The sequence below is a fragment of the Carassius gibelio genome, chromosome B22 (genome assembly GCF_023724105.1).
Source record: "Carassius gibelio isolate Cgi1373 ecotype wild population from Czech Republic chromosome B22, carGib1.2-hapl.c, whole genome shotgun sequence".
Lineage (NCBI taxonomy): Eukaryota > Metazoa > Chordata > Actinopteri > Cypriniformes > Cyprinidae > Carassius > Carassius gibelio.
In genome coordinates, this window is record NC_068417.1 from 28,061,563 (window position 1) to 28,182,756 (window position 121,194).

The 121,194-nt window shown below is 35.3% G+C and overlaps 1 protein-coding gene, 1 long non-coding RNA gene and 1 pseudogene across 13 annotated transcripts; 2 read left to right on the forward strand and 1 right to left on the reverse strand.

The window, feature by feature from the left end:
- Nucleotides 1–4,300: 4,300 nt before the first annotated feature.
- On the reverse strand, nt 4,301–38,986 carry LOC127988202 (calmodulin-regulated spectrin-associated protein 2-like). 10 transcript variants are annotated; one of them, XM_052590821.1, is made up of 19 exons: nt 38,457–38,985; nt 32,483–32,742; nt 22,562–22,723; nt 21,389–21,472; nt 18,419–18,451; nt 17,978–18,122; nt 15,961–16,100; nt 13,133–13,223; nt 12,943–13,039; nt 12,799–12,836; nt 12,631–12,700; nt 10,510–12,541; nt 8,993–9,129; nt 8,690–8,910; nt 8,209–8,275; nt 7,981–8,046; nt 7,286–7,404; nt 6,872–6,990; nt 4,301–6,602 (listed from the first exon to the last, which is right to left on the reverse strand). In XM_052590821.1, exons 1-19 carry the CDS (start codon nt 38,596–38,598, stop codon nt 6,297–6,299), a joined length of 4,329 nt encoding a protein of 1,442 aa, XP_052446781.1. In that variant the 5' UTR covers nt 38,599–38,985; the 3' UTR covers nt 4,301–6,296. The 10 variants fall into 10 exon arrangements, with proteins under 10 accessions (XP_052446781.1, XP_052446780.1, XP_052446783.1 ...); XM_052590820.1 differs by having other exon boundaries at nt 8,209–8,299; XM_052590823.1 differs by lacking the exon at nt 7,981–8,046 and having other exon boundaries at nt 7,286–7,401; nt 8,209–8,299.
- Nucleotides 38,704–50,653, forward strand: LOC127988204 (uncharacterized). 3 transcript variants are annotated; one of them, XR_008161571.1, is made up of 7 exons: nt 38,704–38,827; nt 38,910–41,778; nt 42,621–42,726; nt 43,020–43,090; nt 43,403–43,550; nt 46,327–46,390; nt 49,500–50,653. It is a non-coding gene; the product is annotated as an uncharacterized LOC127988204 (long non-coding RNA). The 3 variants fall into 3 exon arrangements; XR_008161572.1 differs by lacking the exon at nt 38,704–38,827 and having other exon boundaries at nt 39,040–40,572; nt 41,312–41,778; XR_008161573.1 differs by lacking the exons at nt 38,704–38,827; nt 38,910–41,778 and adding an exon at nt 42,446–42,502 and having other exon boundaries at nt 42,621–43,090.
- A 2,450-nt stretch (nt 50,654–53,103) lies between these two features.
- LOC127988317 (adhesion G protein-coupled receptor L3-like) lies at nt 53,104–106,501 on the forward strand (annotated as a pseudogene).
- The last annotated feature ends 14,693 nt before the right edge of the window (nt 106,502–121,194 follow it).

Below are 121,194 nucleotides of genomic sequence, written 5' to 3' on the forward strand. Positions count from 1 at the left end.
TATTTATACACTAGCACTGTTAATTAAAAATTACAAATCAAAGTTAATTAATTAAGGTGATTTTTATTTATTTGAACAAATACTTAATTATTGCTACCTAACTGATATATAACAGTCATTAGCATTAACTATAAACTAATAATAATAATGATTATACCTTTTACAAAGGTTTTGAAAAAATAAATGGAGGCACTATTTTATTTTTATTGAAATGTCGAAAAAAATTATACATTTATCATATCATACATTCAATTTGTAAATACAATTACTTAAATGCAGCTCTTCTGAGATATATATATATATATAAAATTGTAATATTTTTGGGCAAATAAAGTAAAATGTCCTGATATAATAATAAAGCCAAAAAAAAAAAGCTTCATTAAAGTAATGCAATTCTTGAAAAGCGATTTGACGTATTTCTTTTTCTTTCTTTCTTTATATATTTATTTATTCGTTTGCCAAATCCAAAGTCATGTGATACAAACAAGATGCACAAGGAAATAACTAAAGAAACCAAAACATGAAACAGGAAGTGATATCGATGACAGCTCATCTCCATGTGTCACTTATATTGTGAAATACTTTTACGTTGGAAAGACACACCCAGCTCATGGGGTTAGGCCTTTGTTCACTTTAATTCCCTAAAACAAATACGCTTTATTATCGTGAATGCGGGAGGTGGCATGCATCAGTTAAAGCTTAAAGCTCTTTGTAGAACAACAACAACAACAAAAATGCAATTGTACCACTACTGTAGCAAATATTTCGCCAACCACGGCAGTGAAAAAATATATTTAGCCTAAAAGTGCAGGTAGTTGGGTAAACGGACCGGTGTGAAAAAAGCAGCATTCCCTTCTAGCGTTCAGGCAAGTCTGAGCAGGACGTGAGGAGCTGTTGAGATTATCTCAGTGTTTCAAATGTGATATGTCACACATTACAGGGGCCCCCAAAAATATTGGGAATCATGCTTAAAATATGTGTCTCAACAACATGTCACACAAAACTTTCCGAGTTATGTTTGCAGTTAAATTCACGCAACTGCTGATTTTCAGTAGATATATTAAGTCAGTGTATCTCAAGTCCTCACAACTGTCCTATTAAATGCACCAAAGGTGAATTTCATCACATTAACTTAACAGCATCATTTGACAATGACTAAGTTAATAGTTTTCTTCCTCATTCTGGACAATACATATATTGTTTTATTGTTTAAAATGCTTTATACTTGTGCTTGTACTATTGTTATTCAAAAATTAATGCAGTTTGGTTTGACACTCTGCATAAATATAAATGTAATGACATACATATATATATATATATATAAGTGAACAAATACTTTGGAGCCATTTTAAAAGGTGAAATATAATATTGTACATCTATTTAGTTGTCGTTTCATTCATTCATTTTTCTCTTGCCTTGATCAATACATTTAGCCTAAGTAAAGTGAGAGCAGAATTAACAATTTGAATCGCAATAAACCCTGAACACACACTTATATACACCTTTACAGAAAGACGAGCGCCTAATTAAGTATTTAAGTCTTTATTTCTAAAAAATTAGATTAAACGAATATTCATAGGCCTACAACTCGCCCAAAAAACATAAACGAACTCACCGGAGATGTCAGAAATGCTCCTGAATGTCTGAATAAATGTCTCTCGTATATGGTTTCAGACAGCATGTCGCTTCGAGAGTAAGTACGGTCTTAACACAACCCACACCTGAGCGATAAGCGATACGGTGTGACGTCAACTTCCGGTCGTGAGTCACCTGTCAGCTGCTTCAAGCGATCTCGTAAAATATCAGATGTTGTAATGTACAGTGTTCGAACTATACCGTGTCCTCTGGGGGAGCCCACTTTTCTTTTTTTTTCTTTCTTTTTTTTTGGGGGGGGGGGGGGGGGGGGGGGGTATGCACTTGCGTGTGCCTCAAATAAGGACAGCTACAAGTGTATGCACTATTATTAGATTTTATCGACACGAGTGCCTCAAAAAAGGACTTACAATGACTTACAAAGATACATAACAGCTACAACTGTATATGCATTACTGTATATGTATACTTTATCAACACAAGTTGATAGGTCAAACAGCAAACAAACAGCCACCCACAAAAAGCCTGTGTTTATGTATATTTTTTCGCAACTTGCTCTGAGCAGCGCTGCTTATTTCCCCATTAATCCACTCCTCAAACAAGTGCGTGCCAGGTAACTTTTCAGACAGAAGAAGGTTTTTTGCATCCCTACAAGAGATGCTCCTCAAGCTTCCATCCTTAAAAAACAGCCATGTGTATCGGTTCTTACAGTCTCTCCACTGCTGGCTGTTCCAGTTTAACGGGAGAGAGGACTCGGAGCAAGAGGGGTTAGGATAGTGACCGGTGTAGCAGTCGATTCTGTTCCTCTTTATGCAAACATACTACAATTCTTGCGTAGTTGCCGAGTTACTATACGTACGATCAGAACTAGCGTGCACAAGAAGCATGACTGGATTTAGCCAAATAGCTAAAAATACCGTCCTAAATCCTAAACTTGAAAATACATTTAAGACGAGAGGTTTTTCAACTTGAAATGTAAAAACATAAGACAAAAATAACGGAACAACTGCAAGATGAATAAGAAAATAGAGTGTGAGAATCATTTTACTATGTTGCAGTGTAGCAAGAAATGATTCGCTTTTTGCTTTCCTTACATCCAGGTGTGTTTGCATGCAGGAGTGTTGCCAAATCCGCGGAATTTAGGCTACTTTGGGAAAATGTTTGATTAACTATATGGTTGGGTTTATTACACAGACCTGGCAACCCGAGGGGAAACAGACATTTAGAGGGGAACAGAATCGACTGCTACACCGGCATCTGACAAGCTATTACGACTACAGCCAGAGATAACTTTTCTTCAGCTTCTTGGTTGTCACAGTGGGCGCACGGCGGGAGGTCTAATAAGTGTTTGCAGCAAATGAATCAGTCGTGCTATAAATGTCATCACTACACAATTTCTACAAAAATTAATTAAACTGCCTTGTTTTCTTTTTACCATTGCTATCATTGCTATAACTGCAGAATGAATTAAGGACTTTGCGTGTGATAAATGGCCTCCAACGTTTATTTTTTTCTACGAATATATGATGTACTAACGGGGAATTTGCAGCGCAGAGCCCCCACACTTTGATGCTCATTACAAGAATAGCATGTATAGTAATCTTTATTGAAGTAAATTAGGTTTTAATCTCCGTCATGCATGAATGAATAATATTTTTGCTATTTTACACTTAATAATCCATCATGATCACATTGGTCAATTGAAATTTTACTTCAAAATATTCATATTGTCAATATTTTTTGAGACCCCCCAAAATTTCACATTTCTCGTTTTCAGGGGAGCCCATGTCTTATTAAGGGGAGCCGAGCTCCCCCTAGCTCCCCCGTAGTTCGCACTATGGTAATGTAGTCTAGACTCTAGAAGATGACTTGTTCTTATTTACACTATTTTATTTGATACTTTTTACATTTGATTTTAATTTTGCATTTAGTTGTGTCTTCGAATGGAAAAAGTAAATGTAAAATTATATAATATTATCAATTTTAATTATTTTATAATATATATTTATAATAGAATTTGCTACAGCCAATCAGAAGGGCGTGTGGACGGGTTCTCTCGTACTGTTGATGTAAGTACGCACTCAAATGATTACTGATTAAACAATTTTAACATCATTCTAAATACATATTTAGTGACTGTTAGAGTCTTTGTCATATGATACACTTAATAGTTGACTCGTAACAGTTTGAACGTTTTTGTTTCCTTTAAGTTATGTTCGAGACCTGAGGTAAATCTTGTCGCTTTCATTAAGACTGTTGTTAGACTCTTGAACAATGATACACGAACTCAAATTAAACCATTTCAGTATTATGAAATACTCATATGTACGTTATAAATCACTGAGGCTTTAAAAGTGTTGATGGAATTCTAAAATTTAAGAGGAAACGTTCTAAAAGAAATCCACAACGTTGCCTACAAACACCTTGTTTCTGAGTCATGCAAGAGATTTTTTTAATATTTTCTCCTGACAGGACATATAGGCATAAATATGTAAGAGTGATTCTTAAAAAAGCCACTTTTGAGTGTAGAAATCCTATTAAAATAGTTATTTTTTTAAATAATATAATTATTCTAGCATTCACACTTCCACTCAAGTGTGCAGTGTTTCTAGTAACTACAAAAATGTTAGTAGGCTATACATTGTTGCAAATATTGATGAAGTCTTATTACATATTCATAAGTCAAACAAACAAAGTCAAACAATAATCAGCAGGCTTGCACATGAGGCCATGCGAAATTTATTGAATGCAATTGAAATCTAACATGTTACTTGAACAATATGACAGCACAGCGCCTGAAAGAAACAAAATAAGAGAGAGAGAGAGAGAGAGAGAGAGAGAGAGAGACGTGCTGGAGAGATCAGAGAACACACACTGTACAGTTTTCTATCGTGCTCATTTACAGCTTACTAAACCTTGTTTGTGGCTCGAAATGGCCAAATCACATTTGTTTCCAGTTGTGCCATTCTAATGGATGTAAGATGTCAGCTACCTTGTATTCAGGGCTGTGCACATATTATTTCCATTGCAGACACCGACACATGACTCAAACTACTCAAGAAATGTTTGAATGGGAGAACAGGTGTGCAGTTTTTACAATTCCTTCTGAAATAAAGGGCACAAAAGAAAGGCCGTTTTTTTTTTTTGTCAGGCAACAAAGCCTCTACCCGTATACAGCCACATTCTGCATTAAAAGGATGCAAGGGTTAGCTACCATAGTTAAGTAATTTCATTACTGGGAACACAGCTTGCAGATTTCGCAACGGATTCACACAAATGTTGCACTTTGGCCAATAAAAAGCTGCATGGTTTGACAGTGCCTTCTTCATGGCTTTACTGTAACCAATGGACCATTTTGCCAACAAAAATTTGAGCCCAGTCACATTAAAATGTGTATAAACAGTACACCCAATAAAATGTGGAAAATTACCCATATGTATGCCGAAGTCAATTTTTGCGTATCAATACCATGAGTTTTTGTTTTTATTTGGGGTACTGTTTATACGCACTTTCATGAGATCGAAAATTTTCACAAAAATTGCGATAAGATAATCACACTTTAAGGGGACATGCCAATAGAATGAGATTCGTAGCATTTTAAAATGCCAAACAGACTCCAGGCGTAAAAACGCGGCATGTATTAACCCCTTATATACCAGTCCAAAAGTTATTTTTATTTAAAATAATTTACAAATCGAATGATTTAGCCCTCAGTCGCAAAACACTGAAATGGCTCCAACAATCGGGTAAAATATATAATTTGGCAAACTGCTTTTAATGCTCTTGCGCGACCCTGGACAGGGAAACACTTCAGTTCAGTCACCACAGGCATACATAACAGTACAAAAGTGTTTGGAAAATAATTATGACTCCAGCACATAATCTTATTCATCTTCATCCATGTAAATATCATTCAAACAATTCAGTCCACCTTTTTTTTTTTAAATCGCACCGACATAGCGGTTTGGTTTTCTATCCCCTAGTCTTATTTAAGACCTTTTATGAAAGATAAATATTGATTAAATAGATCATTACGCTGAACATTTCCATCAGTCGGTCCAACGTTTTAAATATATATATAAAAAAGCAAAACCACCTACAGGAACGGAATGAAATGTATTCACAATCCTGCTGTGAATCAATGCCATTAGATAATGTTAAAACCCATCAAAAGTGGGTTCGGCCTGCAAACTAAACCACTCACTGCACATTAGCACACTGGTTAATGTATACTAGATATGACAGGATTCCCTTACAGTGCTAAACACGAGCTATGCATGTGAGAACCTTTCCACAAGCAGCCGTACAATCATATCAGCACAGTCGTAAAAAATCAATCCAATGCAAACATAGACAAAAAGCAACATAAGGCCACACGTCAACATATGTGCGAGATTTCTGTACAAACCAAGAACATTCAGTGCTTTAGTGTACCAAATAAAATAACACGTCATCCTTTTTTGGGGGGGGAGGGGGGGGCACATTTAAATAAAAACAACATGTACACGGTGCATTAAAACATCTTAAGTCACACAGTCTCGGGTGATTGACACATGAGCCACCCCCATAGAGTTTTACATTCCAGTTGTGCATAATCTTGTGTGTCCAAACCACAACTGACCGAAGAGTGTAAAAAGTGTCGTAAGATTGGAATATGTACAAGCAAGTGCATTGAGATTGTGTACGTCCGCCGTCGAGAAACACTAGGACTTCACGGCCGCTACTTTCTTCGGCGTCCCAGGTTTTTTGGTCTGCCACAGGTGGCCGTGGATCGTGATGGCGTCGACGCTTGCCGACATGGTCTTGGCTGGAATTAGGCTGAACTGCTTCCTGTCTGAGTTGTACTTGTAGAGGCCGTCGATCATCTTGCGCGAGATGGTTTTAGGACCGATGCCGGCCAGTTTGGTGATCTCCGCGGTGTCAGGGCAGTAGGTGTAGAGCGAGCGGAACTGGCAGCCCGAATCCCGGAACAGGATCAGGAAGTTGTTGGCCCCCGATTTCTCCATTTCCTTGAGGAAACAAATGAATATGATGGATAAAATGTATAATATAAATGTAACTTATATTAACTTAATAAATTAATTTAATAAAAATAAAAAAAACTCTTGAACATGACATGTTTTTAATAAAAACATTTAATTAAATGCACATATTTAATGTATTTTTTAAATTCATTTAATTTAATTGTTAAATAAAATATCATATGTTCATTGCATTTAATAACTACATTACTAAATAATAATAGTAGTAGTAAAAAGTGCTAAATGAACATGCTTACTTCCAAAATCTTGTTTTTCTGTCCTTCATTGACTTTGCCAGCCAAACAGCAATGCGCCAAAGCATTCTGAATTATATGCTTGTTTGACTTTGCACTTGGCTCCTTATATAATTTGGGACCTGCAGCAAAGAAATAGAGGTGGTATTATGTAATTTCATATCACAGTATAAAAGTTATAAGCCCCTTCGGAGTCTGCTGTTCAACCTCCGGTCCTTTAGAGGGAGCTGTCACCTGAAGTTCTGAGCAAGTTTTAAAAATGGGCACGGACATTTGTAAATTGTATGGGTCTTGCTTCCGGTCGTTTTGCTGCTTGATATTGCAAATTGATGTGTCTTACCATATTATTTAATATATTACTGGACTGGAGGTGGAGCAGCGGCTCATAAATATTGTGAAACCTTTGAGTATTTTAACCTGTGTATTCGGTGTTGGATGTCAGTGAGGATGTGGTCGAACCGTTCTCCCAGTCTTTCTCTCCGTTACGGCTGCTGGAGCGAGTGGGTGACAGGCAACCATCTGCTGAGTCAGGCCTACTGGGATGACATGAAGAACTGAGTCCTGCAATCCAGCAGATTCTGATACATCTACTAACAACAACTGCCCTCATGCAAAATTGAGTAGTGACTGAATTAATGCTCTTAATCACAACTAGTGTTTTTTTAATGCATGTAATTTCCCTGGTATCAGCATCAAATGAAACAAAAATAAAATACTTTTAATGTGAGGTATAGGAGAAAGCAACAGAATAGTACATGCATGTTAAGACCAGCAACATGTATTAAGAAGTTTAATAAAAAAAGTAGTTAATGACATTATAGCTTCTAAATAAGCCTCTAGCAAAAGTGTGAAATGCAGATCTTTATTCTTGTGTTTTTGAAGTTTCGGTGCCATTCAGTGCCAGTGTAAAGGGTAAGTGACCTTAAATCTTTGCTTGTTAAAAATGACAAAATGAAACATAAAAAGCTGTGATGGGTGAGTTATAGTAGCCATCTTTATTGTTCAAAGATGGGGGATCGTTCCTCGTGTTGCTGCCGAACTCAAAGCAAAACAGGATGTTCTTCTTGAACAGAAGATGGAAGCACAAAGAGTCTTATCCAGCTACGACTGACCTTCTATTTCTCACACGAGGAGAGTTCAAAAAGAAGAAAAGACTGCCAGATGCTAAGCTTTTGCTTCTAAGAAGCAAGAACATTCAAGAACAAGAAGGAAAGAATACAGAGAATTCAAAGGACACTGGGTTAGTATTGTTCAGTAAAGCTAGAGAGAAACATAAAATCGCAGGGAAACAAGGAAGTAAACATATTATCATTCTGCTGACTGCTTGAAGTGCTTCTTACCTTTGTGTTTTCTTATCCGAGCTGACGCTGTCATTATCGCCAAGAGATGCCAGAGACAGGCTGGACACTGAAAAAACACGAGGTCGTGAGCCTGGATGCCAAACATAACGGGACAGGACCCACAGTTACACAAGATAACAGCAAGCCCGCCAAACTTTGTGGTACCCTCACAACAATACAGCTCTCTGCAATTAAGCTATTATCTTACCTTCTTCAAACTGTCTAAACACACTCAAAAGAGTGTAATTTGCAAGATTCCTAAAATAATTCAGTCAGATTGGTTACATTAATTCAAATAGAAACAAGTTTGAAATTACTCAGAAAGTTAATAAACTGGTTAGAATAGATATTTAGAGCAAGTAAAGATCTCGAGTACTTGTTAGATGGAAATACAGAGGGATGCAGTGAGCTGGACAGGAAACGGCTGAGAGTAGCACAAAGCATGCAGTGTCGGGCTTTGCCAATAGGGGACGCCCTTTACCTGCCGTGGCCCTGACAGGAGTCCTGGGGGACTCCATCACATCTCTGTGGATGGACTTGGGCCGTGGTTTCCTCTGTTTGGCCCCCGCAGGACGCGGTTTGACAAGCGTGTCCATGTCCTCCATAAGCTTCAGCTGTTTTCTCCTCAGGTACTCCTGTTTGATAAATTCCCGTCGGGCTTTGTCTTCCTCCTTCTTCATGCGGTCTTCCTCTGCTTTCAGTCTGTGGAAAAGGACAGATATTGAAATTAAAGATGAGTGGGAGGAGTTTAGATTTAGTGACTGACAGCTGGGCTGGGCGTTACCTGGCCTCTTCTTTCTTTTGCTCAAGCTCCGCCTCCAGCTGTTGTTTCTTCTGCTGGCTCTCCCGTTCTCTTCTCAGCCTTTTCTCCAGAAGTGCTGCTCGCTTTATGGCCATGCTGTCCTCTTCCTTCATATCATCCTTACAACACGAACACATTATCAGAATGGACATTAAGAATCTCTGTTAATGTCTTATGTGCAGGTCTATCAAGTATCTGAATGAGGAAACTGAAGGCAATATACTGATGTCGATGTGACCAGTCTGGATGATCCAGATACGCTACACTGCTCAGACTTCCTGCAGAACACTAACACCATAAAATAAATGATTTATTTGACTTAGTTTTCTGACCTAGATCAAACAGCTGCATTTTCCAGGGCTCTGTCCCTAGCTAGCCTCGTTGTGCGACTAAAAATAATTTAATATGTTATAGTCACACAGCATTTTCCAGAGCTAAAGCTATGATAATACGCCAGTTTGGGTTATAACTATGGCCTTTAACAGATAAAACATATAGATTAAAAAACATTTTTTTATAAAATGTAGCAGACACATGCCTCCACACTGCTTATGTTCTCCTGCGTAGCTGCTAGGGCATTGTTAGCTGTCTGAGAAAACAAAAATAACAACTTTATTATTGGCGTGTGCTCACGAGAACTGTGATATATGCGGTATAAATTGTTGAATAAAGTAGTTATTTGTTTTCACAGAAGGTTTTTTTGTGGCAAAAGAAGGTTCTTCAGATTATACAAAGTTAACAAAGAGATAGTTCTTTAAAGAACCTTTGACTGAATGTTTTTTTTTTTAAATTGGTTCTTTGTGGAACCGAAAATGGTTCTGTGAAGAACTTTTAACTTTTAAGCACCTTTATTTTTAAGAGTGTATGCCTTTCAAACTTTCAGCCTGTTATTTATACAAAGCAAATTATGCAATTGCAAAACAATCAGGAAAAAAAGCATTACATTAAAACTTTTAAGTTAAAACATGTAAATACACAGGCCTAGTCGCCAGTGGCGTCCTCAGCAAAAACCTTACTCGCAATTTATTATTTTTGGTGGCAACCGTTTTAGTCACAGTTTGGAGCCCTGTTGGTTGATGTTTGTAAATCCCACGAATAAAGATATCACCTGGGCCACATCAGAGTTCCTGCTACCAGAGCATATGAAACCAGGAAAACAGCCAGGGGGAAAAATTGGTTCTCCGGGAACCACCATGCTGGCTAGTTCCTAGAACTATGTTGTGTGAAAGCATCTTATTTTAACAATGTCCTTACTACCTTTCTGGGCCTTCAACATGGTAGTTATGTTGCTGGGGGTCAGAGTGCTCTCGGATCACATAAGAAATATCATAATTTTTGTTCTGAATTTTTGAGTGAACCTTTCCTTTAAGTTCAAATTGCTAACAATAAGCCTACAGCAATAGTGACACTTGCCTTAGCATTCTTGTTGTAGATTTTATTTACAAAGAGCTTTCTTAATCTACAGATTAAGACAAGGATCCTCTGAAATTCATATCTACCTTGAAAAAGAATCCACAGCACATTTTCTGCTCATCATCTAGATTTTCCCCTGAAGTCTCCTTCTCGCCTTCCTCTTCCAACGCCCGTCCATCCAGGGGCTTGAGAACAGACAGTGGAACCTCAATCAAATTTTTGTTGGTCTGATGGGTGATGTCAACTGGCTCAGTGGGAGTGACAATGACGGTCTCCATTACAATCTGCGACAAAACCTCTGCCACACTAGATTCCAGAGCTGGCTTGATCTCATTTGTTGGCTTCTTCAGCTGTTCCCTTTCCTCATTTGGTTCGTTCTCCATCTTGCTCTCCTGTCCCCTATCTACTGGCTCCTTGGCTGACAAGTAAGCGTCTTCGGTTACATCCTGTTGGGTTTCTTTGGTTGGGGATTTGATGGAACCAGCAGAACATTCAATCGACAACAACTCAAGGCCTTGCTCTATGTCCTTGTCTGTGGCCTCAGCTCCTGGTGGTGGTTTCTTCTCTTTCCCCAAATAAGAAAATGAGCAGGACACAGACTGAGATGGGGAGAACCTTCTCAATCGTGGTATGCTGTCCACCGACTGTGGAGCGGTCAGGACTCGGTTAAAGGGAGCGATCTTTAGCTCACTGGGTCTGGGTGTCCTTGGTGTCTTGGAATGGAAAGAAGCAGACTTCCTCTTAAGGTTTGTAGGGGAACGGTGCGTAGCTCTAGGAGAATCCGCAGGTGAGGGAGAACCTGAGGATCGTGCCCCACTCCCTCTGAGCTCTCGCACTTGTTTCTGTGGTGAAGGTTGAGGTGGCGACACAACCCAAGCCTGTTGCTCCCGCATCTGCATGATGACCTCCTGCTGCTGGGCCAGCCGCTGCATCTCACTCTGCAAGAAGCTCAGGGAAGCATTGAGCTTCTCAATGGACCGTGTGTATTCCATCAGGTCCGCCTCGGATGTACCGTCCTCACCCGCAGACTTCACCGGAGACTTGACGGGCTGAGTTGTCTCCGCTGGCGTCTTGCTTTCCTCTGAGCTGGGAGTGTCCTCTTGAGAAGGTGAGGTGCCCTCTACTCCTTTCCTCTTAACAACTGTGAGAAAAGCACTGCGTCCCATCTTCTGACGGTGCCGGGTGAAAGCCGCCTCTACTTTCTTCTTCTGAGCCTCAATGGCACGACGCTTCTCTTCAAGTCTCATGCGCAGCTGCACCATTTCCGCAGCCATGGCCTGGGCTGGATCCTTGGATGGCTGATGTACAGGGCTGATCTCAGGTGAAGGAGCCCAGGAAACAGAGTGAGGAATGCCGAGATCTGAACTGTCTGGTGTTGTACTTTGGGATGCAGCACCTTTGGCCTCCATGTTTGGATTCAGTTTACGGAATTTCTGCTCAGCAAAGCTGGTCATCTTAATCCCAGGTGTAAAAGCAGGGGTACTTCCGGCAGGGGATTTGCTGCTTAAGCTACTGGGACATGGACTTGTAGAGCCCTGGCTATGGCAAGCTCTTGCCTCAAAGTCTTGATCCGTATCAAGCTCCATACTGACAGTACAGTCCCTAAGAGATGAGTCCTCATCTAGGGTCTCTTGGATGTCCTCCGTCCGCACATGTATGCCGGTGTCTACTTCAGTGGTGGATGTGCTAGCAACCCCTGTGGACATTTCTGAAACTGAGTCTAGCTCGCCATCCTTTGCTTCAGGGTTCAATTCAGTTTTATTCTGAAGATGAAGAAAGAAGCCCTCACTGGGTGCATGGGACCTGGGGCTTTGAGATTTCTTCTCTGTGTTGTGGATGATCTCAAGAGCCTCTTCGATGCTAGGTGGCCCTGAGCCATTTAGACGGCCATTATGATTTCCTGACAGGCTATCAGGACAGCCTTCCTCCTCGATGCCCATGTTCTTTCCATTGACAGGCTGAAAGGACAGGTTTCTCTTGATGCCCCTGGTGCCGAGGGGCATCTTGAAACCAAAACCTTCAGTGCTAACAGACCGAGTCATCCCTCGACCAGTGGGTGTTTGATTGGTGCTCTCTTTATCAAATGGGATTTCAAAGGACACTCCCTGAACAGCAGACCTGGAGAAAGTAGAGAGGATGGTATCCAGTGCAGTTAATTTCAAATTTGATGCCTTTAATTCTTAATAATTAAATTATTTTGCACTTACTTCTTCTCTTTGGGCCAAGTACCCATGAAGCTTTCCACAAATGACATTGAGGTTGATCGCTTGATCTCACCTGTACAGCACACTTATAACTTGTATAGTACTGTGTGCATTTCAAATTAAGACTTATATTTTGTTATAATATAATTTTTTTTGCCTTTTTAACTTTACCTGAGCCTGAAGTCTGTGGTTGAGGTCGGAGAGGGAGACTTAAACAAGAACATAAACATCTAATTTTGCATTTGAATTTCAAAAGGCATTCAAAGAAAATAAGAAGAAAAGGAAAGTTTTCAATAAAAGAAACTTTTGATATACCTTGGTCTGTCCGGACTAGGAGGTCTTTCCATGAAACTTCTCTTTGTGACTTTTGAGATGGGCACAGACGGCAGATTTTTCAGTGAAGGGGCTGGTGCTTTAAAGGACGAGACAAATGTGTCAGTATATAAACGTAAACACCATTGGCTAATTATTCTGGGAAACACATTCTATTGTAATACAAGTCTACCTTCAGTTTCCAGCACCTGAGGCTGGACGAATGACGGCTTAACAACCTCGAACCACCAGAAGAGCTCAGCCATGAACACAAGATAGTTATTCTGTTGAAAACAAACAAACACATTAACTTGCATTGCAAGCATTTTTTTCCCCCAAATAATTTGCATGCTCGTATAAAATTAGCATGTGTAATATTCCTCCTCTCCAACAAGATGTCTCTGCAATTCTCTTAATCCTGGTAGTGCATGAACAGACACCACCTGGAGACCCTTTCCTTCAAATTTAATTAAATATATTACATATAAGGAATGCTGAGGGATTTTATGCTGTAGAGTATATGCAGTATAGTTTTTTTTTTTGGTCCAATAATGCACACAAACTTTTCATACTACGAACAACATCTTTATGACAAGACTACAGAATTCATGACCTTGAATTCATAGAGGGTTCCTGACATGATGAAAAATGCCTTTAATACACTGTTCCCACTTTTTTTATTTTTTATTTTAAAAATAATTTATTCTAGAATTGACATCTAGCAGTTTAAAAGCACAAGGCAACTACAGCAATTATCCGAGACCACTTCCAGAAGACATTACCTCAGCATTTCAACAAAGAGTCCTTACTCTCTTTATAGCCTCGTGTAGCTCTAGACTCTCAAAGCCACATCTAATTCATATAACCAAATGAATAAAGCATTTATTCATATAATCCTAGGAATCAGTTGTTCACATTTGCAGCCGCCTTTAATAATATAAAATCATTAATGTCACATACAAGTAAATTAACAAAGACACAAAGCCAACCATTGTCAAAATGCTCCATGGTGAAACGTACACATTAAACAACCTCACTAATGTTATGGCATATCATGAAACCCAATCCACCACTGCTACTGGCATTAGCTAAAAGAATAAATAAAGGGTTCAACTGGCAACATTTGTATTGAGTGGTTGAGGGAGCCGGAGCAGGCGCGTGTTTGTACCCAGATGGTGTTTGGCACATGTGTCCTCTCCCCCATCTGCCTGTCTACATACTTATTCACACAAAAGGCGTAAATTTATAATTAGATGGCTTATCTTTAGTTTTAGAGAATCAAATGTTGCTTTTAATTAAGGATATCAATTTAAAGTGGTAATTTGGTATATATAATATATTTTTTAATAATGTTAAAAAAATTAATCATGCTTCCTCACCAGTATGCAAATTCCTTAATAACATCATGCCAACAGAATCTTCAAACACTGTTATCAAAATATGAAACTTATTACTGGTGAATCTTGGAGAATCAAAAAATAATTGCATAAACCAATATTCATTGAGAAAGGACCCTGACAAGTTTGCAAAAAAAAAAAAAAAAAAAAAAAAATATATATATATATATATATATATATATATATATATATATATATAAAACATAGATTTTAAATGTTTTTATTATTTTATCAAAATTCTATAAACACGTTTATCTTCTATTTAATTTTTTACTTGTATTTTTATGAACTTTTTACTATATAGTTGAGAGCAGCCTGGACAGAAATGAGATCAGGTCACAATACAGTTCAGATTCAAACCTGCATTTGAGCACATGAAGCACTGAACATTTTAATAAAAGGAAGCAGCTGGGATTAGATTAGCTCTGACAGAAACTGGGTCAAGGTTACAGCTCAGTAACCTGCTCTCAATTCCACTCATATTTCTGAGATTCGGCAATGAAGTCTGGCACTGTATCAGACTCTGCTCATGTCCTCTAACCAGACGCTGTTCGGTGCCAATCAAACCCAACTCGCTGTGATTGTGCTACCATTTGTGGAATAAGAGTTTAAACAAAAACCACGTGGAACACTGATTCCAGTAGCAGTGCTCTCTGTTGAAAGTTTCTAAGGTGATTTTGAACAACCTTGTTGTGGTTTAATAAGCGTGGCCAGGTTTCATAAGCCTTTACCACAAAATGCCAAACTACGTCTTCACATTCACAGCCACCGAAACCAACCGTTTTATTTCATGTTGATGGAACAGAAATGTCCCAAGAAGAACCAAAGGATTCTCGGTCAACATGACTGAACATCTTGGCAGCAGATGTTCTTTCTCTCCAGTGCAGAGAGGACCGAGATTAAAGACATGAAGACATAACATTCAGAAAGAAAAAAACAACAACTTCTTCACGTTCATCAGATCCCAAGAAAGTCCATAGAGTGGTTTATAACCGTCAAAGATCTCCAGTTTGACAGTATCTAGCTCAAAAACCAAACATTTTTCCATTTCTTATGAACATTTTGATATCTTAAGAAGACAATCTCACAGAAAGAAGTATTTCCCAGAGAAAAGCACAGAATGAAAGCAAAAAATATAAATAAAAATGTTTTTTTCAGGTTTACGCTTAAAAAAGCTCTCAGGCTGTTGAGATATTTCCATAATAGCTTCTCTAATAAACCATGATTCCTATATTTAAATATCTTCTAGGCATATTTAATGTGATTTTATTGCTGTTTCAGTCAACTGCCCCAGTCTTTAGAGAATCTGCTTCCATTGGGAGGCTGGTTGAAGCACCACCAGCGTTTGAAGGCAAGCCTCATGCTTTTGGCTTTTCAACAGGAATAAAGCCAACTCCCACAGGCAGTGCTTGGGCTAGTGCGAGAAAGGGCTCCAAATAACAGCATCCCACCAAATCGCATATGTTGTGGCCTATAAAAATTGTACAAACCTTAGCCTAGAGTTTTAAAAGCATCAACCGATGAAACATAAAGGAAAGGAACTTGGAGGACTCTTAAGGCCTTGAGCTCTGAAACGCTTCTAACCGAAACCAAGTCGAGACACAAGTTGTATCTGAAGGCTTACTTTGATGGACGAATGAGCGTAGAGCATGTCCTCCAGACTGAAGTGGCAGCAGTGGTTCAAGTGTTGCTTGCAGAAGTCCTGGATGAGCTGCAGGTTGTACAGACGGTCTGCCAGCGACATGGTCTCCTTCAGGCAAATGTCTGCAAATCAAAGACGATTCAAACTGCTACTCGCTTACAGATCATCCGGCACACTGTATTTTATAGATTTGATAAAGACCCATTAATCATGACAGTCATGTGATTGACTTTAGCCTTTGGATTGCATCCATCATTTGGTTTCACAGCTATAGGTGGAGAATCAGCTCTAGTCCTCTTCATCACTGTGATGGGATTAACAGTGAGTTCAGGATGATTAAAGTCACATAAACGGTCGAGATTTCTAAATGAGTAGCTGAAGACTATTGTATTCACTCATTCAATGCAAAATGGCTGAAACTGATTTGTAGCACGTTTAAAAATAATATTATATGTGAGTCGCAAGTTCGTTTCCCTCCAATGATCCAATCTCAGAGTTTCAGATGTTAAAGATACGAGAGAACCAAGGGGAGGAAGATTATAGACTACTTCAAAAGGTTACTATTCAGCTTTTTAGTGTTCCTAGCAGATAATTTTACAGTTTGTCAACTGATATTTTTTTGTAGGCTTTGCATGCACGTTCAACCCTCAAATAGCCTGATTACATAACAAATCCCAATATAACTTATGATTTAAAAAAAAAATGTCTACGTAGATTTTAATTTCTATGGTTTTATTGTGAAATGTTATGAAACAAAAACATTTGTCTGGGCTATAACAACTTAAAATATTGCATAATATTATTTAAATATTGAGGGGAAATATAAATATAATATTTATTTTATGTTTTTTTTATAATATAAAAATATCACACTACTATTGTAGATATTGCTTTTTATGATTAACTATTTTGAATACAATTCAATTGTATCTCAGAATATATATAAAAAACAAATATAGCGAAAAACAAATAAAATAATATGAAACTTTTATTAGTACTATAATTTGTAATAATATAAAATGTAAAAATAATCCACAATATTATTATTTGTAATATACTTATTTATATTAAAACAATATATTAAGTTATTTAATAATACAAAAACATAAAAGTAATAAACATTTGATGATATTGTTGTTTAATGAAATGATATTACAATGTGCTTATTGTAAAAAAAAATATACGTGAAAAAAAAAAAATATATATAATTTGGAATAATATAAAATATTAAAATAATGCACAATATTATTGTGGATATTGTTTGATGAAAAATGTTTGTGAAATATTGTGGGGGAAAAATAAATATGATAATAGCATACTTGTATTAATATAAATACAAAGTATTATTAAATCATTTAATAATACAAAAATATAAAAGAAAACATTTGATTGTTTTGTTTTTAAATGAAATGTTATAAAATGTGCTTTTGTATATTCTAAAATATTTTGTAAAATATTGTGGAATATAAATATAATATTATATTATATGTGTTTTTTTTTAGGTCTGTCAAACGATTAATCGCGATTAATTGCAACCAGAATAAAAAGTGTTTTGAATATAAATGAATACATTGAATATATAAATGTAAATACATGTAAATATTTTATAAATATATGCTGTATGTGTGTGTATTTATATATACATAATAAATATACACAGTACACACACACATATATTATGTAAACAAACACTTTATTTTGGATGCGATTAATCGCGATTAATCATTTGACAGCACTAGTTTTTTTTAAATGTTAGGAAAAAACATTATTCTTATTGTATATTCATTACATTCGTCTATCGTACATTTTCAAAATATTATGTAAAATATCTCCATGAGTCGTGATACTAAAATAAACCTGGACTTCTGCATATCACATGCATTTCTACTACTAATCTGTGTACAATAACAGCATACGGTTGGTTTTGCACACTATTCCTTCTGATCGTCGTGCATTATTTAGTGCTCAGTAATGTTGAGGGTTTGGCAGGTTTCTGTACCTCCCAGGTGGACGATGGCGGGACAGTAAAAGTGCAGCAGGGCGGCGAGGGCACAGCCATCTGTGCTGTCCTTCAGGAGGTTATCCACCGGAGGGATCCACGGCACCATCTTGGGCAGAACCTGCTCCTTCCTATAATAACGCACCTGGAGCAAACAGACATAAACAAACGATTCAGTAGAGCAAAACACATCTGATAATACTATAACTCATGATGGACCAGTGTATGGAAAAGCACTGAAAATAAGGGAACTTTAACAGATGGTGACATAAAATCTATTTTTTCGCTCAGCCTAATATAAATATTTCTCTGTCAACAGTTTATTGCGTGGTTAATGAAGCAGAGGACGATGTGAAAGCGTCATCATGGAAACAGAAACACGATGGAGTCACGAGAACGAAGAGGCCGGGATGAAAGAAGGTGTTTCTCAATCAGACTTACAGGAACAAGCTTCATATACCACTTGGTTGGAGACTTCAGCCAGTCAAAGGATGAATGAGAGAGAGACAGAGAGAGAAAGAGAGAGAGAGACAGAGAGAGAGAGGAACAGCAGTTACATAACTGAGCAGAGACTATTTAACGCAATCAGGTGTTTACGTCCATATCAGATTAACAAGTGTGACGATATCATCTTTACTAGAAACCAGATTACAAGAAGACAAACCGTGAAACTCTTGCCCCAGTTTCACAGACTCAAGACTCAAACATAGTCCCAGATTAAAATGTAAATTTGAGCTGTTGTTTCAACTGAAAGAAACTTGCACTGATTGATTTTAAAATAAATCAATGCCTTTGTTTTGTCTCAAGAGTGACACCAGTAGTGTTTTTATTCTTGTTTTAAGGAACGTTTATAAAAATGTCCTAATTGAGCTATGGCCTAATCCTGGCTTAAACTAAGCCCTGTCTGTTAAACATGCCTTAAGCTTCAAGGCCTGGGGCCTGTTTCACAAGTTTACCAAATAAGGTTTATTTCAGTTAGTCTGACTTATTGTCAGCTGATTTAGTTCAAAATAAGTCAGACTAACTGAAATAAGCCTGGTTTATTTGATAAACTTGTTTTATGAAACAGGCCCCAGGCCTTGAAGCTTAAGGCATGTTTATTACTTTTCAAAAAAACAAACAATTTCGTAAACCTTTGTTAGTCAATATTGGATTTTATTTGACTTATTTATTTTGTGCAGTTAATTTCAGCTATTTTTATATTTTGATTTACCTTTATAGCATTGAAATGGCTTTCATCATCCAGAGTTAATTTAATTTGACTAATTATTGTTTTGTTTTTTATTTATTTAAATAAAATACTTTCGAATTTTCACTTAGACTGAATCACTGAGAAAGAAATAGAAACCAAGCCACCAAAAAGTGCTTGCTTGTCACTGTCAGGCTGGTTCCTGCTCTTGGTCTTCACAGTTTTAAGCTTCTCTCAAATTTTTAAGGCTTAAATGACTGTAATGAAAGAGGAGTGGCATCAAAAGCATGCCCAAATAACTGTAGGGCTCCAAACTGATGAGGAGAAAACCCGATGCTCTCTGATCTAAGAGACTTTAAACCCTGTGAATCACAATATGAATGCACTTCTACCCAGAATGCCCTAAGAAGACTGCAAAGTTACAGGATTAGTCTTTTACCAGCGGATTACGTCTAGTAACTAGTTTTAGCTTGAGACCTGTAAAATTAAAATTTGAAATATATCTAAATATGTAATATATATAAATTATATTTTTAATTAATAATTATAATTCACACACAGTATCTGCATGCATCTGTTGTGTTTATGTGTCAGTCTGGCCGCTTCATGTCATGCTGTCTGTTTCAGGATGTTTATAGTGTTGTGTAAGCGCCTGACATTCCTCGCCGGCACTGATTGTGTCCGCAGTGTCTCTCGAACACAGCGCCTCTGAGAACTGACTGCTGTCATTAGCGTCAGATGCCCAGCCCAGCCACGACCTCAGGACAGGGTGGGCCAACTCTGACAGACGCCCCGCACACTTCTGTGTGATGACTCTGCACTTTACCCACCCTCACCAGACTCACATTATCACATTAACGATGGGATTCTGGGCAGTGCTGGGAAGTTGGCAGAGGCTTGCGGTCTCTAGGGGTTTAAACAAGGATGCAGCGTACAGAAGCATACCTCACTACTTTCCCTCTGAGAGAAGGTAAAACAAGGTTAGACTGACGTCACCTGTCATGTGTGCCAAATACGCTGTCACACTGGGGCAGTAATATGGATAGTGAAGCATTAAAACATGAATCAGCAAACATTTTGCTCAGCCCGGCAGAATGTCCACATCAGGATGCTGCCGCGAGACTGTGATTCAGCAAAGTCAGAAATACCCTCATCGCAGCAACATGCTATAAAACATGACAACAAGGCTGATGATATCCGTCATGTCCTATGAACCCAGGTCAACTTAACAAACATGTATACTGGGGAATCTGAGGCAACTTTTATGCAGAATCATAATAGATTAACAAATCTAGGGGGTTTCAAACGTCTACATAGAGTAATTGTAGACATGGAGATAAAGTATTGAACTATTGAAATTTATTTAATTCTTTGTACAAAAGCCTTTGTTGTTAAAGACAGCTTTAAGATGCCTCCTGTATGGACAATCTTTTATATTCTATTCTATTCTCCTATTAAATAAAGGCCAATGTATGTGTTTTTCAGGGCCGAAACCGATACGATACCGATACGATTATAACAGATCACCGATAACCAATATTTTGAACTGATATATATGTCTGGTGTAAAGATGAAAATTAATGGGGTGTGACAAAATCTCTCTCTAAATGCTTTTAAATGATTTTATCTGCTAATTGATTTTGAAAATGTCCGATACTGATAACCATAAAAATGCTTAATATCAGTGCCGATAATTTGTCAGGCCGATAATTGGTTGACACCTAATTGTAAATTCATATTAAACACCTTTGAGCATTAAACGTAAAATAAAGCGTATACAGTGAATATTATTAATAGACTGTAAACATTTATTTATTAATACTGTTTAGCTCTTATTGTTGTATATTAATGACAACAAATCTTTAGGAAATGAGTATTATCAAATATTTCGCATTATTGTTGTGTTCAAGATTGTGAATCAAGACTGTATTTATGTAATTCAGGCTTGTATTGTACAGTACAGCATTCAAGTGTATCACAATACTTGAGTTTTAGAATAATCTATACAAGTATTTGAGTTTTAAAGCATGAAGAATAGAGATTTAACTGGCAGTTGGAGGGCAGAATGTTGTTTTAAGCAGATTTCAGAGACGTTCATACACTCATTATGACACAAAAAAATCCATCTTTCTCTCTGAAACTTTCTGTATATTCCTCCTACGGATGAAAGTGGCTTTTGAATCATTGTTGCTTTAGAGCAAGAACAGGAAGTGCACACTTACCTTTGGATTCTCAACAGGCTCTGCGTTCTGCGCCTCCATCCTCCTTTGCTCCTGCATTATGATTTCTTTCAAGTATTCGTTCACCTTGAAAATGTGTAAAACACAGAGGAGCTTTTAAGCTTCTACATGCTTAAAAAATCACTGCCATTATTTTCACTACATGCAAGTGTATTATATCATATTCAATTATAGTATACTGTAATATATTATTAGAAGTTTTCTCAAAAATAGTAAAATATTATTATATTATATTACATTACATTGCATATATTATATAACAGGGTTTCTCAAACGGGATCGCAGGGGGTTTATGATAAGATAATGCAGAAATTAATAATTTAAAAGAATAAATATTTTAGGTTAAAAGTGTTGACAAAAAAAGTAAACAATTATTTTATATTATAAATAAATAAAAACACTAAAGAATATTTAATATTGTAAATATTTGTATATTAATATCTGTAAATATTTGGTAAATGTAAACATTTTATTTACCTGCATGTTGCATGCCAATTAACTTCAGAGAACTGTAAAAATGCAAATTATTTCTGTCACAATTATTATTTAAATATTAATTTATAATCTCAGGGGGCACTTCATGGTAACTTTGACAAAAATGTGTATATTATATTATATTATATTATATTATATTATATTATATTATATTATTCACAAAATTAAATTAATTTTTATGAGATATATTTGCTGATTTGCTGTATATATTCATAGCATGTTTTGTTTATGCCAAAAGTCAGTCATTAAAAGATTACCAAATTTTAAGAATAAATCTGAAACTCAACATTATGGTAAAAAGCATGATGTAAACACACCAAACCTTCATGCAAACTTTTTCAAATGTCCATTTAATATCATTGTGGCAGGAAGAAAAAAAAAGAAATTTCTCTGTTTAGCATGTGTGTGTACATGTGCGGTACTGTCTTGATTTAGGCTGCCTGTACAACTGGCCTGCAAGGGAATGTAAACAAAAGTCCTGGGACGCCCCTTCACTGACACTCAAAGAAGCCCTCAGAGATCATGACATACTGAAGTCCTGTTATAGTGCAACAATCCTCTGCATTCATTAAAAGTTTGTATAGGGTGATGATAGGGCACAGTAAATGTATTTGCATTGCATTGTGGGCAAGTTTAAGATTTATAAAAGCACTAAAATACCTTATTCATCCAGCTAGTGACCGCATCCTCTGTGTCATAGGGCACGTCTCCGTCTGGGTAATCGGTGGAGTATTGCTGCATGCAGGCCATCACTTTCTCCACACTCACCGTCTCTACTGTGTACGCCATCATCAGCGTGTCAATCATGGCCAGGTGAGCGCTCTGTGAACGACAAAACAATAAAACACAGTTAAATTGCATACAAAGCCCCATTCTCCTGAATATACAGTTGTCACTCTCTCAGTTAGCTGTTAGTCATTCCTCTCTAGAAGTTTTTGCCTTGGAAATGGCTGCATCGCTCCCCCGTTGCTCGACCCAGTTACAAATAATCTTTCCTGAGATAGGACAGTCGCTCCTGCTGGGGGTCCATCCTCATGGCCTCAACATAAATATATAAATATATATATAAATCTATATAAATATATCACACATGACAAGAAAAACTGACTACATGAGTGACATTTTGGTGAAATTTTGCTACAAAAAATATCTGTTGTGAATACGGATGCACGGTATTGGAATCGGCTGACAATGGCTTACAATGTAAACATTGGCATCAGCCCGATATGAAAAAATTATGCCGATATGCCTTGCCAACATGTGCTCAGCGTGTGCTAGCGATAAAATCACTTCAGCAGTGTGGTCATTCTTGAATCAAACTTTTGCCTGAATGGTGAATAGATTCACTGTTTTGGATCGCCGCTTAAATTTTTTTACTTCTAACAAATACGTTTTTTGCCAAAAACTTACCAAAATTAAAAATAATTATTTATAATCTCTACACAAGAGAGGCTTGGTGCTGTTTCCAAGCATATCGGCTATCGGCCAAAATGATATGAAAAATATTGGTATATCGGATATCGGAAAAAATCCAATATTGTGCATCCTTGTTTGCTAATAGTGTAGGGATGTATGAAGCACAGCTCACACACTTTCAACCCAAGCAACTTGAATCCGTTGTGAAACCTGCTCAAAGAAATCTTTCGCGCCCATGCAAAATTCAAGCATCACAAATTCTCACATCGTCTAAAACTGCTTTCAACATCGTCCTCAGTTTATCCATTTAAAATAAACACACAAAACAGCGGATCATCTCAATAATGGACACCATAACCTCTAACTACAAGCAACTGAAAAATACCACCCCCCATATCGACCACAAATTAAACAGTGGCTGTCCTATTAAAAGCCTTGTGTGCACAGAGAGAGATAAAACACTCAAGACAGATATTGATTTTGTTTTGTGAAAGACACTGGTGGGTAAACAATGTCTCAGAAAACACGGAAAGAAGAGTCAAGCACATCTAATAAATGCTTTTCATGTGACTGCCCTTCCGGCTGACTGACATTAAATGTCTCTAAAGCAATTCACTGTCATTGCTAATTTCTCACTGGTCTTGTTATGCTTGCTAAGTGTCCCTTAATGCCTTAATCAAGACTGCTGAATGCTAAATCTTCTTATTTTTGGTTTACGCACCTGACAATCATTGTTTTCTGAGCCCACACAATACCTGTGTGATGAGTGCTAAATCTTACACATTCCTTAGCACTGCACTTTTTGTTTCCTGGGAAACTTTCTGACCTTTCACTGTACATCTGAGTGTCTGTTAAGATGAACAGGTAATTCAAAATGTCACGGCGCAGCTTTTCCGTCACGTCGGACGTGTATGAACGCAGTTGAATGGAAAGATTCGCTCTGACGGATCCCAGTGACACTGAGTTAAGTTATGCTGTTCAGTCAGCAGTTTCTCTCACTTGAGTGGGTCTGATTTTCTCTCAACATGAGCTGTGACACTCCCACGTCTCAACATGGAGAAAAAAACCAGAAGACTGTCTGTTGCATAAGAGCTGAGCTTCTCGTTTAAGCTGATTACATTTATAAATCCTTTTATTGATTAAACATTTTGCAGTCTGAATGGTCAGAGTGTGTGCAATGATTTGATCGTCTTGGGCTTGGGTTGAAGATCTGTTCATAATATCTTCAAAAGAGTGATTAACCACTTATTGGTTTATTCATTTTTGTGCTCCGCAAGATGGGGACTGAGATCGACTTATGTTGCCTGTTGGATTCGAACATGTGCTTTTTATGTGATCACCAATGGCTGGAGTCAAATTTACCCATGAAATGTTTCTTCTCTGATTTCCCCTAAGAAAGCTCTTTCTAATCATGCATTAATATTCACGTTCCCATTGAAGATCTAAAACAAACACAGCCCACAAATACAAAATTAGGCTGTTATATAATGCAAAACCCATGTGTCCGAAAGCAACTTTTTCATATTTATCCGTGTTTGCAGAAAGGAGAAACTGTGCCGTAATGAATTTCTCATAAAGCACTGCCCTGTTTTTCCACTCCCAGCAGATATTGATCTTCACAGCATCACAAATGCACACAGAAATACTCACATCTGGGTAGGGCTGTACGATTAACAGAAATGAAACCAAAATCATTGCTTAGTGTGATCATCAAAATGCTAAATATCAATACGACGATTTAATTAACTTTTTAAAATTGTATAATTATATTTATACATAATTATAACATTTTTGTCCAAAATGTGCAACCCTATAACAAAGCAAACCTAGAAGCTAGAAGTAAAGAAAGGATTTATATATATATATTAGGGGTGTAACGGTTCACAAAATTCACGGTTCGGTTCGATACGATACACTGATGTCACGGTTCGGTTCGGTTCGGTTCGATACGTTTTAGATACAGCAAAATGTAAAAACATCTCAACTTTTCAGAATGCCGCAAGCGCACCGCGGGTCATGTGACAAGAACCAACCAATCAGCTTCATCCTTTCCCGTAACAACGTTGAGAGCTCAGCCAAGATGAAGGATCAGCTGATCATAGTTGTATATGGATTGCAATTTTGAAATAAATTTAGTAGCAGAGCTACTGCAACCGATTTTTAGAGCTGCAAATCCATTTATCCTTCGCTGAAATTTCCGCGTCTCATGGAGAGAGCACGTCATTGTTGCTTAGCAAAGACAGACGCCTCATGAGCGCTTCTGCCCAAGCGCTTTGGAAAGGAGGAGAAAGACGCGCTTAGCGTTTTCCATGCGTTTTTAGGCACGATATGTGAACGGCCCCTAAGGCGCTCGCTCACTCAGCACGCGCTGAAGGCTCGTTGCAAAATGTCTAATGCATTTAACAGACCAGAAATAGAAGATCCTAAAATAACCAACAGGTCTGGTGTTTGGGTTGGATTCCCTGTAAGCTATAGTGTCTAAATGCTGCAGGGATAGTTTGCTGCGTGCATGTTTCTCCTTTTTTTCGTCTTTTCCCAGATAGTACTGACGCATATATCCCAGATATTCCCGCTGGTTTTTTTTTTTTTTTTTTTTGTAATCCCGCTGGTGTACCCTGTCATGTAGCAGATGCGACATACCGTTGTTTTTTTATCCACCACTCTCTTGCCATCACCATTATAGCTTAAAGGGAATCCAAAGTGCACCCAAACACCAGACCTGTTGGTTATTGGAGGATCTTCTCATTTCTAGTCTGTTAAACGCATTGGCTATTTTGCAACGAGCCTTCAGCGCGTACTGAGTGAGCGAGCGCCTGCTGAGTAGCCTAACATAAACATATAAGATGGTGTTTTTTTCTTCTTCGGGAGTGTCAGGGGCGTTGCCTGTTACGTTGTTTGGGTTATTGGGCTACCTTGTTGAACGCATATCATTATATTTCTCTCTCTCTTTTTTTTTTTTCAAATATAATTAAATACTCCAACGAACCGTTCGGTATACATAATGCGTACCGCGTACCGAACCGAAAGCGTCGTACCGAACGGTTCAATACGAATACGCGTATCGTTACACCCCTAATATATATATATATATACACACACACACACACACACACACACACACACACACACACAATGTGCATCCCTACAACAAACCAACACAGCAAACCTAGTGTTTGAAAGAAAATCATTTTTTATATAAAAAAAAAAATACCTGTGCATCCCTACAAACAGCAAACAAACAGCAAATCTAGATCTACAAAGAAAGAAAGAAAGAATGAAATTATAAATAAAACTATGAAAAAACCCTTAAGATATATATATATATATTTATATATATAATATATTTATATATTTATATATATATATTTATTTTTATTTTTATTTTTTTTTTGCGTCCCTAGCATTACTACATTGAATATTGTTTTATCACAGCTAGTTAAACCAATATTTGGCCTGTAATGCTGATGGGATATAATATAACAATTAAATACACAGTTTCATTAAATAGCCAATTTAAAGGAACATGCCACTATTTTTGCTAATGAGTCTATTTTCGAAAACAGTGGCGTGTTCCTTTGAAGTCATACACGATTAAATCATTCCTTTCCCACAGTCAATTAACGGAAACCCCCTCATCCTTGGCCTAAATTTAAAACTGTTCTATGCTGATGAGACATACCAGCCATGACCACTAAAAACCAGCACTGACACGTTAGTTTACGCTCTTTGTAAACAGTCTTTTGTTGGAGTTGGGCTGAAGACATTCTCCTCTGGGGCTTCCTTGCCACTCTAGAGCAGCCTAAGACTGAAATCAACTGCACAAAACCACATTTGATCAACCTGCTTAGACAGTCTCATTCGAAAGCCAAAAGGCACTTTAAATATTCCAAGCATTTGATGTTTAAGATAAGAGAAAGTGATTTCCTGTCATGTTGAGGTACATTTTATATGCAGCGTCTGATTGGTGAGGACGAAAACATCATAGCTGCCAGCCAAGAAAGACCCAAGCTAAGCAAAAGGCCTGAATAATGCTGAAATAGCTTCGTGCAACCTTTCCTCTTAATCCTCAATTTGAAGATTACTTTTACCTTGGCTTTTTGGGATTTAAATTGCACTTTGCACTAATGGATCCACCTTGAAGCATGCTGCCTCCCACCTTTACAGGGCATCGCTATGGCAACAGAGCGTGTGCAAGCAGCGGGGAGAGGAGAGCATCAGGCCGGGGGATGCCTGCGTCTCTTGCAGAGCAGAGCTACAGCTTTCAGCTTTTCAGCCTTACCATGAGTGTTTGCAACAATGCAGCACGTTAGGATGTGGGAATATCATGGGAATATCGACAGAAAGCAGAATAAACAGGAGCTGGAATGAAAATAAAGTGCCATGGCTTAGCACAGTTACCTTAGCACAGCATACATGCATTGAGCACAAGTGCTCTTGTAGGAAATGCAAGGTCTATTTTCAGAAGAATTTCAAGAAGCAAGAAAGCAGGAAATACCCAATCACCATGTGCACCTGGGGAGCCTGCGCCCATAATTATAACACTGAATTTACTTGCTGTAAATGCAACTACTTACAAGAACTAACACGTTCTTAATAGTTCACCCTAAAAAAGAAAATACATTTTAATTTACTCCTCATCAGGCATCCAAATATACTATTTAATATTATAGAGGAATTCAAATTACATTGCCCCAGTAAATCGCAATTCTCTTTTGAAAAGATTCACATTTAATTATTAAAAATGTTAAAATGAAGGAAAGCATGAAATACCCAATCACCACGTGTGCCCTGGGAGCCTGCATTAATACAATAACAGTTACTGCACAGAATGTCCTCGAATCAAATCTAAATACAACAACCTAATGACAAAAAGTAGCTCAGCCAATGTTTAGAGTTATTATTTACTCACCACCAAGCATCCAAACATAATATATTTAATATTATAGAGAAATGAAATGTACAAATGTACATTTGTAGAGATTCTCATTTTAATAGAATCTAAAAAAATAAATAAAAAATAGGACATACCCAATCACCATGTGTGCCCTTGAAGCCTGCGTCAATATAGTATCAACTGCATCTAATGTACTCAAATAAAATCTAAATACATGGACCTAATCGCAAAAAGTAAAGGAATAGTGCACTCAAAAATTGTAATGTATTGTTTTACTCACTATTAAGCATCCCAATATAATATTTTATATTATAGAATAATTTAATGTACAATAACGTTTCGTAGAGATTTCCATTTTATTAATCAGAATCTCAAAAAAGTGTTAATGCAGGAAATACCCAATTACCATGTGCGCCCTGGAAGCCTGCGTCAATATACAAACAATTACTACACAGAATCTACCCAAATCAAAGTCATGCAGATGTATGTAAACTACGTACTGTATGAAATATGAGTTCTTGGACTGTTCAAAATTGAGACGGTGAACTTTAAGCAATGAAGTCATTGCATTTTCTCCGGAAATAAAAGTGTTCTCAGTGCCGCCACATTGTCAGTTCCCCACTGAGCATGTACTGTATGTAAATAAGATCCATCCCCGAGGAGGCCACAGTGCTAAATATGACTTTCTCTCTTTTTGTCTGCCAGGGCCAGATATAGCATCATGTCCTTAAGAGGCTGCATACTTGCATCTCTGGTGTTATAATTTACACTTGTCAAAACATTCATTAATCTTAAATTAAGCACAACTCATTCTCAGAGGGTACTGATCTCTGTGGACTGAGCAGTTTGTACCCACATGAAGGATCAATCTCATTACACACCGAAAAACTAGCAAAACGTTTCTATACATACACTTATACATACTCAAATTAATACACACACACATTAAAAAAAAGCAAAATGTTAAAATGTTTAACCCATTATGAAATAAATATTTTTCTCTAAACCCAATGCCCACAATTATTGGAAGCTCTAGAAACTGCAATAGGCAAAATATCTCTATTCCCAATCATATTAGCATTTTTGGAATTTCTATTCCCAAACATATTTGCAACCACTAGGGTTTTTATATTTATGAATATTGAAGAATAATTTGGAACAAAACTTTATATTAATTATTAATATATTTTATTAATTCAATGTATAGTTACACTTATTTAAATAATTGTACATATATGTGTGTATTTTGTGTGTGTGTATATATATTATTTTTCTGCATGTTGTAGCACATCTACAGGTGCTGTTTGATTACCAGACTGATATCAAATTGATTAAACCCTTTTTAGGCTATTATGATCATTTTGTTCTCACTGTGGCGTGACTATGTGGGTGAGAGTGTGAGCTGCGTATGTATGTATTTCTGAGTGAATCTATAATGTAGAATGAATGCGGGGTTGTGTGTGGGTGGGCGGCAGCTGCAGGAGCACATACACTTCTTCAGAAGCGAGAAAGAAAGAGAGAGAGAGATGATAAAGCGATAATTATATTTTCCCTACAAGATTTTCCTTACATGTTTGAATTAAAGAGTTACATTTCCAAAACATCCAACCCATTTATGCAAACTAAGAATGTCATTATGATGACAGAGCTACAAACACATTAACATATCACCGTCCAATCACAAGAGAGGTCATATACATACATTAAATGTAAAATGCGGTTCAATTATAAAGGTCAGCGAGAAAATCCTCATAAGCAGACTGAAACAAAGGGTACGATAAAGCCCTTTACAGTCAAGAGCATTTCAAAGCACAAGCAGATGTAACTCTGATCACCTCATGAAACTCTGACAGGTTTTGCCTCTCACACATCCAAAATAGCAGCCCAGCTGAATTATTGATGGTAAAGCGCCGCAGTCATTCAGTTGGTGCAGTCAAACCTTGTTAATGTGTTTCTGCAAAACAGCAGGCCACTGTCCTCACAACCAAAACACTGTCCCATCAACTTCATCCCAACAAACAAGAGATAAGCTCAGCAAATGGCCTCTAAAAGTGGAATTTGAAATAAAAAAAATCCATATTGGTCCATCAATATTGGTCCATATTGTTGTATAATTAGTGTTTCATTGATAAGGGTAGGCATGGGTGATATTGATATGAACAAAATCTTATATCATGATATAAATAATTCTATTTCTTGGTAACTATAGATCGATATAGTTATATTTGCTATAAATAATGTATTTATGACATGCATAATGGATCATAAGACTTAATTCCCATGAATAATACTAAGAAAAACTCGGAAAACTGATGATGTGGACTCGTACTCTCCAGCGTACTCTCCAGCCACCACTGCAAATTAACGCGTATATGTCACTTTTTTGTTCAACCTTGCTTTTTTGATCCGGAAGAGCGTAAATTGTTACAAAAAATTAAAGAAGAACCACTTTTACCTTAATAATAGACATAATGAGTGCTGAAGTTGCTTTCATTGATACACTTTAAGACCGAAATTACTGTGTTTACGAGGATACTTGCAATGACCGGCATTTTGACACATAAAAGCGCATGTATTTACCTGGCTATATAAGCAGCAAAAATAACTATGTTTAATACTCCTGCGCACTATGAGCAATGTTTTCGTGTGCACGCCTCCCAGACTGCATTTCGAAACGGTCTCTCGTGAATATAGTGTAATGAGTTATCTTTCAATTGCTTAAAATCACTTGTTTTTTAACTGCAATGCTTCAATACAGTGCAAAAGATAAGGTTTTGTGACCACATAGCACAACAACTAGGGATGTATCGATTCACAATTTTGATTTCATGAATTCGATTCGATTCTAGTTTTATTTTATTTATTTTTACAAAAGTTTGAGTTTTAAGACATATTTTGTACTAAAAAGTGTCCTTTTATTATTGCTTGGACAAAATGCTGTACATTTATTTGTGAAAAATGAAATATAACTATAATAATATACCAAAATATTATTGCTCTTTTGTTGGTTTTGATTGATTTTATTGTCCTCATTTGTAAGTAGCTTTGTATAAAGCGCCAGCTAAATGATACAATTTAAATATAATGTAAATGTAAATAACAAAACTAAATAGAAATTTTAAAACAAGCCCAAAATCAAACAAATAAGCGACATAAAATACATAAAATATAAACAAAATAAGGTTCCCTCAGACATGCATTCATATAAACTCCTACCTCTAAATGAATCATGATTTGTTTAGCATCTCAACCGATTTTAATTGTCATGTTTAAATCAATTTCAACCAGGTTGCGGTTAATCGTTACATCGCTAACAGCATCGTTAATCGTTACATCGCGATAGAAACGGTAGTCCAAATTCTCTACCGGTTGATCATTTTCTACTAGTTAATCTACTAGTTACTGGTATATCGCCCACCCATAGATGAAGGTTTAGCTTCAGGGTTATTAAGCCACAAAGCCAAAAAACTAGCTCCCCGGAGCGCCAGGCTAAACAGGTTAAAGTAAAGCAGAAGAAGACTGACAGATCTTGTAGTCGGGCAGCTTACTGTAGCAGAGCAGGCAGATGGACGGCTTTCTGCTGCTAATGAGGATTTGTGGGCTCTGAGTTTGAGGTGCTGAAATTTTCATTGGTAGAGATCAAGTCGGAAAGGTCTGGATCAATGCGAGCAGCTATGCTGTCAGCTACATGCAGATACAAAAGCTTGGGGACTTGCAGAGAAATAACAACCAGCAGAGTGACGCGATCATTTAATATAATTAAAATAACCAATTCGTCATGGGAAGCACAGAGTGGAGTAACTAGTATCATTATCGGCACCATGCAAAATGGTTATTATCACAGCGCAGAAATTGTTTGTGATGATATGTGTTCAGTTGAGAATGAGGAAGCCAGAGGCACAGCAAACAGTGGCGCGGTAATTAAATATCAACAGGAAGTCGCTCACACAACAACAGAACTCTTTATATCTTTAAAGCAGAGGCTATGAGCCTGAAATACATCTTCAATTAAACAATGGGAACACACTGACAAGATAAAGGAGATAAAACTGAGAGAGAATTATGATTATCTTGGGCTTGCTTTTGGTTTAAAGACAACACAAAACAACACATTTGAATACTGGGCGATATGAAATGTATTCATATAATTGTTCATGCATATTCAAAATCATGCAAAATCATATTCTTTGTGGGGTTTTTTATGCATTATATACAAGATCCGCCTGTTTCAAGATCACTGAAATACAATCAGCAAGAGCCGATTCTCTCACCATCTGAATGGGTTTCTTCTGCAGGTCTCTCTCAGTCACCAGTCTCTCCTGGTCGGTGACGTACAGGCCCTTCTGAGCCAGAGCCTGGATGACGGCGTCATGACCCAGCAGAGGTTTAACAGCGTCGCTCTTCAGAATCAGACTTCCTGCTCGGCAGTACAGCTCAGCTGACATCAGCAGGCCCACCACCGGAGGCTTCAGGTGCTCCTGCTCATACTGGTCCTTGTAGAAGGGCTCGCTCAGGTCTTCTGGAACACTGTCTGCAAGATGACAGAACCACAAGTAATGTTAGACATTTTGTAACGAATATCCAGTTACATAGTTTTATGATGCTTTAATTCACTTTAGTATTAAAAAAGATTGTAGTTTATCGGCCATAACATGAAAACTGTTTATTATTTAAATCTAAATACATAATTTTCATCACATTAATCAGTCACTCCAGTATATGCATTTATGTGATCACAAAACAACACAGTGCAAAATCAATTACTTTTTTTTTTGCAATCCTGCAAAATTTGCTATTTAACCACAAAATAATTGCAAAAAGCTAAAAAATGTATTGCCACATTTGGGTAACAAAGAAAATGCAGAATGAGAAAATAAGGCACAAAATTCACAATTTGTATCATTTAAAGACAAATATTTTATTTGTTTAGACAAAATAGTTTTAAAGTAAACAACAAAGTAAACTTTAAACATAAAAACATAAGATACATCATATTAATCAGTCCGATTAGTGCAAAATTAATTAATTTTTTTTGCAATTCTTCAAAATTTGCTTTTATCCACCAAATAATTGCAAATAGTGCAGGAATGCAGAAATGAGAAAATAAATGTAGCATATTTTGGGCAATTTTATTTGCAGTGTTATTTAGACAAAATAGTATAGAATTATAGTATATGCTATTTATCGGTTATTTGCTTTAATATATAAATAATTAGCAGATTATAAGCATTGGCATTTAATCATAAATATATAAGATTCATCATATCAGTCTCTCTAGTTTTTGCAATTATGTGTTAATGGAATACAATGCAAAAATTTACAATTAAATTTTTTTTGCAATCTTGCATAATTCACAATTTAACCACAAAATAATAGTAAAAAGCACAAAACGATAGTGACATGTTTGTGTAACAAAGAAACATGCATGCATGAGACAATACAAACAAATTTCACATTTTGTAGCATTCAAAAAGGTTCATTTTTTGGCAGTTTTATTTATTTTGACAAAATAGTATAGAATTGTAATATTGGCTATTTATTGTTATTGGCCTTAATATAGAAATAATTATCAGCTTATTAGAGTAGGTAGGCCTATTTAAACATAAATATATCAGATTCATCATATTAATCAGTCCTTCTAGTTTTTGTGATTCTGCATTCAAGAAACACAATGCAAAATCTACAAAATGTTACTTTTTTTTGCAATTTTTTCCATAATTTCATATTAACATACATTAAAAATTCACTTATAAGATTAAAAAATACCGATTTTAGTTTTTAGTTTAGTATAGAATTATAATATCGGCTATTTATCGGTTATTGGCCATAACACAAAAATACTAAGCGGCTTATTAGCATTGGTATTAATCATAAATACATAATATTCATCAGTCCCTCCAGTTTTCGCAGTTCTACGATCGTGGAATACAATGCAAAATCAGCAAATTGCATAATTCGCAACCATAAAATAAATGCAAAAAGCGCAAAACATTATTGACATGTTTGTGTAACAAAGAAACATGAATGAATGATAAAATAAAACACAAAATTCACATTCTGTAGTATTTAAAAATACTGGGCTTTTTTGGCAATTGTATTTATTTAAACATAATAGTACAGAATTGTAATATCGGCTATTTATCGGTCATTGGCCTTAACATAGAAATAATTATCGGCTTATTAGCATAGGTATTTAAACATAAATATATAATATTCATCATATCAATCATTCCCTCTAGTTTTTACAATTATGCAATCGCGAATTATCTGCGGTTTTGCAATCTTACATTATTCGCAATTTAACCACAGGATAATTGCAAAAAGCACAGTACTACTAATGTTTAACAATGAAACATGCACAAATTAGAAAATAAGACATGAACAAGAACTCAATTCTCCCGGAATTTGCTTATTTTAAATAACAAAAATTTAATTAAATTACAAAGTAACTAAATCTATAAGATCTGATCACCAAAAGCCAAACAGTGAAATCCTGGTTGGACGGATTCCTTGCATATCAAGATGCCTTCACTCCGTTATATCATAGCAGACAGCTGAGCTGGTGAGATTTTTTTTCTTTCTGAATTTCGAAGATCAAAGTACTTTTCATCTTCAGCGTAGCTAAATATAGCTAAAGCTTGGTGTTTTCCGATCCTCTATGCAAGTGTAATTTACTCTCATCCAGGAAAGATGAAGGAAAGGAGAAAACCCTTAAAGGAAGCGAGACGGTGTCTACCACACAGCTACAAAATCAAAAATATAATTAACACAAGTTCTCACGCTGACAGAATAAATGGGTTCACAGATCCGAATGAGGTCACCGTATCCATGGAGAACCGAGATGTTTAGCTATTTATGGAGACGGGTGAGAGTTTGGGAGAACATTTGTATCCTTATTACCTGCACATGCTTTCTATGTTCGGTGTTAAACCTGATTGTGGTAACAGCAAAACAGATTTGAACCATTCTGTTCCAATGAATATCTTACAAGAGATGTTGACAATACGCAAAGAATTACAAACTACCTTAAATGTTGATTCATAGCTTTCACAGAAGCTTTTAAAATGGGTCTGTATGATACAGTAAAAAAATATGGAGGCTGATCGATTCCCCTGCCATACGCATGTATCCAGGAGCTCCTCATCAAAGACAGATGGAGAGAGAGGAACGCCACAAGGTGCTGAGATTCTGGGCTTTACAGCCTGACAGTATGTCCAGTATCATCATGAAGATTCACTATGTTCTTGTCAGAGATAGAAAATGAAGTGATTCCAGTGTTTCCAATACAAAGTGTAATGCATTTCTGCAATTCAGCTGAAAATGTGCATTTCGGTTGATTTCATCTGTGAAGTGAATAAAACGTGAATAAGATTAAACGATTCATTAGCTTCTTCAAAATTCACCGATGTTTTTGCGTGGCATTTTTGATATAAGTACGTTTAAAAAAAAATATGTGTAGAAAAAAAAACACTATTTTTAAATATATATAGTATTTTACTGTTTTTTAGATATATATATTGTATATATGTTACGATATGTGTGTGTGTGTGTGTGTGTGTGAGAGTAATTAAAAACACTATGCAGACTGTTTTTTTTTAGGTACATAAATGTAATTTACACGTTATCATAAAATTTTTTTAATTACATTTAGATGTTTCACATATGACATTTGACTTATAAAAATAAAAGTAAAATGCTAAATACATATATGATGATATCCCACAGATTTATACATATTTTCACACAGAATCTGTAAAGTAATGTGGAAACGACATAAAGACAATGTTTTAACATCTTTTGTATTTAAATACTCATTTCATTATATTTTACAATGCATTATATATGAAGGCCAGTAACACCAATAACAATGACTCTGCATGACTGAAATGATTATTTTTTCTGGGATAAAAAACAAACAAACAAACAAAAAAAACCATTACAATATAATTTAAAGCCATGCTTTAATTGCTAATTATTAGATTTTTTATCTATACATCTTTATCAGTTTTTATTTATTAAGCTACAAAACATATTACACCAACTTAAATGAACTATTCAACAACTAATAAGTGTGAAATGTATCTGTGCTTTTTATTTAGTGTGTTTGGTGATGTTTCAGCTCTCGCTATTTGAAGGGGAGGTGGCAGTTCCTCTTTTCCCTACTTTAAGTTTATTTAACGCATTCAATTTCACAATACATAAGTAATAAATCCTCGGTCGGTTTCCAGAAAGCAATGTGCTGTCAAGTAAGAGTGCACTGAAGAGATGAACCGAAAATAAAGTGCATGCCATTAAATGACCAATTCATTAACTCCATCTTTCTCAACTGAGCAAAATGGATCAATGGAAAGGCTTTTATGGACTTTAAGCTGACTTCTCTCTTTTCATTCAAACAGACGCTTGTATTTCATTTGAACTCGTCTGTTGGAATCATCCTCTTTACTTATACTTTTAAAGCCTGCTACATAATGTTTTAAATATTAGTGAAATGTGTTGATTTAATAATTCTTCAATGGAGAAACGTAGGCTTTTATCAGTTGTTCAGTCATCAGTCCTAAGGCTACACCTCAAAACAAGTCAACAAACAGGTCAATAACACCCTTAAGGTCTGTCAATCAGCCTACTGAACACTGCCATATGGACTTCAGTGTCTTGTTCATTGAATTTAAGGTCACTTTAAATCAAAGATGCTAAACAATAAGCGCTCTGACAGCAAGAGTTGTCATTTGTGTTGTGCATGGGCCTGAAGACCTGACTGTGCATTTTAATGAGACAAGAGGACCCAAAGGAGACCAGATGGCTGGTGGTCATCAGTTAGCCAATCACAGTAGTTCTGTGCTGTTTGACTGAACATATAGCTCAATGCTAGCTATCAAATAAATCCACATGTGAAGCGAGTCAAGCGATAAGACTGAATACGAATATGTTATTTATGACCATAAATTCAGATTCAAGCCACAATGTGAGCTGTGAAGATGAAATTAGGAGATGATTCATTCTGTCACATGGTTCACCACAGTGACAATAAACACTTTTGAACACCGTGGCTCATATATCACAACTTTGGTTCTTGTTAATTGATATTCTGACTGATATTCTGATATCAAGTCAAATCCCTTGTGGAAAAAAAAGTGTGCTTCAGTGTATTGGTGTACTTGTAGTGCACTATAAATCTTAGAAGTATACATTTATTTTTAAACTGGACTTGCAGATGTAATATTACTGAAATAAAAGACCACTTAAGTGCACTTTCCTGACTGTTTCGAAACACACTTAAGTACACTTTTAAAATACCCACTTTGTAATAATGCAAATTAAAAGTTTTACTTGTTAAATCATTATGTTTTAATCATCTCTTGTCATGCTTTAATTGTGATGTGTTGACTAACATACTAAAGCACATTTAAAATACTTGTTTTATTCACTATTACGTTTTCATATTTGTAGATATATACTAAATAGCAACTTCGTAATTACAAATATGTAATTGAAAATATATTTAAATATACAAGCTTCAACAGAAATGACATTAAAATATAGAAGATTTTGTTGACCATAAATGCTTTCCATGAGTGTACTTTCGCCATATCTCAAAAAAAATATATATTTCAATTTAAACTATAATACATTTAATTAAATCACAAATAGCATGCAGTTAAGTGTCTGAAAACATTACAGTCAGTTCACACTTAAGTACTCTTTTTGCTAAATTTGCTAAAGTGTCCTTCTTTGTCACAAGGGATTGTTTTAGTTTCAACATATAATTGTAAAAAACAAACAAACAAAACATTGTGTATATATTATGTAAAGTGTCACGTTTATAAAATGATACATTTTGGATGTTAGGCTGACCATTACTACTACACAGATACATATCTACAAACCATGCAGTACTTGTTTTATTAGTGTTGGATATCATTTACATTACAGCATGAAGTAGTGGATGCAGTTAAAAAAAAACAGTTACTTAACATGTGATTGTTTATGAGGTTACATATTGTTGAATATTTAACATTATGCAACATGATTTAATACTAAATCATTTTTTAGGGGTATGCATGAGCAAAATGCTTTTATTGACACTGAATATTACATTGTAAAATTAATTCGTACTTAAAAATTCTATTTTGACATTTACGTATTTTCCTCTATTTATAACTGATACCAATTGTATTCAATGCAACACATTGAAAATCAAATCAAGAGACAAAGATGAAGGTGGAGAAAGAGAAACACGCCACCTACCTGTACCAAAGGCTTTGGCCACCAGCCACGTGAGGCTGGCTCTGATTTTCGCTCTATTAAAATCATAATGCTCGAAGGACTTGATGGCAGGAACAATGCAAGTGTTTTTCGGGTGTCTGGGGTCGCTCAGATCTCCCATCATCTTCACAGCTGCGGTGTCACATCCAGCTCTCACAACGATGACATCTCTCCGAAGGAATTCAACGCATCAGATCGGACCTTTGCCTTTTGCTCTCATACATAGAATAGATTTTGTAACATATGTGTGTCAGGTCGCTGCTCAAACACACGCTCGGGCTTATTTTCACATCTAACTCGGGCCGTTTCGGTAATAAATGTGGGGTTCTGACCATAGAGCTTCATCCATTCTGGTACCCCAGTTTTTCTCCTTGATGATCCTTCATGTCCCGAGTTAGGAGGTGTCGCTGTCTAAAAACTCTTTGTCTTCTTCAGGACGTCGCCGTGCTCTGGCCACATATTCCCATCTGGATATTTAAGGGTAGGCTATTCTCCCTCTATTCATCCAGCGTCCTGCGGTCTCCCTGCAGCGGTGCGAGCGAGCGTGAGCCCTCTGCGCATGCGCGCTCCGCCCAACACGCCAACAACCCCAAACTGGCAGAAATTGGGACTGTGCAGGAAATATGATCCGATGACATTTTATAAGATTGATTTCATCATTTTATAACGGACAGTCTTTATAATATTCTATCTATCTATCTATCTATCTATCTATCTATCTATCTATCTATCTATCTATCTATCTGATTGACCATTAGTTCCCCAATGTACTGAACTCAAAAATATTTATTCAGTTATTATAAGCAGATAAAATAAGTACAATAGATAAATTGTAAACAGTTTTCTTAGTCACCTTTAATTCTTGCTGTATATACATGAAAACATACATAAATGTATGCTTTTTTATCCTGAAAATTAATTTCTTCATTATATATTATTAACCGATATAATAATATAATTACAGTTTTCTCAGTCACTTTGGTGCATTTCTCAGATCAGAAATTAAATTCTCAAAATTACTTTCTCAACCTCCACATCATTGACAGACAGACAGACAGACAGACAGACAGACAGATAGATAGATAGAGACAGAGAGACAGACAGATAGAGACAGACAGATAGATAGATAGATAGAGACAGAGAGACAGACAGATAGAGACAGACAGATAGATAGATAGATAGAGACAGAGAGACAGACAGATAGAGACAGACAGATAGATAGATAGATAGAGACAGAGAGACAGACAGATAGAGACAGACAGATATATAGATCCTGAAACACAAGGCTATACGGCTGGATAATGTCAGGGCCGTTGTGGTTGATGAGGTATTGATTGATTGTTATTCATTTATTATTGTTTATTAATTTACTGTATTTTGTGTAATGTCTATTTATTTATTGTTTTATTTATAGTAGTTTATGTTTGTATTAATTTATTTATTTATGTTTTATTTATTTACTGTATTTTATGTACGATTTGATTATTTATGTTACAGTATATTAATTTTTGTTTTGTTTTATTTATTTATTTATATTTTATGTATGTATTTTTTTAATTTGTTTCAGTTACTATATTTTATACATTGTTTTATTAATTTACATGTATAAATGAATTTTTGTTTTATGTATTTATTATGTTTTATCTATTTGTTGTTTATTGTTTTTATTTATCGTTTTATTTACATGTTTATTGATTAATACATTTATTTATGTATCATTCTTTTATGTTTTATTGATTATTTAAACATATTTTAATCAGTGTTATTATGAATAGCATTCTCAAAAACGGCAAAGGTGGATACCACGCCGAAGATGAGATTCCAGCAACAGGTTCTTGAGGTTTTGGAGCAGGTCCCGCTGTTGACGTCTGTTGGATTGAAAGCTTCTGTCGATTAGCTTGTTGACAGAAATGCAGTTATAGTGGAAGTCTATGGGGCAGTCTTTGCCCTCCTCTCCAGAGGAAATGGGTTGGTCCTCAAATGGCTTTGCTCCAGGAAAACTATCAACGGCTCAGGAAATGGAGAATTTATTCAAGATTCAAGATTTTTATTTGTCACACACATGGTTATATGGAGAGCATATGACCAGCGGTGAAATGTAAGTAAATATAAATGATAACTCACAGCCCATGGAAATAAAATGACTGCCCCCAGGAAATTGTCAATCAAAACAAATAAATATTGTATATGTTAATGTATAATAATACTATAATATATATTTAACATTTTAGAACAATTGTCCACCAAAAATATTAAAGAACTAATAAATATGAGAGTCTTTATTTAATATCATATCTTATATTTTAGAAAACAATTGTCCATCAGAAATATGAAATAACAAAAATGGTAAATATGTATTCAGGAATACGAAATAGATAAAAGTAAATAAGTAAACACAATTCTTTATTAATAATATATTTATTAATGTAGAATAATTATCCATTCATATTAAATATCAATTGCTAAATACGTTCATATTTAGAAATATGAAAAAAAATATAAAAAAAAAATATATATATATTATTATTTTATCTTGAACTGAAGTGTCCATAAAAATATATTAACAGTTGATAAATATGAGTTCATAAATATTAAAGAAATAATAAAACATTATTTTACGTTACAAAGTGTTTATAAATATTATATTTTAGAATCAGTGTTCATCAGAAATTCATAAATGTGAAATTAAATGAATAAATAAATATACAAATATTGTGAATTAAAAATATAATTGAATATGAATGCCACATATTTGTGGGTTTGTTTTCATTAGGATATTATGTAAATTGTGATTTGTTCGTGTGTGTGTGTGTGTGTGTGTGTGTGTGTGTTTACAGGACAGAAAGCTGCAGTGGGAACGCAACAAAAAAGGCAATGGAAAAAAAATATATAAAAAATTATAACATATTTTATTCTTTTCTATTCAGTTATATTTAATATATTACATCTGTCTGTATTTTGTTTTACATTGAATATTTTTTCATTATTGTGCATTAAAATGAAGATTAACAATGAATAAATCGTGTAACTCTAGTAGACAGCGTCATCTGTTGGTAGTTGAGCGTTACTACACGCCTTTGCGTCAAACACACAACTGCAGCAGCAAGACAGAGGCCCCCACAGATGAGCACAGACACCATGAGGTGAGAGGGTTCAGACTGACATGACATCCGCCTCACGTTCAGCACAGGTGAGGAGACCCACAGCTCATGTGAGCAGAACAAGTGCTCAACGACCTCAAGAGATGAAGATGGAGAACAGTGTTGCTCACTCTCGCAGTTCAAGCTAGACTCTTCCCTTTAAGGTAAGAAATCTTTTTAAACGTTTTTTTTTGTTCTTGTTTTTTGTTGGCGGCATGTTGTTTTTTAGGCAAATTTTAGTGTCAAAATGTATTCTTAAAAAAAAAAATCATACCATGATTTGTATAAAACCTAATTAAAAATCTCTAAATGAAAATCTCAAAAGAGAGCCATATATATATATATATATATATATATATATATATATATATATATATATATATATATATATATATATATATATATATATTGTTTATATATAAAATAAAACAATACAAAAAGCGATAACATAACAAAACAGACAACAAAATAAACAAAATAAATAAATAAATAAGTTATATACATATTTTATTTTTTATTCATATTTTATTTTTTTTGTTTCTGGTTTTTTTCTGTTATTGCATTTTTTTGGTTTATTTAGTAGTTTTTATGTTATTGTTTTTTGTTTTGTTATTTTATGTTGTTTTCTATTTAGTTTTGTTGTTTTTGTTTTTATTTTACTGTTTTTTTGTTATTTCATGAAATGTTATTTTATTATTTTTTGTTACGTTATGTTTTTTTGTTTTTTATTTATTTTCCTTTGTTGTGTTGTGTTGTTTTTAAATTAAATTAAATTAAATTAAATTAAATTAAATTAAATTAAATTAAATTAAATTAAATTAACAACAATAAAACAATAAAAGCTCCAGATCACACTCTATTTTGACTCTGTTCATGACGCAAACTAAAGTAAGCCCCTCAGATCTATGTGCAATGAGATGCTACTTTTACTTCAGCCAACATATGAATACTTTAATGATGTGTTTGTTATAGTTGTAGTTATATGATGATGTTTTCATTTGCACAGACAGAGTTTGTGGAGGAAGAGGAGGACGATCACTGCATCACCAGCCGGATAAACCTGGAGGATTTGGGACTGTACTTCAGCCCAGACCAGTGGAGACCGGCTCAGGGTAACCCAGCTTGCAGTATCTCTGTTTATCCAGTGTCATGATTACTCACAATGCATTCTGCTGCTTACTCTTATACATTAAATAGTGGTGAATTGGATTGCAATATTTGACCAAATACTGCAATATATCATGAAATCTTAAATCGGACATATCTGAAGCTTTTTGAAATGTGCACAACAGTACCAACAACATTTATTACATTTGTATGAAATGTCAAATATGGCACAACAGGCAAGATTTTTTTTTTTTCTGACAAAAGCAGCAGAAGTGCTCTAGCTCCCTCTTGTGTTCAGGTTACTGAAGGAAAGCCTCCAAGATGGCCATGATTACCACACTGAGGACACCAACGCCAAACTGATCCGAGGTCAGTAACGGTTACAGCTCTTTATTCTGTCTGTCCGTCAGCTCTCATGCTCCTCAAGAAGGGTGTGTTTTAGAGCTCTCCCCTAGAGGGCAGCATTTACACTAATGGGACGTCCTCAGTGAATTCTGTTCTGTACTGCCAGGAATTAAAATGTCTGTTTTTTTTTGTTTTTTTTTTACTTATTATTTTTTTGTATATATATACAACAATAATAATTTATAATTATAATATATTTAATTGAACTATTATTAAATTTACATAGTGATTTTTTATGTATATCATTAAGAATGTGTGTGACATAACTGTGTCCAGAGCTGAAAGCAGAGGTGGAGAAGCTCTGTGTTGCTCAGATGAGCTCTCAGGGCATCAAACCCAAGAAAATGAGACGGTTTCAGCAAGAGATCGCCTCTCTTTAGACTAAACTCTCTCAACTGGAGTATGAAATGGCCGAGGCTCACAGGTGAGTGGCTATAAACGGCAAAACTCAGGGTTATGACTCGCATTATACACTGAAAATAAAAGAAAGCGCTGTTTTTCAAATCAAACAGTATATTTGAGGAATATCTAATATCGACAGACTGGATTATGTCTAATGTTAAAAGTAGAATAAAGAAGAAATATATATATATATATATATATATATATATATATATATATATATATATATATATATATATATGTATGTAGATAGGGTCAGTTTTGATTTGATTGACAGCCTGTGATCACTTTGAATAATTTTTATTTATATTGTTCAGCTTATTGACAGTAATCTATACAATCACGTTTTGCGTACTTGCTTTTTAATAGCATAAAAGGCTGAATTGTTACTGTTTTTATTATTATTATTATTATTACAATTTTAATATAATAACAACAATACAATTTAAAAACAAAAAAAAAATAATTTATATGATAAATAAATTTCTGTAAACTGTGTTTATGGAATAACAAAATGCACTTATTATTATATATAAAATATTTGTAAATAATTAATATATTATTATGTAAATATTAATATAAGTATAAAATGTGGGGTAAGTCAGCATTAAAAAAAACTTTTATACGGCAAGGATACATTAATGGATGGCAGTAAATCCATTAATAATGTTACAAAATATTTTTATTTTAAATAAATGCTCTTTTATTACACTTTCTATTTATCAAACAATCCTGAAAAAGTGTATCATAGTTTCCACAAAAATATTAAGCAGTTCAACTGTTTTCAACACTGATAATAATGTTTCTTGAGCAGCAAATCAGCAAATTAGCATGATTTCTGAATGATCATGTGACACTGAAGACCGGAGTAATGATGCTGAAAATTTAGCTTTGATCACAGGAATAAATAACATTTTGACATGTATTAAAATACAAAAATAGTTATTTTAAATTCTAAGAATATTTCACAGTAGTGCTGTTTTTACTGTCGTTCTGTAAAATCGTAAAATCATACTTGTGAGCATAAGAGACTTGTCCTTAAAAAAAAAATAAAAGATTATAATAATTTTACCGACACCAAGCTTTTAGACAATAATGTTGATAAAAATAATCAGGCTTTTTAAAATGACTGTTTCTTCTTGCTTTGATTTTCAGTAAGTGAACTATGGATGCTCATTTTATCTATCAACCAATGGTTAACCAAATTTTTACCGATTTATACAATCAGGTAAACGATTTAAAAAGTCATTGATTTATTTTTTTAATCAGTAATTTATCAAAACATTTTAAAAGGTTTGCTGCATGGTTAAAATAAGCATATAAAAATAAAAGTGAGTTTTTAGAGAAAAAAAATAAGTCGCATATAGGTCGCATTTTATTATTTAAATCAGAAAAAGGCCTAATGACGATGCAAAATGTTTACAAACATTATAATAAAGACTGTAAACATAGCTAGGCTATTTTAGTTCCCCTCACTCCAAAACAAAGCCTTTCAATTAAGTAGGATTCAGAAAATAACAAATGAAAAGGATAAGAAGCTATAGTTATATAAATGACAAGATAAAACGAATTCATTTACTGTAGGCTAAAACGAAACTGAGGCCACAGTTGAGTCTTTCATTCGACACAAAATCAAATGTTTCCATATTCGCAATGTATTTGAATGCCAAAATATTATTTATTATGTAACCCTGTTTTTGTAGGCTACTTCAAATTGTAAAAGGTTTGCTTTTATTTGGGTACGTTCACAATAAAAAAATCTTTGTGCTTTTGTAAAATAGGCCTAAATAAAAATAGCATACCGCTTTCTGCCATCTTGGTTTCCTTTCATGCCCCACAAAAATGAAGCAAAACTCTGCATATTAGGCTACTTATTGCACCCCCCCCCCCCCCCCCGTTTTCTTAATTTATTAAGTAAAAATATATTTCTCGTATAGGCCTAGCTTTATCAAGTTTTTCTCCGCTCACAGAAGAGCTGCAGGTGCGAGATGTGATATGAAGACCATGCTGTGAATCCTCATGTTCTGTTTTTTGCTGCTTTTTGTGCATCTAAAATTAATCCATGGAAAACAAATATTACAGGTCACAGACACTTATTGTTCAATAACTTGTTAATATCACTTGTTGTGAATCCTCATGATGTTTGCTGCTTTTTGTGCATGTAAAATGAATCCCTATCACATACACTTATGCTTTTTAATTAAATTCAATTCTAATTTAAAATAATTTTGTCGGTTAACGGTTAATAATCGGTTAATGAAAGCCGATTATCGGTTAGGAGAAATAACCCAAGATATTGTGAATTTGAATCCTTTGTACCTTTATATCAACCACTGTAACAACAAATGCAGATATTTACAGAAATATTTACTAAAATCATAGAAGAGTAAGGGAGTAACCTGCCTCAAACACAACCTTAGCTTCTCAGATGTTTCTCATTCCTTTAAAGTACAAAAATACGTGGCCTGTAGCCAGATTTTGGAACAGAAAAAGCCGAAAACACATTTCCTGGCCATCCCTGTGTAGTTTGCTGTGGTCGCAGCTCACAGTAAATGAGATGTTTGAGGGGTGAAACATGTTTGGCTGTTCGCCCATCCCGTGACATCAGTGGAAAGCTCGGAAAAGTCGTTTTATTATAATTCCAATTAGTTTTATTGTAATATAAAACTTTGGCACATACTTGCAGCTAGTGTGTTAAAACGTTTTACACATTAAAGACTGAATCGTGTTTTGACTGATGTTTTTAAATGATGTACATATCAAGGTTTTACAATATTTGTGTCATTCAATATGTGCAGAACTTAGAAAGAAAGACTGGAAGAGGCAGAGAGGAGGAAGCGTGAAGAAACCAAAGAGCTGCAGGTAATGATTCACCCCACACTTACAAATAACGGTCAGACTTCAGTGTGAAGGATCGATGAGCTTTTCAAATGGCTTTCATGGCCATTTTCTCTCTCTTTCTTCTTCACTTTGTTCATTTGTTTATTCGCTGTACCTCGTTCAGCACGCTAGCGTCACCTTTAAAGTGGATAATCGGCCACCTAACCTTGTGAACCTGAACGAGGATCCGCAGCTGTCAGAGATGCTGCTGTACATGATTAAAGAGAGCGAGACCAAGGCCAGCAAACTCAAGTCTGTCTGGAGCTCTCATCGTCCACAGTCTACTACCACTCCATCATTCACTTTAAATCATCTTAAAAATGATTGGATTTACTGTAAACATTTAAATTAACAGTTCAACTACTTCTTTCATTATTTACTCACCCTCATTTAATTTTCAAATCTGTATGAGTTTTTTTTTCTTCTGTTGAACACTAAACAAGATAAGCCAAACACTAACCAAACATTTGCTGGTAGCCACTGACTTCCAATGTATTTTTATTGCTATAAAATGGAAGTCAATGGCTACCGTCACCTGTTTGGTAGCCAGCCTTCTTCAAAATGTGTTCTTTTGTGTTCAGCAGAAGAAGAAAAGTACCGATTTGGAATGACATGAAGGTGAGTAAATATTTTGGGCGAATTATTCGCTCAACTACAACTAATAAAAATAATTTTCAGTGATTGAAATATAATTTAAATAAATTTATATTAGATAAAATACCTTAGCTTCAAAATACCTTAGCTGATCCTCCAACTCCAAATGAAGTGATTGAAATCATACTAAAGATGAAGGACACAGCTCCAGGACATGATGAAATTGGAGCTAGTCTCATAAAGAAAGTAGCTTCCTCTATTATTGAGCCTGTAACATATGTTCTCTCTTTGTCACTTAAAACAGGCGTTGTACCAAGAGATCTCAAATTAGCTAAAGTAATTCCCTTGTTTAAGTCTGGGAATTCACATTTATTGAACAGTTATTGACCTATTTCAGTTTTACCTTTCTTTTCTAAAATACTTGAAAAACTAGTTTATAAAAGGTTATTAAAACACTTCACAGAAAATGTAATCTTATATGATCACCAGTATGGCTTCAGAGAGAACATGTCTATAGAAATGGCTCTTTTACAGTTTTTCGACAAAATTACAAAAAATCTGCATGAGAAAAATAATACTATTGGTATATTTCTAGACTTGTCAAAAGCATTTGACACAGTAAATAATAATATTCTTTTAGCAAAATTAGAGAATTATGGCATTAAACATATAGCCTTAACTTGGGTACAAAATTATTTGGAAGAGAGAGAGCAATTTGTTTATTTCAACAATCTGAGCTCAAGTAGGGGAAAACTTTTATGTGGGGTACCGCAGGGGTCCGTTTTGGGACCTCTATTATTTCTAATTTATATCAATGATTTAAGAGTTGTTAGTAAAAATGTTATCCAACTCATGTTTACAGATGTCTTCTATTATCTCATTCTAACATTTTCACATTGATAAGCGTAGTAAATGAAGAATTACAAAATATTTCTAAATGGTTTAAAATAATCAACTCTCTCTTAATATACAAATAACTAACTTCATTATTTTTAGCACAAAAAACAAAGGAGATTGTCAGGACATAGAGGTATCAATTGATGGTTTAAAAATTGGCCAAGTGAACCAAATAAAATTTTTAGGTGTCATTGTCGACCACTAACCTGGAAATATCATATCCAGCATGTTTGCAGAAAAATAATGAAATCTGTTGGTAAACTGAGTAGAGTTCGTTCTTTAATTGATATTTCATGTATGAAAACATTATATTACAGTTTGATCTATCCCCACATTTTGTACTGTAATAGTGTTTGGGGTGCAACTTGCCAAACATATCTAAATAATATTTTATTAATACAAAAGAAATTGTTAAGAATTATGAGTAATTCAAATAGATTGTCATCATCTGCTCCGCTTTTCAGAAAATATAACATTTTGACAATATTCAATGTTAACATCTATTGCATAAATACCTTTATGTACAAGTATGTGTATATGACAAATATTATGCCCACAGTTTTTAATAACTTTTTCATGTATTCTTCGGATGTTCATGCCTACTCCACAAGGCACTGCAAAGATTTTTATCTTCCTTTTTGTAGAACTACAGCCAACCAATCTACACTGAAATACAGAGGGCCTTCCCTCTGGAATCATTTAGACCCTGCTTTAAAGACTAAAACCACTCTAAATTATTTCAAAAGAGAGCTGAAAATAATGTTAACATATCAATAAGTTTATCTTGGTAATTTGTTTATTAAAATGTTTGATGTACTGATTGTATTGTCTTGCTTGATCATGTAATTTTACGTTCATTTAATGAGATTTTGGGGAGGTGGTTTCATAAGACCTTATGGTCTTCTCACTCTCTCATGCACAGAATTTTGTTTTCTTTTTTTCTTCAATGGATTTGTAAAGTTGTATTTCGAATGTTATATGTGCAAATAAACCTCTAGAAAATAATTAATATTAATAATTAAGCAAATTATTATACAAGTTCATTTAAACTTTTAAATAAATAATAATAATAGTATAAAGCTGTTCCAAGGAACACAAAAGAAGATGTTTTGAATATTGTGCTGGTGGTTCTTTTCCATACAACTACAGTGAACGAGAGTCTTTTAAGCTTTAAAAATGATAAATTGCCATAGAAACAAAACTGCTTGCATTTTTGCTGACATGTAGGGAATGTCTTTTAATGTTTTTACATATAACGGATAAATGGCTGATGTTAAAAAAATCACACACACACACACACACAAACACACACATATATATATATATATATATATATATATATATATATAGTATGTAAGTAAATTAAAAATAAAACTATTAATTTAATTTTTTTTTTTTAAATGCTAGTTAATTTAGTCATTATAGTTTAGACATTATAATGAACAGTATGAAAAATGGATGTTCATTTTGAGAGTTGCTGATCTTGAAGTTTTCATTTTAATGTGTTCTACAGTAAATTATTAGTAGTAATTATTAGAAATTGTTAATATAGAAGGTCAAAACTTGTGCTGAGTGGTCCATTCTTAATTTTTCTGTGCAGACTTGAAGAAGAGATTGAGGCGGCTCGGTTGAAGGCCAAAGAGGAGATGATGCGGGGCATTCAGGTGGCAAAAGAAATGGCACAGAAAACGCTGAGCGAACAGAAGAGTCAGTACGAGGAGAGGATTGGCCGATCATGATATCCGTCATGCTAAGATTGTAGAGGCGCTTGAAGCGGAGAAGAGGAAGATTGCAGAAGATCTTGCTCAGGTCGAGAGAAAACGTACTCTTAAAATGACCCAGACCCCTAAAACGGGAACATGCACACTTTAAATTGAAAAGACATGGGGGTTTTCCATCAGGGATGTTCACAAAAGTGTGTTTTTCACCATATTTTTGTTCAATGTTTGCAACATAGCCACAGTGGGATGCCTTGAAGCTGTCTTTGATTATATATTATTAGCACTGATTATCACTTAACTAAGTTCAAGTTCACGTGTGCATTTGGTCTCTTTGTACGTATATAAGTTGTAATATTATACTGAATATATGATGCTTCTCCCTGTGTTGAAGGAAACAAGATGCATTAAGAGCTGGGGGTGAAAACTTTTGGAATTTGAAGATCAAGGTCAATTGTACTTAATTTGTGTACCGGGAAACATACAAGTATCTTCTGTTGCTTAAGAAGGGCAGAACTAAATGGAAAAAATATATATTTCAACAAAATAAGAAAAATTTGGCCATCTTCATCGTGTTCAAAAGTTTTCACCCTCCAGCTCTTAATGCATCTTGTTTCCTTCTGGAGCATCAGTGAATGTTTGAATCTTTTTAAATAATTGTGTTTGAGTCCCTCAAATGTCCTCAGTCTGAAAAGATGCATCTCAAAATCATAAAGTCACTGCTGGAAAGGGTTCAAATATGCAAAGATGCTGGAAAACTGAAGAATCTGCAGGACCTTAAAGATTTTTCTGAAGAACGCTGCTCAGTTTAACTGTTCAGAACAAACAAGGGACTCATGCACAACCATCACAAAACAGAAAGACAGTCGAGGATCATCAGGTAACAGAACACAATATTAAGAACCAAGGGTTCCCAAACTTTTGAGTGGGGTTATTTGAATAATTTCAGCATTTATTTTGTCTTGTGGACTAAATGTTAATATCTTTTATGTACAATATCTTACTCAGGACAGTACTAAATAAAATGTAACATGCATTTAGTATGATCTCTCTTATTTTTTTAAAATTACTCGCATTTTCACAGAACCTGCAAAGGGTGCCCAAACTTTCGATCCCCACTGTATGTGACATGACTTCATTTTTTAAATTTAATACAGGGAGGGCCAGTGACGTCGGCCTTAGTCAAACGGTACAGTCTCTGTCCAAGGCAATTGATGATGTCATCATCGGCGTTCCGTGTGAAATACCTGGAAAACATTCCGACAGTCTTCAGCTTCCATGTGAGAAGAACATCTTGGCCGCCCGAGATCAAGTGCACTTGGTGCTGCAGGCTTTGATAGCAGCGTTTAATAAAAGGACAGATGGAGTTCATACACTGGACACAGACAGACAATTTGTTCTACAAAGGTTATCGCAGCAGAAATCGAATCATCCCTAAAGTTGTGAATTTTTTCTTCAGGCATTAGCATAGGTTCCAGAGACGCCTGCTGGGTGTGATTTTTGGATAGCTGCAGATTGAAGGGGTACTAGTTATGTATATAATTATATTTGGTATAATGTTTAATGTTAAAGTTTACTTTTCATTTTGATGTGTTTACAGGATGTACTCAGGCCTACAAGTTTGTAAAGAAGTGCTTAAGAGAACAACTTAAGAGATTGGTTTCTGTGTATTTTGCAAGTGATCAAGCACCCAAGTCCTTTATAACTCATGCAGAAAATACTTCTCAACATATTTTTGCACTTGAAAAGCTTGCACAAGATTGGGCAAACTGATATTTCACAAAATCATTTGCATGGAGATTTTTAGCATTTGCAGTGGCATTTACTCTGGATCATGTAATTGTTCCACAATCAACACAAATTTATACTTTCAATTATAAATACTCACTGGGACAAGAAGTCTGCTGTTCTGTTTAAACATACTGCACAATTGCATGACTTTTCCGTGTTTCTATATAATTTGTTTATTAATATTTATCTTGATCATAACCAGAATATGTTGGAAAATGTCTCATTTACAAAGTAACATTGTTTTATATTTTTATTTGAGTTGCATTACACATATGGTGGTAGTTATGTGTTGTAGATGTTTTGCTTAATCGATTATGTAAATTATCCTTCATAAGTAAAGGAAACCCACATACGGTTTTAATACGTTTTTATTTTGTTTTATTTATTTTTAACTATATATAGTTTGTAGTAAGTTAAATTAAATGATAATGAGAACTGTTATTTAACTAGATAAACAAAAGGAGTTTAAGGTTTATAAAATCTTTTTTTTTTTCTTCCCTATGTTAAAGTTTATCTTTTTTCAAGTAGCAATATTTATGATTTTAGGTAGCTATAAAAATCTTGTGGTAGCAACAAGATGACTTTATTATTTAAAATAAGTTATGCTAAAGCTATTTAAATTAAAAAATAATGACGTTATGTTAAAATTATGTCATTTGAAATGCTAAAGGCAATATTTAACACACGTTAAATTTAATGTTTCTTGTTATTTCGGTTTTACTACTGTTTTGCTCACACGGGGACAATTTTTTACACCGTAAACAATCATTTAGCCTACATAAATTAAAGATTTTAATTGCTCACAAATGCAAATATAAAAGCTGTGTTGATGGTGAGGGGAGTGGCGGGAACTGCCCTCTGTTCTCGAGCGGGAGCGCGCGCTGCTTCTATGATCTCACTCAGAGTTAACCTTACTTCCTCAGTCACCCACAACACTTCTAACGGAAAGAAGAACAGAGTCAACCGTTTGTTTAACTTTAGGACTATTCGAGATAAAATATCACATTTAAGACTTTACCTCATATCAGGTAATTGGCGTTTTATTCCGTTTTTTACATAGGCTACCCATGAATATTTCATGAAGTAATGCTCTGTAAAGTTTAACTTTCGTTGAAAGTTTTTAAAACTGCTAAAAAAAAAACCCTGTTAAGTTACTGTTTTTCAATAAAAAGTTTCACTTGTGTCATTGTTAATATAGTATTTTGTTTCTTAGGATGAATCTGTTGAAAATTATTTGCTCCAACGTTATTGTAAGTGACCAATAATACAATGTAAGTTACGTTTAAATAGTAACAGTTATGTGGCAAAATGTTAAGTTTGCCTTATACGAATACTTATGGAAATGCCGTTGAAATTGACTCAAATATTATTTTTATTTAATTGCAAACCTTTTTTCCCCACCTCCAAGGTCCTCATTCATCACTGCATGGAAAAAGGTAACGTTAATCACAGCATTCAAAGTGTACGTTAATTGTTTAACATGCTTAAAATTCCAATATAATCACGCAGCACTGTTAAAATAGGTATTAATATGAAATAGATATTAATATGAAAGATACCATCTTTAACTAAAACATTTAAAAATAGAGTTTGAAATCACATGTAGTACAACTAGTTAACACAGAAAGTGCCAAATGCGTTTGAGATTGTGAGATTGTGTTTGTCAATAAAAAATACCGTGTTTACAGTGGAGAGCAGAACCCTGCGTACACGTGACGACTTTTACTTTGAGTACGTGCCAGATCGTCAGCCATGGGACGTTGCCCGCAGCCTGTGCCTCCAGCGTTCAGGGTCTTTTGTGATGGTGTCCAGTACTGAAGGGATTCGAAAGCTGAACAGTTTCCTGCATTCCCTAAATATCACCCAACCCGTATGGATAGAAAGTGCAGGCATGTTTCAATAAAATGGTGAGCAGCACCATATCCCACTTTTCCCAGCATGCCTCATATTCGCTACATTGGCAATATTGTTCTTTAGTAAACATTGTAGGATGTCTTCCAGGTTCTCCAGACATATACATGCTGGAATTTCCAGTGCGTCTGCACCGGGAATCGGTTCGACTAAGTCACAAATTTCCTAAAATGGAAGCGCTTACGGTTTGCGCTCACCTCCAGGTTGATCCCACTTGCCACGGTCTTTCCACAGTCTTCTCATACGCCATTCAGTCGTTCATTAAAGAGTTCCAACTCCAAGCACAAATCACCGAGAACGAACCGGTCCGTCTTGCACTGCTGGTGCATGGGTCAAACACGTCCTACATAACTGGCTTTCCCAACGATGCTTCCTGGCACTTTGTATGCACGAGCTGGGATGGGAATACCGGGAATTGGGTCATCTGGGTGAATGGAGCCGTTGTGGGTTCTGGGAGTTCCCTCAACTCAACCAGTCGTATCGGAGGTGATGGTATTTTCATGATTGGACAAGAACAGGAGAATTACGGGGACTACAACAACGACAAGGCCCATTTTTTGGGGAGTGTTACACAACTGTACATGTGGGATCGTTTCTTGGTCACCTCCGAAATCCAGAGCATGGGAAAACTTTGCTCGGCCGTCCCTTTTGGTTTGTTCTTCAAGTGGAACGAGTCCACACTGGAAATAAAGACGTCCCTGCAGACTTGTAGAGGGAACTCGCCATGTCAAGGTAGAGTCGCTATGTCACCCTCGCGTCTTTGCATAATAATTTCCACTCTCCCGCCAAGTTTTGATTGGTAACCTCTGGCTGGGATGGTTGTAAATATTTCATCCATGCGGTAATGCAGAGACCCACCCTTCAGAATATACTCTTCACATGAGTCATGGACACTTATTGTTTTCTGAAGAGAGGACACATGGTCTTTAAAGACTTGGAGAGATCAAGAACTATGACTCACCATGACATCTTAAAATTGGCAGACTTGAAACAAACTTGGGCTGCCGGCTGCTCAGTGGGATGAATTTACTCAAAGACACCAATTGTCTGCTAATCTAGTTTTTGTTTGTTGATTCTTATAGGCTCCAAAATCCAACTACAAGACCAGCTGGTCATCTCTGGGTTGTGTCCAGGTCTGCATCACAGTCTTTCCATCAAAACCTGTGTAGCCTTTGACCCTGCAAGTGGAAAACCTATTAATAGCTCATGTGCTAAACACAAAGGAAGTGTATGCCTGTTCCCAAAAGGTGATCACCTGCTTTATGACATTCTGAAGCTCTACTAAAGACCCGATGTAACACAAGTAGTGACACATGTTTTATTCTGTGAAACGGATCATTAAAAAATAACAAATTTAGAGTGGGACTTAGTTCTGTCCATTTGTTATTGACTGGATGAAGAAAAGTCTGTTCTACTTGGATGTTATGAAAGTTAATAAAAAAGAAACATATGTATGAATAATATGCTCCGGGACATATATTAACAAAATATAAAATATATAGTTTTCACCTTTAAAGGTTTAATAAGGACATCTCAGCGCTCCAAACCACAACTTAGTGGATTGCAAACGCAAATAATTTTACCGAAATAACAACCTGATGTCCGATTCATGGTAGAATTATCCTTATGAACCTGTCCTTTTTATTGAGGCCATCAAAAAGATTTGTCAAACTGTGAATCGTTTATGAAATAGTGAATCATTTGGTATATTACAGAGTTCACAATGATGACTCTATAATAATTGTTTTATTTTTTTGCATTTTTGCTTAATTTTTTGTTTTTTGTTTGTTTTGCTTTTATCTTTGACTTTATCTTTTGCCCGTTTTTTTTTAATGTTTAATGCTTTTTGTGTTTACATTTTTTTGTTTTATTGTTTGTTTTGTTTCTTTTGCCTATTTGTTACGTGTTTAATGCTTTGTGTTGTTTCATTTTGTTTTTGTGTTTTGTTATCTTTTGCATTTTTGTTTTGTTATTTTTTAATGTTTTTTCTTTTTGCTTTTGTTTTATTGTGTTTTGTTATCTTTTGCATAATTATTTTTTTGTGTTTTATGCTTTCTTTGGTTTCATTTTGTTTTTGTTTTGTGTGGTTTTGTTCTGTCATCTTGTTGTTTTGAGTATTTTTTTTAATGTTTTTTGTTTTATTGTTTTGTTATCTTTTGCATTTTTTTCTTCTTTTGTTGAGTTGTGTTTTTGTTTTGTCCGGATCTCTAAAATGCAGTTCCTTGTGTGTTTGACCACGTATCTTAATCCGGGCATTTTCCTTCTTCATTTCAGAGCAGCTGGTCTTTGGTTTCCTAGAACCTCGTTCTTCTCACAAGTCAGCAATGAGATTCCTTCCAAACCTGTGAAGTTAGACAGAGCCCACGGCTGATTTTTAGATTCACTATAAACATACACTAACCAAAGGATCCAAATACAGTCACTATTGACACAGACATACAATATAACTATCTAATGATCTGATCGTACATTATCCTCCTCTTTCTCCACAGGATACAAATGTGACCTTGTTCCCTGAAAATGATCTGACTCGTCATATCTCCCTCTTGAGTGCCATATTGAGAGTTATGGACAGCAAAGCAGACGTCCTCACACATTCTGATCTTCTGTATCTCACAGAAGCCATCGATAAAGCCACTCAATTCAATAAAATATTCATTTCGACTGATGTCTTCATATCTATGATCCGCAATTGCTTGTAACTAGTCAGCGGACTCATCAACCCTGATATGGCCGAAGAATGGGAGGATTTGATAACACATGGGGTATGTTATGAGACTGAAATGGACTCTTCTGAAACCAAATCCTCTCAAAAAGAGCACTCTTCTATCAAGGTTGTGAATCAGTTTCTTGTATTTTCATAGGCTTACCCTGGACCACTGACAATGCTGGAGAACATTGACAAGCTGCTGTGTATACTGGCGGATGCTCTCTGGATCAAGCGCAAAAGCTTCACAATGTCAACAAAGAACATGGGTACAGGTTTTTTTTTTTGCCTCAGCATGACTAGATAGCATCATCTCTGAACTCTGAAAAATGGGAGTCAATATTTGCTTTCTTGAGAGGTAGAGCAATAAAGATAATCCTAATTGCATTCAAGCACTATTTAGCCATGGCGATTTTGGTTGTCTCTGTTATTTTTTGAATCACAAGATCAACTGCTTCCTCAGATGTTCACCTGGAGCCACGGAGGCTGACGGCAGGGAGCTGCAGTTGTGTGTTCAAGCCCTCGGTTCACGGCGGACAGTTCGCCAGCCGTGATGAGATCCTCATACCAGAGTCAGAAATGCAGCGAGTCTTTTCTCTTGGTGAGATATGGAGGACTTTTGTGTAATTTTCTTATTTCTACAGATAAATGCCATGGTTATATCAGAGGCTAATGTTTTTTAACAGGCCACAAGGAAGTGATGGTTATTCATAGCTACTACAGTAACCTGTTAGAGATGTTGTCCAGACTGGAGGTGAAAACCCATGCTGACCAACAGGCAGTCGAGAGGTTAGCATGAGCCTGATGAAGTTTCTACACCAATATTGATGTTTACATTTGGATTTATAGTTGATTGGCCTCATAATTCATTACATCAGCTCTGGTTTGTTCATGTATTTGTAGGCGTCACACTGGTCAGCTGGCCACAGCAGTGATCTCAGCAACGGTTCGAGATGTTTCCAGGGCAGAAGATGTTCCTGTGTCTGTCCAGTACATCCTGTACACCCTAAACTTACACCCTAAATAATAGTGTACTTTATATACACACACACACACACACACACACACACACACATATATATATATATATATAAATATATATATATATATATATAAATATATAAATGTATATAAAGTACACTATTATTTATAAACATTACTTATTTTAAATTATTTATACCAATAAAAATATATAATATATTTGATATATATATTCAAAATTAAGAAAAAATATGTTAAATATAATTACATTTAATTTTTACTTAAATGCATTACATGATTATATATACATGGGTTTTCTTATGAACAAAAAATGTATACTAATATAAAATGGTACAATATGTAAGACTAAAAGTTAAGTTTTTGCCTGAGAAATGTTAATAAGCCATTTGATCTTTAATATAAATATACTGTCCTGACTGATCCCACTTTCTGTTATAACTCAATCTGTCCAATAGAGGTCACTGTTAGCTCACAAACGCAAGCAAGCCTTACTAGTAGTCTTTGTGTTTATGTGAGGAGTTCTTCTGCAGAACTTCATAAAGTGCGAATCTGATCTCACATTAAAGCCCAAGCCCCACTGTAGCGCAGTAATGGCATCAGTCCTCACATAAACGCTAGTTAACATGTATTTCAGTCAGACTGAGAGACAGACAGAGCGTTAGGAACACGAGATGGTTGTGTTGTGATGGGTCTTTTCCCCGCAGTGGAGTCTTAAAGAGGAGAGCATTCTGACGAAGCTGACGTTTATCGGATCCGGAGCGTCTCTCTGCGCTCTGCTGGTGACCTTGATGCTGTTTACCGTGTTAGAGTAAGTGCTTTTCACCGATGCACTACCTGCTTCTGTCGGGGAAACACTGCACGATGTGCTCTGGCAGCATTCGATTCGCTCTCTTTCATGATGTCTAACTTCCAGCGCTGGGTTCAGAAGGGTCACGACAGCATGCTTGACTCTCAGCAGCACGCCGTCAATAGCGCTCAGTGGAGAGGATGAATAAGTATTGAAAACCACTAATCGTCTAATTAGCGCTCAGTGCCAAATGAGCCTGAAGCTGGAGTTTTATGATGGCTTTACAGGAGAGTTAATTAAAGGGAAGGGTCACACAAAGAGAGGTTCATCAAGCTGCTTTCTTTAAGAGATTGATGGCCTGTTTGCTGCTAATCAGCCATACTGCATCTGGGTTACCAAAATACATACAGTTTGCCTTATTTGTCGTTCTCAAAACGTGTCTGAATGATTGCGAAAAATGCATGTGTGACAAAAAAGTGTTTTGTATTTTTTTTTTTTATAGCATCCCGAAATCAGATCGGACATCAGTTGACAAAAATCTTTTTGTGTCTCTGACTTGTGCTCAGATTGTCCTTCTCTGCAGTGGTGCTGCTGTTCATAATAAGGTTTGGTGTTTCTCACACGTTTATTTGGTAGCATTACATTTAAAATGAGCTTGTAATTGTTGGTATGATTTTTATTATATTTTGAATTAGCTTTTATTTTTATATTTGGAGTTTTAATGATTATTATTTTGTTATAATTTAATTATTGTAGTTTAATTATTTAAAGTTCTAATAATTGTATGTGGCTTTGAAATTTTTATTATTTTTATGTATATTTGTATAGGATTCATTTATTTGTTATTTATTTTAAATTTTCAACTTTATTTCAGTTATGTAACATTACATTTAAAAAAAAATGGATTTAGCTTTAGTTGATAACACAGTCATGCATAAGAATATTTTATGATAAAGTTTTTTTTATATAAAATAATAACAATCAGGTTCCATTTGTTAAGATTAGTTAACTACATTAGTTCAAATAAACCTTTAAAGCATTGTATATTTTACTAATGCATTATTCAAATAATTTTTTTTTAATCTATTAATGGTAATTACTGGACCTGAGCTAACATGGACTAACAATGAACAGTTCTCATTTTATTTACTAATGTTAATAAAGATGGATAAATACTGTAACAAATGTTTTGCTCATTGTTAATGTTAGTTAATGCATTAAATATAGTTAACAAATGGAACCTTAATTTAAAGTGTTACCAAAATAGTCAATAATAAAATAGCACTATATACAGTATATTAAAATTAATATAAAAATACAATACAATTAACATTTTAGATAATAATAATTTAAGTTTAGTTCAGTAATTTTAGTACTTCAGCTTCAGTATGTATTATTATTTTTTTAAATATTTTTTAAAGATTTATTTCAAGTTTTCTTCCAATTTCAGCTTTATTTTAAAATCACTTAATTATTGTAGTTATCAACAACACTGCTGTACACAATACATTTGAATACTTTTTAAAACTGATATAAATGTATTAACAATATTAATGTAACAGTCCGTTTAATCGGAATCAGAAAGAGCTTTATTTCACATTAGTATACACCATGCAAGGTCACGTGTTACAGTGTCTTTATTATATTTAAGGATGACAAGTTCTAGAAACCTTAAACGCACATCCTCTAATGGCTTATTGCTTTATGAAATGCTATCAGGCCTATAATATTGCATTTTTAAAAAGGAAACCAAGTCTATTTTTAGATCAATCTCAGTAGCTGCAGTCTGACATTAGTGCAGTAGCCATATTTGGCGTTGGATAAGCTGGATAAATACACGGCTGCCTTCTTGACCCTTGACCTCCTGCGCTCTGACCTTTGCCCTGTAGGTGGCCTGCACGCTCGTGGCAGCTCTGATGCATTTGTTCTTCATGGCAGGCTTCAGCTGGATGCTGGTGGAGGGCCTGCTGCTCTGGAGCAAAGTAGTGAGCGTTAATTTGAGCGAGGACCGACACTTGACATACTACTACCTGATTGGCTGGGGTAATGTGACTCCGCCCCCAATCTCCTCTTCAGTCTGTTGTACTGCGCAGTTATTGACTGGGTTCAAGAGAACAGGAATGCAGGTTTCCCGTTGATTTGATAGCACTGGATATTCACATGTACTTGATTTGATTTTGCTCTGCTTTTTCTTAAATGACACGTTAAAACTAATAAATTAACATCCAAACTGTAGAAAAAAAATTAACAAACACTTTACCGCAAACCAAGAAAAGAACAAAGCAGAAGCATAGTTTTCAAGCTTTAAGAGGACACGTGTGATGTAGAAATGTGTGTTGTGTAACAGGTCTGCCCGCGCTGATCGTGTCCATCACACTGGCCTCTGCTGCTGGCTCACTCTTCAGAACGGAGTCATATGGGGCTTTGCAGGACCTGTCATCTTCATTATTGTGGTCTGTCTTCTCTTTTATAATCGCAATCATAATAACAAGCGCTAAAGAAAGAAATGAATAAAGGAATGAATGAAAAACAAATGCAAAAATATTTTTATGTATGTATAATAACAATAATAATGTAATAAAATAAATACATGTATAAAATATATAATATAACACTTTTTTAATTATATTTTTATATTATGTATGTTACAATGTGCAGTATTTTTTAAAATAATAATATAGTGTGTTATGTTTGGTATATACAGTTGAATTACAAAAAGCAATTTAATTAAAATTTTTATTACAATTTTATTACTTTAATATATGAGCTTTGTAATAATAATGTAGTAACTATTACATTTTATAAAGTTGATATTGCTTCATGTATTTTTATATAATACAAAAATATACACGTGTGGCAAAATTTACATTTTGTTTATATTTTTTATATATGTGCACTTGTGTATTTGTGTATTTTTAATATATATAATAACAACAGTAACACAAAATAAATAAAACAACATAAATAAATAAATATAACATAAGCTAAATGTTTTTGTTAGGTGTGTTTAATAACAAAATAAATACTTGCACATACAAATCTGTAATATAAAAGGTCTTTATTACACATAAATGTAGGCAAGGCAAGGCAAGTTTATTTATATAGTACATTTCGTACACAATGGTAATTCAAAGTGCTTTACATAAAAGAAAGTAAAATAATAATGAAGAATAAATAATAAGAAGAATAAAACCAGCAATTTTAAAACTTTTACAATTATTAAAAAATGTACTTACTTAAAATTAATTTAATTTATTGTATTTTTATAATTTTTACAATATGCAAATTTTTAAAATATAGTGTGTTTTTTTTGGTATACAGTTAAAAATGCAAATTATAAAAAAATTATTATTTAGAATTGAGTCTTTTACATTAATGTATAAGCTATGTAATAATGTAGTAATTATTTCATTAATATATAATATTTGTGTAAAGTTTATATTGTTGTATTTATTTTTATATAATGCAAACAAATACATGTGTGACAACTAGTAATAACAATAAATAACATATGGCAGTAATGTTTTAATTATGTATATTTCCTAAACAATAATTACATATTTAAATAAATGCATATATACATATATATATATATATATATATATATATATATATATATATATATATATATATATATATATATATATATATATATGTGTGTGTAATTTAAATAACATTTTTAAATAATTTGTATTATTATGTTAATATATATAGGCTATATAATAACAATGCAGTGATTATTACATTAATATATAGAATGTGTTTGAAGTTGATATTTCTTTACAGATTTTTTTATGTTTAAAAAAAATTACAATAAATATGTGTGTAAATAAATTACAATAAGTAACGTGTGTTAACGCTTTATTTTTTATTTTATGCACTTACATATATATGTGCATGTTTAATATTTACTACAATAATGATAATGCTTTTTATAGATTCTAATACTGTGTTAATTATTATAACAACTGTTAAGGTGAATATGATGATTCTGACGCGCGTGGTCTTGATCACCATCACCACATCCAGGAGGAGATCTTTGATGATGACTCCGAACAGCAGCCCAGAAGAGCAGGTCTCCGAGCAGATGAGGTAGGACGGGACGGGACGGGACAGGACGGGACTCTTTCTCATGTGCCACATGGAGGCGCCCTTTCACAGCTGTGCCCCTGTCTGCTCGAGCCCAACTGATCCTAGTCATTCTGGCTTTCTGTTCGCACATTACAGCCTCTTTCAACATCAGATGTTTTGTTTGTTTTTCGGCCCATTAATGGAACGTTTCTATGCCCCCCACCAACCAACCCCCCCCACCCTCAAAAGTAAACTTTCAGACAGCTCGGTCACTGCAGGACCCCGGCGTTATGTTTTTTAAAACCAGGCCTTTATACGATTCTCATGTTGGTTTATAGATTCAGCAAATAACCACAACGCAAATTAAGCTGCCACACGTCCCCAACATTTCGACGTGTCTGGACCTCCGGCATCAGTCGCTGAGGTGGGGGGCCCTCAGAAGGCCCCTGTGTGTGTGTGTGTGTGTGGGACTCCAAGGAAAATCAAACACACGCTTCCTCCGCTTGGCAGGGCCCGCTCGGACCGCAGCTGGTTCGCTTTAGCGGTTACCTGAATAGGGAGGTAATTTTATACTAAACAGAATTAAAAGCGATTTAGCGTGGAAATTGTCACAATGTGAGAATAAGCAGCAGCTCCCGTTGTGACCCCCGAAATCTGTGTGTGTGTGTGTGTGTGTGTGTGTGTGTGTGCGATCATATCTATGCACCAATATAATAAAATAAAGTGTTTTTGATATGATTGGTCTGTTGTAGGGCGGCAGTGAAAGCCGTGCTGGTCCTGTTGCCGATCCTGGGCCTGATGTGGCTCTGTGGCGTCCTGGTGCCGTTCTCTGTGGTCATGGCGTACGTCTTCAGCCTCCTGAACTCGCTGCAGGTAAGAGTGTTTCTGGAGCTGAGGTAAACCGGAGGGAGGGAAGAGATAATTGCTGTTTAACACGGACTGAGAGCATCTGTGTGTGGACTCGACTTTTATCCAGACTTCTGGTAAACGCTGAAAATCTCTGAAAAGTGTCGTCCTTTTCCAGCGTTTCTCTTTTAGTAACTGTCAGAATCTGGGTGAAATTAGTTTTGGGCGAAAGACAGGATTCCGAACAGATCCTCTGTTGCTTCCTTTTCCCGTGAAATCCTCATTCACGGTTGTTGAGCTCGGCTTTAATAAGCTGCTTTGAGCATTCTGGGAAATGTAGATTTATTTAGTAATTTACTTTAGTCATTTCATGTTTTTTTTTTTTAATGAGAAAAAAGAAGTGGTGTGATTTATTATTAATTTTATATAAATACCACATTTCAGCAGGCACTAGATAAAAAAAAATACAGAATATTGTGGGAAGTTATTCAAATATCACATGATCTACAGGTCTGTCCTGTTTTTAATTTCCTGCCGTTTTGTGGAAAATGTGGACAGTGGCTTTAAAAACACAAAGCTGGGTGTTTTAATTTATAAATCTTTTTAATCTTGTTCTGTGCATAATTAAAAAAAATACTCAACAAAAATACTCTTTAAAACGTTGTTTGTTCATTATTTAAATTAATTTCTAAAATACAGTATATTTATTATGAATCCCATATTTAAGCAGGCACAGAATGTTTTTTCTGTGCATGATTAATAATTCTAAAATCGCCAAAAAAAAAAAAAACTTTTCAGAAATATAGGTTCATTTGAACATTTTTTTTATTCACTTTATGACAAATAATTATTAAAATATATATTTATTATACATTTTAACATGAGTCCCATATTTAAGCAGGCGAGTGCAAAATCAAAACATACTAAGTCTGTATTTGTCTTTCTGTTTTTGTTTTTTATTGTTTTGTAGCATTTGAAAAACAAAGTATCATATTTTTATTTATAAATATTTTGATTTGTCACTTTGCGGACGACAAACACTTCTGTGATCATCCAAAATCGTTTTCAGAATTATATTTAGAATCAACGTTGTTCTATTATCATTTGAAATCATTTGGAATATTTGTTTAAAAACATCAACCGCATGTCAGCAGGTGCAAAACCCAAACAGAGAGTACAGATGTGTTTATTTGCATAACACCACGTTTTAGTTTATAAATATTTTTAATTATGCTGACAAATATTTTAGCAGTGCTGCCACTAATCCAAAATGTTCTCGTTTATAGCTACGCCTTGTTTAAAAGCGTCACAGAGAACATCACAGTGTGTGCTTCTTCGATCAAAGAAAGAAAAGTGTGTCGTCCTTTATTGGTTACAAGCCTGTGCGGTTTGAGTCGTGTTTTTGCCATCTCTGCAGCTCCTTAATCAGTCGTTTCTGTAATAGAGCTGTATATATATATATATATCACAAGAAAATCAATAGAGATTTAGCCTGACTCGCATCATTAAACCACACTATAAATAGTGCGTTTTCCACACTAATTAAAAAATGGATAACGGATGTAGGCCTTTTTCTGAAACAAAGTCGCAGTTTAGCTGTCTGCCTCGTTTTCATTTTCTGTTGTTTGTTTGTCCACGTCTCAAGCCGTAGCAGAAGTTGCACATTAAAGGCGTTTGTGTATAAAGTGTCTCCTCCGAGGATACGTCAACTAAACGTGTGTGTGCTTGAAGGTCATACGGTAAAGTTTGTGCAAGTTGTTTTCCTTAGATGTATTTTTATTGCTTTAGTTGATAGCACAAACAATCTTTACATATGGATTCCTGTCTGCTTTCCTGCAGTATTCATGGCTCTGTGCTTGTTGTGTAGCATTCAAGTCAGCGTCTAGTGATTAAACCATAATTATTTGTGTCCTTCAGCTCTGGAAACTGCTGGATCACCAGATCGCTTGACAGATTGATAGTATAAATGAGATTTTACATGAATTAAGTAAGGCTTGTTTTAGATTATTGAAGAAGTTCAAAACAGTGATCTGTATTTTGTACTGTAATTATTTTTGGTGGTGGAAAGAAATATTTATTGACCTTTTTTTTTACTGAATTATTTAAATAATCTTAATTATACTATATAATAATGAGTAAAAGGTTTAATAAAATAACTTTTTTATGTTTTTTGATGCTATCAAAGCAAATATATAAAAAAAATATTGTGGAAAATGTGTATTGTAGTAGAAACACAAAGCAGTATTTTTAATTTATAAATATTTTAATCTTGTTATGTGCATGATTAAGAGTTCTGCAATCGACAAATCATTTTCAGAAATGGCTATTAATTTGATCATTTTATTTTATTATTTAACAGTAATATTATGAAATAGAATTATAGTGTGTTTCTACCTCAATATATTTCTAAATGTAATTTATTCCTGTGATTAGTTTCTGAAACTCCTTCAAGAGCCTTTCAAGAGAAATGACTCTAATATGCCGATTTGCCGCTCAAGGATCATTGATTATTATTATTGTAAACGTTGAAAACACTTGTGCAGGATAATGTTCTTGTGGAAACCGGGATATATTCAAGTTTTTAGGTTTCGTCAACAAACAGAAAGTGTAAAATAACATTTATTTGAAATCAAAATCCTTCGTAACATAATAAATGTCACTTTTGATTCAGTTAATGTGTCTTTTGCTTTGTCTTAAAAAGGTACACACACACACACACACACACACACACATTTTTTCCTAAAAATATATCAAATAAATGTAAACTGGATGAACAACCAGACATTATTGAAGACTTTATTTATTAGGTATATGTAAATAAAACCCTCAGATTTATTAGTGACAGTTAAGTCCGCTCTAATGTGTAAACTATTATCAATTTCACTCCAGGTTTTTGGCTCGGAATCAGTCCAAACAGAAAATGAGTCAGAGATTTTTTTTGGGGGGAGATGCAGGATCCACAGGAAATGGCGGCAGGCCTCTGTGTGATCGTTTCAGCGCTTGGATATTTTGCCAGCCTCTTCCTTTTCAAACGTGACAGGTGAAAATATAACTCCCATGTGTTCAAGACCGACCAGATCGAGCTGTTTTCTCACTAAATTCCACCCTTTGTTTTGCCCAGCTGCGAACAATGACAATAAAACTGTGCGCTCTACTAAACCGCATTGTAAATTCAACCTTGTTAGAAAAACCGACCGAAACGCCAAACTTCTTCTAAAGTTTTATGAAGTCGTTGACAATTCTGGTCAATGGATGTCTTTATGCCGCACGCTTTCAGTGTTTGTTTTGACGTGCGTGGAGAACGCACCGCCGCTGTACCCGGAGTGCTCGAGTCGTTCAGAGCCGCAGACCTTGTGTTTAAGTGCTTCATATAGCTCTTAAATACTTCGGTACGGCCCGTGGTTTTTAAAAGGAAGCAGAGACGGCGTGCGCTCATATGAATGCAGACGGCGTGGGGCGGTGAATGAAGCATTCTAGCATCTGAAGCTGCTTTGATTGAGGATAAGTTCGTAATTTCATTGGCACGGCTGCTTTCTAAGCAACGCCCTTGAACATTTGAAGAATATAACATGCGCACTTTATCCAGGGGGCATAGACGGTCTTACAGTATGTGAAATTCCTGTCGGGATTTTTCTTTCCCTTCCATGTTTCATTGTATTTTCAATAGGCGGCAATAACAACATAAAGCTTAAGCCAGAGGACTTTATTGTTAAATCAATAAAAGGAATAATGTTGACAAGCCTTTTTCATTGGCCGCACTTTGTCGTTTTGAGTGAGGGAAGCAACACGGCAAACAAATCATTGTTATTTAGGGGGATGAGAATATAGTTATGTAAACAAGCAAGGACTAGCTTTATTTCTGAGAAATTAAATCCATGTCAAAAACGATGCATTCATTTTTTGAAGGCTTTTAGCTTTTGTGTGGGTATTCAGCACGACCCATAGAAATGAAAGAGAGATGTTTTGATTATTGCCTAAAGAAGAAAGACTTCCAGTAAAACAGTCTTAAAGCGATACAAATAGTTTGAATATTAGTATTCAGTAGGTTCGGGTGAATTGTGGTTTCGCAAAGAATTTAAGCGCTGTTTTTCTTTTAGAAATGTTAAATGAAATGAGTGTAGCGTTTCTACAGTACAGTACATAGGGTACTGTGAATTCTTTAGGGTTATTTCCTACGGTTATCAGAATCAGTACATAAATGAAATCACATTAAGCATAAAATAGCTTTATTTATATAGTTACTAATGTTTAATTTCTGAAGGCTTTAAAAAAAAAATCTATTTTGGAAATTTCAAAAGCGCTTTTGTCTGCTGTTTTTCTTTGAAGAAATTGTTAAATAACATGAATATTTTTATATTTCCATAGCAAGTTAATTATTTTTATGTTTATTATTATTATTAATAATAAATTGATAATTTTTTGAAGCCCTCAAGCTTTAATGTAATAGAAATATTTATTTATCAGAATATCCAAATGAATGAAATGGAGACTTGATAAACACTTTTTTTGTGTGTGTGATTTCCAGTAAAAAGTGGTAATAGTATTTTTTGAGTAGGTTTAGTAGTAATTAATTATGACGTTGCAAAGTATGTTGAGTTGCCATTTTTTCTTTGAGAAAGTGTTAAGTAACGTTAGTGTAATATTCCTACAACATAGTGCTACGACAGTATTTTGAACTCTTTAGCTGTTATCAGATTCAATACATAAATTACGTTAAGCATAAAATTGCTTTTTTGTGTATATTATCAACTATTAATTAAACTATTAATTTAATTCTGAAGGCTTTTAATGTATATATATATATATATATATATATATATATATATATATATATATATATATATATATATATATAGGGCTGTCAGATTTACTAAATTAGTTATGAAAAAATAACGTGATTAAAATATTTTAATAAGGCAGTTAACGCACTGGCCCCGCCCCCAGACCTGTACATAATCCTACATTTCATACAGTTGACTGTTAACAAATATGATGCAGGGCAACAATGCCATTAATGCTGTTACGCCCTGAAATTTGAGATATTGTGGCAAAAATGCCCCAGTATGTGTTTTTGTCTCATATTTATATCATAGATGACCCTGGACCACAGAACCAATCTTAAGTGATCCCATTCATACAACCCCAAAACTGGCTGATTATTAACAAACTCCTGAACCATACACACCACCGTGTGCTTCTCTATCAGGCTGGAAATAAATAGCTTCGGGTGAGGATGGGATGGGATGGGATGGGGGGGAGCGGAGGTGCTTCATTTGGTCATAAATCGCACGACCCTCCGTCATCCAATCTCAGTGCAATGTCATTCAGAAACTGAGTGCTATCCATTACCCGTATATAATAGGCCCTCCACCATGCATTGTCCATAGCATTATACGCTCATAATTTCCCTCTATCAATAACTTTGAGGATAGAGAGTTTAAAGGGGGTTTGGGGTCACAAACTCGGGACGCACAAGTTTTTTAGGAAGTTAAAGTAAGGTGGATCCTTCAACCAAAGAATGATTTACTTTTTGTTTTAATCTTATGTACTTATTAATTCACCTATATTATTTAGCATAACATAAACTATTTAAATTATTGAAAATACACATTTTATTTCAGTTGGTACTTAAATTAAATGACATTTTATTAGACTTATTGTATTTTTTTTCTTCTTCTAAATGGTCTTAAATTAAAAAAATATAAATGTGAAGTGAAAAGCCCTATTCAAACACCATTACAGCAGTCACCACAAACACCTCCTGAGCTCTTTAACAGGGTGTTTTGGGAAATTATTTTGACATGGATGCACAGGGGTCCACGGGGGGCAACCTGGAAGAGCGCAGTGAACCCCATACAAAGAGACGGGCAGCTAATTTTAAAAACTCTCTGTAACAAACAAAAACAGGACAGGAATCCCTCATTCAAGACAGGTGTCCAGCTCGTCTCTCGCTCCCTCTGGCCTCCATGGTCAGCCGGTCCCCAAACCCCTGGCCGGGGAAATGTTTTTCAAGTCGAATTGTTTAAGACGGAAAACACAGAAAAATGTCTGTTAAAAATTCAGGCCGCTACTGATGATCACAAATATCCTGCTGATGGAGGCTCAGCAAGCAGAAACACAAAGCTTTTAGATCTGATCATAGTCGCAGTTAGCACCCTTCTAGCAGTAGAGTATTGTTTAGGATTTCAGATTTATTCATATTTTGAATCAGATTTTATTTTTTACATTTTCTGTTTTCATTTCAGTTTTAATGAAGATTTTTGTCATCTTCATTTTTAATCTCGTCTAGGTTTTCTTAACTATTTCAGTTTTTATTATTATTATTATTATTATTATTATTATTATTATTATTAAGTTTAGTTATTTTATTGCATGGAATTGAACTAAATCTAAATAAGATGTGTTGTCTTGGCAGCTAGCTGAAAAAAAGTTTTCTTTTTTTTACATTTAATTTCTTTAAAAGTTTTTTTTTTAAAATAGCATTTAATGTTTATTTTTTATTTTTAGTGTTTTTATATCTGTCTAGTTTTAATAAATTATTTCATTTTTATTTATTTATTTATTTAAATGTAGTTATTTTTTTACATCAAGTTAAACTTCATTAAAATGAGAAGTGTTGTCTGTCTGGGCAGCTAGCTGAAAAAAGTTGTATTTTTTATTTTATTTCAAGTAATGCATTTGTTTTTTTAAGAGGACTGAATGTAATTTTGTTTTGTATTTTACCATTTTAAGTAGTTGTTATATATTTAGTTCTTATTAACTATTTTAGCTCGTATTTCTATTTTTTTAAGTTAAAGTATTTTATTACATCAAGTTGAACTAAATTGAAATGAGAGCTGTCTTGACAGGTAATAATGCAATAATGTAGATTAGCATTTTAATCTAGCGTTGAAGTGTGAGCTCGGGCCTACCGCATGCAGCATAATGGCACTCTGAGGCTGGAATCTGGCCAAAAAGCGAGGAATAATCATTGCGAGTAACACGTTTCCTGTTGAGAGGAAAGGGAATTCCACGGCTGTCGCGTTTGGCACCCACCCGCATTTATTTGCTTTATAATTACCTGCCGGCTCGGTGTAGTAATAGTTTGTGTCATAGGAAAGCAAATCACTCTGCTACCCAGGCAGGAGATTGAGGATCACATGACCCTCTGGGAACGACCTCGCAAGCCCTCTTACAACAACACGACCCAGAAACCACTCCGACACCCAAATGACAGCCAAACAATGGCGGCTGATTTATGATTTCAGCTGATATCGGTTCACGTTTGTGTGGATGTCTTTTAAATCTGGTTTAATCTGAGCACTGCGGACTGTTTGGAGGGCTTTGATGTAAACTTTGCAGATAATTAACCAGAACTGGGTCAGGCCGGGCAAGAGAAAAGCTCTTCCTCTTCTTCTCTTTTTTTCATAAAGGCTGTCAAACGCTGATGCCAATTTACTAGTGAGCAATTCGTTTTCTGCATGGAGATGAAATCCAAAATAAACAGGGAATGTATTATTCATGGCCGTGCTCTTTTTAAATCATTATTTCATCTGAAAGAAGTCGTAATTGTGAGGCGTGCTTGTTGTTGACTAGAATAAAGCGTTTTAATCGTTGGTTTGTCTTAAAACACATTCTTCTCTAATTTACAACAAATCAGCCAGGAATATGTGATAAGATTTATTTATTGACCATAAATAAAGGGGAATCCCACTTTTTTCTGGCGTGGAGCAATGAAAAATCTAAATGCATAAATGATAACAAATGCATTTTAAAAGACTGTATTTCTTTCAAAAAGAACAAGTGGGTTAGGTATGATTTTTTTTTTAATTATAATTTCTTTACAATTATTATTTTTTATAATTACACTTACGAAGCAGTTATTATTTTTAATTTATTTGAAAAACTTGTCTGGATAATCAATGTCAGTGTGGAATAACCGGTATACAGAAAACCTTTTTACCATTTTTAAATTAAATATTATAGAGAAGATACTTGTAGACATTTATTTTAACAATATCACATATTTTTTACTTTAAAAATAAATATTTTAAAAAAACTTTCAGTGAATCTTCATGATATTCTTGATTAAAAAAAAAGAAAAAAACAGTTGAATATGCTTGAAAACCTTTTTTAAACAATAAAGTGTATGAAAAATTATTTTGCTTGATAACTAAACCTCTAAACTTTTTTTGTTACTCATTAAATCGAAATAAAATAAAATAACCAAAAATAATAAAAAGATTGCATTTCTACAAACTTGAATTCTGATTTAAATTTTAAACAGAGCTTAATTTGGGTCATGTTAAATCACTTTCAATTAAGCTTCATAATATTCTTGATATATATAATGGAAAAGGAAAATAAAAATTGAAAAAAATCTTGTAAACTTTTATTATACAATTAAGTGTATGATTAAATGTATGACGGCCAAAAAAAAAACAAAAAAACAACAACAACCAAAAATCAGTTTCATCCAGTTTGAAACTATGCAAACTTTGTAAAGAAACTGAAAACAGGAGTAGTTGATGAAACAGTGCAGCCCTTTTGCTCTTCCTGTGTGGCAGGACTGTCGTCTGGTGAAGTTTCCCCTGCTGCCTGGCCCCTAACGGTTGTTTACAAGGATATGTTGATTGGTATTAATCTGGTTCTCGTCGTTTCGGTGGCTTGTGTTAAGAGTTACCCACCCTAGGTGGGAAAAAGCACAGGGCCGTTGACAGCTCGGCACTCGGCCGCGGGGCTGCTCTTTTTACACTGTGCAGATGTGGTCTCCTGCTTTGTTTTTCTAAGTAATTATCGTCATTAAGTCAAAGCATGTGCCAATCATCTGCCTTTGAGTTGGGCCCAGTTCAGGTCGAAAACCACCTTAATGCTTGAAGTGCGTCAAAACTCGACTCATTAGCCCTGGAAAAAAGACAAGTGGTTGAGAGTTTGGTTCGCTGGCAGTTTTGAATTCTGTGGTAGTCAGTTTTAAGGCTTTTCTTCTCTTCAAAACAAAAAGACTCAGGTTTAAAGTTTATGTAGAGGTCAATGACAAACGGAGGTGTGTGTTTTTAAAATGGAAATCAAAATGCAAGTGCCAGGTCTGCGATCTTTGTATTCTTGTCGGTTACAAACATGCATTTTTGTATTTTATTTAGTATTTTTGTTTTGTTTTATTTTAGATATAATGTTTCAAAATGTTTTATCATCAAGGCACACACACACACACACACACACACACACACACACACACACACACACACACACACACACACTCACACACACACACACACACACACACACACACACACACACACACACATACATATATATATATATATATATATATATAAATAAATGAATAAATACATTTAAATTTACTTTGAATATACCTAATTTTTTAAAATAAAAGTTTCCAGATATTTTTTTTTTATCATAAATGTTATAAATCTTTTTTGAATGTTATTTTGCTTGACCCAAATTAATTTAGCTTTTTCGTGAAAAGGTCGAAATGCATGATATTCTTAAACAGCACAGTGAATTTGATCTATTTTCTCACGACAATAAAATGCCTTTCTGCATGTTTGTTACTCCACCACACTGACTTTGATTTACCAGACAAATGGTTTTAGAATATTAGAAGTATTTTTACAAATAAAACATCAGCATTGAATGTTTTGTTAATAATTAAACATTTTTTTTTTTTTTTTTGCTTAGTGTTTTATTTATTTATTTTTCTTTTGTTTTTGTTTTTATTGTTTAGTGTACTGTTTTTTTTTCTTTGCATTGTTTGGCCAGTTGCACAATGAAGTATTATTATAATTTTTTTACTTGAAGCCCCAAAAATTCAGTAAAAAAAACCCAAAAAGCACCATAGGTGATATGTATACAAATGAATATCTATCGATTGGATTTTTCATGTTTTTTTAGTCATTTTGTTCATTCAGTCCAACATAAAATGACAAACATCATAATATTATACATAATATTCTTGCAGGAAGGATATGTCTAGCTAAAATGATCAGGCAATATGAAGACTGTTTCACACCTTTGAGGAGACAGGGTCTAAAAACACAGACTGCGAAAGAGACAAAGACACTGGAAAACCAAGACGAATGAAGTGCTCATGTCGATGAACTACCATTCGTTTTCACTTAGGATTCCCGTGAGCCGTGCTCAACCCTAAACGCATGTGACGTCCACTCCGAGTCATGCTGGATAAGGATTGATGCTCTCGGTGTAAAGTGTCTTAACCGCATGTGGCACGACTCGGGCATGTGCCATTAACCCCCAGCCCACTCCAAGCTGAAGAAGACCACTCCCAGACACCCAGTTAAGATGTGGTTTTTATTGTGCATGAAGCATGATTTTGGTCTAAATCAAATCTTTATTGCTATGTTGCAATATGAAATCTGTTACAATAATATTTAGCTTCAAATAAACTTATTTACAGTACATCAAATTCTGTCCAAATGCACGAGCTGCTCGATTTTCTGCTCGACTCCACGAGATCCAGGTCCGTCCCAGCTGCTCCGTCTTAGCCGTGAGAAGCCTGACATTTTTCTTGCTTTCAGTGGAAAGTATGTAATTAGAGTTTGTCTGAGATTGGCAGGGCGGTCTCATGCGTTCTGACAGCGGGGGCACTCAGAAATGTCTGTTGGATGCCTAAGTATTTTTAATTAAACAGTTTTTTGGCACAAGGGGCCTCCTTTTCTCCTGGAGTTCAAAGAGTATGGCTTTGACCCATGTGTTAAGAGTTTGTATCAATTTTCTGCAAGGATGTTTGACTTGGCCCTTCGAAGCATGCAATGTGAAATTGTCTTGTTTAAAAGCGAATTTGTTTACCATTCACTCTCTTCGGCACACATGTGGCCCATGAGCTTTTGGTGTTTAGTTACTTTGGATTCTTAGTGTCCCGCCTTTTCTTTTTCTTTCATTTTCGTCTTGAACGCACTAAACAAATGAATAGTGAAATGCAGTGGATGTCAAGATTAAAGTTCAATTCTGTGAAAGAACGTTGTCCATTTTTTGGACTTTTTTTTATCTGGGAAAACTGTTAGATTGTACATTAGATAAATCGTAGCAGATATCTTTTGATTAAATTATAAAAAAAAATTACCCTACAAGCTCTGAGCAAAAAATAGCTTGAAGCTCTTACGAAGACTTCATATTTTTATGTCATTTATTTAAGTAATTACATGCATAATTATATGTAATTTAAATAATTGTTATATGGTTTATGCTGCTTATTATGCATATTTTAATATAATATATTTATATATTTTATAGAATATACATGTAATATATATATATACACACATTATATAATAAAATAAAATAAAATGCATGATTATATGCAAGTTATATAATTTTTTTTATAATTTAATTTAAACAGTTTATATATCATAATTATTGTAGTATATAAAATGGTTCATTACAATATGTAAAATTGAAATATAATTATTACAAATGATCATTTATTTGAAAACAAAAATGATCTCCGTTGTGGTGACTTCTTGAAAACTGAACAAATAAATTTGAACTTATTACAACCAGTAAAATTTGAAAACCTTCTGAAATGCTTTAACGTAATGCAAAATCTGTGGAAAACATTGTAATGAACTGGGACATTGTGCTAATTACAAACAAACAATAAATAAATAAATAATGCTGTGCGGGAGGTCAAATTAATGAAATGGTCTGTTTGAACTAGCTTACAGTATAATGATCAAGTGAATCAATTCAGTAAAATAAACGGATCTTATCAACATTAAATCTGACAACACACCTTTAATGAGAGCTCAGTTGCAAAGCTGTGTACACAATGCAAAAAAAAAAAAATTATATATATATATATATATATATATATATATATATAATTTTTTTATTTATTTATTTATTTTTTTTCATTCATTACATGTTTGAAATTCCTCAATCATATCAGCTTTCATGGTTCAGTAGGGATTGTATCATACAAATAGTTTGGCCTTTGAGAATTTGCTTAGTAAACTGTCCTCTGAAATGGCATAATACCTTATTCTATTATCATATTTTTACACCTTTCACAAGTCTGAATATGCGATCTTGTGACGACTAACCTTCAGATGCATCTGAGCATCCATTCAGCATATAACGAGGTATTAAACCTCTGAATAGCCGAGTTGTTCGATTTTATACTAGACAGCTGGGAAGATGCAGAAACGTGAATGTTATAATGATCCCGATTGTTATTTTTTTTTTCTCCGTCCAATTTGAGAGCAGAGAGGGTGTTTCTGCCGTATATGCGGTTGCGCTCTGCGATAGCAGGGAACATCTGTTTTGCGCTTGTTGTTCCTCTTGGCTGCTTCTCAATTGGATTTCCTCAAGCAGGTCCAAGAGCTGTCACCTCTGCCAGGCTCTGTTAGCTATCACCGCCGGACCCTATATTAAGAAGGGCTTTCAGGGCTAAGTTAATAACTCTCCCCGCCTCCCCTGACTGCCTCCGCCGCTCTCTGCCTCTTCTTTTGGCTGCCGGGTGGCCTGTGGGTATCCCTATCGCTTTCATTTTCAGCTTCTCCCTACCTCAAGAGGGCCTTATGTACACTTATTCTGCCCCTGTGTTTCTCTCACCCCTTAATTCACATTTTGGAGAAAGGTACGGTCATGTTAGCGAACGTTATATATAAAGTTAGCAAAGAGGAAACTGACAACGTGCCAACAGACAAGACAGAGCAGTAGGGCTGCACGATTATGCCAAAAATCTAAATTGATGATTATTCCTTGAAATTGTAATTGCGATTATTAATTACGATTATCACAATATACATTGAATGATGTTTATACCATTGTTTGATGCAACTGCATGCAGTATTTTTTTATATGAAAATAAATGATGAAAACACTCTAACTGAAAAACCTTTAGTGCTTTTCTATAGTATTACGCCTCAAATGTCAAATACACATCAGATTGGTTTCTTCTTTTAATTATAAAAAAAGTACAAATATGAGTGGTATTATAATGTTATACTAAAACTAAAACAATGGAAAAACCCTCAAGATAACATGTAGAAAGAAAAAAACATATCTTAAACGTAGGGAATAACATGAGTGGACGATTAATTGCCTCTTTGAACGATTACGTAATTGTGGCATCCATAATTGTAATCGCGATTAGAAATTGTATTAATTGTGCAGCCCTACAGAGCAGGCTACTTTAGATATGAAACAAAGTTGTTGTTTTGTACGAAATTCAATGTGTAAATAGCGTTTTGTGGCTCTTTAATATGTTGTAATGCACCTCATTTCAAGCGACACTTGAACCAAATATATTTTCATATTTACTAGTTATAGCACAAAATAAACATGAATGAACATCAAAAGTAGGGATGTAACTAGGGATGGGCGTTTTCTGCAAATATCACATTCGAATATTTGAGCTCACAAAAAACTAATATTCGAATATTTGTTTATTTAAATTAAGTTTAATGAGACAGACGTTATTTTTCAGCAACATTTATTGTTTCCATCATATTGAACAAGCTTACACACAATAAGCTTGAACATCACACATCTTGTTTTGTAGCTGAAAACCTTTAACAATGCATGCAAAAAAACAAAAGTACAGATTAAAAGCAAAAAAAAAAAAAAAGAAGTGAACAAAGAAAAAACATAAAGCAGCCTGCAGCAATTAGGCTATTGTAGAACGTAGCCTACACTTAACTTTTAAACTTTTAAACTGTCCGCAAATCTTTTTTGCTTTTCTTTCTATTGTTTTACATGTTCTTGTTAAGAAATATGGGCATGTAAACATGATCGGGGGAAAGTCGGCTCCTTAGTCTGTTAACAATAAGGCCGGCCGCGGAGAAAACGCGCTCTGGCGGTACAGACGTTGTCGGGACTCGCAATAATGGTGTGCTAAGAGACTAAGTTTTGTGAAGCGCTTCATGTTTTCGTTTCACCACTGAATGGGATCCTCATCTGGTGGAATACATGGCTCCAGCAAGAACTGTTACCACTCGTCTCGACTGGACTCTCTGTTATCATCGCTGAAGAACTGGCTCAGCTTTTTCCGACGAGTGGCCATTGCATCCTCTTCATCATTGGTGACACAACCACTCGCATCAAGGAAAATGTTCTGATAATGTTCAAAAAATGTTTTTTTCATACTTCTCTCATGTGATCATCGAGAAACCTGAGATGTTTGTGCCGAGGGTCAAGGGCAGACGGAGTTTTCACTGCATTCTCCAAGTTAACTGTGTTTATTCGTTGCTTGAGAGATGCTGCAACAATGTTCTTGAATTCGGTCACTTTCTGTGATTCTTTTGCGCGCTCAAGTTCGTTATTTCCAATATAGCGGTATGCGCGCTCATGATGGAAGCGACGCTGTTGCGATGTGCACGTGTGCGATGTGCCCGTTTTTTCGAGCTGCGTCCGCACCACATCGAATTAAAAACATCTCAACTTTTCAGAATGTCGCAAGCGCACCACGGGTCATGTGACAAGAACTAAACATTCAGCTTCATCCTTTCCCGTAACAACGTTGAAAGCTCAGACAAGATGAAGGAACAGCTGTTCATAGCTGTGTATGTATTGCCATTTTGAAATAAATTTAGTAGCAGAGAAATTTCCCATTTTCATTATGCCCGAGCGCTTTGGAAAGAAGGAGAAAGCGGCACGCATAATGTTTTCCATGCGTTTTTAGGCGCGATATGTGAACGGCCCCTTATTCATTAATTAATTATTTTTGCTTGCATACATCTTCAAATATGCCGTGGAGAATCACAAAACTTGATCAAATTAGATTTTATTGGGAACTTTTTTTTTTTTTTTTTTTTTTTGCGAAATTCGAATATCACTTTTAATTATCGAATAATTAGAGCAGAACGAATATTCGAATGTTCGGCTATCCGTGCACACCCCTAGATGTAACGATTAGCAGTTTGTCGGTAAATCATGATAAAATTCCCCACGGTTGGTATTACCGTTTCATATTTTGTTTATCATTATAACCATATTCGATTGTCGCGATTTGAACAACTTTCGGATAAATAAATACTATCCAGCAGCATAAAGCGCAGTGTTTAGTAACAGTCTCACATGCACACAGCAACTTACGTTAATAAGTACTTATGTTTTGTGTCAAAATCAGCTTTTTCATAAGCGCCACCTACTGGCAGTCCTTTAATAGGAAAGGTGTGACACTTATTCATCATAGCAGCGGCTTTAGCACGGACAGACGCTAGCACACATTATCATTTTTTTTTTTTTTACCTTTTCTCACTTTCTCACTCATTTTCTAATCCCGCTTGCCCCGTCCTGCCTCGTTCCAGGATTTTCAGAGCTGACTGGCAGAGCGTTAGTTTTCTTTACTTCACCAGTGAGTCAGACCACCCTGTGCAGGCGGTGTGTTTATAGATCGGATAAAATTATTTTGTCATTGACGGGTATAATAGTAAAGAGCAAGTGTTACAAATTCTATTCCGCTATTTAATATGTCAAAACGTCCAGGGGTGAAATCAAATCCAGAGCAAGTTCACTTTGTTTCTATTTGGCAATGTACCTTTAATAGCCATCTCCAGGGTGGAAATGATCAGAAACAGATAGCTGATTACACATCATGCTTCGTTTCCAAAACACCAGACGACAACTTTAGAAACCTCATTGTTGATCCGAGGGTTCTTTTGCTGTAACTCCCAAATCAAATCTAGACTTTCAGAGGGCTAACATAACAAGTCTACTTCGCTTTCAACTTTTCATTCACGTTCTCCCGAAGCTCGTTGTTTAACAGCTGGGCCTGGTTTTGAAGCCTCTCTGACATTCCCACCGCGCAGCTGAAAAACGTCTCCGAATTTGATCCGGTTTGGAGGTTCTGCAGTACATCAGCATCAAGACCCAAAGCTGACATTTGGCCCTTTTTTAAAAGACCGCTGGCACTTAAATTAAACGTTGTGTATACAACTTAATTGAACTGTTTTTCTGGAGGGCGTCAGAGACATTAGCAGGTCTCTTAAAAGAGCGTGAAAAGCGTCTTTTTCTCTCGCGCTCTGATTTCTCTTCTTCCAGAGCTTTTTCTGTCTCGTGTTTCTGTAATTATTGCCACATGCAGGAGGTTCTGCTTGACACAAACAGAAAAAGCCTGGATCTCGTGACCCGACCCAGATTGATGCATCAACTTTAGTTTGACAAGACGAGACGTTTCTTTGGGTTTGCTGTGCGTAATCCTAGGAAGATTAAAGTCAGAATGGGTGTCCAGAACATTTGATATTCCATTAGCTGCAGAAGAGTCACTCTTTGTTTGTTGAAGCACCACATTAACGATGTTTGCTGACCTTGGAAACGACGGACTAAAATGGCACAATTATGAGCACCGTCAGGTTTTACTTGACGTATCTAAAATATTTGTAGTTTAGGGACTGATTCTCTCTATTAACTAACTATTAATTGCGACTTTTATCTCAATAAACTCCTAATTTGCTATTTATTAATATTTAGTTATGTAGTTGTTAAGTTTAGGTATGAGGATTAATGGAACTAAAATATGGTCATGCAGAATAAGACATTGATATGTGCTTTACTAATAAATAAACCGTACTCATATACTAATAAACAGACAACTAATAAAATGTACTGATAAACAGCCAAAATGCAAATTCATGCAAATAAGCAACTAATTAATAGTGAAGAGTACTATAGGTCAATAAACTAGTGTTATAAATGTGTGTGTGTGTGTGTGTGTGTGTGTGTATATATATATATATATATAAGTGTTTAAAAAGTGTGCATCGGATACAAGTTAGCATTTGTATAGTGATGCATAATTTCGAACATATTAGCATCGGTAAACAAAAAAATATTGTAATATTATTACTAGTGGATGCACTATACTTTTCTTGTTTGGAAATCGACCAATAATCTGTGACTAATATTTTATATGCAGATTTATTTCTCATCTTTTAAACATGTTCTCATGTTTTTCAAGCGCGTTCTCTCATCACAGCTACTGCTGTGTGAATATGACGCATCAAAATACCGCGGAGACCCGAGGAAAAGCGGGGATTAAAGTCAAAAACCTGACTTGAAATAACCTAACAAATCAATCGGGGCTAAAGCAGTTCCATAAACTACAAATTAAATCACACAATCCTCTAATTTGTGACTACTTATTCTTAAACAGACCTTAATGTCGACCATGGATCAAATTGATCCACCGTGACAAACAGTGAATATATCTGCGCTGTTTAATGCATTTTAGACGTTGTGGTTTCATCTGTAAATGTAAGAAAGCATATTTTGATATATTGTATAAAAATATTGATATATCGATCGATATACTCCTGTATCGAATCAAATTGCAATTGTATCGTATAATTTTTTGAGGTATCGCAAATATCATATTGTGACCAACAATCCAATCTAGATCCATAATTTATATATATATAAAATGCAATTTTTTTTTATCAAGTTCTTGTTTAATAAATTGATTTAATTTTATGCTTCATTCACACCACTGTATATACTGATTAAATAATGGATTTAGCTATATAAACATTAATGTGAAGAATATATTGATATATGTTTGTTTTTAATGTAGACGTACGTGAAACATCTGAATTAGAATTGTGTGTAAAAAAAAAATTATGTCATTTTGTGATTCAAACAGTCCAGAGCTATAATGACTCTACACACACACACACACACACACACACACACACACACACACACACACACACACACACACACACACAGTCCTTTCACCCGAAGCAGATGTTGACAGTCATCTGGCTTGCTGGTGTAATTGTGCATTTTTGTGCGCTTGTGTGTCACACTAGACTCTGTTTAAGATTGCCCTGAGTGTAACCTCAACCTAGCCTTCAACTCCTCTGTAAAGCCACCACACACACCTGATACCCCTCATGCCGTCATCAAAGTCCCCCGCGCTATTCACCAAATTGAGAAATTGGTTCCAAGCCTGAACAGCAAAGGGCTGGTCCTGTTCAAACACGGCTTGTTTCGCCAAAGTGTTTTCCATGGATAAATTAGTCGGCTAGATAGATACTGTTTCCTTTCATTACTGCTTACTAAAATCAGATGCTGTGGACGATCAGTGCATTTTTCCTCCAATACCATTGATGTCACTCCATCCGTTCATCCGGTCAGCTCCATTTGTTCAACCAGCATCATATATATAACAGCACGGAGATGGAGAGCTGCCCCGTTCTCTCTGCCCATACACTGTGTCCCTTTAATCATAGTTTTCATTTCAGTACATTGAAATTTCCCTTACCAAGGACAACGTCATAAATAAAGACAAAAAAGGGTTTTGCGGAGGAAAATTTTGTACCTGCTCGCTCTCTAACTTTTTGTGCATTAGGGGATAGTGCGAAGGGATGAAAAAGACGAGGTGGTCATCTGTGAAAATTTATAATCATTTATTACGCGGCAGGCGGCGAGGCGAAGTAAGTAAAAGCGTGAAGGCGGACATCCATAAAAAGGGACGTGAAGCCCCTAAATGAAAAGCAAAGTGAGTTTCTGTATCTTGTCGTAGGTAATGAGGAGCAAGGGCCTTTCTTCTCGGAGGAGTACAGTGCGTTCAGCGTGGCACACACATTTGAGAGGGATTTATCGTTGTTTGACACAGGATGGTGCAGCCATGAGTGACCTCAACAAAAATATTTCACTTCCTTTTTAGGGGGGAAATGCATTTTTGTGTTGTGTTGTAGACTCCATCTCTATCTTCCTAACACTATTCTTTGCTCAAAGTCAAGTGTGCTAAAATAATTTAAAAAAGAGGAAGATGTTTGCTTGTTTGCTTGCTATATATTATATATTACCCAATATTTATTTAAAGTAATATTTAAATGTATAAAAATGTAAGTATTATTATTATTGTTATTATTATTAGTAATACTATTAAATATGTATTAGCATAAATATGATTCGATATTTGTATAAATAAATGTCTTTGACTACTTTACAGTCAGAAATAATAGTAATGGTATTAATAATGGTTATTACAATTTTTTTTCAACAAATGTAGTTATTATAAAATGTGTAAGCAGATATTTATTTGAATTTATACAAATGTAAATGTATTATTACTGCTATTATTATTATAAAATATGTATTAGCATGAATATCAATAAATATTTGTTTAATTAAATACATATATTTCCTTGACTACTTTACCGTATAATAATAATAATAATAATATTAATAATAATAGTTATTATAATTGTTTTATTTAGTTATTTATAAAAAATATTTAGTTTATTCTTATTATTATTAAATATGTACTAGCATAAATATTAATATATATTTTTTTAAATAAATACATGTAAAATTGTTTTAATAAAAATTTTCCTCGACTACAGGAATAATAATAATAATGTTATTATTATTAGTAGTAGTAGTAGTGGTAGTAGTAGTTGTTGTTGTATTAAATATTAATAATAAATATTTGTTGAAAAATGTAATAAATTAAATACATGAATTCCAGCTCTAGAACTTTATTTTTATTTGCCATTTTGATTTCTATAGATAACAATATTTCTGTATCTGCAGAAGACTTCATGCATTAAGGAAGTGTTAGAACGAGCATGTCCTGATTGTTGGAATGAAATCACACTTGCGAATGCATCTTGATCTCTGGGGTGCCGCGTGTTTTTAGAACACAACACTTGCTGGTTCCGAATGCATTCTGTTTTTAAACAACAGAATTGTTTCCTTATTAGTTTCGTTAGCAGATAATTTATGCTTTTTGTTTGATGTAAAGCAGTACAATCCCTTTGCATACATTTTCACCATTTTAAAGCTGAGTTCAAAAGAAATGTTTTATTTTTTTCCCCCGAAACCCAAAAAACACAATGCATTTAAATGTGCTCCATTTTTCCGTGTTTGTTTTTAGCTCGTCATTAATGAATTAACTTTTTAAACAACTCATCATTATTGTTTTGGTGCCATTTTATTTTTAACTCAATTATATTCTAATTGATCATTTTTCATAATATGTGAGGGATGTTTTTCCCACTTTGTTCAGAACACAATGAAAGCTTATAACACAATAAGGCCCATGATCAAAAACATGATAATTCATTTGCAATACTAAATAGGAAATTGACAGTTTAATGCAAAACAATAAGATGCATACTGCATTGTCTTTTACCCCCCATCACTGGGTATTGCTTCCTTAGAAGAGTCCTGGCTACTGTAGCACAGCGTCAAATTCATTTAAAACAGGATTTCTGTTCACATTTCACTAAATATAATTGACCAGTTCCACATTTTTGTATGTATATGTTTATTTACAACAACAATTATATGTTTATTATGGGATATTCCACCCCAAAATGAAAATGTAGTCATTAATCTCTTACCCCCATGTCGTTCCAAACCTGTAAAAGCTTAATTCATCTATGGAACATAATTTAAGATATTTTGGATGAAAACCTGGAGGCTTGTGACTGTCCCATAGACTGCCAAATAAAACACACTGTCAAAGTTCAGAAAAGTATGAAAAGCATCATCAGAATAGTCCATCTGCCATCAGTGGTTCAACCGTAACGTTATGAAGCTATGCGTATGCTCTTCTGTGTCAGCTGCACAACAAGGATGTGCTGTTTTCTTTCTTTTAAATCGAAGCTGAATACACGTAGAAACAGCGCATCCTTGTGGCGTGGCTGACACAGAAGAGCATACGCAGCATACGGATATGGAGAGACATAGAGGAGAAGTGATTAATGACAAAATGTTCATTTTAGGTTGGAGTATCCCTTTAAGTACTTACGTAAACATATGAATATTCATTTACCTAATATTAATAATAATAATATGGTTATAATACAATATTAAATAGCATTATTAATTATTTAAATAAATATTAATTTAAAGGTGAATATTTAATTATTTATTTTTAACTTATTATTATTCAAATATTTATGTAAATCACTGTTCATTTATTCATTTTAACATTTTATATATTCATTGGTAATGCTGATGATGATTATTGTTATTATATTATTATGTATTCATATTTTTATTTAAAAAATATTTGTCTGTTTATTCAAACATACAAATATAAATTTAAATAATAATAATAATACATATTCATTTCAAGAATATTTGTGTTTCTATTTAAACAATATTACAGATATTTAACAATAATAAAATAAATATTTAATTACTTATGTAAACACGAATATTTATTTAAATAATTATAATGTACTTTTATAATACAATTTTATATAACAATTATGAATTATTTAAACAAATATTTGTATCATGAACATTGTTTTATTAATTTGATTATTGAAACATTTTATTATTATTGGTTTTATTACTTAAATATTTATGTAAATCAATGTTAATTTATTAATTTTAACATTTGTTGGTGTTACTGTTATGAATATATTATTATGTATTAATATTTTCATTTAGACAAATATTTGTCTAAGCATACAAATATATATTTTAACAACAACAACAATAATAATAATACATGATAATTTAAACAAATACTTATCACTCTATTTAAACATGCAGATATAATAATAATAATAATAATAATAACAATAATAATAATAATAATAATAATAATAATAATGCCATTTTATACTTATTCATAATAATAATATTAATTTTTAATATTACATAACAATTCAGAATTATTAGAAAGAGTATTAATTTATTTCAATATTTATTTAAACAAATATTTCTTTGTGATTATCTGATTATCTGTACATTTGAAAAAAATAAAAATAACCTGTGAGGCAATTAAATATGTATGTTCAAGATCATACTGTCTGAAGATCACAGTTTTCAAAACAATAAATCAGATTTTTAATATGCCAGTGTTGGCTCTAGATATTTACCATTGTGGTTTTCATAGACTAGTATACAAAAAAGAATTCCTCTTTATTTTCTCTAATTTCATGATAGATGTCACTGCTACTTTGACAGTAGCTGATAGCGTAGCATGGCCTCATGGGAGATCTGCGGCTCCCCAGCGCTGATGAAATGAAGAGGGCTGGCATCACAGGCAACACAGTGGACATCTGGAGCACACCTCCAAATCACGCTGTCAATGATGATGCATTGTGATCCAGCTGTGGCAAATTGGACGCTCCAAACTCCCGCCTGATTGATGTTACTCTATCACAGCTGTCAGACAGCATTGAGTAAAATAAGCCAATAAAAAAAAGATGCAATCCCAAGATTTTGACGTAGAAATTCCAACAGAAGGAATGTAGACCTTGCATTCGTAAACTCATTAAACTCCACCAGTGCTAAAAAGTATCGACTTTCTGTGTGTACAGTCGAGAACATTTCAGAATTCTAAAATTAAAGAAGCTGAAAAGTGTTGACCTTAAGTTAGTACAACTTTTAATTTCCTTGAAAAGCCCTAAAGATGTGCAACTTTCTATTCAATGGAAATAAAGGAAAAAAATGGCACCTTTTATTTTCCAACCATATGTGTCCTCTTTCTTCACTCAAGGGCAGTTCATTCACACACTTTCAGACCTGGCTCTAGAGTTGAAATGCTTTTTCTTTCATCCTCCTTTGAAGAAAGATATTAAGTGCAAAGAGCAAAATGTGTATAGAAATACATACAGATATGTGGAACATCTGGCTCGCTTTGTTGATTTAACATGTCTTTGCTAATAAGACTAACTCTAATTGAATAATTCGACAAAAACGCCTTCATTTACTCACCTTCATTTCATTCCAAAACTTTTTGTGTTCCTTTGAAGGGATTTAAATCTCAAGGAAGAGTAAATGACGATCTTTTTAACTAATTCCTTACCATTTTGCACTTCTGTATCGCAAAACCCAACCATCGTTTCACATTTTTTGAGAATTCTTTAAATGTTGGACAAACTTTAATTTGACCCTCACCATTTTTTCCTCAACTCGTCGTCTTTTCTTTGGCTCTCCAGACCTGCAGATATACACCTCTTCTCCTGAATAGCCACAACTGTGGAAATAATGAAAAACTGCCATTTTTTTTGATCACCACATGTGCTCTCATTCTGTACATCCAAGGGCAGCCCATTCAAGCTCCCTTTGGTTTTTCTCTCCCTTTATTTATTGTGCTTTAAGTCTATCTATGCCACTGATTGTTCTCCGTTAGCCTCTTTCTTGCTTACTTTCGAGGGAGGAATATACTTCAGAAACCTTGGGCCAAAGTTCAGCGTATAGTGTTACACATATCAGCTTCAGAAATGCTTTTCATACAGTTCTTATTCATTTCAGAATCTCAGAAAGATTCCTAACAACTTTCTTTCTTTCTTTCTTTCTTTCGCAGGGCCTCTTCATCTTCCTGATATATGGAGTGTACAACACTGAGGTAAGTCCGCAGTGCAGTGCATCTCAAGGCTGACTGAGTGAGAGAAATGACATGATGTTTCTGATGGGACCCCCGCCCCGCCAAAGGAGGGCGGATTGAAAGCGAGCCTTTTTTTCCTCCACATGAGCGTCCCACTGCCCTTCATGCTTGGGCTAACTTATATGCATCCAGGCCCACCATTAAACACTGACACCCGGAGTAAAGAGCCAGTCATCCCTCAAGCACATTGGCCAATATTTCACTGCCTCTTTAAGTTTTTAAACTCATGGTCTTCCATTTAACATTCTGACATTAGAGCTCAGCTGCAGCTCAGAGAAACGGATATGTATGCGGGACGCCGCCGTGGAAATGTACCTGCACTACGCCTATTAACATTTAGATGCTCTTCCAAAGAGAGAGAAACTATGGGGATGAATTGGGAAAGAGGTGATTGGGTACCATAATGCCGCCTTGAAATTCAAATCCAAATGTGAACAAGTCCACATATAGTCATCCAACCTAAGATCAGTGTTTAAGCTTGTTTCTTCTTTGTCTGCACTTATGTTTACGTTGATTTTCTTTCTCCATAAATAAGTACATTAATAATTGATCAATAATAACAAAACATATCTATCTATCTATCTGTCTGTCTGTCTGTCTGTCTATCTATCTATCTATCTATCTATCTATCTATCTATCGTATTATTATTCATATTAATGCATTTATAAATATGTAAGTTAATAAGTATGTTTAAAATGAATAAATAGATAAGTTATAATATATTGCATTATATAAAATTATACTGTTATTCATTATTATATTAACTTCTAAAAATCTGTTTAAAGATACGAATTTGTATATAGATAAATATTTGCATATAGGTAAATAGATAAGTATTTATTGTTATAATAATAACAATAATAATACATTTACTGTCTTTAATAATAATACTATAATTACAATAACAATAACAAATGTTAATAGCAATAACATTTAAATGAAATAAATACATGTTAATTTAAATATTGTTTTCAGCAGTAATAGTATTAATAGTTTAAATAACTATATAAATATTCATTTAGATTAATATTTATTGTACTAATTATTTCAATAATAATAATAAAAGTAATAAAAACAACAACAACAACTAATAATAATAATGGTTTACATAAATATATAATTTAGATACATATTTGTACAAATTATTTCTATAATAATAATAATAATAATAATAATATGATTAGCAATAACAACAATACTGCATGTTAAAATAAACAAATAATATTTGTTTAAATAAATATGTATTATAAATATTATTTTTAATAATAATAATAATAAAACATATAGCAGTTCACAATTTTCTGAATGCCATAATGTGTTCTATTCAACTTGTTTTGTGCTCTCAGCTCTGCTGTTGTCTGTTGTAGCAGGTGGGCTGCACTGATTGTGGACATACAGGTGGTACATCAAGCTTGAATTGTTCTGATTGTAGAACAGTTCCTTTAAGAATGATTAATAATTTATTTATTACTTAACAAATTAATTTATTAAATATTAAATAGACAATAATATTCATTTAATGAATTAACATGATCTTAAGAATGATCATTTTAAATGTCAGAGTAGACCTCCGCTTCTTCATCTCCACCCCTGAGTACAGACGGAGCTCCTCTACCTTTTTTCTACCTCTTTAGTGTCTACAAAAGAGGTGTAAGGAGATGGCCCTGAGACCGAGCCCTGTATTGACACAGCAGAGACTCGCCGGTGACCCTCTCCGCATTGTAAAATAAATCATCGCCGCATTCTTGTTTAACAGGCTTTTTTAGTACGCTGGAATCTATTTTCCAACCCCCGGCTCTCCTTGACCTAGAGGTCTTCACAATTTGTGAGAAGCTCATGTCTGCTTGACACTTTTTTTTTTCAAAAGGGGTTTTGTTAAATATCGTATGTAATCATCGTTTTGTGTGTGTGTGTGTGTGTGTGTGTGTGTTTTGTGAATCTAATTTGTTCTTTTTGTGTCTTCAGATTTCACCGTCTGACACCACAAATTCTCGTTTAATAGAATAATTGAGGAGAATGATCAAAGTGTTAGCATACAAAGACAAAACAAGTCACAGAATATTTAAATTCTACCGGGACTATAAAATCAGTTTCGCTCATCTGTACAGTTGATTATCTCAAAGGAAACATGCAAGTGAGAATATATAAAACCAACCATTTGATTGAGAGAGAGAGAGAGAGAGAGAGAGAGAGAGAGATATCAGATTCATATAACATGCCATTTATTCCCAATGTGCACCAGCCATTGGTACATTTTGCAGTCAAATACTTTAGATACCATGTAAATCTGTTTGTTAGCTTTATCTGATGCAAAATTATGGTATAGTTATTTATTGAACATGAAAATGCTTTTAATATTGAAATATGAATAATGCCTATATTGCAATCTCCTGCTTAGAGTAACAGATAATTGCAATTCACTTAATGATGATTTCCCTTTTTATATTTTTCTTTTCATATAAAGTAGATCATTTCACACCAAGAACATATTAAAACTGATCATTAAAATTTGTTTTTATATATAATTTAGTCTGTTTTTAGTTATTAATGGTCATCCCTGTTTTTATGACTATTTTTTTTCCTTTGGCAAAAGTGTCCATTTGCATTGCTTTCATATGAAAGTAATATCTAATGTGTTTTTATATTGAACATTTAAGGCTACATCACTTTAAAACCTTGAGAGGAAAACCGTTAAACTGCTTTTAAGAGCAGCGACTTCAAACCAGTTCCTTTCGATGCTGGAAATGCTGTTTTTTCGAGTAGCTTTCTGTGATTTTATACCTGGAATAAATTGATTTGATTTTCCGTTTCCATTCATTAAAGGTACAGCGCACTCAAAGTGTGGGAGAGGGAGAAAACTGTGTCTGTTTGCAAATCTGACATATTACCGTTGACTCCGAGCTGTCAGAGCTCTTCTGTTCTCTTCATTAACTCTGTCGTCATGCTGATGGGGTTTGTTCAGGACATGTTGGTGTGTGTGTATCTGCATGGCAGCAATAATTTATGACAACAGCAGAGCCTAATGAAGTCATAAGAGCTAATGCATATTCACCAGTGAAGGGCTGGAGCTTGTGCCGCGCTCGGGCTGGGAAATGCAGGCAGTTTTTTTTGTGGTCGCTCACAGCCAGGCTGGAAAATAATATCTAGCAGTCCAGGAAACAGCTGGATTGGATTGTATGATGTGGGAAATACTGGCATACAGAAAATAAAGATATAAACACACACACACACACATATATTATTCATAGTTGCAAAAAAATAAAATGAAGTGTAATGTATATTTTAAGGTTTTACATGTAACATTTTTGTTAAAATAAATGTCAATTTGAATATATAATATTTGAAAAATGTAATAGTTCTTAATGTAGAAATGTATAATGTAGAAAGTTTTGGTATATTTTTATTAATGTAAAAAATGCAAAGTGTATGAATAATGTTTATATATATATATATATATATATATATATATATATATATATATATATATATATATATATATATAGCATTTTATTTATTTGTAAATTAATATAAGTTTTAATGAATTTTTCTTTCATATATATATATATTTTTTTGTCATAAAAAAATACATTTCAGGCATAGCAAATTGGCATTTCTGTGACATAAAAAACATACTGCTAGAAAAAAAGGCTTTAAATTTGATGCATATTTACGAGTTATTGGCTCACGCCACTAAAATAAAGCAGCATGAGTTTATAGTACTGTGTATGTCATTCAGCATGCATCACCTAACACCCCGTTTTTCTCACACAGTCTAAATGTAATTTGTTCTGCAAGGGTGGTCGTTTCCTTTATCGCTTTATTCCCGTGGCCCCCTGTACGGTGTGACAGATGAGAGGTTAAGACGCTCTCCTTACTTTGCCGACTCTACGTGTCACTTTCAGGACCCATTACGTGTGACAAACTGGAACATTTTGCTTGCCGGCACTCATTGACTTTTATGCAATGCCGGCTGTTTGCTTTCTCTGTTCCCAGTCCGGATTGAATTTCACCTTCCTGGGGCCAATACTCATGCGAGCGCAAAGTGTTTGGTATAAAGTATTTAGTACTGAGTCATGACATTTTAACCATCCACCCCCTCCTTGTTATCCACAGGTTCGAAACACAGTCAACAGAATCAAAGAAAGAAGAAAAGCCTTAAATTTCTCCGTAAGTTCTTGCATGTTTGCATGTTTTCTCGACTACTGGAGGCCTATACTCTTTATATAGTGCAAATTTCATAGCGCAGTGCATGTTTTGCCCCTGGTCCTATTTCACACACCCACTCAGGCCACCTCAATCCAGCCAATGTCAAGCAGCAGCCCTGGGTTACATGTTTCTAATCCTGTGGAAGCTCGTCCCTTCACATTAAACTGTCAGGCCAGTATTTATACGTGAGGCCTCTGTTGACGGAGATCACTTAGCTTCACCAAAGCGGTTTAAAAGTAGTTAATAGACACCCCACCCCCCTTCAGCAAAGCACCTCACCTCCAGCGGTTCCTCTATGAATGGCCACATTAACTCTCCTCCGGGCTTGTCACGGTTTATGGCCTACGGCAGTTTGTCCCGCTCGGCCCTTGCCGCGCGACCAGGTCATTGAGAACGGAATGAGACAATTTCTAAAGGCGGATTGATTTTAGAATATGGCCCCCTCCCTCTTCCCTTTGACCCCCCTGACAGGCCCGACACCGTTAAGACTAGGACTTGTAAAAAACGTCTGCGGCCCCAAACGCGAGTGCCAGGTAGCAGCTGATAAATTGTGGCGGGTCGTATTAGCAGTGGGACCCTTTAGTGCTCTCTGGGCAATTTTCCAATTTTCGAAGTCCACACGATGAGATTCGCTGGCCGCGTGTGGCGGATGGTTTTTTAGCTAATGCCATTTTGCGCCATAAATCTAGAGGTGATATACTGTATTTTGTCGAATAGCTTCAGTGCTGGACGGGGTCCAGAATGGGATAGGAAAATGTACTCTTCTTTATTGGATGAGAGCAGTGGTCAGGGAATGTACTGACTTCCAATATAGGGTTGATAATGTACAGCACATGCTTTAGATGGATGGGTTTTTTGCCTGAGGGAACCCTAACGATTTTCTAACTCATCGTAGTGTAAACTGATGTTTATTTTTGTAGCTGTCTACATCTCAGAGACTTCCATAGCAACCACTTAGAATGCTCTAGCAGCCGCCCAGAGCTTATTATCACTGGCCTAGCAACAACCTAGTAACAGCCTAGTGACTACTCTGAACACTCTAGCAACACTGTGAACAGGCAACGACCTACTGAGTTGTTCTGACTGTTTGCTTGTCAGTTGTCCTGTCTATTTCCCATTCTGTCTGTCTGCATGCCTGTCTTGTTCTGTCAATTTGTCATTCTGTTTGTCATTTTGCTTGTCTTTTGGTCTGTCTGTTTTTTGTCTGTCTGTCTGCTTCTCTGTTGATTTGTCTGTCTATCTGATTGTCTGTTGTTCTGTCTGTTTGCCGTTCTGTCTGCTTGTCTGTTTGCCGTTCTGTCTGTTTACCATTCTGTCTGCTTGTCTGTTGTTCTGTCTGTCTGTATGCTTGTCTTTTGTCCTGTCTGTTTGCCGTTCTGTCTGTCTGCTTGTCTGTTGTTCTGTCTGTCTGTATGCTTGTCTTTTGTCCTGTCTGTTTACCATTCTATCTGCTTGTCTGTTGTTCTGTCTGTTTGCCGTTCTGTCTACTTGTCTGTTGTTCTGTCTTTGCCATTCTGTCTGTCTGTTTGTCTGTTGTTCTGTCTGTCTGTATGCTTGTCTTTTGTCCTGTCTGCCCTATATGCTTGTCTGTTGTTCTGTCTTTTACCATTCTGCCTGCTTGTCTGTTGTTCTGTCTGTCTGTCTGCTTGTCTGTTGTTCTGTCTGTTTACCATTCTATCTGCTTGTCTGTTGTTCTGTCTTTGCCATTCTGTCTGTCTGCTTGTCTGTTGTTCTGTCTGTCTGTCTGCTTGTCTGTTGTTCTGTCTGTCCTATATGCTTGTCTGTTGTTCTGTCTATGTCTGCTTGTCTATTGTTCTGTCTGTCCTATATGCTTGTCTGTTGTTCTCTCTGTCTGTCTGCTTGTCTGTTGTTCTGTCTGTTTACCATTCTATCTGCTTGTCTGTTGTTCTGTCTTTGCCATTCTGTCTGTCTGCTTGTCTGTTGTTCTGTCTGTCTGTCTGCTTGTCTGTTGTTCTGTCTGTCCTATATGCTTGTCTGTTGTTCTGTCTATGTCTGCTTGTCTGTTGTTCTGTCTGTCCTATATGCTTGTCTGTTGTTCTGTCTTTTACCATTCTGCCTGCTTGTCTGTTGTTCTGTCTGTCTGTCTGCTTGTCTGTTGTTCTGTCTGTCCTATATGCTTGTCTGTTGTTCTGTCTATGTCTGCTTGTCTGTTGTTTGTCTGTCCTATATGCTTGTCTGTTGTTCTGTCTTTTACCATTCTATCTGCTTGTCTGTTGTTCTGTCTGTTTGCCGTTCTGTCTGTCTGCTTGACTGTTGTTCTGTCTATGTCTGCTTGTCTGTTGTTTTTTCTGTCCTATATGCTTGGCTGTTGAGTCTGTTTACCATTCTGCCTGCTTGTCTGTTGTTTTGTCTGTCTGTCTGTCTGTCTGCTTGTCTGTTGTTCTGTCTGTGTCTGCTTGTCTGCCATTCTGTCTGCCTATCTCAATTAATCTATCTCATGTAATCTGTCTATTGTTCGGTTCGTCTGTCTGCCTATCTCAATTAATCAGTTTTTCTGTCTCGTCTGTCTTTTCTGTCTTGTTTCTCTCTGAATTAGTGGTAAGGATATTACACTTTAGTTTTAAATCAGGCATCTACTTTCTCTGTTATTCAGTGAATTTAAATGATGATGCATTGAGTCTAGTAATTATACTGATGATTTCTCAAGGATTTTTACTACTGCAGTCTTCATGAATGTAGTTACTGTAAATGGGAGATAATTAATATACAGCGTGATATTAAAGTCCAATTTGCTGAACAAATTTAAGCCTTATTAAACATCTCTCTCCTTGTCTCTATAGTTTTTGTTCTTGCCATTCTTGCTTATTCATGAGCTAGACCAGTGCTCCCAGGGCGCTTCATACCAACTGTCGCCTGACCCGTGTGACCTCACACTTGTACATACTGTGGCAGATTGCTTGAGAAAAATAAAGCTGTCAGTTGCACCGGCCAAATGAAAAACGAACGTGCTGCTATTCTAGCAGGGTCTAGATCACTGACAGCCCTGAAATATAGATATAAATTGGAAGCAGATTAGTTTTTTGATCCTAATTCAAGTTTTGACAAGATATAAGACTGAAAAGAGAGAGATGTATAAAACATATAATGTACATTTCCTGTTGTAAAATGTGCACTTTTATGATATGTTGATATAGTGCTAGGTTATGCATTTACTTCTTTCTGAGAAGAAATAAACGTCTTCAGACACAATCTTAACCAGCGCTGCATGTCAAAGCCCTTTATATGTCATTCTATGAGGGGTAAGGTTGTGGGTTTTCACGTCCGAACTATTTTACATTCCTGTGAGACTTCTGTGGATATTTATTTTGCGGTACCTCCATACATGTCTGTGTACTTTTTGTTCATGTATCATGTAATGCATATCTACTTGGATCTCAAACTTGATGTTTTTGACATTTAACATTAGTTTTTTTTTTTTTTTCGTATCCCTACCAAATCTAATGCACATAAATATGCATTTTCCTTTTTTTGACAGAACTGTGCCAGTTCCAGGCCCTCCAGTTCAGTGGGCAGTTCTCGGCCGGCCAGCTCTCCAGTACCAGGTGTTTTGAACAGGCAAACAGTCACCTACTCCAGCAGCACATTGACCCACAGCAACAACATCACCCAGAGTTACGACAAAACAAGTGAGTCGTTGGTTTATTTATCAATCAACCCCAAAAAACCGAAGCATCTTTGTAAAGGTCGATTGGCCAGCTTAGGTGATGTACTTGTATATTTGGGTGTGTGCATATACGTGTGTGTATTTTCAAATGCCAATGTGTTTATATAAAGCAGAGCTTTAAAAATCTGTGCTAAATTATGCCGAGAGCAAAAGTAGTGATTGGCAAAGATGGTGAACTCTTAAGATGACAGGCCTGTTCTGGGGTTGTAACGTTCTCCAGACACCGAAAAATGACAGGATCCGATCGCCTTCTCTGACCCCAGCATTTCAAGACTGAATCGTAAGTAATCTCAAAGGGAGTTCATGCAAGTGAGAGATTTCGCAAAGAGAGAAGGGAGGGGATGAAGGAAGTTATTTTGTGAAAAATAAAAAACATGACATGGCCAATCAAAGAGCAAAATCAGACACGTGCACTAATTCATTTTGATTGGCAGCTGGTATTATCCAGCCCGTTACTCAAGGTGAATTTGCTCTGAGAGGAATGAAATGGCAGTTATAGCAGGCGTCGCACGCACAGACCATATGCATATGAAGAAGGGGCTGTCCCGTGCATATGAGCGATGCAACTAATCATCTTGACGAGTCTCGCCAGGAGTCTCGCCGTAATCGGTTGCGATGATTGAATATTTGTTTTTAATGCCGAGCAATTTTTTAAACCAGTCAGCCAGCCACACGACTAAGTGCTAAGAGGAAACATTATGTATAATGTAACCAAAAGCAAGAGAGCCTCTCATATGCATATGAGCCCAACTGTGAAAGGCCTTGTGTTGTAACAAATAGGGCTGAGCCCACAACAAATGCTGCTGTATGTCTTGATTGTATATAACTGATTGTTGTGTCTCTTCAACCCAAGGTCAAGTAATTCTCAAGTGTGAGAAAAAGCGTTTACGTTCACTTTTGATCAATTCATGTCTTCTCATCCTTTGAGGCAATGGTTTCAATCCGCCAATTACGAAAACAAGAACATGCTATAAGCAAAAAGGAAAGCAGGAAAGGACAAGTGCTTAGTTTTGTCGTTTTCCTCTTTCACTACTTCATCTCTTTCATTCTGTTACGGTGTATCGTTAATACATTCACCCATAAAGCTGAAGGTCAAGGGGAATAGGACTATTTTGTATGCTTTATTTCCTATTTTTTCCTCTTCTCGTCCGTCCGTGAATAGGTGACCTCAAAGGAGTTACAAGTCAATCAAATGGCTGCAATTCTCAAAGGTCAACTTGAAAAGGTTGATGAAAGCAGAAAGTTCATTTCCACACTCTTGTCTACTTCTAAAACATACTATAAGACATACTGAAGGAAGTTGCGAGGCATAAAGTGACAAAACTTGAGGTCAGGTAGTAGACAACTAGGATAAGTGTTGGGTGATTCATTGTCACTTTTGAATGAATCAGATGAATCGATTAAAAAGGTAATGTTACCATATTTAGATGACTTTATTCCTGAAATGAAGCATTATTTCTAATTAAAATGTGCTGTTCTTATAAATGTTCATTGATATGCATGTTTTGCAGAATTCAAAATGCTCATCAATTTGATTTTACTGTTATTACATTAATATATAATAATTAGTGCCCTCAATAGATTAAAAAATATCGAATTTCGAATTGTATAAATATCGAATTGTTTCTGAAAATAATCACAAATAATCCCACGTAATAATGTAGTTTATAAAAAATACTTTTACATTGCAATAATTTCACATTCAATCTTCAAATTCTTGTACAAACAACATAAAGACAGTTTATTTTGAATATTTGTGTAATGGCACCATTTATTATACTGAAGGCCAATATCACAGGCTACAGCGCACACTGGAGCATTTCCACGCTCGTTTGTCTCATGCCTGGCGCTGAGGCGAAGTTGGAGCGTGCGTCTGAAATGTCTCAGGTTAGTTGTGGTCATAAAGACATTCTGCGTTTAAATAAAATAACGGTTCTTGTCAAAAAAAATAAGACCGAAACAGCAGTTGTGAGTGGGGTGGCCAACCCTAGCTCCTCCCCTGCGTTAATATTTTTAACACGTTAAACTGAAAAAATGTATCGCCTGCATTACCGCTCTGATTTTGACCGCACTGATAATAATATGTGTAAATGAAAATAGAAAAAAAAAACTAAAATAGATAAAATTACATAAAACATTTAATAAAATAAAACATAATAAAGGCTTGCTGTTATAACAGCGTTTTGGAGAAATCTAAATATTTTTTGGTATGTATATATACATATATATATATATATATATATATATATATATATATATATATAAATTAAAATAAATAAATGTAATTAATAAATTAATTTTAATTTAATTTAATTTTATATATATATATATATATATATATATATATTAAATTTACTTTTCTCATTAAAGCTTTGTGTTATTACAATGTATGGCAGAAATCAATACATGCACATCTATCTATCTATCTATCTATCTATCTATCTATAGATGTGAATAATATATAAATGACAATTTAAGGGACAAAATATAATTTTTAACTATTCTTATGGTTTGTGTGCACCAAAAGCAAATCTAATTATTTGTGCGAGTAGAGTACATACAAAATGAATACAAAAACATACGTAGACACAAATTCGGGTGACAAATTGGGTAATGCATTTGCAACGGACACACAATGTATGCCTCAATTGCGTTTTCTGTGCAAGTTGAAAAATTTGTATGACACGTTATTACCCAATCACCGAAGATGTCTAGTTTGACATGTCCAGTTTTATCAGAAAATGGAAGAGAGCATTGCGCAGTGATTTTATTTTATGCGTGAGTGATACGAAAAAGACCCTGCGAGTAATCTAGAGCAATAACGTGAAGAGAATATTCACTTCGTGTTTTAGAGTGCGCAAACCATTGCAATCAATTTGACCAATTCTTTTTTTCAGACCAAATGACATATGACATGTGATATTGCTTCAAATGAAACTTTTAGATGACTAAAGTGATTAGTCAGCATATGGTTGTGTCAGTAATTTGTTGTTGCATTTCTACATTTTCAGCATTGGAGATGTAAGTTGGTGTCACTACTAATTGTAACGATTCGTTTATGTTGGATGTCACAACAAATGATTGCATATCAACCTCTATGGAAACGCAATCATTTGTTATTGCATACCAACATGCAACGTTACGCAGCAGCGTTTAATTCGTCCAGTGTTACAAGTGGATCTTTAGCAAAGTTGAATCCATCTGTTGTCATCCCCACCTCCCTCACTGACAAACTCTCAAAAAGATTGACAACACCTGACCTTGAAAACTGAGTAGTTTCACATTTTATATAAGATGTTGTTTGTTGTCCCAAATGAAGACCATGTCATTTGATTGAACAAGCTGAATACACAACTACATATTGTTCGTATAAATACCTAAATAAACAGATTACAAAAAAATATGGTAGTAGTTAGATAGCTGTTTACATTCCTTTCTCTGAGGAAATAAAAAAGCCTCTTCTCATTTCCCTCATTTTTAACTCTTTAACTCCACCGATAAAGCTACTTATGATTGTGCGTGATTGATAATAATGATTTACTTTAAATCTGCTTTAAATCTGTTCATAATTCAACCCGGTGTGTGAGGGTCTTTGTGTATCTGTGTGTGTGTTGGGTGATGGATATCAGCGATAACAAATTGTAAGGAAAAGTTGAATTTGTATCTGCTGCCTTATACATATGGCTCCAGGTTTCGTGGTAATAGGATCTTTGATGGATGGCAGCCCTCTTCGGTCTCCCATTTTTTAGGAGATATTTATTTATTAATCTGTCTCTTTATTCAGTCAGATCATCCCCAGCGGGGTCACTGTCACACAACCACCAGCATCAGTTTTTTTCCGCTTTTTTCATCCTTTCTTTTATAGTTCATATCCAAAGTCACTTATGTGCATGTCGGTCAGCCGAATGTCACCCTTCTGCCCGCAGGTTAATGAAGGGTAAGTTGTCCGACTCATCTTGGAGCTCTTGTGGGCCAAGGCCTTCCTCCATCTCTCCACCCTTTTCTTAATTCTCGACACATGTCAGATGGACGCATGCCCTGTAGGCCTTTTCATGTGTATGGAGTTCTGACATCAATTGCCCCATATTTATATCGCTAGCCAAATGCTCCTGGACTTATAAGGAGACGTGTGTCTGTCTATTCATTTATGATTTTAAATACAGATTTATTCTATGTCCCATTCCCAGTTGCTCCAATTGAATAACTTTTCTCCTTTGTAGGCTAAATCTCTGTTACAGAATCCAGCTAGGCACAATCTGTGTTGGGTAGTAACTAGTTACATCAGGGTATATACAGGAATCATGGAGTTCAATTTAATACCTTTTAAGACCTTTTTAAGACTCGTTCCATATCTTTTAAGACCTCGTCGCCATTCCAAGTTTGAACTGGTTACATCGGTGACACTTTAACTTATATTTACTAGGCTACATATTGATTGTAAGACAGCACAATTAAACAGACTTAACTTTTGTGATAACTCCTTATAAATACAACATAATTCAGAAGGGTGGGAATGAAGCACAAGATAATCAATTGAGTGACTAACCAATACACCCAAGAAAGTGTCAGTAGCACTGCACCTGATCGTGTCTGAATGACCATGGAAGGTAAAATAATGATCACAACTATATCATCATTTTAATTGTGCATCTCAAGCCAATGCCAGTAAAAAATAAAAATAAAAAATAAAACGCCCAAAGTTGCGCAATTATCATGTCCCAAATATAAAAATGTAATACATATTCTACAGTCCCTGTTATGCACATATATCATAAACAGAACTCAAATGCTTCCTCTTAGTGTGGCCCAAAACATTTAGCACAGTTTTATTACAGGTAGAATGCAAAATGTTTCAGTTCAAGCATTTCAACCAAATGTAATTTATTCAATATCTCAAACCTTTAACCCACTGGGGAAAGTCAACCCATGGCAACAGTTTAAAAGCAGACTAATTTCGTGGACTTACAACAACAACCCCAACACGAGCTGCAGAAGTCAGATTTGACTGATCCCGGGTCAAAAGTAAGGAGAGATGACTGACAAGATGTTGGAGGATTTACTCATCAACAGATCCCGTGCTCATTGACAGAATTTCTTTGTTCGTAAGATGTGCACCCTTGGCGGGAGCGAGCACGTAATCGTGAAAGTGATCTGCGACTGCGAGTGCGCATTCAAACAGTAACCCCTCACAGCTAAACACAAGGGATTTAAATACCCAACATAATGATAGCGGCACCCTGATGTACTAATATTATATACAATTATTAGAGTGTTTCTCGGAAGCGGACACAAAAATTACGGGAGCGGATGGTGAGCGCAGTAACAGAGGACGTCAATCTTGAGGGATTCCATAAATAAACCAGACATAACCCCACTGTTCGGAAAAATATACATAATGAAAAGATGATGCAAAAAGTATAATACCTTGAAAAATGGCATTTAAGACTTTTAAGGGCCTTAATTTCCTCTAAATTCATTTATCAACATGTAATACTTTTTAAGATCCCTTGGACACCCTGTACATAATTAAATTACACAAGAAATGTGTCCTTAAATAACAGTTACTCATGAAAATGTTAACGATGAACTGTTTTATTTCTTATTTGGGTTTATGCATAGTATTTTATTTTTTAATATTGCAAAGATTTGTTTGAAAATGATTAACAGTTGAAAGCATTAGAAATTTGGAAAATTAATCAAAATGCCCAAATGTAATCAGTTACATTACTTTAATAAAGTAAATGAAATGTTACACTACTAATTACATTTTAAATAGGGTAACTTGTAATCTGTAACCAGTTACATTTCCAAAGTAAGCTTCCCGTCACTGGTGACATAATGTTGTTCAAAAAAGTTATGTTTTAGGAATCTAAAGGCCAAGTCCATATTTCATGTGCCAAATGAGAAGTAAATTGTATATTTTTAAATATAACGTTGATTTTGTATGAATACAAATGAGGCAAAATCATTTGTATTGCATGCAATTTTTGTGAAAATTTATTTTATACAAATAGTAATTGTTGTGGTTATAAAACAGTGATGTGTTTATAAAACAGTGATAACTACAGTTTTATATAATTAATATTTTATTATAAAAATTATTTACAATTTAAAATACACCAATTTAATAATAAATTATAATTGACCCAATAATTTATGCTATTATTAGTACTTTTTAGTGTAGCTACAGTATTAATATACAGTATATAGTCATTGGTTTAACAGCATGCTAACATCATGTTCTTTTTTAAACTGTGATTGTTACTCGGTGCTGAACACTTTTTTTGAGTTTTACACAAATGTAAATGTCACCCTCAAAATTAGTTTTGAAACAGTTTGCTTCTATTATGAGTTTCTATCATGCTTAGAAATGAGCTCACTAGCTTTTGGTACGGAGCTAACAGAGCTTATGTTTAATTAGTATTCAATTAAGTTTCACTCCAATGTCACAATCTCTCAATACTCAATCAATTGTCCACACCATTGTGCAATCTGCCAACTCAGGTAAACACCCGCCAGGTGTCACTTAATCCCGCTTATGATGCCGACCGGACCTTGTCCCTTTAGGGGTGACCTCCTCGAGGCCATTGTGTCACACCCCTGTCCCTAAGAGAGCTCCCCAACAAGAATCACGGAGGGGGGTGTTTTAAAGGGTTGGTGAGGGGGTTGTAAAGGTAGTATGAGTTTGAGCGTCAGGGTGGGGGTGACAGCGCTGGAAACCAATGGTGCATCAAGACACTTCTACCCCGCCACGGTGGCCATAGATCAGGGCAGCACTGCTGGCGGACCGGGTGAGGGTGACAGGGGAATAACATCCCTTTCTCCTCAATCGACAGGGCCCATAACTCCTGCCTCCCCAGGGACAGATTGAGAAAGGCAATAGCCAGGGGCTGTGAAGCAGAGATGCTTGGGAGAATTGAAAGTTAAAGAAGCAGGAGTGGAATGTGGGCCCGCTCTTGCAATCTTCTATCATCTTTTTTTTACCACTCCCTACCACTGAGGGAAATCATTTTTCCCAGTTTTTCTAGTGCAAGTCCACTGCGTACTATAACATTATGTGTCTTGCGCAATTTAAATGCATGCCCGAGGACACAAGGAAAGCGTTGGGAAGTGTACTTCCGCGGAATCCCTTGTTTGTATGCCATCATGTAGACTGTGAAGGCATGCAGGGATAGTGCTGTATCAGGACCGAAGCCGAGCACCAGCCTCCTGCGCCAGATTTTATAGCCTGATCAATTTCCCAGTGGCTTATTGAATGTCTTTTAAATGGCTTTTTTATTTTCAATTATAACCTACAGTGTCTCGTCTGCCACAATGGGCCAACATTTGCACTGCCGGATAATTTAAGACCCTACTTTAGGAAATTATGCATTTTATATCGCCTACATTTACTATCCCCCACCCAGCGACAATAAAAGGCAAAGTAACCGAATGGATTTTTGCGTTGTCGTTAATGATTGCGCTGGTAAGTATTTGTTTGCGGCTAACTGGCACATCCACATATTGACGAATGAGCTACGTGAACCGTCCACCTTTATGGAGATTTATATGCTTATTAAATCGAACTTGCTTTCAGATGCCGTTATCAAGTTGATGGAAGCAATAGCAGATTGAAGTACCTCTGGCGAACGACCCAAAGTTAGACAGGTGCATCGAAGTGCCCTCGCCCGCGTCCCAACCAGCCCTCCTTATCCCAGGCACGCCAAGCAACCTGAAGGTGAAAGAAGTGCTCACCGGAGCTCATTGGAAAGTAGAAATGACAGTAAATTTTTCAGCCTCCCTCTCCCTCGCTCTTCCATGAGATGGGAGATCTTGTTATAGCAGTCAGGATGAGAGGGGGTCAGGGCAGCAAGCCGGCGTGCGCCTGTTGATGATTGAGGAAAAGAGGAGTAAATTCATTCTGCTCTCGGCACTTTGTCAAGTGCCAGTAGCTTACCGTTGAGAGCCAGTCACCCATCACCATGTTACGACCTCAGAGGTCAGCGGCGGGCTATAAATCAGCGAGGAGAGAGGTTGCGGTGATGCTGCAGAGTCGAAGAAAGCTGATGCGACTATTGCCTTCACCGTACCCCCCCCCCCCAACTTCCACCCGTATTAAGCCACGGAACCAAGGCCTGCATAAAAATGATGCCCAGCCCTTCACCACGTGTTGCTACTAAAAAAAACCCTGGACTGCATGGAATAAAGTATTCTGCACCTTTACTTGATTAGATTGTTTATTGCGATGTGGGCTACTTTCTACGATGTGGGCTACTAAGTGCCCTCATTCTGCTCATGCAAACTATTGATTTTTGTTCTCTATAATGAAGGATTCCATAAGTGACACTGTTTTTGATTACTCATGACAAACCTCCTTAGAGTATTAATTAAAACGGCAGCAGATGTGCAGGTGTGGGAAATCATTAGAAAGAGGCCCCAGTCTGTGGACAAGTCCCTCTCCCAGCATGCAACGGCTCTGCATGGCAAATAGGATGCCTGAGAGGGAACACGCATCTCGCAAGTTCATCTTGAGAACAAGTACCAAAAAAAATCCAAGCATGTACGCAACATGAATGTATTTATCTGGAAGACTTCTTGGATGGTTTATCGTCTCCTGTTCGTTTTTTTCAAGCTGAAACTCTGGATTGGTACACGTGAATTGTTTCGCTTAAACAAGGTTGTCAGAATTTCGACAGAGCTGTGTTTCTAACGCCATTCGACTGGACGATTCCAATGCAAACAATGGACAAACGTCAATACGATGGTTTCCTCCACTCTTCATGTTAATTGATATATCATGGAATGATCGATTTCTTACGCACCCATGTGCTAGTGTTTTTCTCCGGCGCACTGGGAGAGAGAGCCAGGAAAGGGGATCTGGTTGGTCAGCTCCTGCTTTCAATATTTGCTCCTATTAAACTGCGATTATCCTGCAGTGCCTGGCTTCTCTCAAATTTGGAGAAAGAGAGAGCAGGCTAAGACTTCTTTTTTTTTTCAAGAAAGTAAAAACTTCCTGACAGCTCTGAAGGTTTACCAGGTCTTCTGAAATTATTGAATACCTCATGTCAGCTCATTTATGAGCTATATATATATTGACGTTTGCAGATGTAGAATCTAAAATCATCTTGAGGAAAAGGACATTTTAGGAAACTTTTTTTTTTCTTCGATTACATATTTCCCAATAGTCCCTTGTACTATGAGACTTCACAGGACAGATATGTAGTTAACTTTTAACATATGTACTTACATTTTTATGAGGTGTTGTGTATATTATTTGTTGATGTTTCACACTATAGCTGTTACTATAGTTTCTTAAGTGCAACAGATGGCGAAAGTATCCTTGGTCTAATACATTTGATAGCATGCATTTTCTCTGACATTTCTGAATTATTCCTCACAATGTTGAGTTTATATATCCCACACTTCTGACTGTTTCACACAATTCCGAGTTAATATCTTGCATTTCTATTTTTTCACCACTTAATAAAAACAAAGTACTTGCGAATTTTATTTTATTTTTTTGCAGTTGTGAGTTTGTTGCACAAGACTTTTTCTCCCAGAATTGAGAGTTCTCGCAATTCTGAATTTATGTTTCACAATTCTGACAAAATGTTGGAATTTTGAGATGGGCCACAATTACGTTTTACTTTATTTTTGTTCTGTGGCGGAAACTGCTTCCATCATTTCTGTCCAGTTATGAGCTATGAAAATGTCTTTGCACTCTAGAGTTGTGCATATTTCTTATATATATATTTTTACAGGTAAAAATCCAAGTATAATTTGGGCTTGGAATACTTTATCTAATCAGTATCCAAGATCTGTTCATAACATTTTGGTCACAAAAAGAATTCTACTTCTCAATCATCCAGTAGTAAAACCTTAAAATCATTGCCGCCAGAGCCACAATGTGATCTCACAGAAGACCACACTATAACAATAATAGCAGATAAGAAACCACGCAAAACTGAGTTTTTATTATCGGTTGAGCTCACGCAGGTATTTCTCAGTTTCTGCAGTCTTCAGATATCTGCCAGTATGCCTGCCTGATCACAAGGAATTGAACAGATGGTCCAGAACTAAATCCGCCTCTGGGTTTTACACTCTGTTTACCTTTAGCTGTTTACCTCAGCTGGTACTGTTTTGTCAAGAATACTTTGAGATCCGGGCCAGTGTTGAAACCTTGAATTTTCTTAAGCGCTGATGTCAGACAATAAACCATGTGTAGAGAAAGTAACAGAGCAATGGCAAGTGAGGGAGCATTTTAGAAACCTGTTTGGAAACAATCACAATTTCTTCTGTTGCGTTCGTCACTGTCGCAAGATTAATTTTTTTACAGCCTACGTTGTCTCAAGTTTTTTTTTGCTTTTTGGAGCTTAATGAAGGTTTTATTTTCTCCCATCGGATTGTCTCTTCATAGAGATACTTGATATCTCAGAACAGCCTGGAGAAGCTGAAGCTTGTGTTGCTGAACGCACACTGACACTTCCACAAACTCAGTTAATAGACGTTTTGACACATCAGATTGATGGACTCCTTGAATACGCTGACCTCTCTCCTCCGGACGCCCCTTTCACCCCCCCTCTCTCCTTTCAACCCTTCATCCCTCCATTTCCACCCATGTAGATGAGACCGAGATAGATGAAGATATTTCTGATGGGCAGCCATTTCATAGCAACAGACCAAATGAGTTCTGGCTGTCCCGGCCCAGCCTCTTTTGCAGAAGATTAATCCTGTCGCAGGACGCTCGCCGACCGTGACAGCCGTGTGTGTTGAAGAGGCTATTATTTGGAGACAGAATTGAGTTTATTTACTGAAGCTAAGTCTGATCAAACCTCCCTTTGGGAACATACTTATAATATTGGGAACATACTTATAATATTGGGAACATACTTATAATAATGAATTTTAATTGTGATTAATCGCATTATTGTCTGTGATTAATAGCATTGTTATGCACAAAACGAATAATGCATTCAGAAGTATTGTATTGTGCACTTTTTCATTTAAAAGTTGGCCTACTGCTGTATGAACAATAGCGTAATCTTGGTTTGCAAACATTTTCAACAAATAATGTGCTTTTTATTGCAACAGGGTTTCCCACACATTGATTTATTTGTGGCGGGCCACAAATATATTTTCCAAAAGGCTTTGTGTCTTTATTGAGTAAACATGAGCACTGCACTCATGTCCCCCCCTTCCGTCCCCAATCTGTCAGAGTTGAGTTGGTCCACGCGCAAATGTGTCATTTTTTTAACGGCTACAGAATTTGAATCAAAATGGACAAACGTCAATCGAGTGGTTTTGCAAAAAGAAAGTTAAAGAAAGACAAGGACGCTAGATGTTTAGACGCTTTTGAGGTGTACGCCTTTTGACTGTCTGTCGCTTTTGAGGTGTACGCCTTTTGACTGTCTTTATACGGCCATGCACGGGACAACATTTGATGTGCGGGAAGAGACTAGTGTGTGCGGGACGCAGGAGAATAATCAGGGTGTGCTCACACTTGGCACTCTTAACCGTGCCGGAGCACGTTTGACCCCCAAAGCCTGGTTCGTTTGACTAGTTTGATTGTTCCATTTAGCAGTCCATTTAGTATAATCTATTATAACCTGTTATAATCTATTTGATGTTTTCTCTGTGACTTGCTCTTTCAGAACTTCTTTCCAATCTTCCTGTCAATGCGTTTTTTCTCCATCACGCAGTGGCACAATTGTAAGTTTGCACATACAAAGAGATCTATTAATTTTTGGACTGTAAAGTGGAAATATGACAAAGCGAGTTGAGTCTTCTCCACTTACGTAAATGGAAGTCAATGATTGTTCATTGTGAGGAACACCATTCTTATCTGACTACTCACTTCAGTAGTAAGTGACTCTTGAATGAAGCAGTAGCACTGATGCACAAAGACCAGTATATATTCAGGACATGCCGCTCACAGGCCTAATGTCTTAGACTCGATGCGTATTACAAAATGCCCCAGATTTATAGGCCCTCAGAGACCCCACCAATTGGGGACTGAGCCCTCTGGGATGGGAGGCAAAGATTGCGCTCATCCCCACCATACTATCATAGCATCTAAACACAAGTCGGCCATAAATTTGAGGAATTTATGCCACAGTGGTGTTGTTTGTCTTTTTTTTCTGCCGGCGTTTGATAAAGGTTTTAAAAATATAGCTTGTACTGTATTGATGTGCAGTGATGGATTGTTTCTTTTGGCTGGACGGTTGAATAGAAGAGTTGCACCCAGTTTGATAAGCATTTTCCAAGTTGCAATTGGTGTTTATTTGTATCGTCTTGCAAATTTTATCCACAAATCTTTTTGTTTGCCTCCTTTCTTGTCATGTGACTTCACAGGGCGTCTGTCCCTCCCCTGTGTCCACGACAACTTAAATGAAGAGCTGCGATGTCCTGACACTGGTGTCCACCTCTCTGGACAGGTAAGGCCTCACTGTGCCCATCTATCAATAAGGATCCAAGGTTATTTGACATCTGAAAGAAAATCAATGTGCTTCCTGCACAGTGACACGAAAATCATACCAAACCCTTTACTTCAGCTCAGAAATGTGTACCAGTGTCAGTAGGTCACTTATTGTTCTTATTTTTGGTTATTATCAAGCAGTTACGATTAAGCTTGTAGCAGTGTTTTTTTTTTAATGAACAAATCTTTCAGTAGTTTCTCCTTTTTTGTTTTTTAAGAGTCATATTTAATACCAAAAACACCAAAAAATCATTTGATAAATTGGCTTAGTGGATGATTAAGTGACTCGCTCATAAATAAACAACAAACAAATCATTCTAATATTCCTCCCTTTGTTAAAAATCTGCTATTTTAATACAATTTTTTTTTGACAAATTAGTTTAGTGATTGATTCAGTGGCTCACACATAAATAAACAAACAAATAAATAAATAAATACATAACTGATATTTTAAATGAATGAATTGTTCTTAAGTTCCTCCCTTTAAAAAAAAAATTCAAATATTAATAAAAAAAGGACAATATAATGAATTGGTTTAGTGAATGATTTAGTGATTTGCTCAGAACTAAATTACAAACATATCTTGTGAATGAATCATTGTAAAGTTCCTCTCTTTTTAAAAATGTTTTCAAACCATATATATATATATATATATATATATATATATATATATAAAACGATTTGGTTTAGTGAATTATTTATTTACGTGTTCATACTTAAAAAACAAATATTTTTTAAGTAAATTTGTCCTTTTTTAAAAATATTCCAATTATAATACCAAGTTCTAAAGTTTCTCCGCTTTTTAAAAATTAATAATTTGCTCATGATGTACACAACCGGCATGACGTGCTTTAAATTAGCAGAAAGAGTCAATGAATCAAGGAACAAATCTGAATAAATCAAAAGAGTAACTAAGTTGAATCAAAATCCACACTACTTGTACACTGTTACTATCAAAAACTTTTTTTTAAATCAAATATTTCATATAAAATCCATCATCAGATTACAGCATGTAAAACAAACAGTATTTTCTAGTTCAAAAGAAGGATTTTAGTTATTCTTCAACAATGTTGGCGACCTGTTATTGATCTGAAGTGTTTTAAAATCACTTTTTTTATTTATTTATTCATAATGAAGAAATTGAGAATTAAGAGAAGACTTAAAAACATGGTCCACTGAGAGAAAGCAGAGTTATGATCAAGGACATCAGCCCTCTGGTGGCCAACAAAAGAATGATGTCCCTATCTGTTGTGTCAGACAGCTTGTTTTGTTATTACACTTTAAACTTCTGATTGCATTTCATAAAATGACTTCCCTCTCATTATGTGATACTTCAGCTTCACATATTTTGTGTTACTTTGGGTGGTCTCTGTCTGATCTGAGAGATATTGTGTTCTGATCAGTGCTTTTCCCTTCTGCGTTAACTGTAAACAGAAATCTAATTCTAGAATATCTATAATTTTATTCACACTTGAGTCTTCACATGGAAATTTCCAGATTCCCCGTGGTGTGAATCAGTTTGAAGTGTACACAGTGCATGAGGCACCCCGTCACGGTCAAGGTCACAGGCCTGGGCATGCACACGCCGTTTCCTGCTGGAGAAGTGAGGAGAGGGGGCGGGGCTTACTGATAATTGGCAGTTTGGTGTGAACCGGCACTGTGTCATCGTGTGACACATCCCATGATGCAAGAGTCATGATCACTCTCAGCTGTGAGACGGCAGTCTGTTCACACTCCTGTCCGGCTCTGAGACCTCCACATCTTGATTACATCTGACTCTCAAAACCTCTTCGCTGTTTCAACACGTCACCTTTTTAGTTTTACTCTGTTTTATTGTTTTATTGATTGTTTTTTTTTCTTCCAATCAGGTTTTTTGTTTATTTGTGCGATTGGTTTTATTTTACTTTTTCAACATAAGTTGTTTTGCATTGCTTGAAAAATAGATAAATTATTTTTATTTATTATTGATTTTGGTTTTGTTGTATTGATTTGTTTTGCCTTTTTGTTTTTCATATTCATTTTCACTTTTATTTTTTTAAACACTTCACCCTTTAGCTAATATTGGTAACAGATTGCTCAAAATTAGAGAAAATATTTTATTAATTTTCTTTCTTTCTTTTTTCTTTCTTTCTTTCCTAAAAAATAACAAACTGACAAACAAACAGGTTTTTCAGACAAATGGTTTTGGGATGCTGAGAAATTATTTTATTTTGTTTGATCTTTTATTTTACTTTGTTTGTGTTTTCTTTTTTTATTGTATTTGTTTGTTTATTTTATTTTTCTTCAAGCATGTTTCACCCCTTTGCTAATGTTGCTTTGTCGGGATGCTCAAAATTTTATTTCATTTTATTTACCCCTCTCTTTTTTGCATTTTTATTTATCTATTTACTTTTTCCCCACAAACACTGTTTTTCACACTTAAGTCACTGCTTTTTGGGGTTTTTCTTTTTTGACAATATTAATTTTTGACAAAATTATTACTTTCATTAAAGTATATAACTTATTTATTAGTTTTTGGAAGTATTCATCATGGCATTATTTGAGCCAGAGGAGGACAGGCGGACAGGCGAGTATGCTCTTAAATGTAAGGGGAGCTCTCTCGTCCTCAGTGCTCTGTAGCAGGTGGCCCAGTCACAGCCCCTGAACACGGACTGCAGCGCTTCTCCAACCTTTATGAACTTCCGCCAGTGTGTCAATCACTAAGAGAGTGGCAGGGCTTCCTGTTTTGGCCGTGTGAGGTTACACATCCTGGCAGGGGAGCTGCTGTCAGCCACAGGACCTCATGCTGCTCGTGTCTCCCACACACACACACACACACTCCAGCCCCACAGGGATCTCCTGACTTGCGGTCTCTCCACACACCAGCGGAGGTGCTGCACTGATTCCTGTTTTACTTCACACCTGCACAGTGCTGTCAGGACTTCTTTCCCAGCCACACGAGAGGTCAATCACGCTTCGGTCAAAACTAATTCAACATTTTTTTGTGCCAAAAGAAAGAAAACAAATCCCTGGTAGAGAGGAAAAAACTGCAGAATGACAAAAATGAAGCGTTTGTCAGTAAACACCTGAATAACTGTTAGTCTCGAAAATATTTGTAAATTAAAATTTCGGCCTTGTTTGTTGTTTTTCCTTCACATATGTGACCCTGGAGCACAAAACCAGTCTTAAGTCGCTGGGGTATGTTTGTAGCAATAGCCAAAAAATAGCCAATGTATGCGTCAAAATTATAGATTTTTCTTTCATGCCAAAAATCATTAGGATATTAAGTAAAGATCATGTTCCATTCATTGAATTGTTTTAATATCTACTGTAGGTGAATATCTAGATTAATTGACTAGATGCTCTCCAGTTTTTAAAGTCCTTCTTTGGAAAAGTTTCTTTGCACAAAATGTTCTAATTTACTGAACATCGCAAGCTACGACAGTGTTTATGACGTTGTCTATCATTTCTTTCAAATAACAAACAGTCAGTCTTAAATGTCCTGGACATCCTGAGATGTGAAAAACAAGTCAAGTGATCAGCGTCTAGTATATGACTGATTGACTCTCAATCCAGATGCTGTTTAGCAGAAACTGACCATTGAGTCTGTTTAAACCAGCCTTCGATTGGTTCAGTGAGGCCTAGCTCCTCAAAGAACTGCTTCAAGAGTTTCTTTCCTCTAAAGATCGGATTACTGCTGTTGCTGATGAGTGATTGTAGTCAACATGGATCGGTTCTGCCTCTTCTTTTTTCCAAACCCTGTTTTCCTTGAACTTTACTTTTTTAAATGCATTTTTAAATATACATATACATTTTTATATGTGAATGGATTTATATTCATAGTTGTTATGTCTGAATGAATATTTTTGTTCATTTTTTAATGTTAATGTTCCCGTGGCTCAAGTGGTAGAGCATTGTGTTAGCAGTGCAAGGTTGTGGGTCCAATTCCCCGGGAACACGTTAGGTAAAAATTGATAGCCTGAATGCACAGTAAGTGACTTTTGATAGGAGCATCTGCTAAATGCATAAATTTAATTTTAAAATTTTAAATTTAATATACATTTATATGTATTTATTTTTATATGTGTATATTCATATATATAGACTGTATCATTATTATTATTATTTAAAAAATCACATATATTCAACTTATCACACATTTTAGCACAGGGAAAAGCTTTGAACGTGTTGAACCTTCAATCCCACTGACAATAGACCAAAATAAAGAGGCAATAAGCTGAAAAACAATGCCAAGTATTTGAAAGCTCGGAGTGCAGATGGACTCCCCTCTCCCACACTCAGTCAAGACCATTGTTTCACCTGAAACAATCCAAATTGAATCATGGCCGTGTTGTCTTTTTATTCTGGCTGTCCGTCGGGGCCTGTGTGTTAATATGCCATCAGCACAGCTCACATCCTCGTTAGACACAGCAACCGATGAGGGTTCCTGTGGCTTGGGGGCATCGCCAGCAGGACACTTGCTCCTACCAATCAATCAGCGTAGAGAGGAAGAGGGGCGCAGGGCTGTTATGTTACTCTGGAACGGCCACCTGAGCTCCTGTGACTAACTGCAGGAAGAAAGAAGCCAGACTGCAAACATCGGCCGCTTTAGATCACCGCTTCTAGAGAGAGACTACTGCACAGAAATGGTTTGTTGTGGAGACTGTTCTCCTTTCATAACCAATCTGCTGTCTTGGAAAGTGAGAGTTCACCCAATAATGGCGATGCATGTTTATTTTTTTCCCCTTATAAGGCATGTGTTTTTGTAAATGGAAGAGATAAAGAGAGAAATGGAAACGGCCATCCTGGTGTCATCGGTGCGGAGACGTGATGTTCATTACTCGTGACTCTGGGGATCTGAAGTCTGCTCATCTGCTCCTCTTTACCCTGGTGCTGAATGCTCTGTGTGGTGGGGCGTGTGATGGATATTTCCCCTTGTGATGTGGGTGGATTGGAGAGTGACGCCTACTTCCACCCCAATTGGAGAGGAAGTTCCTATCAGAACACAACAGGAAAAGGAAAAAGGAAATCAAGCTGACATCTTTTCACTGATGAAGTCACTTCCTACAGGCCCCGTCGTGACCCCAGTCCACAGAGTTTGGGTTATGTAGAACATTTAAGCAGGTACATCTACATGTGTTTCTGCATGTGTGATCTTTGTTGACTTTTGAAGCAAATAGTACCTTTGTAAATGCAACCTTGTAACCCAAAGGTCTTGCGTTCAGATGCTGGAAGGAGTGACTAGAAAGACGCTGACCTCCTTTGATTTCATTGTGTCCTTGCACCATGGTACTTGACCCCAGGTCACTCAAGGATGACCGTCATGTTTTAATACGATCGTAAGCAACTTTAGAGAGAAAGTTACTTTTCAAAGATAGCTTTTTTTTTTTTTAAGAATGTAAATAAATAGGCAGTTAATTGTAATCATATAAAATAATATGTGATATTGTTACATGAAAATATAATTAGACAGTTAATTATAATAATACATGTGTAATACATCATAATATTGATATTGTGATGTTTAAAAAAATATTGTATTTTTACAAATAGTTTTTAACTGTTCAATCATTTTAAATAATAAAAATTGTTTTATATATATATATAAATTATGTAATTGTTTATTTCTACAGCTATATATAATATTTTGAATATATAATAAAATATATGTAATATTATATTCCCTTTTCATACAAATAAAATGTATGTGGTATATGATGTATACATGATTTAATATGTATTAAATGTTTATGTAATTTTACAATTACATATACTATTCATTAAGAAATATTAATTACTAATTAACTTTTTTATTTAATGTTTTTTAGTGCTAATATAGTTTTTTCTTTTTTAATATAAACCTCAATCATTGGCTGTAATAATACCAAATTTATATTCAATGTCAGGGTTACCATAAAACATAATAATAAAACCATGAATCATAAAGCAAAACCAGCGTTTTACAAATTTGTCACAATTGAATGTTTTTCTGTTTAGAATTTATTTATTGCAATTTGTACTTTTATATAATGTACAATATACTTTATGATATATGTATAATATATGTACTTTTAATATAAATAAATGTATACAGTATATAAGGTATACATTATCTAATTATATAATAAAAAGTATAAAAGTTTATCATTAAAGTATATTATTTTGTAAGAAATATCAATTAATTTATTAATTAATTTTAATTACTATTATACCCCCCCCCCCCCCTTTTTTATATTTACTTCGGTTAACCTTGGCTGTAATAATAAAAAATACATTTATATAAATTTTCAGGTTACCATAAAACATAATCATTTTGCATTAACTAATTAATAATTAATTTCCACACTGTTTATCTTGACTTTCCAGGTTCCAAGTAAAATAAAAAAAAGAATGTTTCATCATTTTTCCTGGAATTTCGGATGCAAAGGTATTTTAATCCTGGCACTGCCAATCTCCCAAATGGAGTTAACTCAAGGTCACAGCAGTTGCAAAAAAAATAAAAAATAGAAACATTCAAATTTGTGACAAAAAGTACAACGCAGTTTCACTCCAGTCTTGGCAAGCGCCGTCTCAACAGCTCAGATGTTTCTCAATTATCACTTTTGTTTGTGAAATGGATCTGTTAGCGCTGTGTGAAGTTCTTGCCAACAAACAGCTGGGACAAAGAGAGGGAAAAAAAAACGATGCTTCCGTTCATGTTGAGAGTATTTTCCTGTTTACACTGAAATGCAGGTCAGCAGTGTGAGATAACGGGACCACGCTCTCATTTCGACCTGAAACATTTAACATCCCTCTCAGAAGTCCTACAGACGTCTGGCTCAATAGCTGCAGATTAGACTAATGCTTAATTAAACAGCTGGCGGTCCCATAGAGCGCTGCTGTTGTTAGCGGTGGGCTCGTGGTGGGCTCTGGGTGAAGTCATTAGAGCTGCGCGCCAGACCCTAGATGAGGGCTACCGCTGCTCTCTCCTGGCTCATTGAAGATGCTCCCCCACCACATGCATTCATTATTTATGAACGCCAAATTTGAGTCTGACGTGTATATCAAAGACGGCGTTGGGTTTCTGATCTCCCCATGTGTGTCCAGCTCTGGCCAAAAGAAATTCTTAAAAATGTCTCTCATTTCAAATAATATGATCTAATTTGCGTTTATTATCACTCACTTGAGAAATAGCTTCATTTTTAGATTAGTTACTTAAAAAAAAAAACCTTGTTTGTAGCATCTAGTCAAACTGACATATTTAAATAAACTAAAGCATTTACAGCAAATTAAATGTAAATGTGCATATTTAAATATATATTTCTACTTACAAATCTAGAGCTCTCGCATAGTGTAGTCAGCTCCCTTTTAAGGTAGTATGTTAATGTAGCCTAAAGAGTTACTTAAAGGGATAATTCACCCCAAAATGAAAATTACCCCATGATTTACTCACCCTCAACCCTATTCTAGGTGTTACTTTCTTAATAAGGTTGCTAAACAGAAAAGCGCTCTTCTGTAACTCGCATTTAATTCCAATAGAGTTTAGCTTTAGCATGTTGCTAAGATAAAGCCTCTAATCAGCGTAAATGTTGGTACAATTATTAGATATTTTTTACTTAAATTTCCAATTGCATTAAACATACCTATTTTGTCTTCACCAGTCTATTCATGTTTCTTGCAGTGCATTCTGGGATGGTTATTTGCAATGTTGCCTTAGCATTTGGCTAAAACAATGTACATTGTGTGTAATGATATAAAATGTCTTATAAAAAGGCCAATTTACACAACATGTTTTTCAATGCAATGGATTCCATGAGAAATTCCAGCGTTCTAATGAATAAATCTTTTGTTTGTTATCTGGCTCGGCTCGGTGTTCATCTTCAGTTCTCTCTTCACAGCAGTTCAGTCAGTGTTCTGTTTGAGTTCATGAATTACTCCAGGATATTGGTTTGTTTTAACTCAGAAGGAGTGTCAGCCACATTAAACAAGTTAACAGTTTAAGTCATTTGTGGATTAATGCTTATTGGTATCGTATTTAAAACGATTCAGTTCGATTTGGTGAACTGGTTCAAGAAGATTCAGTTACATCGAATGATTCGTTCGTGAACCGGATATCACAAACTGCTTTGTTTTGAACTCTCTCTCACAACAGACCCTGAAGAGAAGACAATGCTGAATAAAGTCGTAGTTTTTGCTATTTTTGGACCAAAATGTATTTTTGATGCTTCAACAAATTCTAATGGATCCTATGATGTCACACAGACTACTTTGATGATGTTTTTCTTACCTTTCTGGACATGGACAGTATACCGTACACACAGCTTCAATGGAGGGACTGAGAGCTCTCGGACTAAATCTAAAATATCTTAAACTGTGTTCTGAAGATAAACAGAATACATTAATATTTGGGTGAACTAACCCTTTAAGATGACTGTTGGTTATTAACTATCGCTGTGAAAGCTGGAGCCATTGACTTGCAATTAGCATGTTTTCCCTGGTCGAATTAAACCAAGTTGCTCATGTGGTAAAACTGGATTTGAATCTGGCCCAAATCTACAAGAACACCCTGTAAACAGTCCTCAGGAGAGGTAGATCACATCTGCACATGATCTACAGCCTGTTGGTTTACACATCACACAATGTCAATCAGAATTCCTTCGGCTCTGATGTTAAGCAGATACAGTGTCTCCTTTCTCGAGCGCACACAAGCTAACAGTGGTGGCAGGCACCGACAATCTTGCCACAGGTCAATGACAGCTTGACAGGCTTTGCCTGGTTCTCTGTGCAGGTGACACAAAGCAGCCCTCCTCTCTGATGCATACTGAAACAGATGCACACAGCAGTGTTCCCCCCGCAGCTCCCTCCACGCTCTCTTTGATGGTCCCAGGCTCCGGCCCTCTGATGTGGCCTTCTTTCAGAGCGTGTCATGTTCGCTTGGCGAGCACAGGCTGTCTGAGATCAAGTAGCTGCTGCCAGGAACCAGTGTTGTAGAGGAACTGAACGGTCTCCAAGGATCGACTGGCAGACTAAATAACTGACGATTTGCCATCAACTATCTGCTGTGTACGAACAGCTGTTTATCAGAAGAAGGTGAGGCGGACGGCCAGAGGTTCTTCAATGCTCTCTCTTCACCAAATTTTGAAAAAAATGATCGCTTGACTTCTGTATCTTTGTATCTCTTGGCATCTGTTTTGAATAAGATAAAAATGAAAGAGATCAGTTTAGTGCATTAGTGCCATTTCATTTAATTTCTGTTGAATTTTCAATTTAAGTAGATTTATCAACCACGTCAGTGCATGCTGTTGATTACCACATTGGAAGTCCATGGGGAAAGACATTGGACCAAATAAATAAAGAAATAATACATATGTATATTTCATTTTATTTCATATAAATGACTTTTACATTGAAAATTTAAAATGTTATATAAAATTTCCACAGTCAACCATATTCATTCATGCACATTCCGGTGCTAAATTGTTAAAAATTGAAATGTATTTATTTTTGTTTGTTAATTTAGCAAATTTTTACATTTATATAAATTGACATTATTTTTACAAACCACAAGGCCTTTGCTTTGCACATGAAAAACCTCTGAAAATCGCTGACTTGTGTACCTGCTTCATATTGTGAAGACAAACGTTCATTGTTTAGCAACATCAGTTGTTTGTGATGGCTCAACAGAATCCTGTGATTGTAAGCAGTGCTAATTATGCAAAAAATAAGAAAATGCATTCATTTCCTATTCTAAAACATGCGTCCCAATTTGTTTGCCACCTTTGAGCGGCCTGTGGCCTGGCGGATGGATTCCAGAGCTGTAGTTTTGATGTGTGTACATGTGCTTCGCAGCGGTTGTGTTATTGTGTTTAATGTGCTTGTACCTTCCCAGTCTGCTGTTTCCTGAGCGCCCCTTCAGTGGGTCACAATTCAAGGTTGAACAGTAAAGTCCAACACCTGCAAAGTTCAGCTTTTTCCAGGCTGTTCTGAATGATTTTATGCTCTTTGTGTAGCGGTAAATGTATGTTATGCAGCATACACATGGTATTGTAGATCTAGCCGTGTCTACAAAGAGCATGTTTGATTTCATTATGTTTGTCTGCTTGAACTCCTGTCACGCTCATATGACCTTGGGTGACATTTCCAAGCACACGTATTGAAAATTCTGACACTTCCTATTGTCAGACCACAAAGAAACACTTGAGCATTGAGTCTCGCACCTCATTGGAGGATTCACAATCAGGAAGTGACCTTGGATACACCCTCCCCTTATATTAAAAGAGGTGAATCCATGAAGACCTTTGAAACAGAATATATTTTGTGTGTCTTCGCCAACAACAGTATCCACAAAAACCACCGATCCCAAATGCAGCTCACAAAGAACACGGCACATTTTAGCCTTGATTTATTGTTTTATTTAATAATGGTATTAGTTTAAAAAAAAAATAAGCAGATATTTGAACTTCTGAGGATTTGGGTTGGTTTCGTGATACAGCGGCCAAATATCTGGTTACAGTATAAGCGCATGTTTGTTAGCATGCCATTTACAAAGTATTGTTCTTGGATCCACTGGCACATCGTTAAGTGTTTTAGGCAACTCAGATCTCATTAACAAAGCTTCACTCTTACTCTGGCCTTTGTTCCAACCAGTAGCACTTAACTGCACCACTTAGAAAATTATTATAGGTTGCAGATTTTGCAGTAATACTGCAATAATTTAAAAGAACGGTAGTTATCTTTGTGAAAGTGTTTTGGTGAAAGTCTGCTTAGAGAAGTATGCAACTATAGGGTTCTGTTCTACTTACTAGCCTCAAATATTTAACCATATTTACTTATTTCTAAATGACAGTACGGTATGTTTTATAAGTAATTTGGTTGTAATCAAATAACTCTTATTTTAAAATGAAATCTTATTCCAGTTCAAAGGCCAGATACTTTTCAAATCTGTATGACAGAAAAATTTCATTTTTTTGCATAAAACACAAAAGCAGATGTTTAGCAGAATGTTCACGCTGCTCTTTTTCATACAATAAAATACAGCAGGAGATGTAAATCTTAGAAATGGACAAATAAATAAATGACAAAAGTAAGTGGAGACACAAAAAAAGCACTATGAAAGTGGCCAATATGTATCATGAACAATATTTTAAGTCATATGAAATAATCACAAGAAATATACCAAAATGTAATTTGTTATTTACTGTCGTTCACCAGAATTTAAGTATTATTTATTTATTTAATATATAATTACTGTACTGTATATATGTTTTTATTCATATTTTTAATTAGCTTTTATTTTTATATTTTCATGTTTCATTTTAATTTGTTTAATGTTGTTATGTGTTTATTTAACCGATTAGGATTTATTTTATTTATAATTTTTAGTCATTTATTTAAAATTTGTGTTTTAGTGTTGCTAACAATTTCTAATTATTGTTTAGCTTAAGTTTATTTGATCTAATATTATATTTTGTTTTATATCAGCTTTATTTCAATTAACGAAAGTGTTTTAGTTTTTTAACGATTTATTTTCGGTGTTTTTGCTTATACATTATGATAGGACAGATCAGATCTGACAGGAAGCGAAGTTCAAACTCGGGGGGTGAAAATGTTTAATACTTGACTTATAGGGATAGTTCACTCAAAAATGCAAATGATTACAAAAGATTTTTTCATGAATTACTTAGCCTCAAGTCATTCCAAACCCGTAAAAAATGTCAGTTGAAGGAGAAAGCATGTGCATGTGTTGTGATACTTTCTAAAATTGCGTAAGACAGTAACTTTGCACAAAAAGTATTCTCGTAGCTTTGCAAAGTTTAACGTAAACCACGGATATCACACGGACTGTTTTACCAATGTCTTTACTACATTTATGGACCTAGGAATATTACAGTTGCGTAACTTTAGTTGCTGTATATTGGAGGTTCAGAGAGCTCCCAGATTTCATCAGAATATCTTAATCTGTTTTCCAAAAAAGAACAAAGGTCTTGTGGATCTGGAACAACATGAGGCTAATTAATGACAGAATTTTCATTTTGGGGTGAACTAACCCTTTATTAATAACCCTGGTGCAAATTAAAACCTGATCCCAGGTTTGACGATTCTCATGTGTTTCGAAACCATGTTTTTCTTAACTGAAATAGAGCATCTGTGACATTCTTCAAAACATCTCCTTTTGTGTTCCACAGAAGAAAGCGAGTCAAACGGGTTTCTAATAGAGGGTGAGTAAATTATAACAGAATTAAAACTAATAAAGAAACTAATTTCATCATTTGAGCTTTTTAGTCTCCGTACACTCCACCGAACTTGCATTACTCACAAAACACATTTATTTTATTTTTTTTTATATATATCTGGGCTTGGTTCCACTGGCCGTTCCAGCGAACTGCGAGCCGAGGTATTGTTACAAATTACTCTTGGCAAAACAGCCTATCATTTGTGACAATAAGAGGTCATTTTTCATGTCTGACCTTCTGTTTGGGCTGCATTTCTGATCCTGTGTAATTATGTCTTTGTGCTTCAGAATGCGGAAATTTAATCGCTTTTACAAAGAGGCCCGGCAAACGGCAGCGGCGGAGAAAGAGTTTTAGAGGAACTACGCGAGCGTTTTAACAGGACAACATGTTTGAATTAGATGTTCTAGCACTGGCTCTAAATGGATTTCTGAAGTGGTTGTTTGTGAGGATTTTCAATCGGACGTAACCTTGAGTCTTTTTTTATGGGAGGTCCGTCAGATTTAAGTGCTGGTATAGCATGAAGAGCCTGAATACATGCGTTTCTCTCTCTCTCTCTCTCTCCATCTATCTCGTTCCCTCTCTCTTCTCTCTCTCTGTCTGTCTGCCTCTTTTTCTTTCTGAAATTGAAAAATCTGCCTCTGAAGTTGTTGCCATTGTCTGGGTAATTAATGGAATGCTGAGAGCGAGGTCCAGGTGCTTAAAGAGTTTTTTCTTTCTCCTCATGACTAATAAGGATAGAAAATACACATTAGTGCTTTTGTGGTCCTTCTTTTTTATATCTAAACTTATGTATAATACATGCATTTAAATGAAAGGACGGTGACCTTCGCTGTGTTCCGTTTCAAACCCACCGCATTTGTTTTGCATGTTGAGGTGAGGTTTAGCATAACAATCCAACTGCTCCTGTTTAATATGCATCTATTAATTCGTCCATTTGAGTCGTTGGGAAGTTTGGGTCAAGGGCTCTGAGCAGTATTTTAAGCTGAGCTAAAAGTTTTGAGCTACAGATAACCGCGGCCTGATGTCGACTGATGTGCGCTGATTATTAATAGACAGTTAATGTTTGTGTAGAAGACGCAGGGCTGATTTTATTGAATAATATGTACATGGAGTTAGCTGGGCTGCATAATTAATGATATGGTAATTAATATTAGAATTATGGTTTGTAGGTGACACAGTTAAGTGGATAAAACACCTAGAAATTCTTAGGAAATCATGAAGTGTGTGTGTGTGTGTGTGTGTGATATAAAGCACTGTCAGTGCTCCATATGTCTCATGCACAATATTTAAAATCCATTTTATGTAGCATTTTTAGTTATTTCTTTATAATTTTAGTGTTTAATGGAAACATTTCTAATGATCGATCAGCTTATGTTTTTCATTTTATATTTATATATTTTTTTATTTCAGCTTTATTTCAATTAATGAAAAAGTTTTGAATACTTCTTGAACACCTGAAAGGATAATTACATATATATATATATATATATATATATATACATACAGATTGTGCTAAATTGCAGCTTCATTGTTACAAATGTGTAATTGTAAATATATTTAAATACACAAGATAAGTTTGATTATTAAGAAATAATTTTTTAGAAATAATACGTTTGTAAAACATTAAATTCAGTTCACATTCTGAATATTCTTTTAAAGTAGTGTTTCTGTTCTAAGGTCCCTTTAAGTAACTATGAATACATTCCAATGGCATTTCACTTCTAGGTTATATTTCCTCATGGTTGTGGTGAAATAATCCAATCTAGATCTCTTGTTGTTTTTGTGTTGTTTTTGACTGACTGCTGTATTGATGGATTGGAGCGGTCTGAATGAATCTGTCACTGCTGCAGTCGGTTCTCACAGTCGCTCAGCAGGACGCCTCTCAAAATGAAGGGCTTCAGTAAATCGTGCGGTTGTGTTGGTTTAGGGCTCTTGCCCAAGAATATGCTTTCTATTTTAGATTTAAAACAGCCCAAATATGTGCTCGTGAAGAATTTGGTATGCAGCTCAATCAATTTTGCAATAATTTGAAAATATGGTTTTGTGCTTGTGTGATTTAGTATAAGGCAGTTTTGGTTTATAAATATCTCTATATCACTGTGGAAATCATAATGTTGATATTCGATGAAATGTTAGTATACGCTTTGCCACATTTAGGAATTGTTTACAGGCCAAAGGTCTGTTCTGATATGCAAAAGAACACTTTTAAGTTCAAACAATTGCATTTCTTATAAATTGAAACTTCAAAAATTGCAAATAAAATGCACTTAAGTGTGCATTTTGAATATTATTTTAAAGACTATTATTTTTGTGAAAGTATGCTAAATTGCAATTTTTTGGGGGTGAAAATTATGCTAGAATGTGTTGTTTTCTCTGTATTATTTCTTATTTCTCATTCTTTCAGGAGGACTTGAGAAAACCTAAAGACAGCTTCCAAACGAATACAGTCTGAACGTACCCATGGAGGCCGAACTGACATCCCAATATTCACCTCCTCACTCCTCGAACACGGACATGTGTCTTCATTGAAGCAATTCTTCACGTCTTGTGTTTTGGCAAAGTGCAGAAAGTGTGTAAATGATATCCTTAAAGTGATAGTTCACCC

What these genes read in the sequence shown, in the direction of transcription:
- LOC127988202 (XM_052590820.1), bottom strand. Translation starts at nt 38,598, where the DNA reads ATGATGGGAGATCTGAGCGACCCCAGACACCCGAAAAACACTTGCATT. An exon ending in CCTAGTCCGGACAGACCAAG is followed by an intron (nt 12,837 to 12,942) that starts GTATATCAAAAG and finishes TTCTTGTTTAAG; the next exon opens with TCTCCCTCTCCGACCTCAAC. An exon ending in ATCCAACACCGAATACACAG is followed by an intron (nt 6,991 to 7,285) that starts GTTAAAATACTC and finishes TCTTTGCTGCAG; the next exon opens with GTCCCAAATTATATAAGGAG.